Here is a 144,179-nt window from a genome sequence, read left to right on the forward strand (position 1 = left end):
TCACTACGCTCCTATAGCCCATGAAACTGCGCTATCCAATCAATCTTACATGCTAGTCCATGAATTGAAATCATTTATGTCCATTTTTATGATTCCAAACTAGGAACTTAAATAATATATGAATTTAGTTCACCCGTGGGGTTTCACTCACCAGGTCATCAACCTGATAAGCCCATCAATTCATAATTATTTTGGACATTTTATTTAATCTTGAAACCACGATTAAATAAGATTGAAACATTGTTTCAATTGATAAACATAATTCTGCAAATGAATGTATTACATATGTAACTTGTTTTTCTCCAAAAACAAATACAACTTCTAATTACATTATTTGCCTCAATCCAGTTTCATTAACATGTTTCCCATGCTTTGGAAATGGAAGGGGTTTAGTAAGTAGAGTTCATGAGACATTCTCATAAACATGAATTTTGCAATTTCTAAATTTTATAATCATTTTCATCTCCATACACTAAGAATTTTCCTTCGCCCTTTCGCAAGGAACTCTGGAATTTCTAATTTGTATTCCAACATCACATTGGATTTCTATTGAAATCTATCATCACTTGTTCTTAAAACGCGTGAATCAAATAGATGAGTATAGTCCATGACATGCATGATGCATCCTTTGCATATTGCATGAGGATCATCACTCAACACCTTAATTTCATCAATCTTTCTCAAAGCATTGAATCATTAAGCAACGTGTCATGTTACATAGGATTTAAACTCCTTTCAATATAATGTTGAACCTTATACGAATCTTATCAATATAGCTTCTTAACCAAACTCAAACATCAATCAAAACCTATCTCTATAGATTTTGAATCCCAAATGTACTCATCATTCTTCTTCAAGATTTTCATACAAAATGCATTATCCATCACTTGACCCTTCAAGAAATGAACAATTGCTCTCTATAATAGACCAAGAAGACTTCATAGCTCCCACTAAACATCTTGTATACATAAGACCTTTTCTTCATTTTACGAGAACATCAAACGATTTGATTTACTCACAAAATTAAGAACACTAACTCCATGATGCTATGCATCCCTAGGATTATTGGATCTTCAAACTTTTGATTATATCATATACAAATCTTCTTTCATGAACAATTTCAATAAAGTGTTTTGAAGTCCATCTACCAAATCTTATAAGGTAGTAATCACTAAAATATCTTTAATAGATCTTTGCAACATGACTAATATAAAGTTTTCATCGTAGTCATAGTCATACTATGAATTAGTTGAATCCTTTAATAAGTCTTTGCTTTAGTTAGAAAACATTTTTCTTTCTTGTCTGTTTTGCTTATAATGGGTCTCACCCAATTAGACAAATTATTCAAGTGTCATACACTTGCTTACAGATTTAGAATCTATTTCAGATTTCCTGTTTTTTAAACCACTTGGAGTCATAACTTCTCAAATCATATTTATTACTTGCACAATCATCATGTTCCAATATGAATATTTTAGAACTCTTAATCAATATGAAATCATATTTCTTTGACTAAGTTTTACATATGCTAGTCATCATTGTGGGTTTTGATGCAACAATTGAAACTTATACAACAACTTTGTTTAGTTTCAATGAGAAACGACAATTGAGGATGTGCACTTGGAATGTACTACCTTCGACACATGGTTATTATTCCCATTACACTTAATGAGACCATGCGTTGTCACTTGTAACATGAGGTGAATCATGCTCATATTGTTGCTTTGATTCGATTACTTCTCAAATTTCTTCAAGATTTTCGAATTCACTTTTCTTGAACTCTTTCAATGCTCTCGAACTTTTCAAGATTCTTACACTCCCACTTGCCTTTTGAGGAGGAATATTTAGCATAGGGTGAACCAACCATGGTTTGAGCCATGTTAGTTTGTTTCCTTTTTCGAACTCTTTCGAGATTTATATTACTCCCACTTGACCTTTTGGAACAATTTCCATAAGGGCACCTACTTGAGCAACAAACATTTTGTGCTAAGTATGATTTGTGTAGTAGTACCCCGTGCTCTGTATAGGAATTGATCATGCATTAAACGATTTAATACATCTCTTATTCCTTGCTTTGTAGAAAGACTTAATAAATAACTTTTCTTATCCATATCACATATGAAGCCTTTGCTACATTTGATTTGACCTATGTAGTTTGTTTAGTTTTGTAGCTCTTCTTAAAAGTATATCCCTTGAACAATGGTTGGAAGATAGGTAATTTACATCCATTATCAAAATGTATCTCATATATATTGATAGCTCCTTTCATAAACACTTCACAAGGTTTTCTTTTGGAGTTTGTCGTAAAACGATTTCACAACTCTTGGATGTTCATCAAGGTCTTGACTTAAATTCTCATTATTACGATCATATCGCAATATTTTGAATGTGTTGCCAAGTATATATCTTGACTTAAATTTTCACAATTACAATAATATTGTAATGTAATCATTATCTTGTCAAGTTGATACTGAACTTCATACTGAACATTTTGAACTTTTCAAAATTTTCACTTCCATGCTCCAACTAAGCATAAATAGTGATCATATCACAAATGAAGTTTTATTGTGCGTCTCTAGTCTTTGAACCTTTGGTTTTCTTACATCAATATGTATTCGACCTTGAGTTCACATCATCATTTCTCTAAATGGTGATTTTGTCAACATTTCAAATTAGAACGATAATTACATATATCAATGGATTCATAATCTAATGATATTGAAAGTCCATCCCTTTGGATCTTTCGCATTCAATGTTCATTTTTTTCGAATTATTTGACATTTTAGAGACAATTCATTTATAGAAATGGTTCAATTATTTCTATCATATAGAACTTTGAACCTATTTAGCAACTCAAAACACATTATGACTCAATGAAGCATAGAATGACATTTATTCCACGTTTTTGAATCTTCGATGCTTAGTCAGTACTTACATTGAATGGTGTTTTGATGATGGCAAGAATGAATAACATTTATTTAATTCTAGCCAATAACAAGGTAAGGTGAAATATAGGTTGCAACTTTTGCTTCCAGACTCGTAGACTCTACTTGTGAAGTAGCAACATTTGCTTCTAAACTTGTAGATTTATTTCTCCTTTAGCCATACTTCTTCATTTAGTTCAACCTCATTCTCAATGAGAGAGCTAAACAAGACATCATATGTCCAAGAAGTAGCAATGTGCTAAATCAATTTCTATAATATACTTCTTAAATTTTGGAACATTTCCATTCTTTCACCTTCCAACTATATGAGGTAGTTTCTAATCAATTGGAATTGGTCCATTTAATTTGAAACATTTGTTGTTCATAACAACTTTTAGCATGTGAGTAGTTCTAGGTTTGAGAAGTAGCAACTTGTTTGCATTTCTTGGCCTATAACTTCTTAATGCAATCCTCATATATTCCTAAACCTTTCCCATTTGAGCCACTTAGAACACTTCTCTTAGGTTCAAAATGATGCTTTTCTTAACTACTTTAAGCACTTTTCATGATTTTGCTAATTCTATTCAATCATTATTTATAATAGAGTTTAATCAACTATTTAAATCTTATATAAAGTGGATGAAGAATAGCGTCATTTGATCAACTTTTGATCATAGAGATTTCCAATCACTTTCTTATATTCAATCATATTGAAGATAAGAGATGTTATTGGACTTTTATACTTGTCTTTTAGAGGGTTTGTACCTCCCATATCATTATATCCCTTGAAACGCTTTTCAAAATGAAGATGTGTTGGCATTTTACTCAAACATTTTGAATAAAACCAACCTTAGACACGTGACATGGATTTCTAAAACTTGCCTTTTAGAACCATCTTAGCAAAGTTGGAATATAGGTTTATGGATTATCTTTTAACCTTTTGAGAACGTTTCTCAACTTTATTTTCAATCGAGGAGATTATATATAATAATAAAATTAGAACGACATGTTACTTAAAAGTAAACACAAAATTCAATTATGTTTAATAAAAATTTAAAGTACCATAAGCGATTATAAAACTGGTAACTTTAAAACACATTCAATTTAATTGATCCGTATTGAATAGAATGATTCCAAGATCCTTTATTTGTGCAATAATTGACAGGACTTTGGCCCTACCATCAACTATTACATTTTCAAGGTGAGTAAACTCTTTACTGATTACAACTCTTTGTAATTCTTGGTTGAATAATTATCCATCACGTGTTTAATTATTACCCTTAGCTTCAAGGTTCTAAACTCTTTAGGTAACCTTGTTGAGTATAACCAATCAAAAGTGTAAAATTTGTTTTACCCCCACTCCCCTAAGATATAATATGACACCCTGCTTTGGCATGACCCATCATAAATATCGAAGGTTTCATCGGGTTTTTTATTGGAAAAGCTACCTCAATATTTCTGGGACCTAGATTCATTATGTTGTGATTATTTAGTGAACTCTAGCGCATCATCAAACAACATAAATAAAATCTAACATGCATAATCTACTAATGCATAAATAAAACATGACATAGTATGGCCCCTTAATCCTAAGAAAACTAATAAAGCAAAAGCTCCCACTTGAACCTTCATGGATCTCATCCATCTTGCTCCTTTGGGCCTCCACTCCATGGATTCTTGGATTAACTGCAACCTGTAATACTATTCTATTCTATCTACTACTTAAATAAAATAAAATAAATTACAAAAATACTTAACGGTACGCAGACCGTATTTAGATTACAAAATACGAAACGATGCGCGGATCGTATTTAGAATCTATGGGTCATACTAGTCTATATAGCAATATATAACATCATATATTATAAAATGCCATATAATAAATCACTCATCATGCTTTCCTAAACTACAACATCGAATGTTCACAGTAAAGGAAGCATGGCTCCTAAATATCTCATATTTAATTAATTACTGTAATTAGATAATATCATGTATTATTCATAACCAATTATAAAATATCATATATTTAAATTAGTCATGAGATAGAATCAAATCTTATTTTAATCTTAAAAGATAAATCATATTTATCCTCAAAGATTATCCTAACAAAGTTAGGAAATTCTATCCTAATTACTAGCCAATCACAAAATTTTAAATCAATTATATCCAATATTAATTATGGAATAATCACATTATTTAAATCAATTATTATCCTTTTGGAATATGCTCAGAATATCCTAACAAATCTTATCCAAAATTAACCACTTTAATTATGGATAATTACCAATTTAACAACTTTAAATATGGATAATATCAAATATAACAACTTTTGAATATTTGATTTTATCCTAAAATAAAAGATTTTATCCAAATAAAACCAATTTTATCTTTTAAAAATAAAAGATCATATTTTCAAAATATTTTATCTCATCCAAAATAAATCATATTTATCTTGAAATATTTTTAAAATAAAATAATAATAATAATTTAAATTTTTTTTTTTTGAAAATCGTGTACCACCACACCGGCCACCGTGGTTGGCCAGCTGAAGCTAGCCACGGTGGCTGGCTGCCAACAGCAGCCACTGCCGTAAGGGCAGCAGCGTGGCAGCAGCACTGGTAGCCGTGGCAGTAGCCGTGCAACTCTTGCACGCTGCTGCCCACCGCCACCTTGGACCGCCGGCCTCAAAACCTTTTTTTTTTGTGTTTTTAATTTAATTAAAATAACATTTATTAAAATTAAATTAAATCAGTCCAAAAATTTAAAATTAAATCAACATTCAATCTTAAAATTAGGGTTTATCATTAAATTAATCCCAATTTAATTCTAACCTTTAAAATTAAATTGATGATCATACACAAAACACTTTTATGCATAAATCAATCCGATTAAAATTATGAATCATAAAATAAATTGAATTAAATCAAAATCAAGCACAAAAATCATATTTTAGGGCTAGGATTTTCGAAAAATTCGAAATTTAGGGTTAGGGGGTTCGAAATTTTCGAACATGTTAGGGCTAAAAACGGTCATCTTCATGGCTATTTAAACATAATTAAATCACATTTAGTCGATTCCAAAAGTTTAATCACATTAAAAATAATAATTGAACTATAATTAAATTAATCTCCCTCTTAATTGAATTAAAATTGTGGACTATCAAAGAATTATAGTCAATATGCGTAAATGCAATAGGCAAACTGATACCACTGTAGGGGTTTATAGGTACTACACAACGGATATAAACATGAATCATATTCATACAGTACCTAATCCCAAGATCTAATGCATAACACATAAAGAACATATAATCGTACCTTTGAAGCGTGATTCCACGTGCGATCGAGAAAGAACAATGGGAGATAAAGAACCCCAAGCGTGATTCCTCTACTTGGTCCACGGGCACAGATTAAGACCTCCACTAATGCTAGTTAGTTGCAATTGAACCCTTCAATTGACCTTCTATGGAGAAGATAGAGCAACGAACCAACCATGAACCACCACGAACCACCACACGCGCCACCAAGGTGGCCGGCCGTACGGACGAGGGGAGGAGAGAGAAAGTCGTGAGATAGAGAGAGGAATTAGGGTTTTGGGATTGGTTGCCTTGATGTCAAAATACACTGTGTGTGAATTATGACTGCTTGCTTGCAACCCTAGGCATGGATCTTATTTATAGATCTCATCTCTAAATAAGAGCCCATGTCAAAAGCCCAAAACTTAATTCCAATCTAACTATGCTAGCCCAATCCATTTCATGATTAGTTAATTGCTCATGAGGCCCATTAATGGGCCTCTAACTTGCTTAACCCAATACCCTTGTGTGTGACCTCATAAGATCCATTCTAGCGGGCTTTGGACTATTTGACTAGTCCAAAGGTCATCTCTCATAGTCTAGCAACAGATGATGACGCCTCAAGAGAACGAACTTATTATCTCCATAATAGTGATCCTTGATATATCTAGTAATTGCACTTTATCGAAGACACAATTCCTTCAAAAAGAACCCCATCCAGCGTGAGCACTCGATCGCAATAAGGATCAAAGAAATCAGGACGGGGCCTGCGCTGGAAAGGGCGAAATGCACTACCCTCAGCGGGACGACTATTGCCCGACCCAGACGCAGCAGCACACACACAGGCACACACCAAACGCTCCCATAAAAGTCGAGTACGGAGCACGTAACAACATTAAGGCGGGAAACTCAAACTCTTTCACCAAAAAAGAAAAGGGAACGAATGGAAGTGGAGGAGCCATGGGAAGCCCTTGACACTGACGACATCGACCTCTCAACCTCCTCCTCCACCTCTCTCCTCCGTCGCTGCACCACTCAACCTTCCCTCTCTCTCCTCCCACCGGAACCACCGCAACAACCGCCGCCGCCATCACCCACCACTCACCGCCTCATTCCTGGTCCTGCCGCCGCCATCCAAGCCGCTATGCACCGAACCAATCGATTCGATTCGACTACTAATCGAAATCAGTCCCTTGAGATTTCCACTCAGGAGTACATTCGTAGGGTTCAACAAGATTCTGGGGAAGAATTTTCGCGTAATCCTTGGCTTTTTGCCCTAGATGTTCTTCGCACTCATGGTAGTTTCATTCTCCTTTTCATTTTAATGGTTTTCATTTTTTTTTATATTGGTTTAATTTTATTGATTTAGGGTTTATTGTTTTTTGCAAAATTAGGTGTGGTTGATATTACCCCTTTGAGTGCTATCAAAAACTGTGTGAATGCTGATAGATTTGATAAGGTATTGAACTTTATCTTTTAATCTGTACAAATATGCGGTGATTGGTTTGATTAGTTTGTGATTGGAATGAAGATTACTGTAGTAGGCTGCATAAATTTAGCCTGTTCGAGTGTTAAATGAACTTTCTTTTTAGTGATACGTAGAAAACAAGTGACTCTTTTGAGTTTTAATTTTAGTTTGATCGAATCGAAACATAAAACCAATCTACCAGAAATGGCAAAAATTCAGGGATGATATGGGTTGTTGTTTGTTATTTGTAACTCGCTATTCTTTTTCATGGAATGATGTATGCTATTGAAACAACTTGGTTGTTGTATACTCGATTACTTGGTTTTCAATCAGCTTCCGCCTGAATAAGAGGTAGACTAGTTAGAAACATCAAATTGAGCAATGAAAATAGGAATGCTAATTATAGTTGCTTATCCAATTGCCATGAGCTGATTTTTGCTCTTTTGGTCGCTTTTCACACAGCTGACTAGTTTATACCCTTTATTGCCATGGTTTGCTTTTATTTATAGGTTGTTGCAATTGTGAAATCTTGTGCTCCAAATGGTCTTGGTGATATGATGATTACCCTTAAGGTATACACACGATGTTTGTCCTCACTCCCTTGCAGATTGTATATGTCCTCGTCATTTTGGATATCTCATTTGTGTATATCTGAGTTACTTTGGAGTTTGGACATTTTTGTGTCTTTAATTGTTCATTGGAACTTGCCATGTAGGATCCAACTGGAACAATTAGTGCTAGTGTTCATGGGAAAGTCCTCAGCATAGGGGAGTTTGGGAGATTGATTACTGTTGGCTCAGTTTTGATACTCCAGAAGGTTTGTTCTTAATAAAACTGCTGAATTATTTTTTTTCTTTTTTTGTACTATTCACTAATTGATTATTTTAACAAATTGAATTGTTAACTAGTAACCAAGCCTTTTTATACTGTTATCTGAAATTTGGGAGATGTTTCCAGGTTGTTGCCTTTTCCTCTTCATGCACATCTTGCTACCTAAATATTACAAGAAGCAATATTGCTAAGGTATGCTCAAGTGATTGATTTTAAGAGTGCGGTATATTTTTAAACTGTTTGATACTTCGATGTAAACTTGTATTGATGATGCATCATAAGAGGCAAACAATTATATACAAAGTTTCTATTTGGAGGGGATTGATGAAAAGTTGAAGAGACCAAATGAGGAAAATAATTTCAAAGGGAATGGGTGTGAGAAACAGCTCAACGTAAACCAAAGATAATTCACACGGCTGTCTTGTTGAGATTTCATATAATAGTCTTAATTCAATTAAGCTTTAAGAGTAATCTGTTCTACCATTTTTAAGTTATAACAAGGTACTCTGGATGACTACAAGAGAATGAGAAATATAGTTTTCATGCCACAAAAATCGCGAATATATTATTTGTATTGTGCCAAACGAAAGTGAAAGTGACTTGTTTAAATAACAAGGACTTATGAAAATTAGAATAGTTCAGGAACAACGTTACATTGGTATATGATTAATGGCTCCTTATGAGTTTCATTGCACAATTTTAGTATTTCAACTCACTTTGAAGTTGTTGCTTGTTCTGCATGAAGGAAATAAATTGAACTATGAAATGTATTTGTAATGAAGTAATTGGGGCCACTGGAATCTTTGGCATCAGCCCACTGAACTACTTTTTCGTTTATTCTATTGCATCCATTTGAGTTTGTGAAGCATGTATGCAATTGTTCTTGTGACGGCATGTGAACTTGTGTTAATCTAAATATCTAATTTGCTTCTTTATATGGACTGGAATATATTCCAATATTTGTACCAACACAAATCTCAAGGCACTCCAATGTCTCACTGCAGGTGGTTTCTGTAGATTGTGAAGTCCATGATTTTACTGAAGGTAATCTAGACAATTATCCAGTTACCATTTATCGGTGTTTCCTCTTTCTGAAATATTTGTTTCTGTATAGACATCTAGGAGAACTATATCATACTGAAATCACCGTGATTTTGCTGTTCTAAGAGCTGCTAATATGTTCGTGTCTTATTAAAGCGCTCTTTGTTTCTTCTCACTGCTTTAATAAGCTATCTGTGAGGGTTTTTGTAAGAGACTTTTGGTAGCCATCCAGGAAATATTATTACAGTATGTGCAAGTGTATATGACCTAAAATATGATATTGTCTTTAGAATCTTTGATAATGAACTAAACTTTATGGGAAATATTGCTTTTTGAAATGTGATTTGAGGCTACTCATATTGGATGGGGCTTATGTTAAATTTTAATTGTTGTCTCTTTCCTGTCATCTGTCTATATTCTGGAGATTTCTTACAGCTAATGCTGGTTTGACCTATTAAGCCTTGAGGTAATGGGAGCAAGAAGATTATTCTTTCCTAACACAATTCACATATGATATGCTTAATAGCTGTGTGCTGCAGTTGTAGAATTGCCCTTAATCTTCATCAATATTTTTCTTTCCTTTCTTATATATATTTATAAAAATCTTCTTCCTTGAATTGCCAGATCTGCTCTTATGTTTTTCTATGGGCGTCTATCGTATGATTCCCTCACCATTAATAGCATCGTCATGTTTACTAATAGTTGAGTTTATATTTCTCTCCATTTGCCCAGTCATTTATCTATAACATTTGAAAATGGCTCTAGCTTCAAGTTATTGTACAAAAGGGGATATTTTTGCATTAATATTCATTTTGACACTATTACCCATGATCATTTTCAAATCTTACATCAAATCTACTTTTAGAAACTAGAGTGTGATTCAGGACAGGGTCCCCTTGTGCTTTTTTACCCTGATCTTATATACAATAAGACTTTGAGTTACCTTTCCTTGAGGTGCTATATATATAATTTTCTTAGGTCATTTTGTTTATAGTATACGGCAGAAACTTAGTGATACCGGAAAAGAATTCAACCCTGGTATCTAAAAGAACTGGAATAGTTGTCGGAGATGTGCAGCGGAAAGGAAAATCAGTAATTGTAGAGCTTACTGAAACGGAGAACTGTACGCAGCCTAGCAACCTCTGTGGCGACAGACAGGTTGAAAATGCAGCTGATAGAATTTTCAAGGAGCCCATTCGTGCTGATTCAGTTGATAATGTCCATAGTGCTATGGGGTGTTACAGTCAAAGGCAGGGAGGAAATTCATGCAGAACCGGCCAACCAGGTTCTGGCTCATTGGAAGGCATAGATAAGAACCTCCAGGACCTTGACAATAATGAAAATTGCAGGCAGGTTAGGGAATTGAGTTCTGCTCCTTGCATGATTGGGAACTTGGGTGATCAGAATGGGCAGGCAAATGTTGCTCAAGACAAAAGGCTGCTGCGAGGAAGTAACTGTAACATGAGCTCAACTGAGAAACCCAGCACTGTTGTGCATGCTCCTCTTGTCACAAGTTCAAGGCTGCCTAATAATGTTGATGATCTTGACGTATGTGATGTTAATAGTGTTCATAAGCAACAACAGCTCAGGGGTATCAGCTCTGCTCCAGGCATGGTTGAGAACCAAGCCAAGAGAAACATGTCTGAAATAATTGGTGGTCTAAAGTCAATGCAGCAGACAGAAACTGGGGCTAATTCAATAGTGGTTGAGAAACAAGATGATCAAGAGCCTATAGGATCAAATGGGGTAAAGAAGCAAAGGGTGGCATTGATATCTAGAGCTGCAGTCCAGGAATGGACGGATGAACAGCTATGTATACTTGACATGGATGATGACTGAATATGTTCTGTCATTTTCTGGTACGATAACAATTTGATGATCCCACAGGAGCTCTGAGGAGTGACAGCTTGTCTATGAAGTATGGACTTTCCTAGAACTTGAATCACCTGTACATGATTTTTAGTTTGTGTTCATGTATAGAAAGCAGGCTTTTCTTAGAACTTATATGAGATCTGAGCTTTTTTAGTTAGGATTTGTACAGTTCAAGTGTGAGTTTATCACTTAGTCTACAACTGGTTTCTACTAATACCACTTTTTGCACTAGTTGGACTGCATTAATACTTTCAGAATACTTTTCAAAGCACATTCCACATTATTTTATTGGTTTCAAACAATGGGGACTATGAGGAAAGTTATAGCAGATCTGCGGCGCACATGTTACCCGGCTTAAAGCTGCAGGCGATTTGTGTTGCTGGTCAGAAATGATGTCTGCCTTACTCATCTGAGTTCCACACTGCACATCTTACATTAGCTTTGCACTCTGTTGTGGAATCCATGTTATTAGCCTTTGTTGCCCAGGTTTTTGTAGTCATGTAGAATGGGATGCATCTTTGGACCAACGGATTTAATAGATCCAGGTCAAGAGCTGTCGGAAAATTTGCCCAATGGAATTCGTGTTCTGTGGTATCAAAAAGGTACAGTAAATGTTAACTGCAGAATACTTGTCAACTTGATGTTGATTAGTACCCATGTTTTAAAATTTTATAATTTTGTCTCTGTGCTGAGAGGCCTGTTTATTTATTTCATCATTTTGTTTTCTGATATGGTTAATAACATTGGCTATTGATAGATCCATTCATTATAACAAGTGCACCATGTATTTGAGACTGTCATCTGGAATGGGGCACATGGTTCATCTGGTTGACTGGCTAAAGAGACGTCCAGTTCTCTCAGAACCACACTTCAGTGCTTCAGATAATAATTGGGGACTAAATCAAATGAAGAAAATAATGGAAGACGAGGCTCCAATAAAGACTCCAAAAAAAAAAAAAAGGCTCCAATAAAGACAAATTTTGCACTTCATTACTTACAATCTGGCCATTCCAAGTAAACTATGGACTATGGAGTACTCCTTTTTTAATTTTTGAGTGGCTTTCATGAAAAAGAAAACAAAAATTATAACACACATACTATAACCAAAAAATAAATAAATAAAAAAAATAAAATCAAAAAGTTAGTTCGGGTTGTGTTCAATATAGGTTTACTAGATTAGGTCCTGTTTTGGGTGTTTTTGTCTCTTGGGAGAGTTACAACACGAAGACTGATCCGCAGTGAGATGTACCTGCAAAACAAACGGAGACACCGGTTGGGTGGTGCTCCGCCTCCGACGCACAAGTTAGTAACTTGAAACGGAATAGAGAGAACGGAAATTTAGGTGGGTATCTGCTCGGATTCCAAGCTCAGGTCTTTCTCTGATGTAAGAGAATAAGTGTGTAATAAATGATTCAATGTGTCCCCAAAATGGGGAAATATCTCCCTATTTATAGGGTCGTTGGAAAATGTGCCCCTACCTAGGTCACTTGACTTAGATTCTGGTGGGCTGCGCCGTTTTACGGCGCTCCTAGGAGTTTGGGCCTTTTGAAAGCCGCCAATTCAGAAACATATCTGAGGGCACCAAGTGTCAAGGGGATGTTGAGCCACATGGGCCATCCTGAGCTTGACACGTGGCGACCTCTCATTGGTCCACGTGTCTAGGGTAAAAATACCCTAAACATTTGCCCCTCACAGGTCGCACGTGCATGTCACGTGGGGCTTGTGACACGTGTCCACTTTTCATAGGTGAACAGTAACGGGTAAAATTTTGAATTTCAAATCAAAATTTTCCCCCCACTTTTACTTTCTATAAATAGAAAATTACCCCCCTCCTTTTCACACCTTACGTTCATATTGACTTTTTAGAGAGAGAAAAAGAGAGATTCTAGAGAGAGTTTTCTCTGCTCCCGCCTGCATAATCAGCGAGTTTCAAACTTTCGAGTGCAAAGCAGTACATTACCCGGTTCACCGGCTGTAGCGGTTTTCAGATTTTCCAGAGTCAAAGCAAGGTAACCGCCTGTACCATTTTAGCTTTTCTCCCCTTTAATTTACATACCATTTTTTCCGCCTGTATGCCCGGCTTTCTTTAGAAAATAGAAAATATAAATGAGTTCCCAATCCACCCACTCGGCACTGCCTAGGACACTCAGTCGATCCCCCGGAACGGCTGAGTCTAGAACATGGGGTGCCTCTTCTGGACTGTCGGAACCAATATGCTCATCTCCGAATTCCTTCCTCTCTGTGTCTGTGCAGGACATAATGGCCAGAACGAAACAAACGGCCAGGCGGTCTAAAAGTCGGCGCACCATGAGAGTGCCAGCCGATGAGGTTTTCCCAGAAGGGGATCCAAGGAATTGGGAGGAGAGCGGATCTGACGAGGAGGCTCCCTCTACCTCCAGGAGCTCTGGAGTGAGAGAAGTAGACGGCGAGGGAGCCGCCTCCTCCAATGAAGCCGGTGACACTGAGGCCGGCCAGGGATCAAGAGCGGAATCATCCGGCTCTGACTAGGGAGATTTTGCGGCTGACTATCAGCAGCCGCCCAAGGTAGCTGACAATCCCAACCCTAAAAGGACCCGGATGCTGCCGAGTAACATTTCCCTTCTTAATAACGGGTTCAGGGCCTTTAAAGAGAAACATCCCTTTGGAAGGGGTTGGGAAATTATTGTCCCTCCGGCTGATGCTGTGATGGCTTGGGGGGACGACATTGACCATGCAGATGACTACTTCATCTGCTATGAGGCGGTAATAGAAGCCGGCCTCCGGTTCCCCCTCCACACCGGGATTAGGAAAATCCTTAAGGGGTATGATCTGGGGGTTTGGCAGCTCACCCCTAACTCGTGGGTGAACATATTAAGTTACATCGCCGCCTGCGAGTTCCAAAACTTGAACCCCAGTTTCTCTGCCTTCGCTCACATGCACTACTTGAGCAAGGCTCCAGGCGGCCATGGGGCATGGTATACGCTGACTACCCTGCCCCAATATCTAATGACTTTGGACAAAGTGTCCAAGTGGTCCGGGTGGAAGGACAAGTTCTATTTAATTTCCTCTCCAACCCTAAGACACAACCGGACCTTGCGCCGGTACAATACTGAGCCGACTCTTCTTGGACATAAATGCCCTCTCCCGGCACTATCTACTAAAGCCCGGGAGCAAATCATGGAGCCGGGATTTTTTGAGACAACAACTGAGCCCATGGGGGATAGGACTCACATCATAGTTCCCAAGAAATAGATCCCCCATCCGGACTTCTTCAAAGATGAGTGCTTCTTGTCCGCCTGCGGACTGAGTATGATGTTTCCCAGGGGTAGAATACTTCTCATCCGGAATGATTGTCATTTTATTTTTATTGCAAACTTGCCTTAATTCTTTCTAACTTTAAATTTCTTGTTTTTGCAGAAGAAGCCCTGAGGATGGTTGACCAGGATAAGACTCCTGCTAAGTCTGCGGCGCAACTGCGCAAGGAGGCGACCCTTGTCAAAAAGGCAGCCGTCGAGGCTAAAGATACGAAGAAAGGCGGGGTAAGACCGCCTGACTTTATGTTTGCATTTTATTTTTTATTTTTTTTATATATATACCGGTTGGGTATACTTATATTTTGCTTCTTTCTCAGGAGTTCGCCAAGAGAATCCCTCGATCATTCTCCAAGCTTCTCAAAAGGCAGGGAGATGATCTGGAGAAGGCTCTGGTTGCCAAAGCCGCAAGGAAGGATCCCCCCTAGAAGAAAAGTTCTGCCCAATCCGGTCGTCTAACGACTGGGGGCAAATCCCCTGCTGTTCTGAAGAAACTGAGTGAAAGCTCAGAACAGCAAAAAGCGCCGGAAGCCTCTACGGCTTCGAAGGGTGGCGAGACACCTAAGGTTGCAGGCGGTGCGGCAACTACTGGGGAGGAGAACAAGCCGGAGACCCATCCGGAAATTCACGGTAAGGAACAAACTGAAATACCTTGGCCACTTGATTTTATGAGAATCAAGACCAAGGTTGATTCTTCAAAAGGGTCAGTCAGCAGCCGGCAACGAATGAATGCCAGCTACGCTGCTCTATCTCACAAAGAACTACTTTTGATGCAGATTTGACTACTAACCCGCCGGATCTTGAAGGCTTCGCAAAGCGGATGGTGAGGACCCTCACCCGGTCTGAGAAAGCCTCCATACCTGATCTGCAGGTCGTGGACTTTGACCAGATAATGGGTTCTCTGGCTGAGGTAAAAAATCCCTTTACCCTGATATCTTTTATCTTTAACTTGGCCAAGTAACTCACAAACCGGCTGTCATTGTCTCAGGCTATGGTGAGAGTGGACAGTCTCCGGGGCCCCTTCAGGCAGAAACAGGAAGAGGTAAACGACGCCAAACGGAAGGCCCTAGAAAACCTCAAATTTGCTGAACATTCTGATTATATGTGTAATTTAAAAATTAAAGCAGTAGAGTTGAAACAGGAGGAGCTGATCCGGAGTTTGACGGCTGCAAACGATGAAGCTAACAGCCGGGCTGATGACCTTGATAAGCAGCTGAAAGATGCCAAATCTGATCTCAAGGCATTAGAAGATGCTGACAAGGAGAATTCCCAACTCCGGATTGACAATGACCGCCTGAAGCTTGAGCTCATGACCCTGCGCAACAAGCAGTCAGATGAGCTGGCCCAGGAGCAGACCCGGCTGACCGAGGAGAATGAACGGGACAACTTGGCCCGGCTGAAGATCATCTGGGGCCTCCTCTACCCAGAAATAGACTTTGAGGTCTATAAGCTGAGGTATGATTACGCCACTAAGGTGTATGATGCCCAGCAACTGGGTGATGCTCCTCCGCCTCGCTTCCAAGACTGGGCTGCTGAGCAGGGATATGAAGTCTCTGATGATGAGGAGCCGACGGATGATCATCAAGAGGGCCAAGCCAGCCAAACTCAGCCGGAGAAGACTCCGCCTCAGCCTTAGGCGAGCCTCCCACCTTTCTGCGGCAGTATGCCAATCAATGTTATTTACCGGCTTGCATGCCGTGTTTTGTTGTATCTTTTTACCAACTATGAGGTTGGGTTAACATTTTTACTTTCTTTCTTCACCGGATGTGTCCGGCTAACAATTATTCTGGCCTTTGTGCCATTTCAAATATAAATGAAGTATTCCGACTTAGTCGGATTTTATATATGTCTGTTTTGAGTTTTTTCAATTTGAATTTTTCATGTGTATGCAATCCTTTAGTATTTTTCCCAACTTAAAAAAGCATGCGACAATTTGCAATTCGGGTGCTCTTGCCCTAGGGCGGCTGTGTGGTTGGTTTTATGTCAAGCTGATTGATTGGCTTGAAAACACTTGATACTTGGAGAAGTATGGAGTGTTTTTAGGCCAATCAATCACAATGGTGATTGCCCCAAACCAAGTGCACAGCCGGCCATAAAAGCAGGTGCTTTGAGCTTCTTACCCAGGCGGTTATATTCCGTCTGGGGTTAACGTGTAGCCATTACCCAATCCTTTGCCCCAATAGGGGAAGTGAGTGTAACTTTGGAATAAATAACCCAAGTAAGAATTTCTATCAATGACCGACTGATGCCTGTGGGCATCCGGTATCTGGAAACTTATTCGTTCTTCATAGGTTATTTTGGTCAGACGGCTATGAGTTGGCCAACTTGGTCGTTCAATTTTTGTCGTCTCCATGGGTACGTAGAACCGAAAAATGGTCTGTTCTCTGCGACGATTGCACCCGGAGATGTGTCGCCAGACGCTTTTGTTCATGCTGGGACAGGCGATTTTATAAAATGAGCAACCATCCGGCTATTTTAGCCTCTGGTCTTGTTTGGGACCGGTTATATAGCCACTAAACGTTTTTGTGCTTAGTTTTTAGTATTGAATTTACACTAAGTATCAAACTTAGTTTTTTTAAACAAGCGGGTCAGTCTGGGTATTACCCAAGCAGATAATCAAGCAGTTTAATAAACAAAGTATCAAACTTAAATAAACAAGGGATTCGAGTAGTACCCAGGCGGTCCAACGAATATAACCTTTACTAAGTGTCAAACTTAGTTAGGTAAAGAAGAATCCGCCTGGGTATTACCCGGATGGATAATTAAACAATAACTCGATTTTGCAAACAAAGTCTGAATCTTCATTAATTGACTCACTGTTTACAAAAATTTTACAATCTTAGAAGTAGTACTTTTTCAGGTTGTCTACATTCCAAGTTCTAGGCAGACGCCTGCCGTCTGGGGTTTCCAGGCGGTAGGTGCCATCCCTTACTTCTTCATAGATCTGGTAGGGGCCTTCCCAATTTGGAGTTAGCTTTCCCAGCTCATTGGCCCTACCGGTTTCCTTCCAAAGGGACGCTTGTGTACTTTTTTGTTGTAGGCTCTAGTCATTCTTAGACGGTAAATCTCATAACGTAAGGCGGCATTGCCCCTGCGCTCTGAGAGTGAATCCAATGCCAGGCGCATTGCTTCCCAGTTTGCCTCTTCATCATACAGCATGACTCTGAGAGTCGGCTCGTAATGTTGGATGGGAAAGACGACTTCAGCACCGTAAACCATGAGAAATGGGGTTTCATCGGTTGCCCCTTTGGCTGTTGTCCGAATGGCCCATAGGACAAGGATTGATTCTTCTGCCCATAAGCCACCGGCTCTTTCTATTTTCTTTTTAATGTCGTCTGAGATGAGTTTGTTGAAGGCTTCAACTTGGCCGTTTGCTTGGGGCCGGCCAACAGATGCAAAATAGCTTGAGATCCCCTGATCTCCCAACCAAGTTTTTAGCTGAGGCGTCTCAAACTGAGGACCATTATCAAACACCATAGACATAGGTACCCCATACCGGGTGATAATGTTCTTCCAAATGAAGGAAATTACGTCTGAGGTCTTGATGTTTTTAACCGCCTCAGCCTCCACCCACTTGGTGAAATAATCCACAACCACCAAGATGTAACGCTTTCCGCCTGGAGCAGGCGTGTAAGGACCTAGAATGTCCATGCCCCATTTTGCAAACGGGATTGGGCTGTGGATGGCCGTCAGATCAGTAGCCCGACGGTGAATGAGTTTACCAAACTTTTGGCACTTGTCACATTTCTTCAACAATTCCTTGGCGTCTGCCTCAAGAGTGGGCCAAAAGTAATGTCGTCTGGCTCTGACGGCTAGGGACCTGTCGCCTATATGAGAGGCGCAGAATCCCGAGTGCAAGTCTTCGAAAACTTCCTTCCCCCTTTTTGGGGTTACACACTTCAATAGGGGCTTAAGAAATCCTGCCTTGAAGAGTTCTCCATTTTTCAACTTGAAGCTTGCAGCTTGCTTCTTCAAGACGGCTGCTTCCTGTGGTGAATCAGGAAGTGTACCGTCTGAAAGATAAGACCGGATGGCATCCATCCAGGTGGAACTTCTGTCTAAGGTTCCAATGGGCTCTTCATGTATGCTTCTCTTTTCAAGAACTTCCCAAAAGACCGACCGAGGAGTATCACAGCAGGCGGATGAAGCCGATTTGGACAAGGCATCCGCCTGGTTGTTATCTGACCTAGGCACTTGATTCAGACGGAATTCCTCAAGTTCCCCAGTCTCTTCCTTGACTGCCTGAAGATATTTGATCATAGCCGGATGAGTTGCCTCATATGCTCCCTCATACTGGCTAACGACCAATTGAGAATCAGAATAGGCGTCAATCTTTGTTGCCCCTGCTGCCTTACACATGCGGATTCCGGCTAGCAGGGCTTCATATTCCGCCTCATTATTTGAGGCTTGAAACTTGAACCGCAGTGCATATTCAAATTTGTCCCCCTCTGGGGACTCATATATAATTCCTGCACCACAGCCGCTCTTTGTTGAGCTTCCGTCTACATACACTTTCCAAACCTGGTCAAGATTATCCGGTTGCACCGGTCGGGTCATTTCAACAATGAAGTCGGCAAACGCCTAACCTTTCACTGCTTTTCTAGGTTTAAAAGTGATTTCAATACTTTGCATTTCAATATCCCATTTCAACATTCTTCCGGAAGACTCCAAAGTAGACATTGGCCGCTTGAGGGGCTGGTCGGTGTAGATTACCACCGGATGAGCCAGGAAGTATGGCTTCAATTTCTTGAAAGCCATATACAGAGCAAGTCCAAATTTTTCTACCATGGGGTACCGGAGCTCAGCATTCTTTAAGACATGGCTAATGAAATAGACCGGAAGCTGAACACCGTCTCTCTCAACAAGGAGAACGACACTGAGAGCATGATCTAAAACGGCTAAGTACATGTATAACACCTCCCTAAGCAATGGACTAACAAGTCTTGGCAAAGAGTGGAGGTGTTCTTTCAGCTGTTGAAAGGTCGCCTCAGCCTCATCTCCCCATTCAAATCTGGTCTTCTTCCTGATTGCTTGGAAGAAGTAAAGGCATTTGTCCCCTGACCGGCTGAGGAACCTCCCCAGGGCAGCCAGGCAACCGGTTAGTCTCTGTGCTTCCTTGACAGTGCGGGGTGACTTCATGTCAATCACCGCCTGTATCTTCTCAGGGTTAGCCTCTATCCCCCTTTGATCAATCAGGAATCCGAGAAACTTCTCAGACTCAACACCAAAGACGCATTTCTTAGGATTTAACATGACCTTATGCCGCCTGAGTGTGGTGAAGGTTTCTCGGAGATCAGCAAGGTGATCCGCCTGCTGTTTGGATTTGACTATCATGTCATTAATGTATGCCTCTACATTCCTCCCAATTTGATTAACAAAGACAGTATTAATCATTCGTTGGAACGTAGCCGACGCATTTTTTAAGCCAAACGACATCACCGTGTAGCAGAATAGCCCCTGATCAGTGACGAAAGCCGTCTTTTCTTGATCTTTCTTCCACAGGGGTATCTGATGGAAGCCGGAGTAGGCATCCATAAAATTCATCAAGGCGTGACCGACTGTAGAGTCGACCAGACTGTCGATCTTCGGAAGCGGATAAATGTCCTTAGGACACGCCTTGTTGAGGTCTGTGTAATCAACACACATGCGCCAGGTCCCATTCGGTTTCTTAACAGCTTTTTTACTTCGACAGCTTTTTGACTTCGGCAGCTTTTTGACTTCGGCAGCTGCCGCCTGACTTCTTTCCTCGCCGTGGTTTCTTTTCTTTTGTCGGATGGGCTTCTTTTTAGGATCCACGGCGAGCTTGTGGACATCAAGATCCGGGCTGACGCCTGACATCTCTTCCACTTCAAAGGCAAAAATGTCTTTGAATTCTTTCAGCAGAAGGTGCAAGTTTTCACCCAAAGTAGCATGAGCAACCGTCCCAACCTTTACAGTACGTTCCGGACGGCTGTCATCCAGAACAAGATCAATGCTTTCACCAGCCGGTTGGGGTCAAAGCTCATCTGACCGTTCACCGGTCAGTGATTGCTATTTTTTCTCTTTCTTCACCTCCACCAGCATAGGAGCCTTTCTTTTCTTTCCAGCTGCTGGTGGGGCAGGTGCCGGATCGGCATCCTTGACATTGTCAAGGTCAATTGGTTCCTGACCGCCTGGGGTTACAGTGTCTTTGACGGCTGAGAGATAGCACTCCCGGGCCGTCCTCTGATCCCCATTCAAGGAACCAACAGAGCCGTAATTCCTCTCATATTTGATGAGCATCAGAGACGGGATGATTACTGCTTTGGCTACGTTAAGGGTTGGCCGGCCCAAAATAATGTTGTAGGCGGTCAGCTCCTCAACGACCAAGAATCTGACGACAATATGTCGTCCCTGGCCTTTCTCCCCCAGCCGGATGGGTGAATCAATTCTTCCGGCTAGGTAGACCATCCCACCCCCAAAACCAACCAAGGGGTGGGTGACCGGATGCATGCTGCTGATATTGTATTTCAGCTTCTGCAAGCACCGGAGGCTGATGATGTCTGATGAACTACCGGTGTCAATAAGGATCCGTCCAACCAGCTGGTTGGCAACCTTACATTCAATGACCACCGGGTCATCATGCGGGCGGCGGACGCTGCCCCTGTCCTTCTCAGTGATCAAGACGTCTGGGAAGGAGGAGCTGGCTTCCGCCTGCTCATCATCATCTTTGTCCATCTTTCGAAGATGGCTCTTGGTGCCCCGGGTGGTAGGGCCACCACATGAGAACCCGCCTGCTATAGTGTAGACCGGCTCCTTGTCGGTATCCGAACTACTAGCAGGCTGGGGGGGTAGTCTTGGAGGACTGACCCTTGTTTTTCTTTTTTTCCCCGGCTGATGACTTAGAAATATAGGACTTCGGCATCCCCTTGTCAGCCAGACGGTCCAACGTCCGTTGAAGGCTGAAGCAGTCGTTGGTGTCATGGCCAACTTCCTCATGGTATTGACAAAATTTATTTTTGTTCCTGGATTGAAGGGAACTTTTCATTGGATTCGGCTTCTCTAGGGACAGCCGGTCCTTTATCTCCATGAGGATGGAGTTGCAGTCCTTATTAAACTCGTACTTTGGGGCGTACGGTTTAAATTCTTTCTTCTTCTTCTGGGACGGCTGGTGAGAGTCACCAACCACCCAGACCTCTTTCCTCTTCTTGCTCTCTTCTTTCTTTTTGGCCGGCTGAGCAGGCCGGTTGTCTTTCTGCTTGTCAGACTTCTTAGAGTCCGACTGGCCTCCAGGCGAGCAGAGGTCGGTAGCTTGAATGTAGCTTTCCGCCTCCCTCAGGGCCGCCTGCAAGGTGAAAGCCCCTTTTCTGACTAGGTCGAACTTAAAGGTCGATCCGTCTCTCAGACCCTTGAAAAAGTCTGTAAAAGCTACCTCGTCAGACAGCCCCTGAATCTGAATTCTGATAAGGTTGAACCGCCTGACATACGAGCGCAACCCTTCTCTCTCTCCCTGCTTAACAGTGCTCAAATCAAGGCTTGTTTTCTTGGCAGGGATGTTCATTGAGAAGTTAGAAGCAAACAGGAAGGCAAGCTTCCTGAAGCTATCGATGGACCCGGCTGGCAGATTGCCAAACCATTGTTAGGCAATGCCCTTCAATGTAGCCGGGAAGCATCGACACCAAGTGACATCATCCAACCCCTGCAGATACATGAGATTGGTGTATGCCATGAGGTGGTCTTCCGGATTGGTGGTACCATCATAGGTGCCAACTAATACATTCTTAACCTTGGCCGGCTGGGCCGCCTCGGTTATCTCCCGGGTGAACGCAGAAGGCTGTTCACCCAGGCGTAGCAGACGAAGCTGCCAGTTCAATGGCTGGACATTTGGATATGCCGCCTGACCCCCAAAGAAGGCCGGCTGCATAAAGTGAGGAGGGTACTGTCCGTAAGCCTGGGTAGGCACATACGGTACAGCTCCAATCTTGTGAGGGCCAGGGTGGGCGGTATTACCGCCTATCTGACTCTTATGCAAGGAAGATGCATTCCCGGCAGAGGTATTGTTGAAGCTGTCTGGAAAGTTCGACGTTGAAGCCGACTCAGACAGCGACTGGTTTCTCTTCCGGTTAATGATCTCCCGGGCATCAAGAGTTGATTGTTTACTTCTCACCGGATGCTTAGTCCGGCGAGTGTTATTGGTATTCTTCCCAGGAAGGAGAATTCTTGACCAATCAATGGTCCCGACTGCCTTTTCCTTTGGATGAGGAGTGGGTTGCCGGTTTCTGACTAACTTCCCCTTCTCGAGAGGAGTCTTCTTCGCCGACTGACCTTTACTTGGGCCAGCCCGACTTTTGGTGATCAGCTCTTTAATTTCACCCTTGAAACTTGTCATGAATCTCATGAGTTCGTCTCGGGTGACAGGGGCTGATCCAGCTGCCGCTTGGGTTTCCCCCTCCGGCTGCCTAGTGGGTCTGTTTGGACCCGCCTGGGAGGCACCCTGCTCCAGAGTCTCTCTGGGCCGGATGCGCTTGATTCTGAGAGAGCCGTCTTTGGCTGTAAAGGTTTCAACCTGAGAATCTTCATCCTCCTGGTCTGTAAAAACTTCTGGGTCATCGCCCGGACGGTTAGAGGGTGGTACAGACTCTTGAACCATCTTTGAGGTACTCTCCCCACAGACGGCGCCAAATGTTTTGGGTGTTTTTGTCCCTTGGGAGAGTTACAACACGAAGACTGATCCGCAGTGAGCTGTACCTGCAAAACAAACGGAGACACCGGTTGGGTGGTGCTCCACCTCCGACGCACAAGTTAGTAACTTGAAACGGAATAAAGAGAACGAAAATTTAGGTGGGTATCTGCTCGGATTCCAAGCTCAGGCCTTTCTCTGATGTAAGAGAATAAGTGTGTAATAAATGATTCAATGTGTCCCCAAAATGGGGAAATATCTCCCTATTTATAGGGTCGTTGGAAAATGTGCCCCTATCTAGGTTACTTGACCTAGATTCTGGTGGGCTGCGCCAATTTACGGCGCTCCTAGGAGTTTGGGCCTTTTGAAAGCCGCCAATTCAGAAACATATCTGAGGGAACCAAGTGTCAAGGGGATGTTGAGCCACATGGGCCATCCTGAGCTTGACACGTGGCGACCTCTCATTGGTCAACGTGTCTAGGGTAAAAATACCCTAAACAGGTCCTGTGCCATGCACGGTAATTTTCAATAACTATATTTAAAATTAACATTATATACTTTCGTATGTTACATACATTCATATCAATTGAATCCTAAAAAACAACAAAAATGGCAAGAAAAAATCACACTACTAATCAGCGACATGTGTCATCTTTAGCAAATATTATTGAAGCTTTCATGGTGTGCTAATTAATTGAGATTCTTTTGATAAATTATTCAAGGAAATAACAAAAATATCATTTGTTGATTTGATATTCGCATTTCATTGTTTAAGCTTGTAGCTTCTATTACATTATTAAAAAAAATCAAGAAAAAAATTATGTAATCTTGTTGTAATAAATGTATGTTGTACATAATTTATAACTTTCTTAAAAAAATAGTCCATAACAAATGATGTTAAGGATATTATTTTCCATATTTTTTGCTTAAGTTTATAGTTGTCAATATATTTATTTTGGAAAGATACATCAAATCTTCAATTATACTTTGTATGTAATTATTACCTTATAAATATATGTAAAAAGATTTATTTTTGAAATTGATTTTTTTTCTAAAAAAAAAAAAGGAAAATTTGAATTTTGGTACCTCAAATATGGGGCTAATTGAATTTTCGCACCCATTTAAAATTTATTTTTAAATTAGTACCTCCAAAAACACATAACTGTATCTTTCAGTACCTCCGTCTTCATTCTGTTAAGTTTTCCGTTAGTAGGCCCATTATCTAATTAATTAATAATTTTTTTTTAAAAAAAAAAACAGCCAAAGCCACCCCTCCCCTCTCCCCGTCAGCCACCTTTCCCCCTCCCCGTGCCGGCTGCCAGTGTCCAAACGTTCTCTGGTGCCGACGACTTCACCCCCTCCCTTTCTCTTTGCCGATTTCCCTCATCTTTTCCACTCTTGGTTGCCCCTGACATCACCCCTTCCCCTTTTCCCTCAAATCAATTTTTAGGGTTTTAGGGTTCAATTTCTTATCTCTCTCCTCAAATCATACAACAACTTTGGATGGTGGTCGTGGCGGCTGTGGCATTCGTTTGTAGGTTTCGGGTGGTGGTGTGGTGGGTTTTTGGGTTCGTGGGTGGTTTGTTTTTTGGGTTTTTGGGTTCGTGGGTGGTTCGTTTGTGGGTTTCGGGGTTCGTGGGTGGTGGGATGGTGGGTTTCTGGGTTCGTGGGCTGTTTGGCGGGTGGTGGGTTTCGGGGTTCGTGGGTGGTGGGGTTGTGGGTTTCTGGGGTTCTTGGGTGGTGGGGTGTGGTGGGTTTCACCGTTTTGGGGTTCGTAGATGGTGGAGTTTCGGGGTTCGTGGGTGGTGGGTTTTTGGGCTTCGTGCCTGGCCGGTGCTTGGTGGTCGTCGGCGGCAAGGCTGTTTTTTTTTAATTTAAAACTGTTTTATCTTTTTTTTAATAATTTAAATTATTAAATAATTAGATAATGGACCCCACTAACGGAAAACTTAACGGAACACGGATGAAGGTATCAAAAACCTATAAAGTTACACTTTGATGGGTATCAGAATAATTTTTTTTTAAACGGGTACTAAAATTCAATTAGCCCTATATTCGAGGTACCAGGCCAAAATTCAAATTTTCCAAAAAAAAACCTAAGGACACACCAGGAGGTGACACGTGTCATTGCTGGTGTGTCTTTTAGTATATATAGTTATTGATTCAGGTCAATTTATTAGAGTGAAACTGAGTTACTCCCTCCATTTTAAAATACTTGCTTCATTTCTCCATGCGCACAGTTTTAGGAAAAATTTGAGAAAGTAATAAAATATGAAAGTAGTGGGGTATAAGGGTGTCCGTTCGGTTTTCGGTTTGGATTTAGTCCAAATCCGATCCAATCCGAAATATAATTCGGTTTTCAATTTTCCAATCCGATCCGATCCGAATTTCTCTCTTGATCCAATCCGATCCAATCCGAATTACAATTCGGTTATTTGGATCCGATCCGAAAATCCGAATTATAATACATTATTTTTTTAGCGCCTAATAAAATTATAAAAATAAAGCTTTACTATAAATAAAAGTCTTCAAAATCATGATTAAAATACATAGTTCAATGTCAAGTCATTAATTAATTAATACAAAGTCTCTCTAATTTATTTTATGTAGTATTAAGTATTTGAGTTAAACTTCAAAATATACAGAAATCCATATTTATACAAGCTTAATTTTACAATTCGGTTTTCGGTTTGGATTGGATCCAATTAGGGTTAATCCGATCCAATCCGAAAATCCAAATTTCCAAAAAATCTCAATCCGATCCGATTTAAAGTTCGGATCCGATCCGAATTGATTATTCGGTTTGGATTGGATTGGATTTCGGTTTTTATTCGAATTATGGACACCCCTAGTGGGGTAGGTGAAAGGATATAAAATTGCAAAAAGTAAAATTAGTGGAGAGAATTGAAGGAGAGAGAATATGAAATTAATAAAATATGATTTATGTTGGGTCAATTAGGTGAGAGAAATGAATTAAATATTGTAAAAGCTTTCTGAATAAGGAAATATAGCAAGTATTAAAAAAACGATCAAAAAAGGAAAGTGGAGCAAATATTTTAAAACTGAGGGAGTATATTTTTTATACTTTATTTCGGTCAATTTGAGTTTTGGGAAGTGTAAGTTTGGGTCAATTTGAGTATTGGGTCTGTTAAGGTAAACCATTCGGGTTAAAAATTTGGGTCAAGTCACCTTGGGTGTCGAGCAACTTTTTGATTAGGTAAAATTGAGTCTGATCACTTCGATATCTGGCCAAAAGTGGATCAACTCCACTTCAAGCCGGATTAGATCACTTCACTATTTTGGGCCTAGTTTACATTATTGTTTCGGCTCCAATAATAAAATACACTGTAAATCAGTTGTGTGAAGTATAGTAGTATACCTTAAAGTGTCAAGAAATTGACAAGATTTATGTCAAAAGACTCAAAACAAGGAATAAATAAAAAGTACAAGTTGGAGCTGCTAAGAAGAGACGTCAAGTTGTAAACACAAATTTTGAGTCTGCGAAATAGTCAAACTAAATGCAACAAATATACTTTTTATTAATATAACAAATTTGAGTACAATATCTAATGTAATCCACTGATTCGATCTCCACGCTACGTCGTTAAATGACTTGATTTGTTCTAGTCGAAACTGGAATTCCTTGATAGAGGGCCAAAAAGGCTTGATCTCAATCAAGGTTGGTCTTCTAGAATGGAACGGCACGTCCGATGCTTGTTGTTCTTCTTCTAGTTCTTGAGATTGGCTTTTCGAGAAGTTTAGAGAGGGTTTTTGAGTAGAGAGATTTTTCTCTGGATTTTTCATGTGTATGAAATGAGGGAAAAGGTTCTATTTATAGAGTTCTCCTAAGCTAGGGTTTCAAGATGACCACTAAATGGGTCTCATATCCATTTCCACCTCCTTTCATAAATGACCCATTTAAATTAAATCAAATCCATTTTGTTGGACTTTATTATTAATTAAATGAGTTTAACTAAAATAAATAATACGGGTCAAAGTAACCCAGATTAATTATTTAGTCAATATACCCGAGTCAACAATTTGACTTTGATCCAAACAATAAGTAACGATACTTGATAAAATTTCCATGCCTACAAATTGTCCCCTCGAGATCGGTCACGGACACGATTTTGAAGTGTTTGATTGTGATCGGGCTCGAAATTAGGTTGACCCGATAATAATTATCCAGTAACCCCCTTTTTTTTTTTTTTTTTTTTTTTTTTTTGAATTCTATCTTTTTTTGTGGATAATTAATATGAAATTCACTTTTAACAATCTTGGATATGATGTGATTATCAACTCCATTCTTGCCAAAATGATAATACGGACCATTCATTGCCAATATGATAATATGGAAGACAAAACATATCTTTTAATTAAGATATACTTTGTGAACAACCAAACTTTATATTCACCTTGATTGAAGATAAATACTACATTGTATGATAAATATCACTTCGTTGAGCTAACTGTAATATTTGAGTTTTATTCAATAAGAATTATATCTCCAATTCCAATTTTATTAAGGATAGAATTAGACAGTTAAGATTGCAAATTATATTCTTGGAGAGCAAGCTTCACCATTGGCTATATATATGACCCCTGACATGTTAGACGAATCACAAATCATCATTGTCGAGCCATATTGAGCATCGTCAATCCCGGAAGCCTCGACATATCGGTCAGACGTACCTCATACAACTATATTGTTGGAGCATTGACACCATCTGACCCCGCAATTGGTTCGACATCAAGATCAGAAGTACAACAATGCCACCTCTGGTCTCATATCGTCACTCCACGCTACAGAGTATCGACGCCTGAGTCCTTGAAAGTTGAAACGCCACGCCACGCCGGAGTTCACCATCGGAGTCTTGACCGCCTCACGTCGGAGCTGCATTCGGGCCCAGCCGCCACCGGAATTTCGACCACCGCCGCACATCGGAGCAGCGTTTGAACCACGCCGCCACCGGAACTTCGACCACCGGCCCACCGCACATTGGAGCTAAGTTCAGCCTTGTGCATCTTGATCGGACAAGAGTATAGGGACTTGATACTGGGTATGCCTCGAGACTTGCTTGAATTGCTTTAATAGCTCTTAATTTTGTGCTTCAATGGCTTTTTGGACAGAAAAAACGGAGTGGTGAGGTTGGAAAGAAAATACGGAGTGATGAAGTGGTGCATAAAGCACTTCTTTATTAATGTCTGACACCACACTTTTTCTTTTTATTTTTTTTATTTCATAATAATATCACGATGATCATGATGAACTAACATTACAAACTTTCAAGCCATGTGATTTCTCTCTCTCTCTTTTTTTTTTTTTTTTTTTTTTTTTTTTTTAAATAATAATTATTATTATTATTAAATGATACCATGATAATCATGATATGCCATGAACTAAAATCACCAACTTTCAAGCCACGTGACTTACTTCTTTCTCTCTCTCTCTCTCTCTTTTTTTTTTTTTTTTTTTTTTTACAACTTTTTATTTTATTTTTATATTAAACTTTTTATTTTTATTATTACTATGATGATTTCTCACGTAAAGTCACACTTTTGCTTTAGAAACGTCATGGTGCAATTCAAGTTTGAAGGAGCACTTGAGGATGACTTCTTACGTGTGTCTAATGGAGCTGTGGGTCCAGATGGGAAACATATTCCCACCTTTCGCCCTATGACTGGAGCTTTTGCAGAGAATTGAAAAGTGGAACATCCCTAGACAAGTCTAAAACACTGGTGGAGAAAGGTCTTCGAAGGGTCGAATAAGACGCCCAAGGAGGTACTCAAGTCATCGCACCATCAGTCATCTACAAAAGTTAAGGCATTGGACACACTCTCCGCATGCATATCTCGCAGGGAAGTCGCCAAATGGGGTTCAAAGTTACTCATTGGAGCTGAATTCTCACACATACCTCAATACTGGGAATGGTTGGAGGACATATTGCAACACTTCAGACACATGCTTACAAGCACAAATATCCTTGACGCTGTTTATGCCTCTATGTTCTGTTACGAACGCAACACTCCATACATGCAAGCTTTTTGTGAGATGTGGAGCTTAACGACCAACACACTACTTACTTCAGCGGGCGAAGTCTCGATCAGTTTGTGGGACTTGCACTATCTCAGCGGACTCCCAATAAATGGGTCTTTCTACGACTAGGTCGTCCCATCTGCCACGGAGTTAGAAGGGTATGACCAGAACGGCTCTTTGTATCTTCCTTATAGTTACAAGTACCTTTTTGCGGCTTATCAACACATTGCTGCAAAGTCACCGCGGAACTCACGTCAAATTTGATAGTTGGTGTAAATTTTGGTTTCGTGGTGCTTCGAGGTATTCGACTTCTTCTAACGACAGAAAGGCTCACATACTTCCCGTGCCTATGACCACTTTTGCTACCGTGAACGAGACTTTCCTATGGAATGATGATGTACATGAAACTTTTACCATCTTAGGCATCCCCGAGTGTAGGGAATATTTCAAGCATTACCCCTAGCTTGAACCCCACTGTGATCATACACTAAAGTACGTTGGCATCCAAAGGGAAGGAAGATAGAGCAAAAGAGTCGCCAACAAGTTTTAGGAACTTGTAAACCGTTCACGAGGTGAAGGTTACACCCCTTAACAATCTAGGAGATCGTCAACTCCAATGGGTTTGGAACCATGACTGGTAGTTCGGGGATGAAGGTACAAATCCAACCTAAAAGAGATTGAACCTTCTCTAATAATAGGCCTCTACTTTATTCTGATCGTATTCATGTGCGCTTTCTGACTAACACGCAATCAATAGATTTACCCTAAACCTATTTAATTTATGTTGGTTGAATATTAATGCACAAATAAAACTATTATTGGCGATCACTTGAATTATAATCAAGTTAACCCTAAATAAGGTTATTAATTATCTTATTAAGCGAGATTACAAGTACCAATTCCCTTTAAACATGCATAAAATGTGTGATCAAGCAATAACAATAAAATATATCAAGCAACATAATCATTATTATGATAATAAAAATAACCATAATCATAATAAATATCATAATAATCATAATCAAAATAATCATGTTAAAGCATAATATTAATAGCAAGATCCTAGGCATGATACTAACAAGATTAATAACAAACCCTAGCATGTCACTAAACAATAAAGATCAAAGCTTTAACCCTAACATGAATATTAGGAAAGAAAATAGGAAGCATCACAATTGTCATATTTGATAATAGAAATTATAGTTGTTACCCTAAACATGGTACTAGGAATCAATAAAGCATCCTAACATGATACTAGGAATCAAAATAACAATCTAAGCATGATTTCTATATCATAAAATCAATAAATCAATTAAAGCACTTACTTGGATGTCTCGTACCTCTTTCTAATAACAAAATAAACGCGTTAGTAACTTCAAGGAAAATAATAAAATCAGACAATTGAATTAAATAATTGAAATAGAGATTTGGGACCAAACCCTCAGAAATTAAAACTTTTCACGTCTAGGGCAAAGGCAACTTCGAACTTGGCTAGGTGTTTTTTGGTCTTGTGAATGCGGAATTTTGTAGAAAAAAGCTAGAGAGAGAGAGAGAGAGAGAAGAATTCTTGAAAGCTAGAGAGAATAAGAATTGATGATATTTGATGACGGAAAACGGAGATTTTAGGAGGCTATTTATAGAGAAAATCAGCCGGACAGATAGAAAAACAAATAAGAGTTTCGACGAGAATAAAACAGGTTAGCGCCAGACGCTGGACATTAGCACCAGACGCTGAGGCTAGCGCCAGGCTTCAAGCATTAGCGCTAGGCGCTAATCCCTGTCGTCAGGCGCTAGTAATTAATTTCACGCGTTTTCTTAATTCTGATAAAATTTAGCCATACAGAAGGACAAAATCGTATTTTCCTTAAAAACACTCTTTTATTCTGATTAAAACTCTAAAAAGTCAACCAAAAGTCAATTTATCAATGCTAATTGAATTAGGAATTAAAAGAACCATTTAGAAGAATCTAGAAAACTAAAATCAATTCTAATTCCATTAGGAATGATAAATCAATATTAGGTCCTCCTCTAGATCATTGGGCCGCATATAATGACCAAACCGGGCCCAGTTTAGTAATTTAGCCATAACTTCCTCATTATTCATCGGAATTGGGCTTATAATATATCGTTGAAAAGATCTTTTCAAGCCCCATCCAAATATACCATTATTGGACCATTTCTATGGACCAAACTAAACTGAATTGGCTGTTTTCTTAAAATAGGTTTTCAAAAACAGAGAGAAAGAAAAGAATTAAAAAATATCCGCAACACTAGACTTTCCACACTTTCACTTCATTCGATTATGATTCGACATAAAAGGTACTCATCACCGGGTTTTGTTTTGGGGAGACACAAATGGGTGTCTACTCCGAGGCACACCGTAAACAGACCTATCTTGCCTCCTTTCTTTCTTGCTGGTTGTGCGCTTTCATCCTCCCTTTGAAAGACTTAGGCTTCATTTGTCCAGGAGTATTCAAACCTGCATCTTCACTTGCAAGTGGTCGCAAAATATCTTTGGCTATTCCAGTTTTGACCAGCATTTATAGAGGCTTGAACGAGCTATCGACTTCCGCAGCACCCGGGAGACGTCCTGGATTCTTCCCAGCAACTATGTCCATATATGGATAGCAAAGTATTTTCGAAGCCATCGTATGTCTAATCACAAGTACACCGGTGCCCATATGATTGGATTTCAAGGCCCTGATGCAGTCATTTACTCGTCATCTGCCGATGCTAAATCGACTGTACGTTCTGGTAGATCGATCAACTGGCTTGCAACTTGTCCAAATGAATCTGAAGATAAAAGATTTAAAGATGACAATCAACGTCTTCGCTGCATCTCTGATTACTTCATCGCCATGAGATCTTACTATGTGACTCTAAGATATGACGATAGTTACGTGATTGAGCCGTACAACCCTCATAGGTTTGGTCGCCAATTTGGTTTTTACCAGGGGGTGCCTGGTGAACTTGACCACAGGTAGATGCCATTACCCCAGAGCGTGTATTCCAATTATTCCAAGCAAGCACCCAATTAGGCACAAAGTCCGAGTTCTTCATCCCGGGTCGTCCGTTTAGTCCTCAATCTCGAGTTACTTCTTCTTATGCGACCTGGTGGGCATCGGTCTTCCCCCGAACCTCGTCAACTTCTAGTTCACTAAGTCCTCTAGATGCTCCTGTAACTCGTAGTCAAGGCAAGTCTAAAAAGAGGAAGGATGATAGCGACCATTTGGGAGGCAAAGTTGTAAAATCAGTCGTTGATTCAAGCAACAAGCGCACATTGAAGGTTAAGATCAATAAGTCTTGTGAAAAGTCTCCATCGTCGAGGGAGAAAGAGAATGACAAAAGGAACTCCCCCAGAAAAGTTATTCTTCCAGGTGAGGTTTCTATCCTTTATGACGTCCTTGGCGATTGCTATGATGAGATCGCGAATGACAAGGGACAGGTATATATATATATATATATATATATATATATATATATATATATATATATATATATATATATATATATATATATATATATATATATATATATATATATATTTTGTGTAGCTCAATGACCCCTTTTTTTTAGGTCAATCTTGTGCCTATGAACCTCTCAGACGAGTTGGAAGATTGTAATGACACTTTCGATCCTCCACTAAACCAAGATTTAATTTATGCGTCTCAGGATCCAGTCATCATTAGTGTTGTAGCAAGCATGGTGATTGATGGATACGGTCCCTCCTCTACCGCTTCTAGTTCAGCAAAGACCCCTGCTTTCAATGTAAGAGACACGATATCGAAGATTGACAAGTATGCTGTGCGCCTTATGGTTGAAGAGATAAAAGGGAAGCTTCTCGCAACTCCCTTGGATGAAGTTCACGAGCCTGATCAAGAACTTATAGAGGCATTCTAGTACATAAGAGCTAAAAAGATCGATAGCTCTAGCTTTGAGCAATCTATTAGAAGCTATGTAGAGGTTTCTTCACAACTCCATGCTCAGCGAGAAAAATGTGAAGGGAAGGCGCCTTTAAGAGAGCTCGAGAAACAACTTTCGACGATGGAATCTCAGTTGAGCAAGGCAGTTATCCTTCAAAAGGAGAATGAGAAGATTGTTGAAACTTTTCATCAAGATATTGAGGAAGTTGCGCAGAAGAAAGCTCAATTGGTGAAGGAAATTGCTAGCTTGAATGAGAAGGAGGCTACTCTTGCATCACTTATTTCAGATTCAGAGCATCAGTTTACGGAGTGCACAAAGAAAGTAAATGACTTGAAGATGTCCCATACTTCTCTTGAGCAGAGTGTCTCAGCCATCAAGGAAGCGCAGTCCAAGCTATCTGAGGTTGAGAAGATCTACGATACTCGACGTGACGCATTGAAGACCTTATATTGGATGCCACAATCATTTTTTTTTTTTTGAATTTTTTTGAACTTTTGCTTTGACTTGATTCATGGTAGCATGAAATGAATAATGATTATCCATTTTCCTTTTACCATATATCGTCTTTATTTCCTTGTAGAGTTGTTGGCACGTACAAGGTTATTTTTTTTTAATTTAATTAGCCGTTCACAGTTTAAGCTCTTGCGGGCCAGAAGCGTTGCAGGGTATGATTTTTTTTTTTTGGTGATGTGACTTGATTCGATGTTTTTTTGTGACTTCAAGCTGCCTACGTACCTGTAAAGCGGGAAATCCACCTTACAAGATCAAGCCAACGTAGTTCATTAAGTCTCTTTTTGATTTTTTTTGTTTTGTTTTTTTTTTATTTATTTTTTTTTCTACGCAGTTTAGGCTCTTTCTTAGGAGCTTATTACATCAATTGGTACTTCAGGGGTAGTAGCGCTTCAAGAACTTGCCATTGATAGGGCCTACACGTAACGCATCTGCATCAACGATCTTGTACGCTCCATTGGTGTATACTTCTTGGACGATATAAGGACCATCCCATTTCGAACTGAATTTGTTCTCCGTCTTTCTAGAAGTGATGATGGATCTCCTAATAGCTAGAACAATATCTCCAACTTGGAATGAATGTACACGCACTTTCTTGTTGAATGCACGTGTTAGTCGAGCATGATAACACTCCAAACTTTGTTGAGCTTCAAGCCTTTTCTCATCCAATGCTTCTAATTTAGCCAATCGGAGTTTAGCATTTTCTTCTTCAGTAAGCTCTTCCTGTATGGCTACACGCAACGACGGGATTTGTATTTCCAATTGTACGATAGCTTCGACACCGTACACTAGTGCGTAAGGAGTTGCTTGGGTCGGAGTTTTGTAGGTTGTTCGATACGCCTATAGATCTTCACCAAGCCGCTCATGCCAATCTCGTTTCTGCTTCTTTGTTATCTTGCTAAGAAAATTACAGAGAGTTTTGTTGAAGGCCTCAGCTAGTCCATTTGCAAGAGCATTATACGTCAAAGACTTATGTTGTGTAAACTTAAACTTTTCACACAGACTTGTCATCAATCTGTTAACGAATGGAGTGCCATTGTCTGTGACGATGTATCGCGGCACGCCGTATCGATGAATAATATGGTTTATGATGAAATCCACCACATTCTCCTTTTTGACCTCGTGTAGAGGGATAGCTTCTACCCATTTTGAAAAGTAATCTGTAGAAGCAAGGATACATGCATAACCAGCCGACGACTTTGGTGTAATTGGTCCTACAACATCAAGACCCCATGCTTCAAACGGCTAAGACGTCACAGTAGGATGTAACGACTCTGGAGGTGTATGAATAAAATTTACGTGAAATTGACAAGCTTCACATTTCTTTAAAAATTCCATGCAATCTTGTACCATTGTGGGCCAATAGTATCCCATTCTTTTGACACGGTCATATAGTTTTGGACCAGATTAATGTGCTCCACAAACTCCTTAATGAGCTTCCTCAATAGTTTTAGCAGCTTCTTCATCTCCAAGACATCTTGACCAAGTTCTAAGGAAAGAGCGCCTGTAGAGTGTCCCCTTGTAATAGATGAAGCGTGGAGCTCGCCGTCGAATCTCTGTTTTTTGCTTTAAATCTCTTGGCAGTCTTCCATTCTCTAGGTAGTCAATGAGTGGTTGACGCCAATCCACTACGTTTATTTCGTAGACCGAAAAAATGCACGCATCTTTTGTCTTTTCGTCTTCTAGAGAAGTCACTATCCACCGGTTGCAGACGGAAACTATCGTGCTCTCCTCTGCCCCCAGTGCCAAAGTAGCTGCAAGATTTGCAAGAGAGTCATCTATCTTATTGGCACTTCTTAGAACGTGCTAGAGTTTGATGCTTTCAAATGATTCCAACAATTACGAAGCGTACTTGTGGTAAGGCTTCAAATATTCTTTCTTAACCTCATATTCATCAAGAAGTTGATGGATTACCAACATGGAATCTCCATATACATCGACATCCTGGATGTTCATCCCCTTTGCCATTTGCAATTCCAGAATAAGTGCTTGATATTCAACAACGTTGTTCGAGCCCGATATTATTATCGGGTCAACCAAATTTCGAGCCCAATCACGATCAAACACTTAAAGCGTTGTTCAGGTTGTTTCTTTGATAAAATTCCCCTTTTGACCACCAGACGATGAACTGCAAATTTAGGATCAAGCCCCGTCATCTCTTTATAGCTCCATGCAAACACATCTTTGTACTCCATGAGTAGGTCGAAGTAAGTTTTTTCCTCATTAGGAGAGAGTTGAGCAATTACATAGATAGGGCGTGGCTCATCCGTGGTACCAAGATTCAATTCCTTTAGATCATCAACAGTGGATTGCCACCCGTCCTCGATGGTCTTAGGGGCTTCTGTTGGCTCCACCTGTCCATCCAAGATATTTTCTTCCGAGACAGTGGCGTGGTTAGAAGTAGCAAGGATATTCTCACGGTCATCATCTTCACGATAAGTCAGAACTTTTTGGCCGGTGAGAACACTGTATGTCCTTTCACACTAAGGGTTTCGCCTGTCTTTACTTCCAGTAGATCGAGGTGCTTCATGCGAGACGGGATAATGCTCTTGACATCATTCTCTAACTCAAATTTCTTCATGTTCCTTTTCTGCTGACATCATGATTTAGAGATGGCTCCAGTGTTCTCTATCCGGTTGAAGAAATTTCTCTTATGCTTCTTGACTTGCATGTTTTGTGGGAGATGGTTGATGGGTTTGTTTTCCACTCTTAATATTTTAAAGACGCCCTTAGACTTCTTCATGCCTCTTGATTGACCACCCAATCTACTAAATATGAACTCTGATAAGTCGAGACTTGGACCCTCCAACCTATCAAAAACTGAATGATGTGGCCTAGATGATGATGGTTGAATCCTATCGAAGACAGAGCCCCTTTGTTTTGGTGTAGTGTTTTCACCTACAATTTCCTCAACTTCTTCCACCGCAGTATACTGGGATGCTTGTATCGACTTTCTTCGAGCCGAGATCTTCACTGGTTGAGGTTCCGTGAAACCCAATCCAACTTTTTTCACCCAAACACGCTCACCTTGTTGTTGCAGCTGCTGTTGAGATTTGTTGAGTTGATAGGAGTCAGCATCGATGACCTTTCCCATGGGCTTTGGGTTAGAAAAATCGTACCCTGAGCTTTTCATCAATCTGTAAGCAACTGGGTCAAATCCTTCTTTCCTAGCGCTAGGCATCTCCGATATATTTTCAAGGCTTGCAGATGGTGGATTAGATATCTTTTGGTTTCTTACTCGTCGAACTGGAAAAGTCATGCTTTCATATAATGAAGATAGCTTACTTTCGACTTTCTTAGGTGCGACACGTACTTCACATTTTTCGAATGGAGTTTGTCCCTCCTTGCGACGTGACATAGGAATGTAACATAGCACTTGAACATGTGAGTTAGACTTCAATTCTATGCTTTTTTTTTTCTCATTGATTTCCTCAACCTTCTCACTCAAGACCTCCTTTGAAGGAGGGTCTTCTTTCGTTTGTTGCTTCTTCGGAGCTTGTTTTCCTGTGGAGGCTATCTCCAATGGCATCACTTCAACTGGCTCTTCTTGATTGATGTAGAACTTTGCATCAGCGAAATGAGATTCGGCCTCTGAGAAAGGCTTCACCTCTGCGCTCACCCTTCTTGTAATACTTGAAGCATTCATGCAAGGTTGATGCTACTACTCCATTTTCGTGCATTCATGGTCGCCCTAACAACAAATTGTATGAAGTTTTTGAATCAATGACATGAAATATTGTTGCTGCAGTCATCTCTCCAACAGTTAAATTGACTTTTATCATGCCGATGGCTCGTTTCCCCCCGAGGTTGAAACCTTAAATCATGAGGCGGCTTTGAGACAATTCATCATCGGTGATTCCTAACTTCCTCATAGTATACTTTGGCATGATATTCACTACAGAGCCTCCATCTATGAGTATGCGATTAACCTTTTGTTTGCGGATTTATCCACAAATAAAAAGAGGTCTATTATGAGGTTTCGACCTAAGCATAAGATCTTCATCAGTGAACGCCAAAGATGCACTGCATGCTGCACATCGGTCAGGATGGTCCTCATAGATGCCTTGATCGATATTTTCCTTTGATGTATAATGAATAGGATTTTCTATAGCTCGTGCCATAGAGAATCGCATTTCTTCTGGTAGAGACAAAGCTTGGCGCCATCCCATACGAGATGGGACTGTGTCTAACAACGCAAGAATCTTTGAGTCTCTTTCGGAATCTCCTGAATGATCAAGACTTGTAGATGGTTGACTTTCCTCAGATCCATCTTTTACTTCCGTCGTGTAACAAGATACTGCATCAACAGAAGCTTCACTGAAATAATTTCGAGGGAAGAATTTGTCTAAAGTGATTGGCATCCAGGGCTTTACTTCTTCACGAGGGACAAGTAAAGTGCGCCGCTTCCTTGTTCTTTTCATTTACTCCGCCTTTTCGAGACCTTTCCTTGTTTGCTGGTGCTTTTTAGAAGGTTGTGAAATGGATGTAGTTGGCTTCCTTGCCTTCCTCCTGGTTACCAACATCCACCCTTCCTCTTCCTCTTCATATGGCAATGGAGTAGGATCTGAATGTAATGTTGGGCTAGACTTCATTACTTGTATGACAACAGGCTCCAAACTCCCAAACTGGATAATTTGTGCATGTCGTTCACATGGTGAAGCATCCACGACGACTTTGGTATGATTGGATCCTATTGTTTCATCTAAATCTAGCACAATCCTTCCGTCTTTTGCGAGCCTCATTATTTTCTCCTTGAGATTGATGCATTTTTCGAGGGGATGACTCAACAATCTATGGTATCGACAATAGTTTGGATCAGATGTTCTACCCATTTTCTCGGGGCGTTTAGACTCAGGTAGCTCGATGATCTTTTTCTCGAGCAAGTCGTCTAGAATTCCTGACAAATCTGAATCTAGAAACGGGTACTTTTTTGCCTGCAATTCCTTTAAGGTGGGCCCTTCTCTTTTTGTATTTTCATCCTTCAAAGATGACTCTCTCTTTTGTTCACTCTTTGGCTTACCAGAAATTTTTACTGGAGCAGATGTGGTGGAGACCGCCAACGACTCTTTGGTAGATTTCTTGCTGGTCTTTTCCGTCTTCTTGAAATCATTTTTCTCTTTCCTGACGAAATCTGAAGAGCTTGTATCACAGCTTGAGATGCTTATCTCCATGTCGTGGGCTCGAGTTGCTAGTTCTTGAAAGGACCTTGGTTTTATCCCATGTAGGATGTACAACAGATCCCACTTCATCCCTTGGATACACATTTCGACAGCAGAGGTTTCTGATAGACGATCTTTGCATTCAAGACTTAAAGCTCTCCATCGACTGATTTAGTCCAGCACTGGTTCATCTTCCCATTGTTCAGTCTTGGTTAATTCGATCATGCTGACTATGCGTCGTGTATTGTAGAATCTCTTCTTGAACTCCTCCTCCATGTCATCCCAACTATCGATGGACTCTCGAGGGAGATCAGTGTACCAATCGAACGCAATTCCCTTAAGGGCCTTAAGGGAACGGACGAATTGTTTGACAAGCAAGTCTCCTATTGTTCCAGCGTTGTTGCATGTCTCAATAAAATGAGCGATGTGCTACTTGGGGTTGCCTTTCTCATTGAATTTCTGGAATTTTGGGGGTTGATAGCCTTTAGGCATCTTCAATTTGCTTATCCTCCTGCTATATGGTTTCTCGTACAGCTTCTTGTCGCGAGAACCTTCTCCACTTGGTTCTTAATAGCGTTTGCTATCATATCCTGGATCTTGTAGATGGTGAATATGGACTCGCTTTTAGCACTTGATCCGAAACTCTCGCTCTTGGAGTCTACTTCTTCCTCTTCCGAATCGCTTGCTCCCTTTGGACCTTTTTTCAAGCTTTTTGTTTAAAGTAGAGATCTTCTCATTTTGTTGCTTGATCTGCTCATCTTTTTCTTCTCCATACTTCATTAACTTTTGAAGGAGGCCCTTTAATTCGACAAGTTGTTCCTCGGCGGTCTTGGATTCAATCACCATAACAGCAGCAATAGTTGTTTGTGATGATTGAGAAAACTCAATCATATCAGAAGTTCGTCGTGGAGTTGAAGGATATGAGGCACAACTGCTTCCTTGATCTCCTTCGTCGAAGGCATCGAAAAGCGGGCTGGTATGGATAACTAACTTCTCAGATCTGGCAGGTGGAGTCCTTTCTGAGTCGTGTGTAGAGGCGGAAGGTTCACCTTTAGGAGGAGGGAATGAGCCGAACACCGGAATCTCATGAGAAGCGAGAGATTTGAGGAGGAACGTCCACGAGATCTTGTGCTTGGCTTAGTAGGGATGATAGCAGTTCGAAGTCTCGCGGCAGATTCCTGAAATTCGGCCCTCCTCTTCATTCCTCTAGTGTGCAAGCCATCGTCCTTGAACAGTGCAGCCAACTCCGCAGCCTTTTGCTGGGCAAAGGTGAGATCCTTGGTGGCGGATTAAGAGGTGTTGTTGTTTGAAGCCATTGTTGAAGACTTGACATGGAAAAGGAGATGAGTGGTAGGGATGGTCCCACTGAGCGTGCCAAAAATTTGTAAACACAAATTTTGCGTCTGCGAAATAGTCAAAATAAATGCAAAAAATATAATTTTTATTAATATAACAAATTTGAGTATAATCTCTAATGTAATCCACTGATTCGATCTCCACGCTACGTCGTTAAATGGTTCGATTTGTTGTAGTCGAAACTGGAATTCCTTGATAGAGGGCCGAAAAGGCTTGATCTCAATCAAGGTTGGTCTTCTAAAATGGAACGGCACGTCCGATGCTTGTTGTTCTTCTTCTAGTTCTTGAGATTGGTTTTTAGAGAAGTTTAGAGAGGGTTTTTGAATAGAGAGGTTTTTCTGTAGAGAGATTTTTCTCTGTATTTTTCATGTGTATGAAATGAGGGAGAAAGTTCTATTTATAGAGTTCTCCTAAGCTAGGGTTTCAAGATGACCACTAAATGGGCCTCATATCCATTTCCACCTCCTTTCATAAATGACCCATTTAAATTAAATCAAATCCATTTTGTTGGACTTTATTATTAATTAAATAAGTTTAACTAAAATAATTAATACAGGCCAAAGTAACACAGATTAATTATTTAGTCAATATACCCGAGTCAATAATTTGACTTTGACCCAAACAATAAGTAGTGATACTTGATAAAATTTCCATGCCTACACAAGTACAACGCCAAAATTTGAAAAAAAAAAAAGCTGAATAATACGAATTTGGAAGTTGATTCCCTGATCAAAGGTCCCTTTTTTCCTGCAAAATTCGACAGCATGTAGCCTCCTTCAACCCCTCTTCACTCTCTTCTTACTCACTCAATATTCACAGATTTTCTCTCTCCTTCTTTTACCGACTACCTGAATTGTCGGTCAACATCACCACTTCTTCAACTCTTCATATTATTCGAGGTACTTGAGAATCTAATTCTATTCTGGTTTTGTAATTGATTTTTTTTTTATTTTTATTATTTTTTTTATATGGTTTATGAAAGTTATTTTGCAATGTATGTTGTGATTTTAATTTAAATGATTATGATTTGCGGATTTGGAATTTTAGTGTTTCGGATCAAAACAATCGAATCTCGGAAGATCCTTTTATCTTGAGGGAACTTGGTCTCGGTCCGAACGACGCAGGAGCCGAGGGTTTCCTGCACAACAAATACACGTAAACTAGCCTCGGGGGGGACGCCGAGGAAGGCCCCTCCGATGCTTAAGTCAGTATATTAGAGAGAGAAAGCTGTGCAAGAGTTTAGTTGCTTGAGGCTTTATTGTCTTACCAAGGATTGACCAAATTGTTGGCTTTTATACCTTGGCTAATGAAGGAGGCGGATTGGGCCCGGAAGTCAGTTGGGCTGGGCCAAGCTGATTGGGCCGTTGACTGACCTTGACATGGCTTTGAGGATGTTGATTTTTGACTTTAGCATATTTGGAGAGTTGAACCTTAACCTTGGGCTTTTAATTGGATCATTCAGTGACCAGGCCCAATTGGACTAAATTGGACCCAAACAACTTGCCCCCCAGACCCGATTTGGAAGGATGACGGGTCGGGTTTGATTTAATCAGAAAAGGAGGGAAGTGAATGATTTGTTGATCCAAAAATGTGAATTTAAACCGTAATCAACCCATGATTAATGAGATAACAACAGTTAATGTGGATAATTGCGGAAGTTGGACGGGTAGTGGGCGATTTAACTGCAAGGTCGTGTGTTTAACGGCTACTTAGTGGGGTGCTTGAGAGAAATTGAAACGCAGACTCCTTGAATTCCCATTTCTGGAGATATAAATAGAGGCGCGTCTTCTCTCCCCACTCACTCATCAACACAAACCCAGAATTCTCAAGAACGCTCAAGAGCCCGCATCAAAACTTCGCAAATTCCCCGAGCATTAAGCTTAGAAGCTGAGACCTGTCACTACCGATTCGTAAATCGGCGGCTTTTGCTTCAGATCAAGGTAAATTCCTTTGATTTTATTTCATTTTTCCTCGACTTTGCACTCTTTCCCCTTTTTCGACTTTTTCCTTCGAAATTCGTCGATGGTGAGGGGAGTTAGAGGTGGAGCCCGTGCTCCAAGAAGAGCAAGGCTAATCCTCGATCCCAGGGACAGGATTGGGACCTGGAATGGACGAAGGACAGAGTCTGACCCTGCTGAAGGGGTTAGGGCGACTCCCATTTCTTCGGCTCCTCCTCAGAGGGCTGAGGGGGTGAGAGCTTCAGGACGGGATGATGAAGTTCCCGCTGTCCTTTGGGATATCCTCCCAGGGTTTTCAGAGTGGGAGGATGCCGAAGTAGCTTCGGCCATGATAAAGAACCGTCCCTACTCATGGTGGGTAGAGAACGCCGATCAATATCGATTTGCTGAGCAAATTGAGTTGCACTACGGCATTTTTGAAGCTGATGGATATTGGTGCCGAATGCCCTCAGCATCCGATAGAATCCATCGTCCACCCCCGGGGTATGTGGGGGTGTACACGAGACAGCTTCAGTATGGGCTGAGGTTCCCTTTGGACGTATTCGTCCGAGACTTGCTGATCCATTACAACATTTCCCTGTGCCAGCTGACCCCCACCAGCATCCGAAGGGTAATGACGTACTTATGGGTCTGCAAATTCTTCAGATACGTGCCGAACCTGCACTGCTTCAGAAAGCTCCATCGGCTAGTGCCAAATATTCAGAGTGGGCACGGAAGCCATGGTTCTGGGTGGTATCGGATTGAGTCTCGGCCCCCGTTCCTAACCATGTGGCCGAACGACTCTTCAGACAAGGACTGGAGAGGTCAATGGATTTGGGTTAGGGCGCCCACGGAGCCGAGCCATCCTTATGTTTTCAGCGCTCCCCGGTATCTTGCCGAGCCGGATCCTGATATGGGAAGTTTAGGTCCTCCCGAAGATAGCGGGCCAGACCCGAACCTTAATCAGCAGAACATCTTCGGCAAGCTGCCGAACCGGGGAGGCAGCGGCCGAATGCAGCATATCCCGGAGACTTGGCTCCCCGATACGCACTATGTTTTCCAAGAGAATATGCTGGCAGCTGTCGGCCTCAGCCGAAAGTTTAGGGATGGTAATCTTCTTCGGCTGGGGCCGAGGCCTTTTAATTATCTCTTTTCTTCTTTCATTTTGCTTTCTTGTGATGTGCCGAACTAACTGAATTGACTTCTCCCCTTTTCTTTTTCAGAACGGGACGAGACCAACGTCGGCATTGATTACGCTCGCCTTGGCGTCAGCCGAGAACGAGTCGTAACTGATCGGGCTCCCCCTATCACTGAACCAAGGCGCCGAGAGGTTCACCTAGACTCTTCCCACTTCCAAATTGAGGCTGTTGCTCTGTATCAGAGGCAGAAGCCTTGGTGGAAGAAGAGGGATCCCTTGTTTCAGCTGCTGGAAGAAGAAGCTGAAGCTGCCCGCACAGCCGAAGAGGTTGCACGGGTACTTGAGGCTTGTGAAGGAGGAGAAGGGTCCTCCAGAGCTGCTGAAGCCGAAGCTGCAGCTAGAGCAGCTGAAGAAGACGAGGCTTTGCTGAAGACCTCGGTGAGTTTTTAGACAACTTTTTTCTTTTCTTTTCTTTTTTTTTACTCACACTCTTCTTCCCCCCTGTCTGTTACAGTCTGAAGAGAGTAACAGACACAGAGAAGGCAAAGCTCCTGTTCGTCCCGAAGATCAAATACAAGAGTCTTCAGATTCAGATATGGACGAGCAGCCCCTTCTGAAAAGGCGCCGAAGGATGGCCATCATCGGCCCTCATGATTTTCAGCAGAGGCCGATGACCATCGGCGTCGCAATAAGGGAACCTGAGGAAGGCAATGGATCGCCGAGGGTTCCCCAGCCAACACCCCAATCTCCTCAAAAGACCCCTCCGCCACCTCCTGAGATGGAGGTGGATCAGAGAACTCCCGGACCTAAGGGAGGGGTCCAAGAAGAAATCAAGGAGAGTGCTGCTGAGCACGAAAATAAAGATGCCGTGATGTCAAGTGCTGAAGGCTTCACGGCAGATATCGCAAGAGAGGTTGAGGCTTTCGTCCTCACCCCTGAAGAAGAGGAGGTCATAGTACTTGACTCCTCTGAGAAGGACGATGCTGAGACAACCAAAGCTAATCAAGCTCCATCGTCGTCCTTCCCTTCTTTCCAGACTCTGCATTCTGGAGAAATGGGTTTCTCGGCCCCCCGAATTCCAATCCCAGATCACATCTGGGACCTCATATGGGGTCCAAACCGAGAAGGAGCTGCAGCCTACTTCGGCAATTTTGCTGGCATGTCCGAAGTAGACAGGGCAAGGATCTGGTCGCTGAAGGCCACTGCTGGGATGGGCGAATCCAGTAGATCAGTTCCTGACCCAGCCAGGTCTAACCAACTGCTGATGATGCAGGTAATTTTCCTTGCCTTGATTTCTTTCTGAACTCAACCTTTCAGCTATTATTTTTTACTTTTTTAACTTGTGCCCCTGTTTTCAGTTCGTGCACAATCAGACTCTCACTGTAGAGCTGATAGATTCCCTACAAGATAGGGTGGACGCTGCTGTGCACGAAAGGAAGGTGGCTGAAGAGGAAGTTAAGCTTGCTAAGCTGAAGCAAGCAGCAGCTGAAGAGAAGCAGCAGGAGGTTGAGGAGTACGGTAAAAAAGCTGCCGAAGCTCTGAAAACCTTCTGCGATGCTATGGAGATGGAGGTTTTTCCCCCACTGATGGAAGGGGAAAAATTCCTCCAGGAGCATATGGGAGTGGACGTCTCCAAATTCAAGGCTGCTATTGAGAGCCGAATTCAAGAAGGAACTGCTGCACAAGCTGAAGTGCAGCAGCGTCTAGAGGCTCTTGAAGCCAGCCGAATGGCTGCTGAAGAGTTGCTCTTGGCCAAAGACGTCCAACTCTCAGAGGCTGCTGCTGCTGCTGAAGCTCAAAGAGCTAAGCTACAAGAGGCTGAGGATCAGCTCACTGCCAAGAAGGAAGAAATGGTCCAAGTTCAGGCCGAGGCTTCCCGGGTTCAGCAAGAGTTTACCGAGCTGAAAGGCTCCTCCTCCAAGCTCGTCGATGAGCTGAAGAGATCCGAGGAAGACTTGGAGGAGACGAAGAAGAAGTTGGCCGATGCTGAGGCTCTACTCAAAGTCCGTATCTATACCCAAGAAGAGTATGAAATGGGTTTTAGAAACGGGTTCAGAGTGTGCCGAAGGGTCTGCCTTCATGCTGAGCCGAAGCTGGACTGGTCCAAATGTGCTGAATGGGTCCAAGATCCCGAAGACCCTCACATGAAGTATGCCACTCCAATCGAAGCTGAAATCCTTAAGGCTGAGGAAGCCGAGGAAGAAGCTGAGAGGATGGAGTTGGAGGCTGAGCAGAGGGAAAGGGAGGCTCGGCAGAGTGCAAAGCCTGCTTCTTCTGCTGCTGGAGCTGAGACCACCATTGGGCCCAATGAAGCTGATCAGTCTGATCCTCAGGCTGAAGCATAGGAACTCGGGCAGTCGTCTTCAGAATCTTGCGGTTCATCATGCGCTCAACTTTAGACTTGCCGCTTTCTGAATTTTTGCCTTTTGTTTTTTTTTTGCTTCAGCTTGCCTTATCGTACAACAGCTTATTATATTTTTATTTTGCCTGTACGTATTTCGGCAGCTGTTACTTTCCGCTTGTGGGCGGCTGCCGACAATTTTTGTAATTCAACATTTTTATTTCAAAGAAGTTCACTTTCTCAGCTTTCTCGTGTATTTTTTCCTTCGCTCTACCAGTCTTCGCACTTTACTGCTTTCTTTGAATGATCTTTCAAATATTTGCTAAGTGCAGAACTTCGGCTAGCGAGAATCATTTCTGCTGAGACTTCTTTTTGCCGTTTGTACTCGGATGTTTTCAACTTGTGAAAAAACTGACATAAGTATCAAACTTCGGCTGAGCTGAAGGGTATTAGATCAGTTGTGCCATTTCTCTATTTCCCTCTGCCCCCCCAGAAATCTGAAGATGAGGTCTTCTGAATTCTGGAATGGCTGATAATTTTTCTCGGCTAAGCCGAGGATCTTTGAACACTTTGCTTTATTTTCTACATCTGTTTTTAAAGTACTGATTTCCCACCTGAGAGTTTTCACTCTAGAGATGGTACTCTTGTGACACTTTCTTCAATTCATCCAAGGGAACAACTATCCGAAACACCATGCCGGGGCAGCAGTTTATCTGAAGTACGAGGCATCATCATGCAATACTTCAGAGTTGCAACTACCACCCGGAACTGATTCATCCGAAGTACAAGGCATCACTATGCAATACTTCGGGGCTTTATCAGTTCCTATTTTTTAGGCTATGTGTCGGATAAGTCTATGGCCTTTTTGCCCAAAGGAACAGATTCTCCGAAGTACAAGGCATCACTATGCAATACTTCGGGCTTGTATCCTTTTTTGGCAGGTTTTACGGCTTGCCGAGGTACAAGGCATCATTATGCAATACCCCGGACAGCGCCGAATGAAACCTTGAATTTTTGAAAAACCGTAGAAAGCATAAAGACTTAAAGAATACACGCAATCTGAATGAATACTGGCTCGATGGCCTTTTTGTAAACAAAATCAGTGTACTTACATAGATTGTACTATCCGAAGGATTTACACATAGTATTTTTTGAGCACATCGGCATTCCAATGGTTTTTCAGCTCGGTGCCATCCATTTGTTTGAGTCTGAAGGTACCGGGCTGAAGCTCTTGATAAATTTCATAAGGTCCCTCCCAAGATGTTGAGAGTTTGCCATGAATGTGACTTTTTTGAACAGCTGCAGCATTCCTCAGAACTAAATCCCCAACTCTGAGAGGTCGTTGATAGACTCTTCGGTTGTAGGACTTGCTCATTCTGAGCTTGTGTGCAGCCATCCTTTCTCGGGCTAGATCTCTAATCTCGTCAAGGAAGTCGAGGGACTCTTTCATGAGCTGCTCATTTTCCTCGGCTGAGAAGAGATTCACTCGTAGGCTTTCTGAGCCCACTTCCACTGGAAGCACTGCTTCGGATCCATACACCAGCTGAAAAGGTGAATGCCCCGTTGCCTCCTTCTCGGTTGTCCGGAGTGACCAGAGGGTTCCCGGAAGTTCCTCTACCCACTTGGACTTTTGATCCTCTACTCTTTTTCTGAGAGCGTTAAGGATCTGTTTATTTGCGGCTTCGGCTTGGCCATTACTCTGAGGGTGGCAAACCGCGGAGTAAGCCAATTTTATCCCGAATTGATCAGTGTATCGGCGCAAGGGCAGGTTGTCAAACTGTCTGCCGTGGTCGAACACAAAAACTTTTGGGATGCCGAACCGAGTTATTATGTTCTGCCAGATGAACTGTCTGACAGTTTGCTCAGATATGCTTGAAGCAGCTTCCGCTTCAATCCATTTGCTGAAATAGTCGATTCCGACTATCAGCCACTTTCTTTTGTATGGGGCCTCGGGAAAGGGTCCCAGAATATCCAACCCCCATTGCGCAAATGGAAGAGGATTAAGAATTGGCTGGAGATCTAGGCATGGCCGATGGATTACCGGTGCAAATTTTTGGCATTTCTCGCATTTTCTGACCATGTTCTTTGCATCCGAGATCATTGTAGGCCAAAAATACCCTGCCCTGAGAGCTTTGTGGGCTAAGGTTCTCCCTCCTATGTGGTTTCCGCAGATGCCGAGGTGAATCTCTCGGAGAATATAGTCGGCATCCGTTGGACCCACGCATTTCAATAATGGAGCGGAGAAGGATTTTCTGAGGAGTTGGCCGCCGAAGACGAGGAATCGTGAACTGATCCGCTTTATCTTGGAGGCCGAATTCCTATCCTCGGGGAGCTCGTCCCTGAGTTTATAAGCCAGGATGTCATCCATCCAGCTCGGCTCGAGTGCAGCGCAGCAGATTGATATTGCTTCGGCTACACTCTTTTCTCGGCGCACCTCCACATAGACAGAACGGCTTAACTCAGTCAGAGTTGAGCTTGCAAGTTTGGAGAGTGCGTCTGCTTGAGCATTTTGACCCCTTGGGATCAGCTCTACTTCGAAAGATCTCAGCTTCGCAATTGTCGATTTGATCCTTGTGAGGTAAGCTGCCATTGAAGGCTCTTTAGCCTCATACTCCCCCCGGATCTGATTGGCGACCAGCTGAGAATCTGTCTTGAGGTAGACATGCTCGGCTTCCAACGATATGCACAGGTCTAAGCCAGCAATGGCTGCTTCATATTCGGCCTCGTTGTTAGAGGCTTTGAATGAAAATTTTAGTGCATACTCGAAGGTTTTGCCTTCGGGAGAGGTAATGACGACCCCTGCCCCCGAACCGTTCACGGTGGAGGACCCATCCGTGAAGACGGTCCAGATTTTCCTCCTTGCATCCAGAGTCTCCTGATAGGAGCACTCGGCCAAGAAGTCTGCCAAGGCTTGCGCCTTGATGGCTGTTCTCGGCTGATAACCGATACTGAACTCGGTGAGCTCGAAAGCCCACTTTGCTAGTCTACCGGATTTTTCAACCTTGCCGAGGACTTTCTCTAACGGCTGATCAGTTAGAACCGCTATTTGATGAGAATCAAAATAGGGTCGCAACTTCCGAGCAGCCACCACCACTGCATAAGCCACTTTTTCTAACAATGGGTAGCGCGTCTCGGCATCCGTCAGGGTGTGGCTGACGAAATAGATCGGCTGTTGAACTTTTTCTTCTTCCCTTAGCAGCACCGCGCTTACCGTGGCTGGACTGACCGCCACGTATAAGTATAGGATGTCTCCTACGACTGGCCTTGCCAGTGTTGGGAGTTGAGCCAGGTGTTCACGGAGCTGCTGAAAGGCTGACTTTTGTTCGTCTCCCCATTCAATGCCTTTTGAATTTTGGAGCTTCAGCGCCTTGAAGAAAGGGAGCCCTTTGTCTGAGGCTCGTGAGATGAACCTGGACAAGGCAGCCATTCTCCCGGCTAGACGCTGAATATCCCTTTTTGTCTTCGGCTCGGGGAGGTCTAAAGCAGCTTGTACTTTGGCGGGGTTTGCATCAATCCCCCTCTTGCTGACCATGAAGCCGAGGAACTTGCCTGACTTCACGCCGAAGACACATTTCTTCGGATTCAGCTTCATTTTGTATTTTCTGAGGGTGGCGAAGGTTTCGGCTAGGTCCGTGACATGATCTTTTTCTTTTATGCTTTTGACGATTGAGTCGTCAACATAAACCTCCATGTTTCGGCCTTTTTGCTCGGCGAAAACCTGATCAACCAACCTCTGATATGTTGCCCCCGCATTTTTCAATCCGAAGGGCATCATTCTGTAATTGTACAACCCGGAACTTGTTATGAACGCTGTTTTAGCTCGGTCCTCGGGGTGCATGAAGATCTGATGGTATCCCGAGAATGCGTCCATGAAACTGAGCAGAGCATGCCCGCTTGTCGAGTCGACCAGTTGGTCGATCCTCGGCAGCGGATAGGAGTCCTTGGGACATGCCCTATTCAGGTCCGTGAAGTCAACGCACATCCTCCAGTTACCATTTGCCTTCTGAACCATTACAACATTGGCCAGCCACTCCGGATACTGACAGGGTTCAATGAACCCAGCATCTAGGAGCTTATCGACCTCAGCTGCGATGTTCTGGTTCTTTTCGGCGGAGTAGTTCCGCTTTTTCTGCTTAATGGGTCGACTGGAGGGGTCGACATTAAGCCTATGGGAGACGAAGTCCGGATCAATCCCGGGCATTTCTGCGGCTGAGAAGGCGAACACGTCTCCACTGGCCCGTAGGAGTTGGACGAGTGCCGCACGGGTGTTTGGCTCCAGTGACGACCCGATGCTAACACATCTGTTCGGATCTCCTACGGTCAGTTCTATTGACTCGGTCAGGTCATCCGTCTCCATGCTCTTAGAGTTGGATTCCTCGAATTCCGGCCTGCTATCAATATTAGCAGACTTTCCTGACCGCGGCTGGCCATCAGAGTCGTTCGGCTCTGAGGCGGAGTCAGCCTTTTGGCCCCCATCAGATTTCTCGTTGTCTGGGGCTTCATTAGCCGAAACGTCTGAGCCTCTCGGCTTTTTGGCGTTTCGGTCCCGGTGCTTTTCCTCCCCATCGCCACGGTCGCCTCGGCGAGACGTGGATGGCTTGAGGTGATTGCATCGGCGGGCTTCTTTTTGACTGCCCTTTATTTTCTCGGAGCGTCCCTCGTCTGAAACGTATATCATGATTTGATGATACGTGGAGACGACTCCTTGAATGCCGTGAATGAGGGGTCTCCCCATGATCACGTTGTATGCAGATGGAGCATCTACGACCAAAAATTCGGCCATGATATTCCTAGCTGCTCGGCCTTCGCCGATGGTGACAGGAAGTGTAATCTTCCCGTCAGGATACGAGGAAGAGCCGTTGAACCCAGACACCGGGTAGGGTGCGGGGGCCAGGTGCTCGGCTCCCATCCTCAGCTGGTCGAACGCTCCTCGGAAGAGGATGTTCGCCCCGCTACCGCCGTCGACGAGGGTCCGCCAGACGTTGCGGTTGGCGATGCCCAGAATGATTACTAGTGGGTCATCGTGGGGGTATACCACCCCCTCACAGTCTTCGGCTGTGAACAGGATGTTCGGCGCCGGTGACTGGGACTGCCGAAGCTCAGCCTGATGAATCTGATGGGTTAGACCCCTCAGTTGGCGTTTGGCTGTGCCTCGCGAGATTCCCCCGGAAATAACCAGGATGTCGAGGGACTCCTTGCCCTGAGGTCCCTTATCCTTCTTCCGAGCGAAGTTGAGGTCCTGCCGAGAATCTTTTTCAGCTTTTTTCTCCTCGCGCCTGTCCGCGAGGTATCGGCTCAGGTACCCCTTGCGGACCAGATCCTCAATCTGGTCCTTCAGCTGGACGCAGTCCTCGGTGCGATGCCCGGGTGAGTCATGGAACTCGCACCACTGGTCCTTTCCCCTCGTCTGATGCCAGGGAGGCAACGGACGAGGTTTTTTGAATCTCCCCTCGTCCTTCGTCGTGCTGAAAATCTTAGCACGGGGAAGGGAGAGTGGAGTGTATGAATCGTACCTTCCCGTGTAGGGAAAGTGTCTTTCCTTCTTCGGCTCGGCAGCAGAGGACGGTTCTGAGGCCTTAGCCTTCCCTTTCCTCTGCGCCGAGACTTCGGGCTGCTGCCCTTTCGGCTTCTCAATTCTCGGACGAGACTGAGACCTGGATCTGTTCCACTCCTCGGCTCGGATGAACCTATCCGATGCTTCCAAGGCTTCCTCCAGGGTCTGCGGGGGATGCATGACCATGAAGTCCAGGAACTTTCCAGCTTGGAGGCCGTTCCGTAGCGCGAACACGGCCAGGCCTTGATCCAGGCTTGTGATTCCGGATGACTCGTTGCTGAAGCGAGTCAGATAGTCGCGGAGGCTCTCGTCCTCCGCCTGCTGCAGACTCATTAGCTCTGCAGTGGTCTTCTCTCGGCGGTTGGCCGTAGAGAATTTGCTCTTGAACTTGTTGGAGAGGTCGTTCCAACCGGTTATGGAGCCTTCCTTGAGCCCTTTGGTGATCCAGGATTGGGCAACACCTTTGAGGGTCGTAGGAAAGTATTTACACCAGGTAGCCTCAGACCTCGGGTTCAGATACATGTGCCCCTCGTAAGAGGCAATGTGATCCTTAGGATCTGAGGTACCATCGTAAGTAATATGTGCCGGGATTTTGACCGTTGGCACATGCTCTTCCAGAATCCACTTCTGGAAGGGCGAGTTCGATGGAACCATGACCGCCTTCCCCTTGTACCCAGCCTCAGGGACCTCGCTCCCTCCTTTCTCAGAGGTGGAAGTGGTTTTCGTCCCCGGCTGAGACAAGGTTGGGTGGGGTCCGGTATCCTCTGGGAAGGTGAGGCGGCTATGCACACTCACCTCCCTCGAACCCAAGCGTTCATGAACGCTTTGGCGGGCGAATTCCGGGTCCTTGGAGGGCCCCATGGAATTCTGAGCTTCGGAGTGGTCAGAGGGTTGAGGGTTCCTCCTCCTCTCCTTACTGGAGTTTCGGGTGTCCCCTCGCCACCTCTGGCCGAGCTGTCTATGTGGTGGAACTTGTCCACCATCATCCTGACCGATCCTCCTTTTCAGGTTTCTCGGCTGGTGATCATCAGGCATCTGGATTGGAGCCCCTTGAGCTTTAAGGAACTCCATGCAGATGGCCACTGCTCTGGCCACTTCCTCGGTGGAGGGTCCGGAGGGAGGAGTCTCCCGCGGATGTGACCTGGACTGCACGCTATGGCGCGGCGGGGAGTTCCTCGCACCTGAGCCACTCGGTCTCGGGGATGGCCCCGGCTGCCGAGTGTGGTGCGAGGTGTTCTCCTCCTGGAGGCTAGGACCTCTTGAGGCTTCCCTTTCCGGAGAAATGGGGGCCTCCGATTCGGAAGAGGCTTGCTCCGGGGAGGGATAAACCGGCTGGCGTTCCCTCACCGTAATCCGGCCTCCTCCCTTCTTAGCCTTCTTGGAACTCTTTCCACTCTTAGTCATGGCGACTGCCGGAGTGTTTGATGACTGACGCGAAATTTAGTAGCGTTCCCCACAGACGGCGCCAAATTGTTTCGGATCAAAACAATCGAATCTCGGAAGATCCTTTTATCTTGAGGGAACTTGGTCTCGGTCCGAACGACGCAGGAGCCGAGGGTTTCCTGCACAACAAATACACGTAAACTAGCCTCGGGGGGGACGCCGAGGAAGGCCCCTCCGATGCTTAAGTCAGTATATTAGAGAGAGAAAGCTGTGCAAGAGTTTAGTTGCTTGAGGCTTTATTGTCTTACCAAGGATTGACCAAATTGTTGGCTTTTATACCTTGGCTAATGAAGGAGGCGGATTGGGCCCGGAAGTCAGTTGGGCTGGGCCAAGCTGATTGGGCCGTTGACTGACCTTGACATGGCTTTGAGGATGTTGATTTTTGACTTTAGCATATTTGGAGAGTTGAACCTTAACCTTGGGCTTTTAATTGGATCATTCAGTGACCAGGCCCAATTGGACTAAATTGGACCCAAACATTTAGAATTCTGAAATTGTTTCTGAATTTATTTGTTGGCAATTGAATTATGTTATTAACCGGAAAAGATCAGTAAGTTTGCTCGAATAAGAAAAAAAACCATTAATCTAGCAACACCAGAACAAAATACAGTAGGTGATTACATTTGTAATAAGATTGTTACAGCATCTTTCGTCGGCGTTGTCGTATTTTGCTTTGTATTCATGGCTTATGCAGACGATGATAAGATACCGGATATCCTATAACAAATAGGCACTAGACAAGCAAGTATTGCATAAGACTAGTATTCTTTTGTGTTCAATTTGTGTACATAGTCTTAGAAAAACTTGTGAGTATATAGGCGACGTTAAACAAGATACCACATATCCTTAAACAAACAGGCACTAGACAAGCAAGTATTTCTTTGTGTTCAAATTGTGTACGTACTTAGTCTTAGAAAAACTTGTGAAGTTGTGAGTATATAGGCAACGTTAAAGAAGATAGCACATATCTTGTAACAAACAGGCACTAGACAAGCAAGTATTTCTTTGTGTTCAAATTGCATACGTATGTAGTCTTAGAGAAACACGTATGCCTATGTTATATGGACTCAAGTAACTATGTTCGACACGGGAATGTGTCCAAGCGTCCGACTAGGCTATTTTGTGAAAAAAAATCCATGGTTTTGAACCAAAAGTGAAGTTTCCAACGACATAACGACATGGGTACTTGAGGTGAAATGAAGAATTCATATAACATAAACGTATGCACTAGCATAAAGCTTATCAATTGGAGAGTTATTTTTATCAAATATACTAGCTAGTCACTAGCCACCTGCAACATAGAACTGCTGCTTTATGTTCATCGAAGGATTGCATCATGGCCGTCTTAGAAGGATTAATTGAATCTGAACACAAGAAGAGCCTATAGTAGGTTTATAAACTGAAGATAAATTATATAATCAATATATAAAGTTAAACTTTTAGCCAGGTCACGAGACATTACAACTTTTCCAAGTGTCATGCCACGTAAGCGATAGTTAATTAATAATATACACATAAGATTTATTTGAATGTTTTATTTTTTAGAATAGGGAAAAGCAGAATAGATTCGATAAGATAAAAATGTTATTTTAGAGTTTTATTTTCAATAAAATTTGGATAAATTAGTAGGATAAAAAGGTTATTTTAGAGTTTTGTTTTCAATAAAACTTTTGTTTAGAATTTTTTTTTAATAAAATACTAATATTTCTATACAAATGAAGGATCCAGAGAGGTACAAAAGGAAAAAATTAAAAAAATCAAAGAGACGTGTTATTATATATAGTCGTTCTCTTAAGCCTTAACATGCAACCAACATTTCCCTAGATGTTTAGAGATCACATCTTTAGAAAACTATTCTTTTTGGTTGTACATTATTAGTTCTTATTATTTTAGATTGTCAAGTGATTTTTTCATAAAATACTCATAAACAAACAATCATTGTCAAGTAATTATTAATCTTCAAATTACATAGATATTTTAGATGAAAATTTTTATTTTAAAATTGAATAAATAACCCGGACATCGCACGTGGCATAAAACTAGTATTTAATTAAAGCGAAGCATAGGAATTGAAATGCTTATACACTCTAGGACGTTTGATTTGGAAATGGAAACGGAGTGTAAAGGAAACAAATAAGGGGGAAGTGAATCATTTAGATATTACCTTTTCATTTGTTTGGTTTAACCATGGTAAGGATATTTGTTACCCCAATTTTTTTTGAGAGGTAACTAATGAGGGGTAACCATGCTATCAAATCAAACACACTATAACGATATTGGTTTAATCTAATCTGTTTCCAATCTAAAAAATACACTAACTAAACACCCCCTTTATGTGTCTCACTAATACATTTGCACTGTGATGGTTCTTCGCTTTGCTTTAAATCAAACCACACGCTCCACTAATTGTATGACCTCTGTCAATTACCGTGAGTTATTGCAGAATTTACTTTTGTTGTTGAGAACTTCCCTAGGATTTTTCAATTTTCTTTCTGAGACGTTGGCTCGTTTTGGTTGTAAATAAATGGAAATAATACTTTTTGCTCCGTTTGGTAACCGTGTATAAACAATGATAATGGGAATGGATTTACATGTAATTTTTGAAATAAATTCCAGGGTCAAACCCATAATCTCTCAACATAACCCCTAATTTGTCTATATTCCTTTATAATTTTCATTCCTATCTAATATCACCTGTCAAGAGTTAATGGAAAAGCATGAAGAGAACACATGCTTGTGGGATGAGGTTGTGTTTCCATAGATATTATATGTTGTTTCCATAGTAAATTACACTTAAAGTTCATTCCCATTATTACAATTTAGGCTTTCCCAAACTGTTTTAATGCGTATTGGCTCGCTTGTAATTCTGGTTTTTTTTATTCTCTTTCTGAGGAGACATTGTCCTTTTGTGCACTATGAGGAGTGTTAATGCATATTTTTCTTTTTGAATAAAATTGGATGATCCGAAAATGTCATATGTTTAGCTTTCAATTTCTCACAACTAAGATGAAAATTGGTATCAGGGTTCTCACTTGTATTAACCAAACATCTTTGCATGAAGTTTATACCCAAAGCAAAGAACAACAAAGACATAGGAATACAGGATTAACTTGTCAGGTTTGGTAGGATATCCCTTAACTCCTTAAGGAAACCTTATTCATACAAAACAGACTTTAGAAAGCGTCACTCAATTGAATCACAGGCTTTCTCATCATGTCTACCTTAATCATACTTATAAGGGATGTTGTAGACACCCATTTGTGTCTCCCCAAAACCAAACCCGGTGATGAGTACTGTAGGGAATAATTTCAAGCCTTTAAAATCCCACTAGCTCGAACCCCATTGTGATCATACACTAAAGTACGGTGGCGTCCAAAAGGGAAGAAGATAGAGCAAAAGAGTCGCCAACAAGTTTTTTAGGAACTTGTAAACCGTTCACAGGGTGAAGGTTACACCCTTAACGATCCTAGAGATCGTCAATTCCATAAGGTCTAGAACCAAATAAGGGTTCGGGGATAAAGGTACAAATCCAACCTAAAAGAGATTGAACCTGCCCTAATAATAGGCCTCTACTTTATTCTGATCGTATTCATGTGCGCTTTTTAATTAACATGCAATCAATAGGATTACCCCTAAACCTATTTATCTATGTTGGTTGAATTTAATGCACAAATAAATCTATTATCGGCGATCACTTGAATTATAATCACAATTAACCCTAACAAGATTATTAAATATCTTATTTAGCGTGATTACAAGTATAGATTCCCTTTAACATGCATAAAAGTTATAATCAAGCAATAACAATAAATAATAACGCAACATAATAAATAATATCATGAAAAAAAATTATAATAATCATAATAATAATAATCATAAATAAATAATCATCAAATAATAATAATAATATTCATGATCTTGTTCATGTTAATATTAATGCATAATAATAGCAAGATCCTAGGCATGATACTAACAAAATTAATAACAAACCCTAGCATGTCACTAAGCAATAAAGATCAAATCTTTAACCCTAACATGATACTAACAATCATAAATATTAGGAAGAACATAGGAAGCATCACAACAATCATATTTAATATTAAAATTACCCTAGACATGATACTAGGAATATCATAATAACAATATAAACATGATTTCTGCATCATAATATCAATTAAAACCATTAAAGCACTTACTTTGATGCCTCGTACCTCTTTCTAATAACAAAATACACACGTTAGTAACTTCAATGAAAATAATAATCAAACAATTAAATTAAATAATTGAAAGAGAGATTTCGGACCAAACCCTTAGAAATTAAACCTTTCACGTCTAGAGCGAAGGCCACTTCAAATATGGCTAGGCGTATCTAAGTCTTGTGAATGCGGAATTTTGTATGTAAAAACAAAGGTTTAGAAAGAAAGAATGTTGAAGAGAGATGAATGATTTAGAGAATGCTAAAGAATTAATGATTGTTGATGAATGATGGACGTAAATGATAATAATTGATGAATGAAAACGGAGTTTTTAATACGATATTTATAGAGAAAATCAGCCAAAAAAGATAAATTAACAAAACAGAGTCTGACGCTCAGAAAACAGGGCTGGCGCCAACCCTGGCTAGCTGGCGCCAGGCAGCACCACTAGCGCCAGACGCCAATGGCTAGCGCCAGGTGCCAGGCCTGGTTCCAGGCGCCAAGGCCTGGGGTTAGGCGCCAAGCCTGATTCCAACGCGTTTTCGAAAATCCGATAAGTTTACCGTACTGGAGGATAAAATAATATAATTTCCTCAAAAATGTTATTTGATTTTGATTAAAACTCTGAAAAGTGAACAAAAGTCAATTTATCAATGCTAATTGAATTAGGAATGAAAAGAACCTTCTAGAAGAATCCAGAAGACTAAAACCATTCCTAATTGCATTAGGAATGATAAAACATATTAGGCCCTCCCCTAGATCATTGGGCCGTACATAAAGCTTAAACCGGGCCCAGTTTGGTAAATTGGCCATAACTTCCTCAATATTCATCGGAATTGGGCTTATAATATATCGTTGGAAAGGTATTGTTAAGCTCCATCCAACTACACTACTATTTGACCCATATCATGGACCAATCAAATTGGATTGGCTGTTTTCTTAAAACAAGTTTTCAAAAACAGAGAGAAGAGAAAAGAAATAAAAACTTTCTACAACACTAGACTTTCCACACTTTCGTTTCATTCGATTATGATTTGACGTGAAAGGTACTCAATTTTGGGTTTGGTTTTGGGGAGACAAATTTGGGTGTCTACAGAAGCCCCCACTTTGACTGAGTTTGGAGAAACACAAGTTTCGAAAACAAAAGTCAAAGTATCGATAGGGACGGAGAATGATTCAGAACGTTCTGCGATCCAGAATCACTCTTGCAACGCCGATACCTGCAAAACTAGCATTAGTTAAACAGATAAAAGAGTTAAGAAACGCGTATCTTGCACCGTCGAGCACACGTCTCTGAAAGTAACCGATTATTGCTGCATCCTTGTTGTTTTGATGACCTCCTACAAGTTAGAGAATGCCATCCCGCTTGAAAACTGCTACACCTGTAACTGATTCCAAATTTGGAAGATTGCTTCGCCTGAAACGATCCTCATCCGCTTTGATAATATTCCACATCCAAGGGAATACCATCGAAGATTGCTTCTCTTGAAGCAATCCTCATCCGCATTGATAATATTCCACATCCTAGGGAATACTATCGAAGACAACTTCTCCCGAAATTACATCCAGTTGTTTGTGACAACTTTCCGCAAGCTAGGGAATGCCACCTTGTTACTTTGACGTTCTGAACAAAGAGCTTCTTTTTCCCGCTGCGATAGTCTTCGAAAAGATCACTGTTTTTTAATATTTGCTACGCCAGTACGTCGGCGCTTTGCTGCTTGTGAACCAGTATGTCGGTGCTTTTGCTGTGATGACAATCCTCTTTTCTTTGGGAATAGTTGCCAACACAACTCTTGTATGATGTATGACAATCCGATTTAGGGAAAGTTGTCAATGCTTCGTAACAATCCATCCTTGGAAATGTTGCCACGATGAAGCGACAATCCGTATCTCGGAAAATTTGCCAAAATCCAATCTTTGGGAAATGTTGCCAATGCTTCATAACAATCTTTCATAAGAACTTTGCTATGATCGACAATCCACATCTTGGAATATAACTCTTGAAAGCAATCCATCTTGGAAATTTGCCAACGCTATGTGACAATCCTTTTGCCACTATTGACAATCCGCGTCTTGGAACATTTGCAAAAAAGAGTCGACCAACAATCCTCTTCGGGAAAATTTGCCACTTGCTGAAGACAATCCACGTTGAGGAACTTTGCCGAAATTTATGATGAATAGGGACCTACAACAATCCTTTGGGAAATTTTGCTATAGGGAACTGGGTGTATGACAATCCGATCTCGGAAAACTTGCCAACGAGCCGATGAATGTATGACAATCCGAACTTGGAAAAACTTGCCAATAAAAAAGGAGCACGACAATCCACGCTTGGAAACTTTGCCAGAGATGACAATCCAATCTTGGAAAAATTGTCGTTGCATGACAATCCATTTTTGGAAATATTGTCAGTTAGGGATGACAATCCAATTTTTGGAAAACTTTGTCGTTTAATAAGAATGCGCGACAATCCATATTTGGAAATATTGTCGTTTAAGTGCTTGCTTTTGAACCGATGCTTTGGTGCTTGTAATGAGCCAATACTTATGCGCTAAAGCTAAGTGAGACGATCTTTCGTCAAGTCGATCACTTATTACGATTGTAATCAAACTGACTACTTAATCATGTCAAATTGCTTATAGGGGCTAACTGGCGTACCAAGGAACCCGAAATTGCTGTATGAAGTCGAAATCACCTTTCTGAGAGGCTTCGAGCTCTGTCGTTGCTGAGATATCTCTGGCGCCAAGAATTGGAGTAGGGTCTTCCCTATTCTGCTGAACCTGTATTTATTTTTGACTATAGAACTTTGCCAAATTCTTTAATCATCTTAGGGTTGACTTAAGGCTTAACATTGCTTGACTCATCAACTTGACACGACTCAAGGTATAAACTTGATTCGATGTGATCGACTGACTCGAGGTTGACTCGACTCGAAGTGAAATGACACGTGTGACTCATGACCCGTGTGTGCATAGTAATGTGATCGTGCGACTCGAAAATGCAAAGAAGCAAAAATTTTCCGTCATTTTTTTTGTTGTGGAGGGTACCGACTTTCTCCCGAAAAAGAAAGACGCGAAAAAGAATCAAAGGTATTGGAGGTGCATGTTAAATGTTGTTTGATACTATCTCTCAAAGATTAACCTATCCTAGGCTATCTCAATGGTTGACTCCATGATGAAAGTATTTAGGTAACTTAGGCACGGAGGCTAAGCACTTCATACTTTGTGATGCAATGACAATTATGATTGATGAGTGATGTTGATATGACGAGGCATGATTCAGCGTTTAAGATTCCATGACAAAGGATTCCTAAGGGAAGTATTTGGTCATGTATCTGTGATTTGTGTGATAGTGACACTAAAGTTACGCCGCAAGAGCTAAGTGTGGAAAGATGTTATTTTTAGAAGAATTAAAATATGGTGACTCTTAGGCTAAGGTAATGTAATAATGTAGGGATCAAGCCCCCAAGTTTAGCTCTAAGTAAATATGTATGAGCATAGGAGATCCCTTGATATGATCATGGTGTAAGTGTGTGAATGTGAATATGAATGCATTTTTATTACGGCCGCACCTCGATGTGAGGTTACCTACGTATCCGTTAGGAATCAGGCCGAACGTAGCTCTAGCCGAACCTCGCACAAGTGTGTATACCTCAAAAAGGTCTTTTTAAGGGTTGTAACGTGGTTATGCTAAAGGTTATAGAAGAAGGAGATAAAGGCTCAAGACCCTAGATAAGCCCCCCAAAGTGTGCAACCTCGCTTTTGAATCTTTGAGTTTCTACTCTTTTTTAGCTCTCTTTTATCTTTTTCTTTAGCATCTATTTTATTTCCATAAGTGTGGGCAATCTTGATCATGCGGTCTATCACTCACTTGGCATTCATGTTTCTCAGGCACGGTACCGAGCACTCGATAAGAGACGCAATATGAGACGTGTTCTTATCGAAGATACTTTCATATCAAATACATTGGAACACTTACCCTTTTGTACACTTGTTTTCGTTTTTTTATTATTGCTTATTTTTTGCTATTGCTTTCTTTTGAATTTGCTCAAGATTTCTTTAGAATTGCATAAGTTGCACACCATCCCATCCCAAGGTTAGGTAGATGTAGGTTGAAAAAAGAAGGGTCTATCGTTAGACGAGGCTCAAAGTGGTTTATGAAGAAAGGATTGTAAATTTGAAAGGTGAAAGGAGATATGATGTGGCTACAAGGGTGCCTCAAATCATTGGTATACCTTGTGCTTTGTTCGACATGGATTTTTTTTTTTTGTTTTTTTTTTGTAATATAATGAAATGATCATATATAAGGAAATAAATGCTCATTTTTATTAAAAAAAAGGGAAAAGAAAGAATCTACAAAATTAATCTAAGGGAAAAGAAGGGTGCCTATGCTAGACTTATTGGGGAAAGGAAAAAAAAAAGAAAAAGAAATAGAAAAAAGAGGCCATGAAATCTTGTCGTTGCAGCTCGCCTCTTGTCTTGTGTTGTTCGCTTCATCATCACCCAGTCTTCTCGCTAGCTAGAGGCAATGGGATCTTATTTGCCTCTATGAGATCTTGAATGAGGTTTTGAAACATGTAGCATTCATCGGTAGTATGACCGCGCCCTCGATGGTACTTGCAATAGGAGTTTGGATTCCATTTCAAAGATCGATTTTCTGGTGTTGGATCCTCGGTAGGGCCAATAGGTTTGATTAATCCTCGATCGTAGAGACGATCAAAAGCAGCATCGTAGGTTATTCCAATGGATGTGAACTCTTGCCTGGGTTCCCTTTTAGATCCTTGATTGTCCATGGCTAAGACATCATTATGGTCAAAGGTACTAACATTATTACTAGAGTGGGCGTTTTCGGAAGAAGAAGGATTGTCGCTCTTCTTTCCTTTCCTTTCCAATTGTTGCTTTGCGAGGTCATCTTCGATTTCAATTCCGATGTCATAAACGGCCTTGAAAGTATTCAAATTATGTTGATATTTTAAATTCTTCGAATACTTCTCTTGAAGATTCTTGACAAACATCCTCACAGACTCCTTTTCGGTGGGGACCTCAATCATCTTAGCGGAAGTTTCCCTCCACTTATTAAAGAAAGAAGTAAAACCTTCATTCTCTTTTTGTCTTAGCATCTCAAGTTGTCTATGGTCGGTTTCAACTTGGATATTACACTTGTACCTATCAACGAAAGCGTTTACTATCGATTCCCACGTAGAGGTTTTCTCCTTGTCAAGGGAGAAGTACCATTGTTGGCAAACGGTTTCAAGAGATAGTGAGAACAGAAAGGGAAAAACCTTCTTATCGATACCCTTAATGTTCATTATAGTTTCGAAAGCTCTTAAATGGAAATAAGGATTATCTGTTGCCTTGAATTTAGGGATGTCAGTGGCGTTGAACTTATGCGGAAGAAGTTCCTTGTCCAGCGAAACCCCTTATGAACTCATGCCCTGAAATTTATAGTCATTAGATAGCTTCCTCAAACTTTCTTTCATGAGGTTCATTTGTTGTTGCTTCACGGGATCATCAACCTTGAGTGCGAGAAGCTTCAGTGTCTCAGTCACGGTAGCCAATTGGTTCATAAGATCATTGACTTCTTCTTGAGTTGCCATTATCTTCTTATCCTTCCTCTTTTGACGAATCGGTTTATCAAAAAGCGAGACTTGAATAAAGAGGTTGTCCTTGATTAATCTCCCTTCTCTCCTTGACCAAGTACTGTGGAAAAGGAATTTCGGGATACTTATTGTTAATTATTTGACTCAAACTTTATTCAACATGCAATGGATGGAGGAAATGAAGAAGGATTGAAATAGAATGTGAAGAAGGTTCAGATGGAGGGATATGAAGAATTAGGAGTAGAATATACCCCCAACTCAAATGACGGAAAGACCGACTCATGCATGAACCTAAGACATGGTCAAGGTGATATATACTCAAAGTGTGTGCTAAGACGAGTGAGTGTAGGTGGTGCGTTAAGACTGTCATGACCATGTGGCTAGACTAGGTGACCAAGACTCGATTAATGACTCGACAAGGTGTTATTGACAGCAAAAATTAACCGAATCAATTAGCAAACTGGTTAATTAGACCCTAAGTGATGACTCGACCAATAATCCGAACTGTCGGCCAAGCGACAGGACTGGCGTCACATTGTGGAGCTTGGCGCCAGACAACCGCTACACTCCATAGCATGGCGCTACAGCTCAGACCTTGGCGCCAATAGTGGAGCTTCGGTCTGGGACTGTTTTCGGTGTTATTAGTCTACTAGGGTATGCCTAAAGTCGTACTAGGTCAATTCCGATTAAAATATTAGACTTTATTGACTCAAATTAATTAATTAATTAATTAATTAATTAATTAATTAGGCAAAGTTCTTTAAGCCATTAATTTATTTAGTCTCAACACAAGTCAACAAATGGTTAAGAGAAACATAGAATATATATGCACAACAAATAATGCACAATTAGTCAAGTAGGCACAACATGATGCAATGAGTTTGCAACCTAACCATGGCTCTAGTTCTCTAAAGTTCGGGATATGGTTTAGTCAATAGAGGGTCCATGGTTAATTGTCCAAATGCACTGCGCGGAAGCCTAACCGTGAAGGGTTGGTGCGAGTGGATGGGACACCGCGAGTTTTAGAAAAAACTCGCTTCCATGGTTTGGTGAATTCAATATCTCGGATGTACCCTTTGTTGCACGGAGCGTTCAATCAGGTAGATGGAGCATGAATTCCCAGAGGGTTATGTCCATATGTAGAACACATATGGGTTTCAGAAAAGTGAGAAAAAATTCAATCAGGAAGTAGGATAGCAGAACAATACGAAAAACCGGTCGAAATTAGAACGCATATTTCTGGCTCGGTATTGGGGAAAATTGGCGCCAGTTTTTAACTGTAGCGCCTGGCGCCAATACTGGCGTCTGGCGCTATGGCTAAAAGTCTGGCGCCAAGCCCTGGCCCCACTCATTCTAAATCATTGCCGAAACAAATTCAGGAATTAAAACAGAAATCCTTCCCAGTGGAGTCGCCAAAAACTGTAGGGAATAATTTCAAGCCTTTAAAATCCCACTAGCTCGAACCCCACTATGATCATACACTAAAGTACGGTGGCGTCCAAAAGGGAAGAAGATAGAGCAAAAGAGTCGCCAACAAGTTTTTTAGAAACTTGTAAACCGTTCACAGGGTGAAGGTTACACCCCTTAACGATCCAAGATATCGTCATTTCCATAAGATCTAGAACCAAATAAGGGTCCGGGGATGAAGGTACAAATCCAACCTAAAAGAGATTGAACCTGCCCTAATAATAGGCCTCTACTTTATTCTGATCGTATTCATGTGCGCTTTTTAATTAACATGCAATCAATAGGATTACCCCTAAACCTGTTTATCTATGTTGGTTGAATTTAATGCACAAATAAATCTATTATCGGCGATCACTTGAATTATAATCACAATTAACCCTAACAAGATTATTAAATATCTTATTTAGCGTGATTACAAGTATAGATTCCCTTTAACATGCATAAAAGTTATAATCAAGCAATAACAATAAATAATAAAGCAACATAATAAATAATATCATGAATAATAATTATAATAATCATAATAATAATAATCATAAATAAAATAATCATCAAATAATAGTAATAATATTCATGATCTTGTTCATGTTAATATTAATGCATAATAATAGCAAGATCCTAGGCATGATACTAACAAAATTAATAACAAACCCTAGCATGTCACTAAGCAATAAAGATCAAATCTTTAACCCTAACATGATACTAACAATCATAAATATTAGGAAGAACATAGGAAGCATCACAACAATCATATTTAATATTAAAATTACCCTAGACATGATACTAGGAATATCATAATAACAATATAAACATGATTTCTGCATCATAATATCAATTAAAACCATTAAAGCACTTACTTTGATGCCTCATACCTCTTTCTAATAACAAAATACACACGTTAGTAACTTCAAGGAAAATAATAATCAAACAATTAAATTAAATAATTGAAAGAGAGATTTGGGACCAAACCCTTAGAAATTAAACCTTTCACGTCTAGAGCGAAGGCAACTTCGAATATGGCTAGGCGTATATAAGTCTTGTGAATGCGGAATTTTGTATGTAAAAGCAAAGGTTTAGAAAGAAAGAATGTTGAAGAGAGATGAATGATTTAGAGAATGCTAAAGAATTAATGATTGTTGATGAATGATGGACGTAGTTGATGATAATTGGTGAATGAAAACGGAGTTTTTAATACGATATTTATAGAGAAAATCAGCAAAAAAAAAAAGATAAATTAACAAAACAGAGTCTGACGCTCAGAAACAGGGCTGACGCCAACCCTGTCTAGCTGGCGCCAGGCACCACCACTAGCGCCAGGTGCTAGGCCTGGTTTCAGGCGCCAAGGCCTGGGGTTAGGCGCCAAGCCTGATTCCAACGCGTTTTCGAAAATCCGATAAGTTTACCGTACTGGAGGATAAAATAATATAATTTCCTCAAAAATGCTATTTGATTTTGATTAAAACTCTGAAAAGTAAACAAAAGTCAATTTATTAATGCTAATTGAATTAGGAATGAAAAGAACCTTCTAGAAGAATCCAGAAGACTAAAACCATTCCTAATTGCATTAGGAATGATAAATCATATTAGGCCCTTCCCTAGATCATTGGGCCGTACATAAAGCTCAAACCAGGCCCTGTTTGGTGGCCATAACTTCCTCAATATTCATCGGAATTGGGCTTATAATATATCGTTGGAAAGGTCTTGTTAAGCTCCATCCAACTACACTACTATTGGACCCATATCATGGACCGACCTAACTGGATTGGCTGTTTTCTTAAAATAAGTTTTCAAAAACAGAGAGAAGAGAAAAGAAATAAAAACTTTCCACAACACTAGAGTTTCCACACTTTCGTTTCATTCGATTATGATTCGACGTGAAAGGTACTCATCACTGGGTTTGGTTTTGGTGAGACACATTTGGGTGTCTACAAGTACCTTTCGCATCGAATCATAATCGAATGAAGCGAAAATGTGGAAAGTCTAGTGTTGCGGATAGTTTTAATATCTTTTCTCTTCTCTCTGTTTTTGAAAACTTATTTTAAGAAAACAACCAATCCAATTTGTTTGGTCCATGATATGGGTCCAATAATGCTGTAGTTGGATGGGGCTTGCAAAGATCTTTCCAACGATATATTATAAACCCAATTCCGATGAATATTGAGGAAGTTATGGCCAATTTACCAAACTGGACCCGGTTTGAGCCTTATATACGGCCCAATGATCTAGGGGAGGGCCTAATATGATTTATCATTCATAATGCAATTAGGAATGGTTTTAGTCTTCTAGATTCTTCTAGAAGGTTATTTTCATTCCTAATTCAATTAGCATTGATAAATTGACTTTTGTTGACTTTTCGGAGTTTAATTAAAATCAAAAAGCATTTTCGAGGAAAAGATCAGATACGATTTTATCCTCCAGTACGGCAAACTTATCTGATTTTCGAAAACGCGTCAAAAACAGGCCTGGCGCCTGACTCCAGGCATTGGCGCCTGGAACCAGGCCTGGCGCCTGACGCCAGCAATTGGCGCCTGGTGCTAGCCATTGGCGCCTGACGCCAATTACCTGGTGCTGGCGCCAGCTCTGTTTTGCGTGCGCCAACCTCGTTTTGCGTGCGCCAAGTGCTCTGTTTTGATATTTTATCTTTTTGGTTGATTTCTCTATAAATAACATATTAAAAACTCCGTTTTCATTCACCAACAACCAATTCTCACGAATATTCACCTACAATCAGTTTTCATTAATTCTCTTAATTCCCTTAATTATTCATCTTTAATTCTTTCTCTTTCTTTCTCAAACCTTGTTTTTCACATACAAAATTCCGCATTCACAAGATCTTGAAACACCTAGCCATATTCGAAGTTGCCTTCACCCTAGACGTGAAAGATTTTAATTTCTGAGGGTTTGGTCCCAAATCTATATTTCAATTATTTAATTTAATTGTTGTTTTGATTATTATTTTCCTTAAAGTTACTAACGTGTGTATTTTGTTATTAGAATGAGGTACGAGGTATCAAAGTAAGTATTTTAATGGTTTTAATTGATATTATGATGTAGAAATCATGTTTATATTGTTATTATGATATTCCTAGTATCATGTCTAGGGTAATTTTAATATCAAATATGCTTAAATATGGTTCCTACGATGCTTTTTATTTTCTTCCTAATATTTATGATTGTTAGTATCATGTTAGGGCTAAAGATTTGATTTTAATTGCTTAGTGACATATTAGGGTTTGTTATTAATCTTGTTAGTATCATGCCTAGGATCTTGCTATTCTTATGCTTTAACATGATTATAATTTTATAATGATGATTATTTTTATAATTGTTATTATTTTTATTATTATTTATTATGATTATTTATTATGTTGCTTGATATTTATTTTTATTGCTTGATCACACCTTTTTTATGCATGTTTAAAGGGAATTTTGATACTTGTAATCACGCTTAATAAGATAATTAATAATCTTATTAGGGTTAATATGATTATAATTCAAGTGATCGCCAATAATAGTTTTGTTTGTGCATTTAAATTCAACCAACATAGATAAACAGGTTTAGGGTTAATCCTATTGATTGCATGTTAGTCAGAAAGCGCACATGAATACGATCAGAATAAAGTAGAGGCCAATTATTAGGGCAGGTTCAATCTCTTTTAGCTTGGATTTGTACCTTCATCCCCAAACCCTTATTTGGTTCTAGACCTTATGGAGTTGACGATCTCTTGGATCGTTAAGGGGTGTAACCTTCACCTCGTGAACGATTTACAAGTTCCTAAAACTTGTTGGCGACTCTTTTGCTCTATCTTCTTCCCTTTTGGACGCCACCGTACTTTAGTGTATGATCACAGTGGGGTTCAAGCTAGGGATTAACGCTTGAAATCTATTCCCTACAGATGTATGTTTTTAGTTAGAGGCAAGCAAGATATTTTCCTTCAAGGAATAAAGCTAGAACATTACACCTCACCTATTACGTACTTTTCGCAATCTAGTAGTTAAGATCTTATGAATCAATAAATCATCTTGTAAGTTAGAGAGCAATAAACAATACAAGTAGTTTCTAATTTAAATTTTAGTGCTAATTGCTAACTGAGTTAAGTATACAAGTACAATGATTTTTAGGTGTGATTAAATGACTGAATTAGGTTTAAAAAATTGATTGGATGCCTTAATTTTGTCACTGATGGATTAGTTGATCACTTTCAAAATAATATTTTGGTCACTTACATGGAGAGAGTGTCTTTAGATTAATGATTACGATATCATGAGCAGTTTGAACAAAAACATGTGAAGAATAGTTTTGATTTATTTACAATTATTTAAGCACTATCATCATGTTTCCTTAGGAGCAAAATAGCAAATTGTTAATTTGTAGTTTATTAATTATTTTTATTTGTAGAAGTTTATTTTAGTACTGCATTTCAAAATTTCTAAATGTGTCTCTGAAGAAAAGTGTACTTTTTGTGGTGATTATTTTTGCAGGAATGAAATAAGTGTAAAAACAGTGATGGGGAGAGAGGGATATGTAGTTCCTGTGGACCCTCAGATGGGTTTAAGTGTGGGTCTAAAGAAGAAACCTGCTGGATCACGTAGTTGGATTTTGCTTGATTCTCCTGGTCAGGCTACCGTTCTTGATCTTGACAAGTATGCTATTATGCACCGTGTTCAAATTCATGCTCGTGATCTTCGTATATTGGATCCTCTTCTCTCTTACCCTTCCACTATTTTAGGTCGAGAGAAAGCTATTGTTTTGAACTTGGAGGTTCTTTTCTTACTTCAAATCTCGACAAATTATTTCAAATTTTCTTTTCTGCTTTTTCTCTTTGTCTCTGTGTGTCTTTTGCTGATTGGTATATTTATTTGGTGTTTTGGATGCTCAGCATATCAAGGCAATAATAACTGCTGATGAGGTATTGCCAATATTTAACATCTCTTTTTATTTTATTTTGGGATATTGCTCTTATCTTTTCTAATGCTGTCCAGATAACTGCTTTACATTTTGTATGTATTAGTTTGTTGGGTGTGTTTATTAATGGAACTGTAATGGGGAGCCAAGTTAAAATTTGGGATTTAACAAATGCACTATTTTGTTGCATTGTGCTCTTATAATGACCAATTACATGTAGTAAATGGCTTCTCTGATGTAGTTTTCATCAAAAAAATATCTGTAAGGTTTGGACTATAATTAATGGGATCCTTAGTGTTGTATTGGATTGGACTCTAATTAGGTTATTTTTGGTGTTTCTCATTTATTCTAATCTGCCTGTTAAAGTCACATTAGATATGTATTCTGTATGGGGTGTTTTGCTGATCCAGGATACTGTAATTGAAATAATTTCAAACAAGTAAAATTGCTAGTTTCAAGTTTATATAGACGAATAACAAATAGTCAAATAGTACTATAGTCCTATTAATGCTCATATATAATTCTGTTAACATTGGTGCCTCAAATTATTTCTCATTTTCTTAATGTTTTAGCTTAAAATCTAGTCTTTGTGAAAGAGTGAGACCTCAAGTACCCAAGGACGTGGTTTGTTACTTTGTTTATATACTTGTAGGTATTGCTTCGAGACTATTGAGGATATATTTTGGGTAGATATATTTGTTTCTATCTTTTATATTGTTTCCTTATTTCTAGTAACCTAATTAAGGTAACACCAGGAATAAGAGTTGTATATATATGTTTTACCCCAATTAATGAAGGTTAAGCCGTAAGTTTATACAATTCTACATGGTATCGGAGCAAGGTTAAATTTTTTTTTCTCTATTTTCCTTTTCGTCAGTTCGACAATGCCAGGAGAAGATGGAACGCCTCCATTGCCTCCAACCAAAATTGAACCTAATTCACCGTTTTACCTTGGACCGCAAGATCGGCCAGGGGATTACATTACCTCACAACGTTTGAAACTTGACAATTTTCATGAGTGGTCTCACGCTGTACGGATTTCTTTGTCCTCTCGGAGGAAGTTCGGTTTTCTTGATGGTACAATCACCTCCTTCTCCCCGCCGTGCACGAAGGATGATTGGATTACAATTCATTGTATGCTCGTTTCTTGGCTCATGAACACCATCGACCCCGAGGTAAAATCAATGCTTTCTCAATATGATAATGCTAAGCAATTGTGGGATGATTTACATGAACGATTTTTCTTAGTTAATGGTCCAAGAATACAACAATTAAAATCGGATATTAATCGTTGTGAGCAAACAAAGAACATGACCGTGGCTGTGTATTATAGCAAATTGGCAGTGTTGTGGGATGAACTTGATAAATTGGAACCTTTAATTGCTTGCACATGTGGAAAGTGCCGCCAGCATGCTGATCGGCGTGATGGAGATCGTCTCCAACAGTTTTTGCTCAGATTATATTCCGAGTACTATGCCCCTATTCGATCCAATTTGCTTTCTCAGGACCCCTTGCCCTCCTTGCTTAGGGCGTTTTAGCAGGTGTCTCAAGAGGAAAAGGTACGGGGCATGTCTCGGCAGAAGGAGGATCCTCCTGCTCTCGGTTTTGCTATGCGAACCGGTGCCGGAAGGGGTCGTGGTGGCGGCTCTAACCATCCACTGATGGTGTGTGAAAAGTGTAAGAAAGTGGGACATAAAACCTCGAGGTGCTGGTCCGATAAAATTTGCAATTTTGTAAAAAACGTGGGCATGAAGAATCTCGTTGCTGTGACAACCATGGGTGGTCGGAAGGGGCTGCTAGTAGCCAGGGGAGGCAGCCTCCTGCTGGCCGTGGTCGCGGAGGCCCGGTGAAGGCCAACGCAGTGGTTGGTGTTGGTTCAAGCTTGGATGACTCGACCACTTTTGCTTCGGGTCGCTTATTCTCAAGTGAACAGTGGAAAGCGATTACGGGATTGATGGGTAATGCAACAATTTCCGATAATCGGTTGAGTGGTAAGTTTGATGATACTTTTTGGATTATTGACACAGGAGCTACTCATCACGTGACCGGAGAAAAACATTGGCTTTTTGATATAAAGAGAAATGTCCGGTTGGATTTCCTAATGGAGAAACGGTGTCGGCATCTCTTATTGGCTCTGTTTGTTTATCGGACAAGATTACTCTCACCGGAGTACTCTATGTTCCTAATTTGAGTTGTAACTTGATTTCTGTTTCGCAACTCAATGATGAACTTAATTGTACTGTCCAATTTAACTCTTATATTTGTGCTATACAGGACCAAACGAAGGAGCTGATTGGAACTGGAACTAAGAGGGACGGATTGTTTTACTTTAGCAAAACGGACTTGGTGCATCATGTGAGCGTTGCAAATTCAGAGTTGGAGTTGTGGCATCGTCGTATGGGTCATCCTTCCGAGAAAGTAGTTAAGTTACTTCCCACAGTTAGTAATAAAGCTTGTTTAGATAAAGGATGTGAAGTATGTATGCGTGCTAAGCATCCTAGAGATAGTTTTTCTTTGAGTGATAATAAAGCATCTAGAATTTTTGAGAAAATTCACTGTGATTTGTGGGGCCCGTATAGACATGTTTCCTCATGCGGAGCTCGTTATTTTTTGACAATAGTTGATGATTATTCTAGAGCCGTTTGGATTTATTTATTGAATGATAAAACAGAGGTTTTCCGTATGTTTTTTATGTTTGTTGCTATGGTGGAAAGACAATTTTCTCAAACCATAAAAATTGTGCAAAGTGATAATGGCACTGAGTTTAATTGTTTGCGTGATTTTTTTGATACTACGGGTAATATCTTCTAAACTTCTTGTGTGGTAACTCTGCAACAAAACGGGAGTGTTGAGAGAAAACATAAGCATATTCTGTCTGTTGGGAGAGCTTTGAGATTTCAAGCCAAATTACCTATTTATTTTTGGGGTGAGTGTGTCCTTGCCGCGGCTCATCTAATTAATCGTACTCCCACCCCCTTGCTACAAAATTAAACCCCATTTGAAATCCTATTTGATAAGCCCCCTATGTTTGATGCCATTCGTACTTTTGGGTGTTTATGTTTTGCACATAATCAGAAAACTAATGGGGATAAGTTTGCAAGTAGAAGTCGAAAGAATTCGAAAGTGTGTTTTTGTGGGCTATCCTTTTGGGAAGAAAGGGTGGCGCTTGTATGATCTTGAATCTATTGTTTTTTTGTGTCTCGGGATGTTAAGTTCATTGAAAATGTATTTCCGTTTGCTACTCCGGACGATGTGAATATAGCGCCTCAAAACTTTGATTCGGGGTGTGAGGTTCATGATGATTTTATTGAGTTTGAGGATTCTAATGATGTTATGGTGGCATATGGGCATAATGGTGAGGTTGACAGAGGCACGGGCTTAGACCCACAGGTGAAACCTGCGGGCGCGGGGTTGCAGGCTGCCCAGCAGCACAAAGTTTCTGCCTCCCCGCAGGAGGAAGCCGCGGGCGCGGGTTTGGATGCCGCGGGCGCGGGGTACACAGATCAGCCCGCGTCTGATTCTGCCTTCCCGCAGGAGGAAGCCGCGGGTGGGGCGCGGGCGCGGGTTAGGATGCCATGGGCGCGGGGTACACAGATCAGCCCCCGTCTGATTCTGTTGCTAGCCTTCGATGCGACAATAACAGTGATGCAGGTGCAGCAGCTCCACAGCCCTTGGGGCGTGGTTATCGAGAAAAAATACCGAATGTCCGACACCGAGATTATGTAACTCACTCCGTGTTTGCTAACAATCCGGCTTCCTCCACTCCGTTCTTCAACACTCCTTCAGGTACTCCTTATCCTCTAGCACATTATATAAATTGTGACAAGTTTTCTGTGAATTATTGTAAGTTTCTGGCAGCTATTGTTGGTGGTCATGATCCGAAATCATTTAAAGAGGCCATGAGGCACGAAGGTTGGAGGAAATCTATGCAAGAGGAAATAAGGGCTTTGGAAGATAACGGTACATGGACCTTAGTGCATCTTCCTCCCGGTAAACGTGCACTAGGGAGTCAATGGATATTTAAGACAAAATATTTGTCTAATGGTGATATTGAACGACTTAAATCCCGTTTAGTTGGTTTTGGTAATCATCAACAGGAAGGCATAGATTATGGTGAAACGTTTGCTCCGGTTGCAAAGATGACAACGGTTCGGGCTTTTCTTGCAATTGCAGCTTCAAAAAATTGGGAACTACATCAGATGGATGTGCATAATGCTTTCTTGCATGGTGATCTTGATGAGGAGGTATACATGAAATTGCCTCCCGGGTTTGAAAGTGAAGATCCTACATTAGTGTGTCGATTGGACAAGTCCTTGTATGGGTTGAAGCAAGCACCAAGGTGTTGGTTTGGCTAACTCAGGCTTTGAAAGGGTATGGCTTCATTCAGTCTTACTCTGATTATTCTCTTTTCACGTGTACTAAAGGCAAAGTTCAAATTAATGTCTTGGTATATGTTGATGATCTTATAATTTCTGGTAATCATTCCGCTGCACTAGTTGGTTTCAAGGCTTATCTCAGTGATTGTTTCAAGATGAAGGACCTAGGTCCTTTGAAATATTTTTTGGGCATAGAGGTTGCTCGTAGTGCTTCAGGATTATTTTTATGCCAACGTAAATATACGTTGGATATTATTTCTGAGGCAGGTTTGTTAGGGGAAAAGCCGAGTGGTTTTCCCGTGGAGAAAAACCACAAGTCGGTCGTGCTACAGGTGCGCTTCCAGGGGATCCGGAAGCATATCGTAGGTTGGTTGGTCGTTTGATTTACCTAGGGTTAACTAGACCAGATCTAGCATACTCCGTTCATATTTTGTCTCAGTTTATGAAGGAGTCGCGCATTGAGAATTGGGAAGCAGCTCTTCGTGTTGTTCGTTATTTGAAAGGCACCCCGGTCAGGGTATCTTGTTGAGTGCTACTAGTGATCTCACTCTGGAGGGTTGGTGTGATTCAGACTGGCGGCTTGTCCACTGACTCGTCACTCTGTCACAGGTTGGTTGGTGTTTTTGGGTCATTCGCCCATCTCATGGAAGACTAAAAAGCAACCAACTGTGGCGACATCTTGTTGTGATGTTGAGTACAGGTCTATGTATGCTGCTACTTGTGAGCTAAAATGGCTAAAGGGGTTGTTGCTAAGTTTGGGTGTGCAACATCCTAAGGCAATCAAATTGTTTTGTGATAGTCAATCTGCTTTGCACATAGCGAAGAATCCAGTCTTTCATGAAAGGACAAAACATATCGAAGTCGATTGTCACTTTGTTCGAGATGCAATTATAGACGGCTTGATTTCTCCTTCGTATGTTCCTACGACTACTCAATTGGCCGACATCTTCACGAAGGCTCTTAGGAAGTCACAATTTGCCAGTATTTTGTCCAAGTTGGGACTTATGATCCTAGTGCTCCAACTTGAGGGGGGGTATTGAGGATATATTTTGGGTAGATATATTTGTTTCTATCTTTTATATTGTTTCCTTATTTCTAGTAACCTAATTAAGGTAACACTAGGAATAAGAGTTGTATATATATATTTTGCCCCAATTAATGAAGGTTAAGCCGTAAGTTTATACAATTCTACAGAGACCCTTTGGAAGAAAATGTAATCCCTGTTGTTCAAGAACTTCAGAGGCGCTTATCCCCAGGAAGTGCTGCACATAAAGTTCATGGAGATGGGAAGGAATCAGGAGGACATGATGTTGAAGCTACTAAAGAAGATGGTAAATTACATTCACTCTCAAAATCTCAAGGGTATTTTCATCCTTGATTATCATCCACGAAGGTGGGAATTGTGGGTTTTTGTCTTGCGAAGTTGTGATATTAAACCAACAACAACAACATAGCCTTAGTCCCAAAATGTTGAGTTGTGATGTTAAACGCATAGATATTATTTTCATTTTATCTTTCTTATTTAAAAATGTTTTTTTAGCCTCTATATATTCCTTATGTCATTCCTTAATTGTTGTATCTGAACTCTCCTTTAGCTGATTATCTCCATCAAATTTGTAAAATCTCCCTTTGAATTCCGTGCACTTGAGGTAGCCTTGGACTCAATATGTAGCTTTCTTGCTGCACGTACTACTGATCTGGAAACTGCTGCTTATCCAGCATTGGATGAGCTGACGTCTAAGGTTAGTGTGCCACCGTAATGGGCTTTTTGAAAAATGTTTAGGCTCCCATGTCCTTTGAAAACTGTAACTTTGGTGGATTTGGTATTAGGTCAACTCTGTTAGGTATTATGCTTGTGAGATATTTGGATGTCGAATGTGGATCCTAACCCCCTGAGTCAAGGTGTAAGAAATATCATAATCTTGAAATAAAGATCTGATCTTGAGTACCTTCTTGAAAAATTATAGTTAGTGAACTGGATATGACAAGTGCACTCGCCACTTGACCACCTCTTGGACGAATGCCTTGACTATTCAAATTACTTAGACCACATCCTGAAGCTAAGTGATTTGATAATTTTAACTCTCCTTAATTGATTATCAAGAGCACACAAGAGCAAAGCACAAATCTTAAGCAAAACAAGTTGTATCAAGCTGAAGTTATTGTCATACATTACATCATTATGCGTTATTTATAGGCTTGAAATAAACCTACATCTACTAGGTTTAGCTTTCCTAAGTTGGTTAGGACAAGTCCCTCACTCAATAGCTATGAAACCGCCATTAGGAAACCTTGATTCTCCTTAGCATTAGCAAGTAACAACTAGCACACAGTTTTGCATGTTTTAGGAAACTTCAACTTTACTAAATTAAATGAATCCAAGTTGATTCCAAAACCTTGGGGCTAAAACTAGAAATCTAGTAAAGATAGAATAGGAGTAATTTTTTTTTTTATTAAAAAAAAAAGAGTAAATTCCCACCTAGGTAGAACCTAGGGTTTAGCTTCGGCTCCTTCAAGTTGACTTGCTGTCCTTGTGAGTCTTGTCACCAAGCTTGCCTTTTGTCAACATCAAAACCCATAGGGTTGAGTAATAGAGTGATAGGCTCTACAAAAGAATTACCCTTTGTGTTCACATTAATGTCCTTTTTATAAAAAATAATTTTTCTTTCCATAATCCGTATCGGGGACGTTGGTTAGAAAATAATCACTTTTTCTCTCTTGTTTTGGCTTTATCAGTAATGCTGTCTAATTTGTTAAATATAAGTTGTAGCCTTATGTTCTATGAAGTATCTTGATTTTGTTGTAGAACTTTCTTAATTGCTAACATGTGGCTTGATCCAATTAATTCGATAGTTACATTTTTTTTTGTGTGTTTTAACATTAAAATCTTAGCTTTATATGAGGAACTACCGATTGCAAAAAGTCACATCTCTTTTAATATTGTAAACCTCTCTATTTATTCCTAATTGGTTTAATTTTTCACACAAAATCTCTTCTTTAATGTCCTAAAATATTTTGCATTATCTGTTGCTCCATTTAATTATAGGTCACATATGTATGATTTTCTCTTTATTTTCCTTCTACTTAGCAATATTGTTAATACTACTAAAAATATAATATAAGCAAAATTCACAGCCCACTCATAAATCTAAATCACCTAAAATAATCTGATTTCTGTACTAACTTGTGCTTAACTGCAGATAAGCAGCTGGAACTTGGACAGGGTAAGGAAATTGAAAAGTGCAATGACAAGATTGACTGCTCGTGTTCAAAAGGTTCTACTTTCTCATCTTTTGTTAATCCAACTATTTAGTCAGCTAATTCTCTACATCTTTTATACTTTTGAAGACACCCTTTAAAGATGGGGTTGAAAGGTTTTATTCTTAGATGTTATTTCTTGATTTTGGCTGTATTAAACTGATTTATTTGAAATACAAGGCTATATGTGCGATAAGGTTTTCATTTTTATTTTTTGATGATGGAGTTTTGAATTGTCAATTGTGTTTTACTATAATGACTTGCCAATCTAGCTTTTCTTTTTTATTTATCTCCAATTCCTTAGTTTTGTGTGTGTGTGTGTGTGTGTGTTTTTTTTTGGGGGGGGGGGGTGATGGTAAGGGAGTGGGAGAGTTATGGGCTGGGCATTCAACACTATTATCCAAGTTTTCCCTAATTTTAAATTTGCATGTAATGTCAAGTTAGATATTCTCATGATACTAGCATTTTAGCTGGGTATGTACCATGGTATAATTACTTCTTGTGCTTATATAATGGACCCTCCTACAGATGTTTGTCATGTATTCTATTATGGAAGTCTCCAAATAATTGTCCTCTCACTTCAAAGCGAAAGCCCCCATGTATAACGCATGTGATGTGGGCTCTATGAGCCTCTGTTACTAATCCTTTGTCCCTCCTTCATTTATTAAAAATTTTGTATCATCTCATTACCATTGACACCAAACCCGGGTATTTAAAATTTTTGGGAGGAGTAAATCAAAGAGAAGGGAAGGAGATGGTGGAGCTTCTATAACTCCTATAGTGGCACCACCACCAAATATCCCCATGCATGGCATTAAGTTCGTAAAACCATATCACTTGGATGTCTACAAGACACTCCACACTCATGGCATACAGCCAAAGCCGTTTCTTTTGTAAAGAAACCATATCCGATTTGGGCATATAGGTGAAGGTGAAATGCCTAACTAAGAATTTTTGGTGCGAAAGTACCGTTAAGCTCCATGCCTAAACATACGAACGCCTCACCTTGTAGTTCCTTTCATCTTCCTCAGAAGAGGTGGTAGAAGGCACATCTGACAATGAAAGTATCAACCTCTACTTCTATTTGTTGACTAATGGTGTTGGAAATAGTAATGCAATCGGATGACTCGCGCCCAATCGGGCGGCTCTCGCCCAATCGGGCGAAGGTGGTCAAGGAAAAATCGGGACTCTCGCGCCCGATCGGGCGGGCTTCGCCCGACCGCACGACGTACAAGAGTTTTTCTACGAGATCTCTCGCGCCCGACCGGGCGGCGGACTAAAGTTTTTGACGAGCCCGATCGGGCGGCTTTGCCCGATGGCTCGCCTGGAATGGGGATTTCAGATCGCCCGACCGGGCGCGACACTACGTCTGGAAAAACCTGATCTCGCGCCCGATCGGGCGGCAGCTCGCCCGATCGGGCCCGCCTTTTTTCCTAGGTCGGTTTGATTACGTGTTTCCTTTTCTAGGACTCATATAAATACGAGTCTTAACTTTTCGTGACATTATTCACTTTTCTAGCCGAAAACACAAACCTACCTTTTGAGATCTGAACGGTTCTTGAGCAATTCCACTTTTCGAGTTTGGGTGCACGGATTATGGAGAGAGTTGCGTTAAACTTGGAGGGCGTGCGTCACTAGGAAACTTGTACCGGTGGTGGCGTATTTCGCTTCTAAGGCAGTGGATTATTGTTCCACGGCGCGACTGTGAGTTTGGGATCTTCAATCCAGGAAAGTTCTAATCTTTTATTGTTTGTTATTGATTTCAACAGTTATTTTACCAACAATTTAGAAGCGAAATAGAATTTGATTTATTCTGTTGATATCATGACTAGCAATTCTCAAACTCGTCTATACCTAGATCTGTCTAAGGTTGAGTCTCTTGATGGAATTAATTATAAGAGATGGTCACAGAGGATGTTGATTGCTTTGAACAAGTAGAGATTGATTATGTTTTGTTTAGGGATGCTCCAAAACCCATTGAGCAAACCAATACCATGATTGAAATTCCTAGTACTCCTGCTCTTGGGAATAAAGAATCTAGTTCTAGTCAAAGGATCACTACTATTATTGCTAATGAATCTGAAATCAAGAAATTTGATCGTGATAATAAATTCGTTAGAGGTCATCTTTTGAACAGCATGAAAAACAACATTTTTGATTTGTATGTCAATATAAAATCTGCTAAAGAGATGTGGGAGTCTTTAAAGAAGAAATATGGTGCTGATGATGCTGGGAAAAAGAAGTATGTGACTGGAAATTGGTTGAATTTCAAATTGGTTGATACAAAGCCTATTATGGACCAAGTCCATGTGTATGAAAATTATGTTGCTGAAATTCTTGCTCAGGGTATGAAGATGTGTGAAATCCTTCAGGCTAATGTCTTGATTGAAAAATTGCCTGATTCCTGTTCTGATTATAGAAATCACCTCAAGCATAAAAAGAGGGATCTAACCCTAGAAGAACTTGTGAGCCACATGAAGATTGAGGAAGCCAATAGGCTTAAGGATGTTTCCTCTAAGCCTAAAAATGTGTTAGCAATCAAGGCTAACCTTGTTGAATCTGGTGCTGACTCTGACAAGAAAGCAAGTGATAATCGTGCCAAGAAGGGGAACTCTGAGAAGAAGGGAACTCTCTAAGCTAAGGGCAAGATTGGGAAGAAAGTCACTGGAAAGTGTTGGTCATGTGGTGAAGTGGGGCACTTTGCTTCACAGTGAAAAAATAAGAAGAAGAAAAATCTGAAATCGAGTGGAGGAATCAAGGGTCATGCTCATCTGGTTGAGAATGAGGATGAAGATGTCATTGCTGCAGTTGTTTCTGAAGTCAATCTGGTTGAGAACAACAGTGAATGGATCGTGGACACTGGTGCATCTAAACACTTCTGTGCTAACAAGGACCTGCTTGTTAGTATGGAAGATGCAAAGGAAGGTGAACAAGTCTACATGGGAAATTCAAGCAGCTCTGAGGTACTTGGAAAGGGAAAAGTGGTTCTGAAGCTGACCTTAGGGAAGACCTTGGCTCTTCACAATGTGCTGTATGTTCCTTCTCTTCGTAGAAATTTAATTTCTGGTGCTTTGTTGAACAAAGTAGGAGTTAAGTTAGTTTTTGATGCTAATAAACTTGTGTTAACCCGTAATGGGGAGTATGTTGGAAAGGGTTACCTTAGTGGGGGCCTATTTGTTCTTGAGATTGTAACTGTTCCTTCAATGAATAAGATTTCTACTACTGCTTATATTGTTGAGTCCTTTGAATTATGGGATAGTAGATTGGGTCATGTTGGTGCAATAAAATTGAAACAAATGAAAAGTTTAAATTTGCTCCCAAATATGTCATTAGATGGATTTGAAAAATGTGAAGTGTGTGCGGAGTCTAAATTCGTGAAGAAACCCTATAAATCTGTCACGAAGAGAGAGACCACATCACTTGAGCTAATTCATTCAGATTTAGCAGACTTTAAGAACTTGGAAAGTAGAGGCAGGAAACGCTACTATATCACCTTCGTTGATGATTGTTCTAGATATAGCAGGGTGTATCTTTTGAGGACGAAGGATGAAGCTGAGTCCAAGTTTCTTGTGTATAAGGCAGAGGTAGAAAATCAGTTGGAGCGGAAAATAAAAAGAGTTCGCTCAGATAGGGGTGGAGAGTATGGCTCCGATTTCCTCAAGGACTTATGTGAAAGTGAGGGAATAATTCACGAAGTTTCGGCCCCGTACACTCCGCAGCAAAATGGTGTGGCAGAGAGGAAAAATAGGACCTTGAAGGAAATGATGAATGCAATGCTCCTAAGTTCCGGGTTGCCAGACAATTTGTGGGGTGAAGCGGTTCTATCAGCTAATTATGTACAGAACAGAGTAACTCACAAGAAGTTAGACAAGACTCCATATGAAATATGGAAGGGTTATGCTCAAAACTTGAATCACATGAAAGTGTGGGGGTGTCTAGCTAAGGTGGGCTATCCATCGTTCAAGCGCTCAACTATAAGTTCTAGGACCTATGATACAGTATTCATTAGCTACGCTGAGAATAGTGCCGCATACAGGTTTATGAGTCTGGAAGATCGCTCTATATCTGAATCTCGTGATGCAGAGTTCTTTGAACAGGTATTTCCTTTGAAGAAAAATTTTGTTACTAACGATGTTTCTTCAGTTCCTTCATCTGCACAGCCAGAAGATACTTCCCCTAGGATTGAAAGTGAGATTCAACCTAGGAGAAGTAAAAGGCAAAGAGTGGAGACAAGCTTTGGACCTGATTTCCTAACAGCCTTTATAGCAGAGTGCGGAAATCTAGGTGAGTTCGAAGATTATCTAGAGGAGATCATGTTGTATCTACAGGTTGTGGATGAAGATCCGAAATCGTTTGAAGAAGCTATGAGTTCAGTGGATGCAACCTTCTGGAAGGAAGCTGTAAACAGTGAGCTTGACTCAATCATGTCAAATGGAACCTGGGAGCTTGTGGACCTGCCAAAAGGGAGCAGAGCTATTGGGTGCAAGTGGATTTTCAAGAGAAAAATGAGAACCGATGGCACCGTGGAAAGGTTCAAAGCTAGATTGGTGATAAGTGGATTCACTCAAAAATTTGGCCTTGATTATTTTTATACTTATTCTTCGGTGACTAAAATTGCCACCATTCGTGTTTTGTTTGCTTTAACTTCATCTTACAACTTGATTGTGCATCAGATGGATGTTAAGACAACTTTTCTGAATGGCGATTTGGAGGAGGAGATCTACATGGAGCAACCTCCGGGTTTTGTAGTTCCTGGGATGCAGAATAAGGTGTGCAGACTAAAGAAATCCTTATATGGCTTGAAACAAGCACCGAAGCAATGGTATGAAAAATTTCATAAAACTATTCTTAGTTTTGGTTTTGTTGTCAATGGTAGTGATGCATGTGTGTACTCTAAGATGTTTGGTGCGCAATGTGTGATATTATGCCAGTATGTTGACGACATGCTCCTGTTTGGCACAGACATGTGTGTCATAAATGAAACTAAGAAATATTTAAATTCAAAGTTCGAGATGAAGGATTTGGGAGAGGTAGATGTGATCCTTGGTGTTAAAGTTACTAAAACCAAGAAAGGGTAATTTCTGTCTCAGTCTCATTATGTGGAGAAAATTCTGAAGAACTTTAATTGTTTTGATTTGCCTCCTTTGAGAACTCCTTTTGATCCTTCTGGAGCTTTGGTGAAAAATGTGGGGGACGGTGTGTCTCAAACTGAATATGTTAAGGTGCTTGGTAGTCTGATGTTTTTAATGAATTGCACTCGCCCTGATATTGCTTTTGCTGTTAGTAGACTTAGTCGCTATACTCATTGTCCTAGTGAGCAACATTGGGTTGCTTTGAGGCGTGTGCTCAGATATCTATGTGGAACCATGTCTTGGGGATTGAATTTTGTTGGTCATCCTTTGGTTCTTGAAGGGTATTGTGATGCAAATTGGGTAACGGATAGTGATGAAACAAGCTCTACAAGTGGCTATGTGTTTACCCTTAGTGGGGGTGCAGTTTCATGGAAGTCTGGTAAGCAGACATGTATAGCTAGATCAACTATGGAAGCTGAGTTCATCGCATTGGATCTTGCTACACAAGAGGCAGATTGGTTGAGAAATTTGCTTATTGATATTCCTTTGTGGGGGAAGCCGTCACCACCTGTTTCTATGCATTGTGATTCACAAGCCGCTATATGTGTTGCTAAAAATAGCGTTTACAACGGTAAGAAAAGCCACATAAGAGTCAGACACGAGTCTGTGAGGCAGTTTATTGTGAATGGGGTTATTTCGTTGGACTATGTTCGAACAGAGAAAAACCTAGCAGACCCTTTTACTAAGGGTTCGAGTCGTAGACTAGTGGTGGAGTCATCAGCTGGTATGGGTTTAGGACCCTTGTTGTAATGACTTGAAATGGTAGCTATTCTAGCTATGTGACATGATACATTGGTTATAATAAATCAAGAACCTGTTTTGGTTATTCTGTTTCATTGCAATGAATCATGTGGATTTGTTATATGTGTATCATGTGTTTGAATCTATTACTCTATAAGAGTGGTAAGTTGATTCTGTTAGGATGAGTTTATCTCTTAATGTCATTAGTCCAGTTGTTTTCTGAGCAGGGATAGGTGGAGGTTCTTAAAGAGTTAAGACCTTTGTCCTAGTGGCTCTTAAAACAGGATAGATAATGACACCGAAAGTTGAAGGGTTGAACTTATGTTCTTAATGTTCTAGTTCCACTGCATGGATTTCTTAGGTTTGCAAGGTGCTTAAACACGTTTAAGCCTGCAGGGAAAGACCTTTGAATTTGCTGGGAACGTGTGTGAGTAACACATAGGATGAACACCTACGTGAGTACGAGAGGTGGCCTCTCTCAAGGGAAGACTGAAGTATTGTTTTCCTGAAGTACTCAGGAGAGCCCAAGTGTTGGCCAAGATTAGCGGAGTTGCTTAACCTCTAAAGTCAAGGTATGTGCATTCAAGGTCCCTTCCTCGCTCCTAGGAGTTCAAATCTTAGGATACTCACTAGGGAAGTGTTGAAAACCTTGTGCACTAATGTGTTAGTTCAAACCTTTGGATACTAGCATTTAAGTACTAAGACTTTCATTTACTGTTCAGATTTCATGTTGAAGATCTGCTCGCATTAGTGGGGAATTGTTGGAAATAGTAATGCAATCGGATGACTCGCGCCCGATCGGGCGAAGGTGGTCAAGGAAAAATCGGGAACTCTCGCGCCCGATCGGGCAGGCTTCGCCCGACCGGGCGACGGACAAGAGTTTTTCTACGAGATCTCTCGCGCCCGACCGGGCGGCGGACTCAAGTTTTTGACGAGCTCGATCGGGCGGCTTCGCCCGATGGCTCGCCCGGAATGGGGATTTCAGATCGCCCGACCGAGCGCGACACTACGTCTGGAAAAACCTGATCTCGCGCCCGATCGGGCCCGCCTTTTTTCCTAGGTCGGTTTGATTACGTGTTTCCTTTTCTAGGACTCATATAAATACGAGTCTTACCTTTTCGTGACATTATTCACTTTTCTAGCCGAAAACACAAACCTACCTTTTGAGATCTGAACAGTTCTCGAGCAATTCCACTCTTCGAGTTCGGGTGCACGGATTACGGAGAGAGTTGCGTTAAACTTGGGGGGCGTGCGTCACTAGGAAACTTGTACCGGTGGTGGCGTATTTCGCTTCTAAGGCAGTGGATTATTGTTCCACGGCGCGACTGTGAGTTTGGGATCTTCAATCCAGGAAAGTTCTAATCTTTTATTGTTTGTTATTGATTTCAACAGTTATTTTACCAACAAATGGTTATCCGTATGACAAGAAGATGGTGGGACTTTATTTTTAAGATAATTTTTTCCATCATTCAAGCTTAAGAACTAGAATTTTTGTTATTTCTTTACCTAGAATAACTTCGTAAATAATCTGTATGTCTTCTTATTGTTGTAAGTTCAAGTAATTTGATTTTTGTAGGTGAGAGATGAGCTTGAACAACTTTTGGATGATGATGGTGATATGGCTGACCTTTACCTGTCCAGAAAGTTGGCTGCTCCTGCTTCACCTGTTAGTGGATCAGGAGCCAACTGGTTTCCTAGTTCCCCTACTGTTACCTCTAAGGTATCGAGAGCAAGCAGAGCAAGTATGGTCACAGGTCGTGGTGATGAGAATGATGTTGAGGAACTCGAGATGTTGCTAGAGGTTATTATAACAATCCTTATTAGGTTTTTTTTTTTTTTTTTTTTTTTTTGGAAGAGATGACTTACTTTCTAATGGTGTGTCCTTACTTTATATTATCTTCTCTTTTAAACACTTGTATGAGCCTGCAATTTCTTGTACAAAGTGCAAGATAATGTTCGAGCCATTTGTTAGTGTGAATAATTTAACTGTAATCTTCATTTGCTCTGGATGTGAATTACAGGCTTATTTCATGCAAATTGACGGGACATTAAATAAATTAACAACGGTATGTATTGTGAAGAACTATTTAGCTTAATATGCAATCCTGTAGTTAATCTGCTTGCATCTATGTGAATAGAAGTTTATCTGAAATGTGGTGAATCTGCATATTGTTAGAGACAGGAATATCTTATAAAGGATAAAGATGATTATATCATCATTATCATTATTTAGAATATGTAAATCCCTTGATTTACTCCTTAATTTTGATAGTCAAAGTATATCCCTTATAATTAGCTAACGTAGCTAGTCACATATTGTATCTAGTCGTAGTTTGGTATGTTCAATGTTATCTTGTACTATATATACTCGTCTATATTAATCAATATAATCAAGCTTTCCAACATTCTCTTTCTCATAACTCTATCATGGTATCATGAGCTTTTGATCCATATTTTCTTGCTTCCGCTACTACCATGGTTACACTATCAAAACCCTTTGTTGACGCCGACAAATGATGGTGACCATATCAAACTTTCTTCTCGGAAAGCTTCAAACCAAAAACACACTTTTTGCTCAACTCTTTTGGCACCCCGTATTTCATATACCAAGATATGCCATTGACATATATATTTTTTTTTCTCCAAACCCCTTACAAGGAGAAACAAAGTTCTTTCAATATCCCGTAGTTTACCTACCAAGTGTTATCATATACGAAATTCTCTCCAAAACCATTATGGAGAAACATAACATTATGTTCTAAACCACCATCACACCACCATTACAATTTTTCTATCTCGCCTTCAATGGTGGTCAAGGAACCTCTATATATTTTTCCCTTTCATTTGTTGCAAGCATACGCTAGCCAATTTGAAATTTCTTTATTTTTTTTTTAATATTTACAATCAATGGTTCATGTGTTTAAAAATCGTGAAAAACACCCATTAAACAACTTCTTAATCTCTCTCTATATATACTATCTTTTAACTTCTTCACGCAACTCCTCCATCAAAAAAAAAAAAAAAAAAAAAAAACTCCTTTAAAACACTTCCTTTTCTTTTTCTTCTTCTTAGCCAAAAAAAAAATAAAAAATAAAAATAAAAAAAAACCTTCTATTGCTCCACTCCCTCTAGACCTTATTGGAGAATCGCAATGCAATGCAACCTTTCTCACCACCACTTCAATTCCTTCCTTGAACAAGATTTGAGATCTTATATCCAAGATCGGTCTCTCGTTTCGAACGTCCGTCTTGCGGAGGCGTATAAAGGATAAAGATGATTATATCATCATTATCATTATTTAGAATATGTAAATCCCTTGATTTACTCATTAATTTTGATAGTCAAAGTATATCCCTTATAATTAGCTAACGTAGCTAGTCACATATTGTATCTAGTCGTAGTTTGGTATGTTCAATGTTCTAATCTTGTACTATATATACTCGTCTATATTCATCAATATAATCAAGCTTTCCAACATTCTCTTTCTCATAACTCTATCATATCTGACCTAGCCCATGTAACTGTATTTTGTAGTCCAATTTAACATGTTGAGCAGCTGTGGTGATGATTGGTTCAAAATAGTGGAGATTGGGGAAGAGAGTAAGTTTTTTTATGAGTTAATAAAATAATTAGGCAAGAAACCCAAAGGGTATGGGAGGATTATTCATCATCTCAAGTTGTATATCAATTGACTCAATTTCTCTTTCTAGTTTATACATCCTTAACCTTAAGACTTGTAAAACAAGACTTTAAAACCTACTATAGCAAATCAAATAAAATAGGTTATGAAGTTGTAGACTGAAATTTGGGATATGGTCATATGGAAGGGGGAAAAAAAAAACTCTTCAATATTCTTTTCATGTAAGTCATCTTGAGTTGTATATCAATTGGCTCAAGCTTTCATGCTAGTTTGTTTGTCCATAACATTAATACTTGTAAAACAAGAAGTTAGAAGTTATTACAGCAATTCATGTAGAATAGGTCATGAAGCTAAAGACAATCATATTTACAACAATAAATAGCTTTTCACTTTAAAATAATTTCTTTTATATTAATTTTATTTTCAACGAATGTGGTTGGTGGTCAGTGAGGGTCAGCATTTTCCTAATATTTGTAGAGATACGATAGAAAATGCTTAAAAATGTGAGCCCTAAAATGTAATTTTGTAAGGGGATTCATTGTTTCTGTCAAAGGCCTCTTGGTCCAACTGAAATGGAAGATCTTAAGTGCCAGTTATGTCAACTCTCCGAATTTCTATTATACTTTGCTGATAATCTTAATCATATTTTCTTTTTGGTTCCTGTTGTCTACAGTGCAACAAAAGTTTTTATGCACTGTATGCAATTTTAACATGTATGTCTCACCTCTAGCGTTGTTCTGTTAACTTGTTACATGAACCTTGTGAGAAAGGGCTCAGCGTTCCATCTTCCAATTAGCTTAATATAACCTACAATATTTTATTTGGCCAGAGAAAAAAATTCTGTATTGTGTTACTTGAGCTGGTTGCCTGTTGCTTACCCTTGTTGGTTAGTTGTCATTGTGTAAAGGAGTGGATTGGGATTGTTCGGGGTAATGGTGCTTGTGTAAATTGCATTCTGCACATTATACCTTTATTTTTTACAACCATAACATGATGATTTTAAATTGGAACTTGCAGCTTCGTGAATACATTGATGACACTGAGGATTACATTAACATTCAGGTGAGTTAATCTTTTAGATTTGCTTCAATCTAGACTTTGATATCTGAAACATGAATGCCTCTATTGTTGTTACTGAAACTTGATCTTCTCTGCAGCTTGACAATTATCGAAATCAGTTGATTCAGGTGTGGACTCTCCCCTCTCTCCCCTTCTTCTGATGCTCGAATATATACAATCATGCTCGAATATAGAACTTTATTAGAATTGAAGCACCATTTGTTTTACTAAATTAATTGATCGTTATTTCCTTGTTTCTGAGGATCCTGCTTGTATTGGCTTTCCTCACTAATCTGCTAATTTCATACAGTATGTATCAGAGCGAACCTTTACCTGTATTTGACCCTAAGCACTTGATGCCATAAATTCTCCTCTTTCTTAGTTTCTTTCATGAGGGTGTTTTTCTTATTTTTTAATTTTTTTATTTCTTATAAAGGATTTTCTTTCAAGATTTAGCTAGATGCAATAATTTTAAGAGTACATGGTAGATGAGCAACCGAACTGAATAAAGGCTGCCAAACTCAGATCCATTAAGTCAAAAGGCTTTGGCTAAAAGTTTTATGAGTATGTCTTTGAGTGAACAATGCCAAAAAAACACTTTTGCTTATGAGTCTTGTTAACAATTTGTGCTTATTTTAATATTGCTAGCAAAAGGAATGGCTTCCTTTGCTTTGGTCATCTACATGTGGCTCTGGTTGATGTAATTATCGGTGCAAGAGATACAAGAATAATATATGTGACAAAGGTCATGAAGTTGGTAGAGACACAAGGGAATTTTACCACTCCCTCTGCTTTTATGATGTACCCACCTTCCATTTTGATGTGTTTTTATTTGGTGTACCTACCTGTTTAATATGAAGTACTTTGTATTTCACAAACACATTTCACTATCTTTCGATTCTTACCTCCATGTCCCATTTTTTTTTTTTTTTTTTTTTTTTTTGTTCTTCTAAATACACCTTTTCACTACTTTCCAGTAATTTATGTACGTTTTTGTTACACCCACCCACCTTTTTAATTCATGTCTCTTACTTCTGCTTACACCAACTCAACTCTCCAAGAAACAAGAGTCAAGAATTAATGGGTTCATCAAAAGAAAATAGATCCAATCTTCTCTCCTTTTGCTTGTTATTTTTAGTCTTATGGTTCAAAATTAAAGGCAATTCTTCTTTATGAGAATAGAAGATTTTATGTGGGGGAAACCTTGTAAAGCTTTGAGCAAAATGATGGGACTTAGCTCAAAGTCTGAAAATCTTGAGTTTATATATAAGGGGTGTAAATAAAAGTGCTTAAACTTTAGGCTAAAAGCGTCTAACTTGTATGGTATTGGAATTTTGTGTCAATTCCTTGATATTGCTAGGGACTCTGACTCAGGACTTTAGGAGCAATCAGTGTGACACTGTTTCTTAACTTCCAAATAATATTTTGTCAATTGGGAACCCAAAAGTTAGAGCAAGGAAGAACTGTGCTAGTATTCCCAACTTAATTTGCCTGTCAGTGAGAAAAACTGGTAACTAGATTGGGAATCCTGAATGCGGGTTTCACATGCAATTTAATGATTTCTTGCATTATTTTTTTAATCTTCTAAACTTTTTTCAATATTTATGTCATTTAAGGGTTTGAGATTATCTAGGTTGTCTATAATTGATACATGTGATTGGTTTCTTTGTGATTACTTATCATGCAGCTGGAGCTTTTTTTGAGTTCTGGAACTGTTTGCCTATCAATCTACTCTTTGGTGGCTGCAATTTTTGGCATGAATATACCTTATACTTGGATGGATAATCACGATTACATCTTTAAATGGGTACACAACACAGTTTTAGCATTTAAGTTCAGCTAGTAAATGTTGCTGCATTCAATTGTACTTGAAGGTCTTTCCATTTTGCAGGTGATTATCCTTTCTGGTCTTTTTAGCGCTGTATTCTTTGTGGTTATTGTCGCATATGCTCGTTTTAAAGGGCTTGTTGGATCATGAGCGTGTGGGATTATTAAGCTTTGTAAATCATTCATCTTTACACGAAGAAACAAGACCAATCTCTATCAAGAAGTAATTCTGGGTAACCTCATATACAAACATACATATCAATTGCATACTTGAATCAGTGCTAGCCCTTTTCATGTTTGTACTGATATTAAAATATAATCAAAACAATGCAATCCTTGGTAACCTTAGCAGACCTTGCTGAGGCTTTTTTGTTTTTATAAGTTCTCTTGTATAACTACTGAACCTCAAAATTAGGTGTTTCTTTGTCAGTAACAGCTCTTGTTAACTAATGTAATCAATTGCATCACTTTCTTTGCTATTGAGAGCTTTTACTGAATTCTGATTTCTCAAGATATAATTACCATACTTAATTGTATATATGGTGGTCTTTTCAAGCTGTATTATCTACGTAGATGAGCTGCCATCGCAGCCTCCCTTAATCGATTTGTAGCAGATTAGCATTTGTATCTGCTGTAATGCTATATGTGTGCCCTCCTTCTATAGTAGTCTTAAGATTTATTTTATACTAGTCTCACCGGTTGCCACCAGAAATTAAAGAGATGAACTATCACATCCTTCTCCCACCACAAATTTATAATGGAAGGAAGAGGAAACAAAGCAAGAGTTGAAGCAGTGCTACACCATACGCCAGATTTAGCAGGTTAAGTGTACTGAAAGACTGGGATGGCAATGGTAATTATCAGTAAATGTATTTCCAGTGTAAGCAGGGATGGGCAGAGTCATGGTATTTGCAGGTGCCAGAACTCATGCTGCTGAGTGCTGTCTATATCTTTTTTTTTTTTTTCCCAGCTGCGACCGGTGTCATCTTGATAAGCGTAGTTTTATTGACCCAACTTCCCTTTTTTGCAACTTCCCTTAATCATGTTTCGGATAAGATTTTGGGGTCGATGTCGAACATGCCAAATTTTTCCGAGAAATGAGGTAATCTTTGCAACCTTAGCTATATAAACTTTACAAAAAAATGAAGACTGTTTGGATAAAATTTCAAAATTGTAAATCAAATATCAGTGTACAAAGACCTGTGATTTCACATAATGACATTAGGTCCATAATGTGACAAAAAAACTAATATTTCTGTGCCTTTATTATCATAACATGGGGAAATGTACAAGATTTTAGATAGTGTAAAAAAGGAAGAGAGTGAAAAGAAAAATTACGAACTTATCTCTATGATTGCAATTATTAAATAACTACTTAACTAGAGATATAAATGTAACTATGTAGGTATACTGAATATTTGCGGTATGGAAGAAGATAAGTTATTCTTAAAATGTGTATGTTGTAAGACTTGCAACGTTTGTGAATAAACGTTGCAAAATTAAGGAGGAGGAAGAAAATAAAGCACATCATGCACTCAACTTCCATTTTTTTAGGCAGACATAATTTGTTGTTACTATTCTGTATTTCAATCATTATGTGAACATATGATGTGAAGTTAAGAAAGCAACTCCATTAGGATCATTCCAGTATCAATATCTCAAAATTTAATACTACAAACGTATAAATAAATATGAAATGGAGGTAGTATATTACCATGAAAAAATGTTCCGTCTATTAATCGCAAAATTTAGATTTATGCTAAAAAAGCGTTCACTGATTCTTTTACTTGTTCTTTCAACAGTAGTATACAAGTTTTGCACGTATTATTCCCTAATGTACGGAGTGCAGAACATTTCCAAAATAAGAAGTCAAGAAAATCATGTCAATATATATGCTGTCCTTCTTTGGGGAAGGTGGGGATAAATGATGAATTGTCTTCCCAACATAATATGTTGCGGATCAGCTATGTTAGCAGTAGTTATATCATTTGTTGCAAGTTTATGTAGCAATCGGATGATAGATGGTAGAAGAGCGAAAGAAGACTGCTTGAAAGCAGCTGCAACGGCGATTGCTAGAGCTGCAGGATATAATAACATCAAGCTCAGAGTTTACAGTGATCCAAACTTTGGTTGTGGGGTATGGGATAGCAGTGAGAGTGATTCTGACGACGATGCTGAATGCAGTATCAGTGTAGTCCATGATGATAGACCAAGCACTAGCTCTGCAGCTGAACAAAGAGGTACTGTAAGCAAGAAAGGCAAATTTGGGTATGCCAATGATAAAGAAGATTGATCTTTTCATTGCCGGACAGGGTGAGCCGTGGCTGACTTCTTCCTGCATTATCTATCCCCCTTGAATTTATGTATATACTTTCGTCTGTACTGTATCCGAAAAATATATCTTTGTACTCTTACAGATTTGTAATTGATAAGGTTGTCTACATATGAATGTCATTTGGATTTATTATAGACTTAGTTATTCTTAGTACTTATTTGGTTGACACATAACTGTATTTGAAGCTTATTTTTTGGGAAGTGGATTCATGTGCCGTTTTGTTTGGTTGGTGATATCACAGAATTAGAACTTCCTTTAAAGCTTAAAATGCGATGAAATGGAGGAATTTACTTACCTAGTCACCTAGGTAAATGAAGCTTCCATGAAATTATGTTCGTTAATTCCATCATACAACCAAACAAGTCATAACATTTCCTAAAAATTGAATTTTATGGGCATTGAAGTATTCCTAGGAACTAATACTTCCGCCCTCGAAGAAGAAGAAGAAGAAGAAGAAGAAGAAGAAGAAGAAGAAGAAGAAGAAGAAGAAGAAGAAGAAGAAGAAGAAGAAGAAGAAGAAGAAGAAGAAGAAGAAGAAGAAGAAGAATGAATTGGTGGCAAATTCTTGTATCACTACTCACTAGTTGTGTAGTTCCCTTTAATGGCAACATCACGTAGAGCTTGCAATATAATACTCTAATGTCTGTGATATATTTTATATGTTTGATAAATTATATATTCAAAACTATTTTTCTGCTCATTTAAAATGACTTTAAACGAGATAAAAATGAGAATATTTCTACATAATTGGTCCCCTTGATGCAATATACTTTGAAAATGGGTTGTAAAGATGTGGAGAAGTGTTTTAGATAATCTTCCCTTTTTTTTTAAGGGTGTATAGACATTTCTAAAAGCGTAGTAGAAAATAGAGACGAAGAAAACAATTTATTAATATCATATCTTCAGAAAAATGCATGTCATAAAAACCTGTTAATGAGAGATTAGACTTTTTTTTTTTAATTATTTATTGTTAATCCTTATCTTACCTAGATCAGAACTAGTCAAAGGCATTTCAGATAATTATTACACAAAGCAACGTAATAAGTCAAATTAATATTCCCATCATATTCATGAACCAGTTTGGCTTAAACTAATTCAAACCGCCTTTTCCATATTATTATAGCAAAGATTATTTATCAAAATTTGCAACAAAATTATTCTATGACTTTAAACTAGCTGAAGTTTCATTTCTAACTTCTGCATTTTATCATACAGTACCAAAGTTTTGTTTATCAAGAAAAAGGAAGATGAACTGCCTAATAGATCTTATTGGCTGCGGAGCAGCGATCTTCGGCTTGATGTTTCTATGTAACGACTGCGTCTATGGCAAGAAAAAGAAGAAAGATAAAAAAGAAAAGAGCTTCAAATCTCTTGAATGGAACATTGCTACTGCTGATGATGATTATAATGCACGGCGTAGTTTTGCTCTTGTCAACGAAGGCATTTTGGATCCCAAAGCGACGAAACAGCTATAGGCAGGAAGTAGAAGGTACAGGACGCTATAAACACCTCCCACACTCGTGGTAATCACAAAGATTCAATCCATTGCTTGACCGCGAGCCTGATAATCTTCCTTCGAAACTGGTATGAAATAATATCACAGGTTGGGTTTGATTTGGTTTGATGCATGCTCAAAAATACTGTGATGTTTTTGTCTATGTTTCAAGCTTACAATCTGTTATTAGAAGCACTAGAAGTCGAATCCTTGGTTTTACAATTTTGTACCATCATACTTTTATATATTTTTGGTTCAACCATTGTACACATGTAAATAGTGTGATATATACTTTCTTTGTTCTTTAGTACTTTGAAAATGTTGCAATAAACTGTAGATTCTTAGATTTGATTTAATGTTATTTCAAAATACATACTTGCCTTTCAGTAATTTAAAAAATAGATAATTGAAGATAAGATTTATAAAATTAAGTATGCGTGCAAGACACTTTTAAGGTGATCAAAATGAGTGACATGGCACCACAAACACTGCAAAATCTCCTTTAAAAGAAAACCCCTTTATAAGATTGTCTTTAATTTGAAAGAAAATCATTAAAAGGATTGTTTGTAAAAATATACAGGTAATTTGAGAAAATCACTTAAATGATCACCTTAGAATTTTTAGTGAATGTGTGTTATAAACCGCGAAAAATAAAATGTAGCAAATTTTCAGAAAGGCTAATATAGTACGCTAGCTTGGGGTTGATTATTTTTTCTTTATTTTTTTTTTATTTTTTTGAATAAAAAGAAAAAAAAAAATAGTTTTGTTTTTTGAAAAATAAAGCAAAAGAGGGAAAAACTATCATAGAAAGAGGGAAGAGCTTTATTGAATAAAGGGGTGCTGAACATTGTATACCATTGAGATGATCTTCAAATTGTTAAGCCACTGCAGTCAACTTAATACAAATACCAGCATTAATACAACTTGGATTTTCAGATTTCAGAGTGAAAACCTTTTAGGAGTTCAAGATATTGAATTACCAGCATGATGCTCCTTGGTTATGATCCTTTCAGGCTTTCACAACATTCCCTGAACATCGGAAGCTTTGAACTGTAATCAATTTCTTAGACTCTCACAAGTCTCATTTCCTGACCAATATAACAGTATAAACCATATGAGTAGACTTTTTACAGGTAATGAAAAGTCCCATAATTAACAGGGAAAGATTATGAGTAATAAACCATACGAAGCTGAATACATTTAACAGGGAAAGATTACAGGTATAAACCATACGAAGCTGAATACATTTTTGCGAAGATTCTATCATATAACTTCCAAAAACATCAAGGTTAATAATGCTGGATTTTAAGGTAGTTAAAAAGCAAAGCAGTACATCTAAAAATTATCTGGGCATATTAAGGGGATTATAGTTTTTCCCTGAAGGATAATCTTTAGAAATTCAAAAAGAAAAGCTATGAATAAAGCTGGTGGATGGAACATTAAAGACTTACACGTATGGAATAATGCTGCACTTACTAAGCTTCTCAGGCCTTGCTGTAAAAAAGGATAAGCTCTGAGTGACATGGGTACAAGCCTAATATACACAAAATGCAGATGTTTTTTCCAAGAATAAGATTCCTCGATCTGCAACATGGATTTTGAAGAATATATGGGCTTGTATAGAGTATATGTGTCTGAAGCTGCCTGCTGGGAGTCTTTTATAGAGAGTGATTGCTTCTCAATGTATTTACATATGAGAGGAAGCTTTGAGAAGGTGGTTTGGCAAAGGGTGATCGATAGTAATAAAGCTTTCACTTAAGAATATCTTTATTCTCTGGCTTGCACTGCAAAAAAGGGAATAAAGATAGAATGGCTACCTGGAGATTGCAGGTGGATCTGAATTGTGTTCTTTGCCAGCAGCAACCTGAAAATCTGTCCAACATCTCTTTCTTAGACGCACTTTCACTTCTGGAATCTGGTCTACCATTCTGTATCTCTTACATCTCAAAAATATCACTCCTGCAAGACAATGAGACATAACTCAAATTGGAACAATTGTTAATTGTCAATGGAAGACGAGAAGCTACGGAACAGCTCCCCAACGACACCCTGAAGTCATCTCAGAGTTCTCCCATATTTCCGGGCTTTCAAGACGAACGAGCAAAAAATATAGCTATGACATGTTGTCTATTGGAACAACCCAAATCTTCAGGAGAGATGACCCCTATGAAGGGGAAAAACAGGGATTGTCAATGTCATTACAGGAAGCAGATGCCTAAGAGAGAGGAACCTCTCCTAGTTCTCATCCCTTCCAGTGATTCTATCTGTAGTCTTCCATTGAAATTTGAAAATGTTTGAAATTAAGGTCTTAGACACTGGGATACACCATAACACATATCAGCTCCACGGAACTGCATATGCCAATTTACCAGCGATGTCAAATAAAAAAACACGGTAGTAAATACAATTGTGCCGTGCGCTGCTGCTATGATCGCAGAGCTGATGAGGATGAAATTTTCCCACCCCTTTTTTTCCATTTTCTCCATCTGTTCAACTTGAATAGCCTCTCTAAAACAAGTTTTTCAAGGGAGGGAAGGAATTATAAAATTAAGGTGTAGAAGTGCAACTGAATTATAAAATTATTCCCTTCGTTTTTTTTATGCAACACTTTGACTGGCACGAAATATTAGGCTGTTGAGTTGAATTTGTTAAAATATTATGTAAGTGACATTAGTTGGGTTATAATAATCTTTTTTTTTTTTTTTTTTTTTTTTTTTTACAAAAAGGAAAGTGGGTTAAAAGTTAGGGATATGAAATAAAATAATTACACCCTCCGTTTTCATTTAAGCGCCTCAGTTTGACTTTGACATTATTTACATGCACCACTTTGACCAATTTACGTAAGATAAAATATAATCAATGAGTACTCGCTAGAATTATCTTAAAGCATAGTTTCCATAAATCATTTTTTTTTATTATTATAATTAATTTTTTTTAAAAGATTTATACTAATTGATAAGTAAAGATAATATTAGTAAAAGTTGTGCATTGACAAGTAAAGATATCATTAGTCAAAGAGGGGCACTTAAATACAAACAAAGGGAGTAATAGAATTGTATGAATGGGGTAGGAGTGGAGACGATGTAACTAAAGGGTAGATATACAATATATTAGTGTAGTATATTTCCATTAAGAAAGTGTTGCATTGAAAAAGGGCCCCATTTTAGTGAAATGCTGCATTAATTTGTATTTTCTTTTACACAACAGCAGCAACAACAACAACAAAGCCTTAGTCCCAAAATGATTTGAGGTCGGCTAACATGTATCATAAGGAAACCATACGACATAGAGAAATAACATAACAAGATAATCAGTTGAAAGAGTTTACAAAAAAGGAGAGTAAAGTGAGAAAAAGAAAGAGCAATATTTAATACAAGATCTCAGGCATGGCGACATAAGCAACAATTTTTAATACAATTAGTATTTGGAAGGGATACCCAACCAGCTGACATTCGCACACCATGTTATCTCCTGACAATTAAATTTTTGATTAGAATGAGATTACAGCTCATTTATCTATCTTCTAGCTTCCTTTCTTACCCTGTACCCACTCTTCCATCACCCTCTTCATTTACATATGTAACCTCAATGTGATTGAGATATTCTTTACTCAGGTACAATTCTTCCCTCCTACTGTCTCTTTATCTGTTGCATTTTTGGGCCAAATGATCAAGATTTCAACCAATATTTAAATAACGTCAAAGTCAAACTCTCTGGTCATTAATTGCTATTATTTATCTGTTCACTCAGAAACTTGTACCATCTTTGCTTGCAATTAAAAGTTCCACATTAATCAGCACCATATGGTGTCAAGTACTCGGTCTTATTTAATCCCTTACAAAAATCAACAGTACAGCAACACTAAAGGCTTGAGGCTAACTATAAGTGCATAATCATTTCGTATATGACAGGGCTTTGCAGCAACAACAATAATTTTCAAAGTTACAAAGTGTAAAACGTGAACTTGTCATCTAAAAATATCTGTAAGACCAAGGCTTCTAGTTTTACCTTAGAGAAATACACCAGCCACAGAATTTGTACTTGGGACTTGTCGAAGACCATGCCTTTAATCTGTGCACTTTTTCCATTTCAGTTTGTCTCCTCTCAGCAAGGAAACTAGATCAGCAAATAAGCTTTGATATGAAATGTGACCAATCCATGTAATCTATTATGCATCATAAAGGAAGAAAACATAAATTTTCAGCTCAGGTTGAATATTTATTAGAATCAAAAATATTTTATACGTAATAAACTTGAAAGGTGTAATTCAGCCATACCTCCTGATATACAGTAAAGCACCTTGACTATTCAAGTTCATCTTCCTATCATAAATCTATAATGATCAATCCTGATGAAACCCACAGACCAAACATATCTGAGATATCTGCCCCCCAGTACATCACATTCATGATTCATCTCCAACTCAAACTAATTACTATTTTCTGTCACCAACACCCAACTACAGCCTGGAGTTTTACCCTTTAATTTTTGCATCTGTCTAACCTCTTCCGTCTCCTTTTCTCCTAAAATTGAAAATATTTTCGACAAGACCACATGTGGGGTTGTGTTAGTTGGTTCCAGTCTCAAAATTTCTTTAGCTGCAAGCTTTGCAACATCAATATGCAAGTGGGACTGTGCTGCACCCAGAAGCCCTCCCCAAACTCCAGCATGAGGTTCAAATGGCATTGAATGGATAACATTAACTGCTTGGTCAAGTAATCCTGCTCGACCAAGAAGATCAATCATGCATGAATAGTGATCAGGCCCTGGCTCTAAATGATAGGCTGATTTCATCAATTTGAAATACTCTTGTCCTTTTTGAACTAATCCCAAGTGCGTGCAGGCAGAAAGAACACCAAGGAAGGTAATTTCATTTGGTTCCAGCCCCTTTTTCTCCATTTGTTCAAATAACCGAAGTGATTCTTCCCCAAGACCATGAAAAGCATAGCCTGTGATCATCGAATTAAATGAAATGACATTTGGTGAAGCAATCTTCATGAAGACATGATATGCATCAGAAACATTTCCACATTTCGAGTACATTGTCACCAAGGAATTTTGAATCGACAAATCAAGCTCCATTTCCATCTTCACAACACAAGCATGAAGTTGCAAGCCAATGATTAAATTAGCTAAACCAGCAGCAGCACTGATCACACTGCTCATAGTAAGGACATTTGGTCTGAAGGATCCTCGAGTCATCCTAAGGTACCAATAAATAGCTTCAGTAGGTCTCTCACTGTTAACCAATCCTGAAATAACAGCAGTCCAAGCAACATCATCCTTACATGCCATCATGTCGAATAAATGGATTGATTTTGCCATATCACCTTTTCCACAAAACCCTCCAATCATTGTTGTCCAAGAAAAAATGTCCCTTCTTGGCATATTTTGAAAAAGACTATAAGCTTCGTCAACCTGATTAGCATGAACATAGGATGAAATCATGGAATTCCAAGAAACTATATCTTTCTTGCTCATATGATTGAACAGCTTAATGGCAGTTTCTAGACAGCCAATTTTACCATACATATTGATGAGAGCATTGCATAATATTAGATCACACTCAAATCCCATACGGAAACCTAAACCGTGGGATTGACAAGCTTCTTCATATCGGTCATTGTTAGTACAAGCTTCAATAACTGTGGTTAAAGTCATAGGGTTAACCCTCACAATCTCATCCCTTCTCATAGACAAAAACAGAAGAAACCCATCTTTGAAATTTCCATCCCTCATATACCCTCTAATCATTGCTGTCCAAGAAACTACATTCTTCACAGGCATCATATTGAACAGTTCTCTAGCATCCTCTATACATCCTTTTTTAGAATACCCATCTACCATTGACGTCCAAGAAACAACATCTTTTTCCACCATCCCCGAAAAAACCCGAAAAGCTTCATTCAATTCACCTGCCTTTAAATACCCACAAATCAAAGCATTAGAACAAACAGGGTCACGCCAAGTTCTAGGCATATCATTGTACAATCTCTCCGCCTCCTCGAACATAAAAGCACGAACGAAACCAGTTATCATGGCAGCATAAGACACTGCATTTCGGTCCGGCATCCTATTAAACAACTCACAAGCTTCACTAACTCCCACACCATTCCTCACATAACCAGTGATCATCGCATTCCAAGATGCAATATTTCGTTGCGGCATTTCATCGAACACCTTCCGTGCATTCAAAAGCTGCCCATTATCTGCATATACCGTTAGCAAAGCTGTCCAAGTAATGATATTTTTAACAGGCATACCATTGAATACCATTTCTGCTTCGTGGGTGGAACCACATCTTCCGAATTTGGTGATTTGGGAATTCTTTTGTGCAATTGATTGATCAGTGTTCTGCCTTTTGGAAGAGTCATGTTGTCTAAGATGATGATAGTTTGGAACAATGTGGGGAGTTAAAGTTGTATAACAAAGGATTGACTTGTTGATAAATGAAGAAATGCAGCCTCTTTGGGCAAAGAAAGTACTGGGTTTTATTAGCATGAGAATGAGATTGACTCAATAACAAAAGACGATTTTGACTCGACTCCTGTTGAATGAACTCAACGCTTTAATCAAGACCAATAGATATTCCATTATTCCGTATTTAAATAGACTTGACAAAATTGATCCATATCTAACCCAACTTTAAAGAATGAACCAAAAATTGATCCAAAATCTATCTATAACTATACTAAAACAGAGGACACTCGAAAAGAAGCTCCACGTGTCACCTTCACAAATCATTTTTATGAACAATATTTTTACTATATTCCACAATTAACAAATCTCCTTACTTAGTTATTTTAGTAAAATCTCAACATTCCACTATCATATAGTTGGTTGATTATTTAATTTGTACTAACTCAAACCAAAAGAGATGGTGGCTTGAAAAGAATTTAACCGAATAGCCAAAGTAATCCAAATCTATCTATACTTAGAGCATAGCCAACCGTTAACCATTTAGGATGGTTATTGGGAGAGAGAATGTGAAAAAATAATTGAAAAATGAAGAAAGAGAAATTTTTGTGAATAAAAAGCAATAACCTGGTTGTGGAAATAACCAGGTTATAAAGCTTGGTTATTGAGTGAAATAGTAGGGCCAATTTGCTTGGTCATTGAGTGAAAGAGGGAGATTGTGTGGTGGGGTTGGATAAAAGTAAGATAGATAAGATGTGTAACCATGGTCAACCATTGGGCTACATTGGTTATTAAGTGGGTATAAAAGTGGTTATAAATGAGGTGGAAGATAGAGAAATTAATTAAATAAGTGATAATCATAATGGTTGTGGGTAACCATTGTGTTTACTCTTAGAGTATACCCAGCCATTGGTTATTGAGGTTGGTTATTAAGAGAGAGAAAGTGGAATAATAATAAAATACCGAAGAGAGAGAAATTTTTGGGGGAAATTTTCAATAACTGAATAACCCGTTATTGTAGCTTGGTCATGGAATATTTTATTGTTTTTTATAATGACACATAATGACAAGGCTTCTTGAGATTGTGACACCTATTTTTTAATTAATGGCTGAGATTTGCTTTGAATTTATAAGCGTTGTAATATTTGTAACGGCCATAATTTTTAAAATACAATTCTAAAAAAAAAAAAAACAACGGCTCTAATTTATTTTTCTCTATAAAATGAGCCTAATATTGAGGTATTTTGAAACAAAATTTTTTTTAGTGAATATTACTCTCTTTATTATCAAATTGTGTAGAGATGAATATTCCAAAATCTAATAGAAAAAAAAAACAACAAAATCTCAAAACTCATCACAACCCCAAAATAATCCAAATCTTCAACCTTACTATTCTAACATTCCAATTGATCTCAACTCAGATTTAGATACAAAGTTTCAACAATTTTCGAATTATGGTTCACAAAATGTCAATTTCTCAAATCCAAGTACTTTTTACTTCTTTCCCTTTTCAACCACCACAAAATCCTAATTATTCATATTCTCAAAATGTTATCCCATCTTTTGAGAAAATTCAAATAATCTCTCAAGGTGATCCAACATTTCCTATGTCCCAATTTCCTATGTCACAAGGTGATGATAGTGCACTTCCGAGTTTCAATTGCTCATACACATCGAATGGATCAGATGACGACAATGAACCAGAAGTTGAAGAAGTTGAAGTCAATGAAAGAGGTCATGAAGGAGGCAATCAAGATGGGAAACAGAAAGTTTTGGTCAAAAGCTGAAGAAGTGGTTCTTGTGAAGGCTTGGCTTGAGGTTAGTCAAAATAAAAAAACTAACACTGACCAAAAGGGGGATTTTTTTGGAGAAAAATTGAGGAAATGTATAATAATGTTAGACTATACAAACAAAGGTGGTTCGAAGAAGGTATTGACGGGGTAACACGAGAAGATTTGTTGAAAATGAGGGGTTCGGAGCAACTTAGAAATCGTTGGAGAAGGATCAATGCTTCATGTTGTAAATTTGTGGTTCACATGCTCATACTGAATCAAAAAGGGGAAGTGGTCACAATGATGAAGATGTTATGAAGGCTACATATAGTATATATGCTGCTGACAAAACAAAGACATCATTGATGTCTAAAACCTTTCAAGACAAGCATGTTTGGGACATTTTGATACAACATGATGCGTGGAAACCAAGTGAAGATATTGTTCAAAATGCAAGCAAAAAACATCTACTCAAGGAAGTGACTCAAAGAGATTACGTATCAATGAAGCTGGAAACTATTCATCTTCATCAAACCCAGAAACACCAACTAGTGGTGATATTGGGTATTCAGGCTTGCCTACCAGCAACGAATCTAGCAAAAATAAAGGAAAGAGCAAGATGACAAATATGTTAGTTGGAGCATGGCAACAATGGTTGGATACAACCCATGACATGAACCTTATAAGGCAATCAGAAAATCAAGTTGAACTTACAAGGTTGCAACTAGAAAGAAGCAAGGAAGCAAAGAAAGATTAATATGGAGTTATTTAAGCACCTCGATTCAAAGCCAAACCTATCTTCTGAAGATCAAGAACTAATGAACAGTTTATTGAAGAAGTTGTTCCCCTCAGACTGATGTACTAAGTTTATGGTTAATCATAGTTTACATGTTGCTTAATTTCAAATAATTTGTTTTTTAGTTTTCTGTTTTATGTATTAAGGTTTGATTTTTATTTTGGAAATTTTTAATGTGTTGTTGATTTAGGATATGAATGAATGTTATATTGTAATGTTATTATTAATAAAAAAACAAGTTAATTACATATCTAGTATTAAAATCATATTATACGATTTATATGTACATATAATTATATTGATCCGACTAAACCCATCAATTCACTTTGATATTTAACTGCAAAAGATGTACATTGATTTACATTACATTGAAAAAGAACCGATGTACCCAACACTGAAAAGCAAATATTAGACATTGATGTTCTTAACACTGAAAAGGTAATAGTGATAAACATTGTACGCTGATGTACTTGACACTGAAAAGGTAATAATAACATTACATTGCTTTTACGTAGATAACAATGCTAAGTTGATATTGACAATACAAATGCATGCATCTACAATAAAGATGGCTACATAGCAAACACATTTATTCTATAAAATGGATGAGATACATTTCACTTAATTAACCATCCATCTTTTCCCCTAAAAAACTTCTACCTTCCATTCTCATATCAACTTGATTTTAATGACATGTCATCCGACGAAAAGCTCCAACTCTTCTAATTCTTCATCCAATTCAGAAAATAGACAAACACAACGATATGAAAGACGAAGGCAAGCCAATCGTCTTGTTAATCGAATGATGGATGAAGTTTTTATGTCCAATCCGATTGAAGTATATCAAATGTTAAATCAAGTTCCAAGGGCACCAAGAATCCCCATTCCAAGGGATCGTGGGGATGGACAAAATCGTTTATTGAATGACTACTTTGCTGACTATCCTGTGTTTCCCCCACAGTTATTTCGTCGGAGATTTCGCATGAACAAACATATATTTCTCCGAATAAAGCAAACTTAAGAAGAACGTCATCCCTTCTTTCAGCAAAGACAAGATGCTACAGGAAGATTTGGTGCTTCCGAATTGCAAAAATGCACAGTTGCTATGAGGCTAATAGCTTATGGCACCTCTACTGATTCTGTGGATGACTACACTTGAATTAGTGCATCTCTTGCAAGAGATTCACTACAACATTTTGTGGAAGGAATTGTCTCTTACTTTAGTGATGAATACCTTAGAAAGCCCAATGAAGAAGATATGGTAAGACTACTAAGAATTGGTGAACGTCGAGGATTTCCAGGCATGCTAGGTTCTATTGATTGCATGCATTGGCAGTGGAAAAATTTTCCACTTCGATTAAAAGGTATGTTTTCTGGAAGACCAGGTAAACCCACATTAATCTTGGAAGTTGTGGCATCATATGATCTTTGGATTTAGCATGCTTTTTTTGGGACACCAGGTAGTCGTAATGATATTAATGTTCTTGATAGATCCCCTTTGTTTAACGATGTTTTTGAAGGTTGTGCACCTTCTATTAACTATGTTGTGAATGAACATCAATACAATATGGGGTATTATCTCAGTGATGGTATATATCCTAAATGGGCAGCATTCATTCCTACAATATCACTACCACAAAATGAAAAAGAAGGTATTTTCCCAAATTACAAGAAGCTAGACGAAAGGATGATAGCGTGCTTTTAGAGTATTACAAGCTCGTTTTGCAATAATATGGAATCCTGCACTAGCTCGTGACTTATCAATGTTAGGAAAAATAATAATAGCATGTATCATTATGCACAATATGATCGTTGAGGATGAAAGAGATACGTATAAAACATATTACGATCTAAATGAATATGATCAAACTACAAATGCGTCTTCAAGTAATAGAAATACTGAAGAGTCTTTTCAATTCGAAAATAGCAACAACCGAATTGCAAGTTTGGAAATGTATATGTCTAATAGAGCTCGTGTTCGTGATGAAACTATGCATAAAGCTTTGAAGAAAGACTTAGTTGAACATATGTGGCTCAAATTCGGTGTTAAACCATAGACAAAATAATTTGCGTTAAAAGTTGTATAATCGTAACATTAAATTATTGTATTTGTACTAAATCATGCGCAGTTCGTTGTTATCTTTTAAAGATTGTTGTCATTTGATATAATATGTATTATTTTTATTATTATCGAATTTAGTAAAGTTGCAATTATTGTGTATTTCTTAATTATTGTGTATTTCTTAATTAACGACTAATTACTTACTAATTAAATAATATAATGCATTAATTTTAAACATAAACAATTTTATTTAATTAATGTATGCTAATAATAATTATTAGTTTTAATAATTATTACCAAGTACATTAGTAATATATGATAGGATTTAAGAGAGATATTGTGTGGTGGGGTTGGGTAAAAGTAGGAGAGAGAAAATGTCTAACAAAAAAAATGTGGTTAACTATTGGGAGACATTGGTTATTAAATGAGAATTTCTCATCCTCAACTATGTTGAGTCCAAATGGACTCAACTAAGGGGTAAAATTAGAAATTCACAATCTTGAATAAAGTATGCAGAAGTTGAAGCCAGTTGGTCCCCACAATTGAATTTAGTTATGTGATAATATTTGATGGGGCAATTTCTCTAGGTTTTTACTTTGAATAAAATCCTAGAGAGAGAGGGGAAATTTTCAGAAGCATTGTGAAGGCAAATTCGCATCCTATAGTTGTAATTTGAAGTGTAACAGTTACACTGAAGTACGGGGGTCTTTGCTGGATTTTGGTTGCCGCCGATTTCGGAAGGAAGCGCCGGAATATCGCACTTGACGAGGGATGCAAGTTTGAATCATTATTTTTTTTAATTTTTTTCACAAAATTTGCGTGGTGTTCTATCAGTTGTGGGAATGTCGAAGGAATTTTTTAATTTATTTGCTTAATGTCTTTACGTGTTTTAGGGTTTTAATCAGTTAAGTATGTGTGAAATTAAGGGTTTTTACTTTGAATTTTGTTCTTAATATCGTTTGCACCTCTTCGTTTGAATTATGTGTATAGTGTGTGTGAATTGAATTTAATTATGTGATAATATTTGATGGATGATGAAGAACACTGTTGTAGACATCCATTTGTGTCTCCCCAAAACCAAACCCGGTGATGAGTACCTTTCACATCGAATCATAATCGAATGAAGTGAAAGTGTGGAAAGTCTAGTGTTGCGGATAGTTTTAATTTCTTTTCTCTTCTCTCTGTTTTTTGAAAACTTATTTTAAGAAAACAGCCAATCCAGTTTGGTTGGTCTATGATATGGGTACAATAGTAGTGTAGTTGGATAGGGCTTGACTAGAGCTTTCCAACGACATATTATAAACCCAATTCCGATGAATAATGAGGAAGTTATGGCCAATTTACTGAACTGGGCCCAGTTTGAGCCTTATATGCGGCCCAATGATCTAGAGGAGGGCCTAATATGATTTATCATTCGTAATTCAATTAGGAATGGTTTTAGTCGTCTAGATTCTTCTAGAAGGTTTTTTTCATTCCTAATTCAATTAGCATTGATAAATTGACTTTTGTTGACTTTTCAGAGTTTTAATTAAAATCAAAGAGTATTTTTAAGGAAAAATACGATTTTATCCTCCTGTACGGCAACTTTTATCTGATTTTAAGAAAACGCGTAATTTTTCAGATCAGCGCCAAACCCCAGCTGTAGCGCCTGGCGCTAACGTTGGCGCCTGACGCCAACAACCAGCGTTGGCGCTGGTTCTGTTTTCTGTGCGCCAGACTCTGTTTTGATAATTTTATCTTTTTGGCTGATTTTCTCTATAAATAACGTCGTAAAAACTCCGTTTTCATTCACCTACAACCAGTTTTCAATTCTCTCTCATTCTCTTCAATAATCATTCATCAATTATCATCAATTCTTATCCTTTCTAATTCTCACCAACTCTCATCAAGAAATTCTTGGTATATTCTCTCTCTCTCTCTTTTCTAAACCTACTCTTTTTCTTACAAAATTCCGCATTCACAAGACCTAGATACACCTAGCATTATTCGAAGTTTCCTTCGCCCTAGACGTGAAAGGTTTAATTTCTGAGGGTTTGGTCCCAAATCTCTATTTCAATTATTTAATTTATTTATTGTTTATTATTTTCCTTGAAGTTACTAACGTGTATATTTTGTTATTAGAAAGAGGTACGAGACATCAAAGTAAGTACTTTAATGGTTTTATTGATGTTATGATGTAGAAATCATGTTTAGGTTATTATGATATTCCTAGTATCATGTTTAGGGTAATTTTAATATCAATTATGATTTCTATGATGCCTTTTATGTTCTTTCTAATATTTATGATTGTTAGTATCATGTTAGGGTTAAATATTTGATTTTTATTGTTTAGTGACATGCTAGGGTTTGTTATAATCTTGTTAGTATCTTGCCTAGGATCTTGCTATTATTATGCTTTAACATGATTCGTTATTATTTTTATAATTGTTTTGATTATGATTATAATTTTATGATTATTATTATTTTGATTATTATGATGATGATTATTTATTATGTTGATTATATTTATTGTTATTGCTTGATCACACCTTTTATGCATGTTTAAAGCGAATTTGTACTTGTAATCACGCTTATATAAGATAATTAATAATCTTGTTTAGGGTTAATTTGATTATAATTCAAGTGATCGACAATAATAGATTTATTTGTGCACTTCAACCAACATAGATTAAACATGTTTAAGGTTAATCCTATTGATTGTATGTTAGTCAGAAAGTGCACATGAATACGATTAGAATAAAGTAGAGGCCTATTATTAGGGCAGATTCAATCTCTTTTAGGTTGAATTTGTACCTTCATTCCCGAACCCTTATTTGGTTCAAGACCTTATGGATTTGACGATCTCTTGGATCGTTAAGGGGTGTAACCTTCACCGTGTGAACGGTTTACAAGTTCCTAAAACTTTTTAGCGACTCTTTTGCTCTATCTTCTTCCCTTTTGGACGCCACTATACTTTAGTGTATGATCACAGTGGGGTTCAAGCAAGGGGATTAACGTTTGAAATTATTCCCCCACAGTTTTTGGCGACTCCACTAGGGAGGATTTCTATTTTAATTCCTGAATTTGTTTCGGCAATGATTTAGAATGAGTGGATGAGACTCGAAACGTTCTAAGTATTTCATGTGCGTAATTTTAATTAACATTATTGTCATATGCATAAAAAATATTTCATTGGAAAAATTCGTAATGAGTTAAAAACATAGGATTTTACACGTAGGAAATTTGAGAAATATCTTTCACAACTAGGACAGAAATAACACTGCGCGAAACTGGAAAATTTTATCAAGCACAGATTGCTGTTGAGGCATGTAGGAATTAGCGCCAGGGGCCAGAGCATTGGCGCCAGACTTTTAACTGTAGCGCCAGACGCTAGCATTGACGCCAAGCGCTACAGCTAAAACCTGGCGCCAGTCTCTGTTTGCTGGCGCCAAATTCCTCCAATACCAAGCCAGAAATTTGCGTTCTAATTTCGACCAGTTTTTCGTATTTTTTGCTCGATCCTACTTCCTGATTGAGTTATTCTCACTCTTCTGAAACCCATATGTGTTCATGCTCCATCTACATGATTGAACAGTATGTGCAAAGAAGGGTACATCCGAGAATGTTGAATTCACCAAACCATGGAAGCGAGTTTTTTCTAAAACTCGCGGTGTCCCATCCACTCGCGCCAACCCTTCACGGTTAGGCTTCCACGCGGTGCATCCGGACAATTGACCATGGACCCTATATTGACTAAACCATATCCCGGACTTTAGAGAACTAGAGCCATGGTTAGGTTGCAAACTCATTGCATCATATTGTGCCTACTTGACTAATTGTGCATTATTTGTTGTACATATATTCTATGTTTCTCTTAACTGTTTGTTTGACTTGTGTTGAGATTAAATAAATTAATGACTTAAATAACTTTGCCTAATTAATTAATTAATTAATTTGAGTCAATAAAGTCTAATATTTTAATCAGAATTGACCTAGTACGACTTTAGGCATACCCTTGTTGATTAATAACACTGAAAACAGTCCCAGATTGAAGCTCCAGCATTGGCGCCAAAGTCTGGACTGTAGCGCCACTCTGTGGAGTGTGGCGCCTGGCGACAACTCTGTCGTCTAGCGCTACACTACACAGTGCGACGCCAGTCCTGTCGTTTTGCCGAAAGTTCGGATTATTGGTCGAGTCATCACCTAGTGTCTAATTGACCAGTTTGCTAATTAATTCGGTTAATTTTCGCTGTCAATCATACCTTGTCGAGTCATTAATTGAGTCTAGTCACATAGTCTAGCCACATGGTCATGACACGAGTCTTAACATATCACCTACACTCACTAGTCTTAGCACACACTTTGAGTACATCACCATGACCATGTCTTAGGTCCATGCATGAGTCGGTCTTTTCCGTCATTTGAGTTGGGGGGTACATTCTATTCCTAATTCTTCATATCCCTCCATCTAAATCAATTTTCTTCACATTCTATTCCAATCTTTCTTCACTTCCTCCATCCATCGCATGTTGAATAGAGTTTGAGTCAAATAATTAACAATTAATATCCCCAAATTCCTTTTCCACAGTACTTGGTCGAGGAGAGAAGGGCGATTAATTAAGGACAACCTCTTTATTCAGGTCTCGCTTTTTGATAAACCGATTCGTCAAAAGAGGAAGGCTAAAAAGATAATGGAAAGTCAAGAAGAAGTCAATGAGCTTAGGAACCAATTGGTTACCGTGACTGAGACACTGAAGCTACTCACACTCAAGATCGATGATCCCGTGAAGCAACAACAAATGAACCTCGTGCAAGAAAGTTTGAGCAAGCTATCTAGTGACTATAAATTTCAGGGCATGAGTTCACAAAGGGTCTCGCTGGACAAGGAACTTCTTCCGCATAAGTTCAACGCCACTGACATCCCAAAATTTAAGGCAATAGATAACCCTTACTTCCATCTAAGATCTTTTGAAACTATAATAAGCATTAAGGGTATCGATAAAAAAGTTTCCCCCTCTTTGTTCTCACTATCTCTTTAGACCGTTTGCCAACAATGGTACTTCTCCCTTGACAAAAAGAAAACCTCTACCTGGAAATCGGTAGTAAACGCTTTCGTTGATAGATACAAGTGCAATATTCAAGTTGAAACCGACCATAGACAACTTGAGATGCTAAGACAAAAAGAGAATGAAGGCTTTACTTCTTTCTTTAATAAATGGAGGGAAACTTCCGCTAAGATGATTGAGGTGCCCACTGAAAAAGAATCTGTGATAATGTTTATCACGAATCTTCAAGAGAAGTATTCTAAGCATTTAAAATATCAACACAATCTGAATACTTTCAAGGCCGTTTATGACATCGTAATTGAAATCGAAGATGACCTCATAAAGCAAAAAGCTACTAACAATAGTAATCACGGTGGCTGGAAAGGAAAGAAGAACGACAATCCTTCTTCTTCCGAAAACTCCCACTCTAGTAATAATGTTAGTGCCTTTGACCATAATGGTGTCTTAGCCATGGACAATAAAGGATCTAAAAGGAAACCCAGGAGAGAGTTCACACCCATTAGAATGACCTACGATGCTGCTTTCGACCGTCTTTACGATCGAGGATTATTCCAACCTATTGGCCCTACCGAGGATCCAACACCAGAAAATTGATCTTCGAGATGGAATCCAAACTCTTATTGCAAGTACCATCGAGGACGCGGTCATACCACTGATGAATGCTACAGGTTTTAAAATCTCATTCAAGATCTCATAGAAGCAAACAAGATCCCATTGCCTCTAGCTAGCGAGAAGACTGGGTGATGATGAAGCGAATGACACAAGACAAGAGGCGAGCTTCAACGACAAGATTTCGTGACCTCTTTTTTCTATTTCTTTTTTATTTACCCTTTCCCCAATAAGTCTAGCATAGGCACCTTTTTATTCTCCTTAGATTTATTTTGTAGGATCATCACATATTTTCTTTTAATAAAATGAGCATTTATTTCCTTATATATGATCATTTCATTATATTGCATTAAAAAAAAAATCAAAAAATCCATGTCGAATTAAGCACAAGGTATACCAATGATTTGGGGCACCCCTTGCAGCCACATCATATCACTTCTCTCCCTTTAAATATGCAATCCTTTTTTGATAAACCACTTTGAGCCTCGTCTAACGATAGACCTTTCATTTTTCAACCCTTATCTACCTAACCTTAGGATGGGATGGTGTGCAACTTATGAATTTTTTAAAGAACCAAAGCTTGATTATATCAAAAAATTAAAATATCACAAATACATAAAATAGCAAAAACAATAAAAGTGTACAAAAGGGCAAGTGTTCCAATGTCTTTGACATGAACATGTCTTCGATAAGAACACGTCTCAGATTACGTCTCTTATCGAGTGCTCGGTACCGTGCCTGAGAAACATGAATGCCAAGTAAGTGATAGGCCGCATGATCGAGATTTTCCACACTTATAAAAATAAAATAAATGCTACAGCAAAAGATAAAAGTGAGCTAAAAAAGAGTAGAAACTCAAGCATAAAAATATAAAGATTCAAAAGCGAGGTTGCACACCTTGGGGGCTTATCTAGGGTCTTGAGATTTTATCCCCTTCTTCTTCAAACCTTTAGCCTAACCACGTTACAACCCTTAAAAAGACCTTTTTGAGGTATACATATACTTGTGCGAGGTTCAGCTAGAGCTACGTTCGGCCTGATTCCTAACGGATACGTAGGCAACCTCACATCGAGGTGCGGCCGTAATAAACATGCATTCATATTCTCATTCACACACTTACACCATGATCATATCAAGGGATCCCCTGTGCTCATCCCTTTTCATTTAGAGCTAGACTTGGGGGGCTTGATCCTTATATCATTAGCTTACCTAGCCTAAGAGTCACCACCATTTGACTCTTTTAAAAATAATATTTTCCCACACATTTAGCTCTTGTGGCCTAACTTTAGTGTCACTTTCACAAACTGCACAGATACATGACCAAATATACTTCTCTTAGGAACCCTTTGTCATGGAATCTTAACATAACGTTGAAGTATGCCTTGTCATATCAACATCACAAATCACTCATAATTGTCATTGCATCACGAAGTATGAAGTGCTTAGCCTCCGTGCCTAAATTACCCAAATACATTCATCATTGAGTCAACAATTGAGATAGCCTAGGATGGGTTAATCCTCGTACCTTGAGAGATAGTATCAAATAACATTTGACTAAGCTCATTCAACATGCACCTTCAAAACTTCGATTCTTTTTCGCGTCTTTCTTTTTCGGGAGAAAGTCGGTACCCTCCACAAATATGACGGAAAATTTTTGCTTTTTGCATTTTTTAGTCACATTGAGTCAACACTATGCACACACGGGTCACAAGTTACACGTGTCATTTTACTTTGAGTCGAGTCAACCTCGAGTCAATCACAGCGAGTCAAGATTATGCCTTGAGTCGTGTCGAGTCAATAAGTCAAGAGACATTAAACCTTAGGTCAACCCTAAGATAATTAAAGATTGGCAAAGTTCTATAGTCAAAAATAAATACAGGTGCAGCAGAATAGGGAAGACCCTACTCCAGCGCCAGACGAAAACATCTAGCGTATGACAATAGCTGTTAGCGCCTGGCGCTAGATCACAGCGTCTGGCGACTAAGTTAATTCCTGGCCCCAGAGATATCTCAGCAACGACAGAGCTCGAAGCCTCTCAGGATGGTTATTTCGACTTCATACAGCAATTTCGGGTTCCTTGGTACGCTAGTTAGCCCCTATAAGCAATTTGACATGATTAAGTAGTTGGTTTGATTACAGTCTAAGTGATCGACCTGAAAAAATATCGTCTCACTTAGCTTAAGCGCCTAAAACACTGGATCATTACAATCGGTTTAAAAGCAAGCACTTAAACGACAATTTTTCCAAAATTGGATTGTCATCCCCAACAAACAATATTTCCAAAAATGGATTGTCATGCATCTTCTTCAAACGACAATTTTTCCAAGATTGGATTGTCATCTCTGGCAAGGTTTCCAAGCGTGGATTGTCGTGCTCCCTCTTTGTTGGCAAGTTTTTCCAAGTTCGGATTGTCATACATTCATCGACTCATTGGCAAGTTTTCCAAGATTGGATTGCCATCTCTGGCAAAGTTTCCAAGCGTGGATTGTCGTGCTCCTTCTTTGTTTGGCAAGTTTTTCCAAGCTCGGATTGTCATACATTCATGGATCTTTGGCAAGTTTTCCGAGATTGGATTGTCATACACCCATTTCCCTATGGAAAAATTTCCCAAAGGAATGTTGTAGGACTCTATTCATCATAAATTTCGGCAAAGTTCCTCAACGTGGATTGTCATTCATTTCAGTAAGTGGCAAATTTTCCCGAAGTGGATTGTCGGTCGACTCTTTTTTGCAAATGTTCCAAGACGCGGATTGTCAATAGTGGCAATATTTTCCCAAAAGGATTGTCGCATAGCGTTGGAAAATTTCCAAGGTGGATTGCTTTCAAGAGTTATACTCCAAGATGTGGATTGTCGATCGTAGCAAAGTTCTTATGAAAGATTGTTACGAAGCATTGGCAACTCTTTCCCAAAATTGGATTTTGGAAAATTTTCCGAGATACGGATTGTCGCTTCATCGTGGCAACATTTCCAAGGATGTATTGTTACGTGGCATTGACAACTTTCCCTAAACCGGATTGTCATACATCATACAAGAGTTGTGTTGGCAATATTCCCAAATAAAAGAGGATTGTTTCAAGAGAAGAAATCTTCGATAGTATTCCCTTAGACGTGGAGTATTATCAAAGCGGAAGAGGATTGTTTCAAGAGAAGAAATCTTCGATAGTATTCCCTTAGACGTGGAGTATTATCAAAGCGGAAGAGGATTGTTTCAAGAGAAGAAATCTTCGATAGTATTCCCTTGGACGTGGAATATTATCAATGCGGATGAGGATTGTTTCAAGCAAAACAATCTTCGATAGTGTTCCCTTGGACGTGGAATATTATCAAAGCGGAGGAGGATCGTTTCAGGCGAAGCAGTCTTCCAAATTGGAAGCAGTTACAAGCGTAGCAGTTTTCAAGCGGGATGACATTCTCTAGCTTGCAGGAGGTCATCAAATTAACAGTGAAGCAGCAACAGATCGGTTACTTTCGAGACGTGTGCTCGACGGTGCAAGATACGCGTTTCTTAAATCTTTTATCTGTTTAACTAATACTACTTTGCAGGTATTGGCGTTACAAGAATGATTTAGGATCGCATAACGTTCTGAATCATTCTCCGTCCCTATCGATACTTTGACTTTTGTTTTCGAAACTTGCGTTTCTCCAAACTCAGTCAAAGTGGGGGCTTCTGTAAACACCCATTTGTGTCTCCCCAAAACCAAACCCAGTGATGAGTACCTTTCACGTCGAATCATAATCGAATGAAGTGAAAGTGTGGAAAGTCTAGTGTTGCGGATAGTTTTAATTTCTTTTCTCTTCTCTTTGTATTGTGAAAACTTATTTTAAGAAAACAGCCAATCCAGTTTGGTTGGTCCATGATATGGGTACAATAGTAGTGTAGTTGGATAGGGCTTGACAAGAGCTTTCCAACGACATATTATAAGCCCAATTCCGATGAATATTGAGGAAGTTATGGCCAATTTACTGAACTGGGCCCGGTTTGAGCCTTATATGCGGCCCAATGATCTAGAGGAGGGCCTAATATGATTTATCATTCGTAATTCAATTAGGAATGGTTTTAGTCTTCTAGATTCTTCTAGAAGGTTTTTTTCATTCCTAATTTAATTAGCATTGATAAATTAACTTTTGTTGACTTTTTCAGAGTTTTAATTAAAATCAAAGAGTATTTTTGAGGAAAAATACGATTTTATCCTCCTGTACGGCAATTTTTATCTAATTTTAAGAAAACACGTAATTTTCCAGATCAGCGCCAAACGCCAGTTGTAGCGCCTGGCGCTACGCTTGGCGCCTGGCGCTAACGTTGGCGCCTAGCGCCAACAGCCAGCGTTCAGCGTTGGTGCTGGTTCTGTTTTCAATGCGCCATACTCTGTTTTGATAATTTTATCTTTTTGGATGATTTTCTCTATAAATAACGTCGTAAAAACTCCGTTTTCATTCACCTACAACCAGTTTTCAATTCTCTCTCATTCTCTTAATTAATCATTCATCAATTCTCATCAATTCTTATTCTTTCTAATTCTCACCAACTCTCATCAAGAAATTCTTGGTATATTCTCTTTCTCTCTTTTCTAAACCTACTCTTTTTCTTACAAAATTCCGCATTCACAAGACCTAGATACACCTAGCATTATTTGAAGTTTCCTTCGCCCTAGACGTGAAAGGTTTAATTTCTGAGGGTTGTGTCCCAAATCTCTATTTCAATTATTTAATTTATTTATTGTTTATTATTTTCCTTGAAGTTACTAACGTGTATATTTTGTTATTAGAAAGAGGTACGAGACATCAAAGTAAGTACTTTAATGGTTTTATTGATGTTATGATGTAGAAATCATGTTTAGGTTATTATGATATTCCTAGTATCATGTCTAGGGTAATTTTAATATCAATTATGATTTCTATGATGCCTTTTATGTTCTTTCTAATATTTATGATTGTTAGTATCATGTTAGGGTTAAATATTTGATTTTTATTGTTTAGTGACATGCTAGGGTTTGTTATTAATCTTGTTAGTATCATGCCTAGGATCTTGCTATTATTATGCTTTAACATGATTCATGATTATTTTTGTAATTTTTTTGATTATGATTATAATTTTATGATTATTATTAGTTTTATTATTATTATGATGATTATTTATTATGTTTATTATATTTATTGTTATTGCTGGATCACACCTTTTATGCATGTTTAAAGGGAATTTGTACTTGTTATCACGCTTATATAAGATAATTAATAATCTTGTTTAGGGTTAATTTGATTATAATTCAAGTGATCGCCAATAATAGATTTTTTTGTGCATTAATCTTCAACCAACATAGATTAAACATGTTTAGGGTTAATCCTATTGATTGTATGTTAGTCAGAAAGCGTACATGAATACGATCAGAATAAAGTAGAGGCCTATTATTAGGGCAGGTTCAATCTCTTTTAGGTTGAATTTGTACTTTCATCCCCGAACCCTTATTTGGTTCAAGACCTTATGGAGTTGACGATCTCTTGGATCGTTAAGGGGTGTAACCTTCACCCTGTGAACGGTTTACAAGTTCCTAAAATTTGTTGGCGACTCTTTTGCTCTATTTTCTTCCCTTTAGGATGCCACTGTACTTTAGTGTATGATCATAGTGGGGTTCAATCAAGGGGATTAACGCTTGAATTTATTTCCCACAACTGTGTGGTTGTACTGTTCTAAATATGGGTAATTTATGTTGAATTCATTGTAATTTTTGGGTAACAGTCATAGAATTTGTTTGGTGGTGCTTTTGATTTTAATGAAAATTTGATTTGCTATGTTGATCGGATGTCCTCATCTGGTATGATGATGCCCTGTTATGAGCGTTGGTTGTTTTGAGTGTACTAATTTATTAATCAAAGTTGTTGTGTTAATTCTATTGTTAATCTTTGCTTTAAATTAGGTAAATTGTATCTAAAATTATTTAATTAATTGATGGAAAATTTGAATTCAAGTTGAAGTGGTGTATTTGTGTATGATTGGGTTGAGTTACTGAGAATTAGGTGATTTGAGACTGTTGTTGGTGATCCCATAATGTTGCATGTTTTTTATACCATAATGTTCGAGTTGGTGATCCCATAATGTTGCATTTGGTGATACCATAATCTTTCATGTTGGTACTTTCTTCTTTGGTTGGTGGTATTGGTTGGTACCATTAAATTGGTTGGTGGTATTAGATGGGTGTCTCTAGAGGTATATGGGCCAATTGTTTGGGTAGTGGTGTAGGTGTGTGTTTAAATAAATAGTGACATGTTTTCCTTTTTTGCGTGTGTTGTTCTAATGTTTTAGTCATGATGTCGGAGCAATTCAATGATTCTTCAATAGGCTGCAGAAGTTATTGGGGGGTATATGAAGAATGAATTAAAAAAAAAGACACCTATTAAAGAGTTTGAGCACAGTTGTTTTCTGATAATGATTTACTATATGTATATATTAATATATTTTTTATTCTGTATCCTTCGCAGTGTACCCTTAAACATATAATGCGGACTAGAAACGCTCCAGCTAGTTCATCTAGCAAACAACAGGCCAACAAGAAAACAACAACAAGCAATTGTTGAGGATGGAAAAGATAATAACCATGACGGGCTAATCAGTGGAGCAGACGATTCTAACAATGCTGACTATGTGGTGGAAGAAGAAGAAGAAGAAGAATATGGTGAAGGTGATATTAATCCCGGTGATTTCGAGGCGGAGTCAGAGTACCTTGTGACAAGAAGCGTAAAGTTGTTCCCAAGAAGGAGAAGTTGATTCACATGACATAGAATTTGGCCGGGCACAACTGCTTATTGAGGATCTCCGTTCAGTTTGCAATGAAAGACGGGACGATCTTGATGGCTTAGTTGTGTTGTAGGTGGCTTATGCTTGTATGGGGTGTTGAATAATTTTTTTGGGATATTCATATCTTGAATTACTTTGCGATAAACAGTTATTAGGGGCGGAGAAACAGTGGAAACAATAAGGTCGTTGTCCAGGCATTGATTTTTGCATGGACTTACTTAGTATCGGTGTCATACCAAGTTGACTATATGCTATTTTGCAATGTTTAACATGCTTAATATGCTATTTTGCAATGCAATGTACATTTATAGAGCATGGTTTAACATGCTTCATATGCTTAGTTGTGTATACATTAACTCTTTAACATTGAAATGAAAGGGATGGTATACCATCCTCTACCTTATTGGTATACCACCCTCTACCATATTAGTATACCATTGTGCCTGGTCAGGTGATAGGTATGAAAATTCAGTTGATGGTTTGATAACATATGCAAAAATAATTTATGAAGTGTTATTTAACTAGTTGGTGCCTCCATCGACTAAATCACAAGGGTTAAAAATGGAAATTCACGTATTTAATTAATTTGATATACTTAAAACCTAAAATGGTATAACAACACTAGTATAATGGTATACCAACAACAGTATAGGGTTTTAAATAAGATGTGTTTGTATAAAGTAAAAACTCATAAAGTAGTGTTTGGAAATTTATTCTACTCCATCGTCTCAATCTCAAGGGTTTATAATGAAAATTCACGTATGTAATCTATTCAACTCAACTTTAGTTGGCCTCCATCGACTTAAGTGTTTGGAAATTTATTCAACTCAACTGTAGTTTTTTATTTCATATGTCTAATCAAGGTAACATAAGGAGTAAAACCACTAAAAAAAAATTATGATTACGACATATATAATACATATAGTTGTTATTTCATAACCAACCTAATGCCTTGTTATGAAGGAGGTCAGAAGGAGGTATTGTAATAGCTCACTGTAACAATGCGCATTAATTCAGGCATTCAAATTAGTTCATATCAAAAGCGCAACAATTACATTGACAGATAATTACATGACACAACATGAGCCATTCATGTAAGTAGAAACTCAATCATCCTGTCCATGATATAGTGCTTTATATAGGCCATTTCGAAAAACTATACCATGACTTTCAGTATTGGTATGTATTTTCAGTACCATCTAATTAGAGGATGGTATACAAAGTATACCAATATGGTATAACAACTATTGTAAGTAAAGTAAGTCGTTGGCAATGCATTTAATGCTCCTAGTATTGTGTTATTTGTGTATGAATAAGATGTTAGAGGTTATCTGTAGTGTAGAACCCCTCTCAAACTAAAATAGTAGTTCAATCCTTTCTAATCTTAAATGGCTAATACCTCACCAAATATTTGTTTGAATCTAAAATCAACACAACTCTCACCATCTACACGTATTCCATATCATCCTCCATATGTTATGTATTTGAAGCCCCTTCGTAGTTATGACTTATGAGGTAGAGTTGAATGTAAACGGACCTTCCACTACGCTAGTTATGATGACACAAAGACGGGGAATACGATAGGCGTAGATGAATTGCGGGTTGGCTTGCTTTCGTGTGTGTTGTACTCAGACCCCTTTCCAGTTAGATGCATGCTTATACCACCACTAGGTGATAAAATACTCCACATCCACCTTCGTTTGTTATAATATTCTTATGGTTGGCACAGGGGTATGTGGATATGTCAAGAGTATCTTTATGGATTACACATTATCTATAGTACAATCTTTTTGGATTGCATATAGACAATGATAAAAGTTACCAAATAGTTTGGTACTGGTTACATGTTCTCTACGTTCCTTGGTATGCAAATGAACAAGGGTACCATTCTACCTCGTTATAAATAATAGGATACTATTGAAACTATTAAATGCAGTAAAATATAATACCGTTACTAAGTACTTTGTTACTATTGTATTTCTTAATGGTATGGAATACTGATACCATTGTAACTCTTACTAGTATGGATTACTGATACCATTATAACCAATCTATTATGCCAACTAGATACCAAATTCATCATCTTGGTATTAATTGAACAATTACAACAACACACTAGAAAATTGTATGTACTACTGTAAACCATAAAAATTGAAACCTGCAATATATAATTAAAGAGGTAGAAAAATATACGGGAACAATTATCAATTATTGATAATTTGTGGGTTACAACTCTCGTAGATCTCTTGATTCCTCTCTCCAAAGGGTTAGAGTTTTGAAATTTGTTTGTAGTACGGGGCCTTGTCGGCTTAATCCATACTATGTACCTACAATGTTTGGTAGTAGGGAGGAGATGGGGTCTTTGTGACTTTTTCCATCTGAGCCTCCTTAAACTCTAGATTCGACCCTCTTTATATAGAGAGTCGTAGATTAAAAGATAATAGTCTACGAGATCCTAAAGATAAATATCTTATATTTTTTTTATATTTATCTCCTTATTTATATATATATGACATCTAACAATTAACAAAATTTCGGTGTCAACAACTACACCTGACTTATTTTCTACATATCAATTTACTATTAAGTGATTAGAATCCTGTTGCAAATGATGTATGGACGGGTTTGTCAGAAAGCCATTGTTAAATAAATGGGGGAATAGAAAATTTAGGGAAAAAAATAAGGTCCTCTTTGATTATGTTTTGCCCAGCTTCCAAAATTAAAAATCGAAAGTTTGCGATTATCTTATGGAAATTAATTTGAGGAAAAAAAATTAGGAAAAAAATTGGGAGGGAAAATTTGGGAAAAAATTGAGAAAAAAATTGGGGTCAAAAAATTGGGGATTTCCCCGCCATGGCTACTCTCTCGCCACTTAATAATTGGGGATGAAAGAGGAGGGGGTTAGTTACAGGTCCCACACTCACCCCATTTCCTTTTCAATTTTTTTTTGGATGCTTTATATTTGGTCCCCACACCTAGTCCCCCAATACATGTACTTGATTCAGGAATTTATTTTCCTTTTTTTTAATCCTTAGTTGAGTCCATTTGGACTCAACTTAGTAGAGGATAAGAAATCCTCGTTATTAAATGGGTATAAGAGTGATTATAAGTGAGGTGGAAGATGTAGAAATTAATAAAATAAGCAATAACCACAATGGTTGTGGGCAACCATTGTGTTTGCTCTTAGTCTATATTTAAACTTTATTTTACTCGTAGTATTTAAAAACACAAACCAAAAATCTATATTAAGCCACATGTCACCGTAATTACTCATATATGCCACATGTCAACTCACCTCTCCTAATCTTTCATTTTTATATTCCCTTTTAATATAAAAAACTAATGTGTGTCCCAGGCGATGCCTTAGATTCTTAGTTTGTACTTTGTACTTCTTTAATTTGATAATTATGTTCAACTATTTGTATAGCTAGTGTGTGATCCGGGCGTTTATTTTTTTTTTTTTTTACATCATATAGTATGTATTTATTTTCTAATATTGTGAAGAATAAATAAATTAAATAAACTCTAATTTCAGAGGAATATATATTGTTAATTATGTGAAATTTAAAACACTAATAAATGTTGGTTGAGATGGCAAGTGTATAACCTTTGTTTAATGGAGGTTGTGCGTTCGAATCTTGATCAAACCATAATTTATTTATTTTGTTAAATGAATTTGCAAGTTTATGCGTCTTATTTACTTTGAATAGTGTCACATGGCACCATTCCTGTAAAGGGAACGCCTTTTAATATATAGTATAGATAAAATAAATAAATAAATAATTTTAAAGTCTTTATGCATTCCAAAACTTGCAAAATTAAGTAAGAAAATAATGTGTTTCCTTTCAAAAATAATAAATCAAAGTTAAACTAAGTAATTACATAAACAATAAAATAATCTTTTCATCTCCTAAACTTAAAATATAACTTAAACTAAATTTGACATTTCATACACCAACACAATATCTATGTATATATACTGAACTAAATTCCAAAATAACTGTGATGCATATAACACAATTATGCAATACATTTCAAGAAAAATAATCTAGGTAACGACCCGTGCATTGAAGGATCCAAAACCTAGTTTTGATTTGAATTAGTTGATATACACAAACTCAAGATCTAAACCAACCCAAATATTTTTAATCTATAATTTCAAATGGTAGAGAGAAAAAAAAATGTACTTATTCACCTTGGATAATGAAACTCCCTTCGCCCTTTAATTACGTGCATGTGTTCCTTTTGGGTTCCTAACATGTTTTGTCTCTTTCAAAATCTTTCCATTTAAATGTAAGAGAAATTTTCTTTGGTGCTCTCCAGGTTTTGACTTCTCCCATCGGTGCCACATTTTTTTTGACTTTTAGGGGATACAACAGAGCATATGAATTTGCCAACTACATTTACATGGTTGTTAGGATTGCTCGTCATGTACCTGGTTTTACTCTTTGTTTCTCTCAAATGAGATTGGTGTAAAGTGTCCTTTCGTCATGCCATATAATTGACTGAGTATGAGTAATTGAAGATTGTTATTTTTGGGTTAATGAATGAGAAATGATAAATAATTGGCATACTTTGTGTTTTATATACATTGTTAAGTTAGTATTGAATCCAAACCCAAAATTCTATTATATTTCAATGTAATGAATGAACTAAAAGCAAAATTCTAAAAAGACAAAATGGCAACCATTGGTACAATTTATAAGTGGAGATAATTCAAGATGTTTTCCAACATTGCCCAATAAAAAAATCTTGTCCAAAAACTGGACTATAGTACCAAAAAAACATAGTTAAGTATATCAATTGCCAAAATCTTAGAAAATTGGAGACTGAGTGTGAGCTTGGACAGGTTTACTGGTTGGCTAGGCAACTGTGAAGCTATCATTTCTATTGAAGCTTGAGTTGAGGGTCTTCCTTTCTTTCTTGTCTTTGCGGAATCTTCTCCTTTCTTCATAGATGTTGCGGACTGAGAAGTTGTTGCCTATACTGCCTTAGATTGGTCTCTAACTCTAGGATTCTTGATGATAACAGGCTCGAATACCTTTAACTCTTTTCAAGTAATTAATTAATCCCCCCTTACAAGCCCTGGAATTATGTCAAAAGCAGCCACACTTCTTGCATTTAATTGTTCTTCATTTTTTTCCTGGTTGATGTTCCCCTTCTTCCCTTTTCTATTCCTACTTAGTCTTCCAAACCCTTTCTTCATCTTAGCAGGCATAATACATTTTCCTGACTCGGCAGGAATTGGGTTAGTGTTAACAATATAAGCCCGTTTATAGGTCTTCACAAAGTACTAGAACTAACAAAGTCATGTAGATCTAACGTTGTATCAACTAACAAGGGCCCTAATTGCATGCCTACATGGCACCCCTGTCACTTATCAAGCTCCACATGAACATACCTTATTGTTAGGATTAGAGGGAACTGAGATTTGCCCTCATGGCACTAGTAGAAAATTCCATTTTAGCATTGAGCAATGCCCACCGGTTTTTAAAAAACGGTGGGGGAAAAATGAGCGGGATTTTTTTACCAAGCATATTAGAACTGGTTCAGTCCAAACCGGTAGTAAAAAAAATTATCCCACCGGTTTGAACCGGTGCCATTTTTTTTTTTAAAAAAAAAACCGCCTCGCTCCTCTTTCTCTTCTTCGTTCTTCTTTTGATCTCTTTCTCACTTCACTTCAGTTTCAATTCTCACTATTCACTTTGTGCTTCTACTCTCTCCACTATAAATCCCCTCCACCACTCACGCCACCTGCCTCAGAACCCCCTCCACCATTGTACGACTTGAATCCACAGCAGCCTCTTCCTTTCCCTCTTCATTCTACTCTTAGCAAGATCGACAACCCCAAGTTCTCCACCATAGATGCATCGTCGCGCCACAACCCTGAGGTTAGCCACATCCGTTGAGGTTCTCCACAGCCACCTCCCTAAGCTTCGCCACAGGCCATAGCCCCGAGGTTCGCCCAATCCCCGAGTTTCTCCACAACCACCGTGCCAAGCCACCGCACCAATCCTCTGGTTCCTCCACTACCGACCGCTGTCCTTTTCCCTTCATCTCTCCTTTCCTTCCAGCTCTTCAACCTAGGGATAGTATTAAATTTTTGGCATTTTTAACAATTATTTTCAAATATCTACTTATATTATTTTCTTTTGCATTTTGAACAATTGTTAGGCAAATTAAAGGTAAGGCTTGAATATAATTTTACTCCAATATTTTCTGATTTTAGGTTGTTTTATTGGGAAATTTTGAATAAATTAGAGATTAGTAACCTTGTTACTGAATTAGTTGAATTTTGGTACGTTTTAAAGGGTAATTTTAGGTTGTTTTAATGGGTAATTTTGAATAAATTAGAGCTTAATGACCTTGCTACTTAGTTAGTTGAATTTTGATATGTTTTAATGGGTAATTTTAGGTTGTTTTGATGGGTAATTTGGAATGAATTAGAGATTAGTGATTGTAGACACCCAAATGTGTCGCCCCAAAACCAAACCCAGTGATGAATATCTTTCACGTCATTTAATTATCGAACAAAGTGAAAGTGTGAAAAGTCTAATGATGTGGTTGTTTTTTATTAAAATATCTCTTTTTCTGTTTTTGAAAATATTTCTTTCTACACTCTATTTATGAAAATAGCCAGCCAAATTAGTTTGGTCCATGATAAAGGTCCAATAATAGTGTAGTTGGATTAAGCTCGAAAAAAGCTTTCCAACAATATATTATAAGTCTAATTCCAATGAATAATGAGGAAGTTATGACCTAAACTAAATTTGGGCCCTAAATGAATTTTATATGTGGCCCAATGATCTAGAGGAGGGCCTATTAATTATTATTCCTAAAGTTATTAGGATTGATTTTAATATTCTAGAATAATCTAGAAGGTTCTTTTAAATTCTAATGAGATTAGGATTGATAATTATATTTTAAGAGTTTTATTTGGAATAAAATAAGTGATTTTATCACAAAACCTGATTTTAATCTGATCAACGCAGAATTAGTTGCTTAATCATATTAATAAGAGGATTCTGCTTACAAAGCGTGTCTTATCTTTTAATTAGCCCCAAACGACAGAGTATGTCGCATGGCGCTAATGTCTGTCGCCTGGCACTAATCCTGTCACCTAGCGCTAATGTCTGTCACCTGGCGCTAATCCCGTCGCCTGGTGCTAATGTCTGTCGCATGGCGCTGATGTCTGTCGCCTGGCGACAGGTGCCAGTATTATTCCATATAGAACTTGAAGTATTTTCTATCGTTTCGGACTATTTTCTCTATAAGTAGGGGTTGTATTTTCCCGTGTTAAAAATTCACAACCATCATCTCTCTCTATTTTCTCTCTAAAAGCTAGAAGCTTTCTCTCTGTATTCTTTTTCTAAATCTTCCCTCATACAAAATTCCACATACAGTAGTTCTAGACACACCTAGCCAAGTTCGAAGTTGCTTTTGCCCTAGGCGTGGAAGATTTATAATTTCTAAGGGTTTGGTCCCAAATTATTTAATTTAATTGTTTATTTATTTTCCTTGAAGTCACTAACGTGTATATATTGTTATTAGAAAGAGACGTGAAGAATCCAAGTAAGTAGTTGCTTTAATTCTTTTGATATAGAAAGCATGCTTAGATTATTTTATTAATTCCTATTATCATGTTAGGATGTCTTTATGATTCCTAGTATCATGTTTACGATAATAACTAAAATTTCTAATATCATGTATGTTTCTATGATGCTTCTTATTCTTTTCTTAAATCATCTTAGTATCATGTTAGGGATAAAGCTTTGATCTTTATTGTTTAGTAACATGCTAGGATTTGTTATAAATCTTGTTAGTATCATGCCTAGGACATTGCTAATATTATTATGCTTTATTGAGAATATTATGATGATGATGATGATGATTGTTATTATTATGTTGCTGGATATTATTGTTATTGCTTGATCACGCCTTTTATGCCTGTTAAAATGGAATTTGTGCTTGTAATCACGCTAAATAAGATTATAAATAATCTTGTTTAGGCTAATATGATTATAATTTAAGTGATCGCCAATAATAGATTTGTTTGTGCATTAATATTCAACCAACATAGATAAACAGGTTAAGGGTTAACCTATTGAATGTATGTTAGTCAGAAAGCGCACATGAATACGAGAAGAATAAAGTAGAGGCCTATTATTGGGGCAGGTTCAATCTCTTTTAGGTTGGATTTGTACCTTCATCCTAGAATATCCAGTCATGGTTCCAGACCACTATGGAGTTAGCGATCTCATGGATCGTGAAGGGGTGTACCTTCACCTTGTGAGCGTTTTACAAGTTCCTATTTAAAACTTGTTGGCAACTCTTTCACTCTAGCTTCCTTCCCTTTGGACGCCACCATTCTTAAGTGTATGATCACTGTGGGGCTCAAGTGTGGGATGCTTGAAATATTCCCTACAGTTTTTTGGCGACTCTATTGGGGATTATTCCTAAAATTTACCTCGACAATAATTTAGAATGAATGGATGAGACTCGAAAAGTCATAAGTATTTAATGTGGGTAATTTTGATTAACATTATTGGCATATGCATAAAAAGGTCCACATTGGAAAGACCATCCGTAATGCGTCAAAAAAATAGGATGTTTACACGTAGGAAATTAGGAAAATATCTTTCACAACTAAAATCGAAATACCTCTGTGAAAAACTGGAAAATTCAAGAATAGAAAGCTGCCAAGGCATGTAGGAATTAGCGCTGAGAAAACAGCACCATCGCCAAGCGATGGCTCTTTCGCCTGGCGACAGTAATTGTCATCTAGCGACAGTGCCATCGTCTGGCGACAGGCACTGTTGTCTCGCGCTGAATTCTTCCAATATCGAGCTAGAAAGCTACCTTCTTGTTTTGACTAGTTTTTAGTACTGTTTGCTCGGTTATACTTCCTGATTGAGTTTTTCCCTTTTTTCTGAAACCCATATGTGTTATAAATATGGCTATAACCCTCCGAGAATTCATGCTCCATCTACCCAATCGAACGCTCTTGGCAACGAAGGGTACATTCGAGTTTGTTGAATTCACCAAATCGCGGAAGCGAGTTTAACTCGTGGGGTTCCATCCACTCGCGCCAACCCTTCCAAAGGTAAGGCTTCCGCGCAGTTCATTTGGACTCATAACCATGGACCCTCTTTGACTAATCCATATCCTTGAACTTTAGAGAACTAGAGCCATTGTTAGGTTACAAACTCATTGCATCATATTATGACTATTTGACTACTTGTGCATTATTTATTTGTGCATAACCTATATGTGTTTCCACTAACCATTTGTTTGACTTGTGAATGAGTATAAATAAACTAATTAATGACTAAAGGACTTTGCTAAATTAATTAATAAATGATTAAAGTCTATATAAATTGAACAAACTTGACTTAGTATGACTTTAGGCTTGTCCTTTTAGAGTAAAATACTGGAAACAGTCCCAGACCAGTGTTCCAGCAATGCGCGCAAAAGTTTGGGCTGTAACGCCACGAGCTAGTGATGGATTAGCACCAGGCGACATTGTTGTCGTCTGGCGCTGGTCTTAAGAGTTTGGCGATAGTCCTGTTGCTCCAGCGACAGTCCATGTTTTTGCTCAAGTCTTCACGACGAGTCTAATTAATCAGTTTACTTAGTCTGTTTAACTAGTTTATTAATGACAATAGTCATGTTTAGTCCTTAATTAAGTCTAGTCACATAGTCTAGTCCCATGGTCATGACACGAGTCAAACATGTCACCTACACTCACTAGTCTTAGCACACACTTTGTGTATATGTCATCATGACCATGTCTTAGGTTCATGCATGAGGCGTTAATTCCGTCATTTGAGTTGGGGGCCTATTGTATTCCTAATTCTCCCATATTTCTCTTTCACCCATATCATTCTTCTTTTCCTTCCATGTTCTCTTCCCATCTATTGCATGTTGAATAGAGCTTGAGTAAAAAAAAAAAAAAACCTTGCCCCTAACTTCCCTTTCGGCAGCGCTTGATTGAGGAGAGAAGAGTGCTTAACCAAGACAACACTTTTTGTTAAAGTATTACTCTTGATAGAAGAAAAAGGGTCGTAACAATGGCTAGTGAAGAAGAAGTTTTCTTAAGTAGTACTGGGGAAAACTCGTCAAGTTTGGGAGAGGACATCCATGAATTACGCAATACTGTTGTCATACTTATGGGTGAAATAGAAGGACTAGCAAACTGAATAATGGTTATCGAACAAGGTTCTCATCGTCAAGACCGAAAGGGCGAAAAGGAGGATCACTATTTTTCCTCTTCCTCTCGTCAAGGATTTAATGAAAAACTCAATGCTCCTAAGCTGCGGGCAAAACAGACCGTACAAACCAATAGGAATGAATTATAGCGAAGTTTTCAACTACCTCTAAGGCCAAGGTCTCATTCACCCTATTGGTCCAATTCCAGATCCAGTACCTGAGAGACGGTCTTCCAATTGGGACCCAAAATCCTATTGCCAGTATCATAAAGGCCATGGTCACACCAGTGAAGAATGTTTCGCTCTCAAGGATCGCGTTCAAGACCTCATTGATTCAAATCTCCTTCATGTTCCTCCAAGCAACAAGAAGGCCAAGATTAGTAGCAATAACAATAGTGGCTGGAAAGGAAAGAGGAACGACCATCCTTCTTCCTCCGAAAATACCTACTCTAGTAACGATGTTGGTACCTGATGGATGTCATAAATGGCACCCATTTGATGAGCATTTAGGTTGTTTTCACCTTCTTTTCATGGCTTTCATGCTTAATATATGCTTAGTTTTATGTTTTTGGTCTTAGTTTTACCTTTCATCTCTTATTGTAGCTTTTGTGCATTTCTATGGTTTTTCTAGTCTTTTCTCCTTTATTTGCTCTATTTTCGTGGTTGTAGGTATTGTACGAGGTTTGGGTCTTAATATTGGTGATTTACTAAGGTGGAGGAAGCCTTTAGAGCAAGCTCATGGCAATAGGAAAGCTCAAGATGCTAGGAAGTGGATTCTCCACGTTCTAGCTCTTGCGCTCTCAAGCCGTGCTCTCATGAAGATAGGGTGCTGAACTCACAATCAAGTGCTTTTGGGACTGCTTCTCTTAGTGTTCATCATCATCATAATCGTGGGACCTTAGCAAACGCACAAAGCTGCGAAAAGATCGAAGAAATCCAGAAAGACGCGGGTGCGTAAAGCACGGGCGCGGGCGCGCCTTCCCTGCACCGCGGGCGCGCCTTCCTGGGTATTTGCTTGCTCGTTTTTTGTTTTCGCGCCCTCTATAAATATCATTGTAACCCGATTTTTGAGGTAAGTGGAGAAAAAGTATTATTCTAGTTTTTGATCATATTCTTAGCTTAGTTGAGAGCTTCTCTCTCTAGTTCTAGGCTTAGTTTAGGAGTAGATTTTAGAGAGAGAAAGTGAGGAATTTCAATGGTGATTGAGAGGTTGAAGATTCAATAGTGACAATTTTGTTGAAGATCTTCTCTATTATCAATGAGCATTCTTAACTCTATCTTATTTTATTGCTTTGTTTAATATTCATGTTTGTTTGGATTGATTTTGATGGTTGATGCTTGATTAGTGTAGTTGTTCTTCATATATTATTGGTTCTTGATTTCTTTAGTTGTTAGTTGATTAAATGATGATGTAAGAGTAGTTGTTTGCTAGGAATTAGGTGAAACTTGTATGATTGATTGATTGTTCTTAGTTTGGAGATTGTGTTGATTAATTGTTGAGATTAAAGTGATTAATGGAAGTTTGCATGTGTGTAATTCGATTAGGCCTTGAGAATTATGCTAGATTTCATTGTAGTTTCTAATTATACGGACCATTGTTTTAGGAATTGTAATTGTCGATTGAGCTTGATTAGTGATGCTCCTAGTTAGAGTCTCTCGTAGTTGGCGCTAGTTTGACCTCTAGGAGATAGCTTGTTGAATCTTTTGATTGAGCTTGCCATTAGTCTTCACAGCCATTGATTTGCATATTGTTCCCGAGTTGCTACAATTGTCATGATTACTTGTTGATCCTCGTTCCTAGTGTTTATTTGTTTGGTTCTTCATTTTGTTAGTTGGTTATTGTGTTTACCCTTTTATCCTTAGACTTCGACGACCTAGCTTAGGCGTATAGTTGAGAGCGCTTGAACATTACCGTTCCTTTGGATTCGGTCCTTGACTTGCCTCTATACTTGTAATAGGTTTGTTAAGTGTTTATAAATTTAGTTTGATCGAGGGAGGATTAGTTTCAACGACCTAGTTCCACCCCTCGTCAGTACCTTTGACCTCAATGAAGTCTTAGTCATGGATAATCAAGGATCTAGAAAGCAACTAAGAAAGGAATTCACTCCTATTGGGATTAGCTATGATGCTGCTTTCGATCGACTCCATGCCAAGGGACTCATTACTTCCATTGGACCTATTCAAGATCCCCCACCTGAGAAGAGGTTGCCTAGTTGGGATCCAAATGTACATTGCAAGTGCCATCAAGGTAGATGTCATACTACTGAGAGCTGTTGGAAGCTAAAAGAGGTCATCCAATATCTAATTGATAATAACAAGCTTCCCACACCTCTAAGTGGCAAGAAGACTGAGTGATGATAAAACAAAAGACACGAGGCGAGCTTCAACGACAAGATCTCGTGACCTCTTTTTTCTATTTTCTTTTATTCTTTCTTTCCCCAATAAGTCTAGAATATGTACCTTTTATTTTCCTTAGATTTATTCTTAAAATTTTACCCTTCACTTTTTAAATAAAATGAGCATTTATTTTCTTGCATATGATCATTACATTAAAAAAAAATCCACGCCGAACTAAGAACAAGGTATACTTATGATTAGAGGTACCCTTTAAAGCCATATAATATTACCTTTCACCCTTTAAAAATGTAAATCCTTTTTTGGAAAACCACTTTGAGCCTCGTCTAACGATAGACCTTTCTTTCTTCGACCCACATCTACCTTACCTTGGGATAGGATGGTGTGCAACTTATGCAATTTCAAAGAACAAAAGCTTGAGTAATTTCAAAAAATTAAAATGCAAAAAAATAAAAGTGTGCATAAGGGCAAGTGTTCCAATGTCATTGATATGAACATGTCTTTGATAAGAACACGTCTCAGATTGCGTCTCTTATCAAGTGCTCGGTACCGTGCCTGAGAAACATGGATGCCGAGTGAGTGATAGACCGTATGATCGGGATTTCCCACACTTATAAAAAAAATACAAAAAGCAAAAAAGAGACAAAAGAAAAAGAGTGAGGAAACCTCAAGCGTAAAAATGTAAAGATTTCAAATGCAAGACTACACACCTTGGGGGCTTATCTAGGGTCTTGAGCCTTCATCCCCTTCTTCTTCAACCTATAGGCTAACCACGTTACAACCATTCAAAGACCTCTTTGAGGTATACACACACTTGTGCAAGGTTCGGCTAGAGCTACGTTCGGCCCGATTCCTAACGGATACGTAGGCAACCTTACATTGAGGTGAGACCGTATTAAAAATGCATTTCATATTCATATTTACACACTTAGGCCCTGTTTGATTCACCTTAATTTTGCTGTACTGAAATTATTTTTACTGAGCTGAACTTAATTTTACTGAACTGAACTTAATTTTACTAAACTGGAATTATTTTTAGTGAACTTAAATTATTTTTACTGAACTGAAATTATTTTTACTGATTTTCTATTATAATTCTTCTTTAAGAAAACTGAATTTTACTTAACTGAACTTATTTTTACTGAACTGATATTATTTTTACTGAACTGAAATTAAATTTACTGAACTGAACTTATTTTTACTGAACTGAAATTATTTTTACTTAATATTATTTTTCTTAAGGTGAAGAGAACAGGGCCTTACACCATGAGCGTATCAAGGAATTTCCAATGCTCAGCCCTTTCCATTTACAGCTAGACTTGGGGGCTTGATCCCTACATCATTAGCTTACCCAGCCTTAGAGTCACCGTCAATTGTTTCTTCTCGAAATAATACTTTTCCATACTGTTAACCTCTACATCCTAACTTTAGTATCACTTTCACACACGTCACAAATACATGCCCAAATGATACTTCCCTTAGAAATTTTTTGTCACGAAATCTTAACATAATATGGAAGCATACCTTGTCATCATTACATCACGAAGTATGAAGTACTTAGCCTTCGTGCCTAATTTAAGTTACCTAAATACTTTCATCTAGAATCAACAATCGAAATGTCCTAGGGTGTTACACACCCTAAGATACGACATCGACATATACATTTGTTAAAGCTCATTCAACATGCATCGTAACACTTTACTCCTATTTTTTCGCGTCTTTCCTTTTCGGAAGAAAGTCGGTATCCACCACAAAAATGACGGAAATTTTTGTTTTTTTTTTTTGCGTTTTCGAGTCAAATGCACACATAAGCATGTACACATCGAGTCTCATGAGTCAATACTTTGCACACACGAGTCACACGAAGTGAGTCATCATTAAGTCAAGTTTACACCTTGAGTCATGTCAAGCCATGTATGTCAACACTTTGAGTTGAGTCATGACAAGTCATATGTGTTAAAAACACATTAAGTATTATGCAATGAATCAAGCAGCACTGAGCCTTAGGTCAACCCTAAAAAAAGATGATCAAAGTCCAATAGTCTAAAATATAAATGCAGGTACGAGCAACATTTACAAAAGATTTGAAGCAAAAGGACGCAAATGCTTAGCAAATCAACTAGAGTCGGTCTGATCGCAGTTAGATTGATGATCATCCTAATTGATTGAGCACTTCCGAATCTTGATTAAGCACCTTTTTTGGAATAGTAATTGGTCATAATTGCGAACTTCCCAAGATGCAAGATCTTTATGGAAATTAACTTGGACTCGGTAAAATCTTGAAGGATAGGGTTTTTGACGGAGTTTCAAGGAATGGGAAGATATCACTTCCAAAGAACAAGCGAGCAAGAAAATTCTCGGATTTTGTGAAAAACTGTGAATATAAACGCATGAAATTCTTCCAAGACAAAAGGAGTTTGAGCAAAACTTACATGGATCAGTAAATTAGAGATGAAGAGCTTTAATTTGCAAAAGATTTAAGCGGATTTGGTTGAAAGGAAATGACCAAGTTGAAGGTTCGGAGAGAAACCGAATAACCAACAACAATAGCAGCGAAAATGGAGAAGAAAGGGGTTTTTATTTCAAAAACCTGACTCTGTCGCCAAACAACAAGATTGTCAACTAACGCTGGTCTTTTTCGCATGGAGACAGAAGTGAAATTGCGGCGATAGCACATAGCAGCGTGCGCTGATGCAACGACAAGATGTGTGACCCCCATAAATGATTATGTGGACCTTATGCAGCAATTTCGGGTTCCTTGGTATGCCAGTTAGCCCCTATAAGAAATTTGACATGATTTAGTAATTAGCTCGATTACAATTGCAGCACCAAAGTAATGGTTCACAAAGAAGCACAAGCGCCGAGGTACCGGCTCATTCACAAAATGCGCCGAGGTACTAGCACAATAGCAAAATCAGCGAAGCATCTATAAAGAGAAGATTCAAGAAGATCAACAAGCGGTGGTCTTCGATAATTTTCCTTAAAAGATTATCACAATAAAACAGAAGATAGCTACAATCAGCGATCTTTGACGATGTCCCAAGGTAAAGAGGAGATTTTCTATAGCGGCGAGGCATAGCCGTGGCGAGGCACTGCCATAACCCCTGAAGATGGCGAGGCACAGTCACCTTCGACGATGTTCTCGAGGAAGTGTGGATGATTGTCACAAGCAAATGAAGATATCGAGGCATTGTTACCTTCAGATGGCGCTCACGAGGCACTGTGGAGGTCGTCACCAACAATAATGAAGCAAAAAAATTGGTACTTCGGAGATGTGTGCTCGATGGTGCAAGATACGCGTTTCTAAATCTTTTATCTGTTTAGCTAATGCTAGCTTGCAGGTATCAGCGTTACAAGAATGATTTAGGATTGCAGAACGTTCTGAATCATTCTCCGTCCCTATCGCTACTCTAACTTTTGTTTATTCAAAACTTGTGTTTCTCCAAACTCAGTCAAAGTGGGGGATTCAGTAGACACCCAAATGTGTCTCCCCAAAACCAAACCCAGTGATAAATATCTTTCACGTCATTTAATTATTGAACAAAGTGAAAGTGTGAAAAGTCTAGTGATGTGGTCGTTTTTATTAAAATATCTCTCATTCTGTTTTTGAAAATATTTCTTTCTACACTCTATTTATGAAAATAGCCAGCCAATTTAGTTTGGTCCATGATAAGGGTTTAATAATAGTGTAGTTGGATTGGGCTCGAAAAGAGCTTTCCAACGATATATTATTATAAGCCCAATTCCGATGAATAATGAGGAAGTTATGACCTAAACTAAATTTGAGCCAGAAACGAATTTTATATGTGGCCCAATGATCTAGAGGGCCTATTAATTATTATTCCTAAAGTTATTAGGATTGATTTTAATCTTCTAGAAGGTTTTTAAAATTCTAATGAGATTAGGATTGATAATTATATTTTAAGAGTTTTATTTGGAATAAAATAAGTGAATTATCACAAAACTTGATTTTAAGCCGATCAACGCGGAATTAGCTGCTTAATTATATAAAGAAGAGGATTCCGCATACAAAGCGTGTCGTATCTTTTAATTAGCGCCAAACGACAGAGTTTTGTCACCTGGCGCTAATGTTTGTTGTCGGACGCTAATGTATGTCGCCTGGCGCTAATGTCTATTGCTTGGCGCTAATCCTGTCTCTTGGCGCTAATGTCAGTCGCCTAGCGACAGGTGCCAGTTTTATTCCGTATAGAACTTGAAGTATTTTCTATCATTTTCGGAATATTTTCTCTATAAATAGGGGTCGTATTTCCCCGTGTTTAAGAATTCACAACTATCATCTCACTCTATTTTCTCTCTAAAAACTAGAAGCTTTCTCTCACTCTATTATTTTTTCTAAATCTTCCCTCATACAAAATTCCACATACATTAGTTCTAGAAACACCTAGCCAAGCTTGAAGTTGTCTTTTCCCTAGATGTGAAAGGTTTATAATTTCTAAGGGTTTGGTCTCAAATCTCTATTTCAATTATTTAATTTAATTGTTTATTAATTTCCTTGAAGTTACTATCGCGTGTATTTTGTTATTAGAAAGAGATACGAGGCATCCAAGTAAGTAGTTGCTTTAATTCTTTTGATATAAAAAGCATGCTTAGATTATTTTATTGATTCCTAGTATCATGTTAAGATGTCTTTATGATTCCTAGTATCATATTTACGATAATAACTAAAATTTCTAATATCATGTATGTTTCTATTATGTTTCTTATTCTTTTCTTATATCATGTTAGTATCATGTTAGGGATAAAACTTTGATCTTTGTTGTTTAGTGACATGCTAGGATTTGTTATAAATCTTGTTAGTATCATGCCTAGGATCTTACTAATATTATTATGCTTTATTGAGAGTATTATTATTATGATGATGATGATTGTTATTATTTTGTTACTTGATATTATTGTTGTTGCTTGATCACGCCTTTTATGCATGTTTAAAGGGAATTTGTACTTGTAATCACGCTTAATAAGATAATTAATAATCTTGTTTAGGCTAATATGATTATAATTCAAGTGATCGCCAATAATAGATTTGTTTGTGCATTAATATTCAACAAACATTGATAAACAGGTTAAGGATAAACCTGTTGATTGTATGTTAGTCAGAAAGCGCACATGAATACGAGAAGAATAAAGGAGAGGCATATTATTTGTGCAGGTTCAATCTCTTGTAGGATAGATTTGTACCTTCATCCCCAAATATTCAGTCATGGTTCCAGACCACTATGGAGTTAGCGACCTCATGGATCGTGCATGGATCGTGAAGGGGTGTAACCTTCACCCTGTGAACAGTTTACAAGTTCCTAAAACTTGTTGGCGACTCTTTTACTCTAGCTTCCTTCCCTTTGGACGCCACCATGCTTAAGTGTATGATCACAGTGGGACTTAAGTGTGGGATGCTTGAAATATTTCCTACAGTTACCATGCTACTTAATTAGTTGAATTTTGGTAATTTTTAATGGGTAATTTTATGTTGTTTTAATGGGTAATCTTGAATTGAATAAAATAGAGATTAGTGACCATGTTACTTAATTAGTTGAATTTTGGTATGTTTTAATGGGTAATTTTATGTTGTTTTTATGGGTAATTTTTAATAAATTAGAGATTGGTGACCTTGTTACAATGTTGAATTTTGGTATTTTTTAATGGGTAATTTTGTAAAAATTAGTGAATAAATAGTTTAGCAATTGTTAGTTTGATGAATGATGTGTTTTATCTTAACAATGTATGTAGCTACTAATTAATTACTAACTTTTGTGTCCTTTTGTTTTTTATATAGATTCATATGTGAAGCACGAGTTTAGCTTGAAGACTACATATTTAGCTCAAGTGGGAAGTTCAAAAGTGTACCTCCATTATACTTGCTATATTGGTATGAGAAAAAACTAGTTCATTTGATAAGAAATGTAGGAACACTACTAAAATTTAGCCAAATTGCGACCGCCTCTGACGGTCGTTGAAAATAGCAAAACCGGTCGCAGAACTTAATTGCAACCGTCAACGGTCGTAACGTGGTGGTCGTTATTCATATGGTCGCAAAAAAAAATAATTACGACCGTTTGACGGTCGCAAAATTTTTTTTACGACCGTTTTTATATTTTCAACGACCTCTTGGACGACGGTCGCAAATATATATAATTGCGACCGATATACGAAGCGGTCACAAATCTGGAAATTAGCGACCGCTTAAGGCCGTCGCAAAGAGTTTAAAAAAACAAAAAAAAAAGAAAAAGCCGCACCCACTTTCCTGTGAATGCAGCCTGCCCCATCACCTTTACCCACCCTAAAACACCTTTACCCACCTTAAAACACCACCAGCCACCTCGTAAATATCACCCAACCACCAAAATCTCCATCCCTTTGCTTTGAAAACCCCAACCCTTTGCCGTGAAAACCCCAACGGCCACAACAAAAGCCACCCTCAACAAAATTTATGAAAATAAAACCCAATTAAACCAACTAAAATTAACGAAAAACAATTCCAAAAATAACAAAAATCAAACAATTTCACTTTAAATATCAAACCCAAAAATTAATGAAAATTAAACCACGAAATTAAACCAAAATTACCCGAAAATCAAACCCAAAAATCAACAAATCAAACCCACTAAAACAAACTACGCCAAAAACAAACAACAAAAATCAAACAAAACAACCAAAAATGAAACAAAAATTAACCAAAAACTAAATGAAAATTACCCGAAAATCAGACCCAAAAATCAACGAAAACAAAATCAAACCCACTAAAACAAACTAGGCCAAAAACAAACAACAAAAATCAAACAAAATAACAAAAAAGTAACGAAAATCAACCAAAAATTAAACTAAAATAACCAAAAACTAAACAAAAAATAAATCAAAAACATGAAAACATACCTCAAACTTTGAATTTCACCTCAAATTTGGTTTAATAAGGCCAAATTCGACTATGAAAAGTCTAGATCTAGACTTTTCATGGTCGAATTCCACCTTAAAAACCATTAAATGTACTTGTTGAGAAAAATGAACCCGAACTCGCCAATAAAACTGCCGCTACCGTACTCCTTTAAGGAGGAGGAGAGCCAGTGAAGATTGTGGCGGAGGAAATATGGTGGCGGAGGAAAGATGGTGGCGGAAACCGGTGAAGAGAAGAGAGCAAACAGAGAGGAGAGAGATAAGAGAAAATAAATCAGAGATTCAGAGGAAAGAAAAAGAAGAGATGAGAGGAAAGAGAAAGAGGAGCGACGTGAGGGTTAGTTAATTAGGGTTGGGGTGAGATGGGTGAACTTTTATACCCGAATTTTTTTATATAAAAAAAGCTTTTTGCGACCGTATTTGACGGTTGCAAATAATGACATTTACAACCGTCTCTTTGACTGTCGCAGATTATGACATTTACGACCGCCTTTGACGGTCGCAGATTATGAAATTTACGACCGTACGTCTCTTTGACGGTCGCAGATTATGACATTTACGACCGCCTTTGACGGTCACAGATTATGAAATTTACGACCATCTCTGTGACGGTCGCAGATTATAACATTTACGACCGTCTTTGACGGTGGCAAACGACTTATTTTAATTTAGAATTATTTTTAATTGTTCAAACATCCTAGCGACCGTCTAAAAGGTTAAAAACGGTCGCAAAAAGGTCGCAAATTTGCGACCGTTGTCAAAGAAGTCGTAGGATTGCGACCGCATAAAAAACGGTCGCAAATTTCATATTTTGCGACCGATTTTCAGACGGTCGTAGAAAAACGGTCGCAATTTAGCTGAATTTTAGTAGTGGAAATGGGTAAAGTAGAAGTCATATAGGCCATATTTGGGCCATTTAAGATGAAAAAGCGCCTTAAAACTTAGTAACATGCTCTTTTGATGTGATTTCAAGTCTTAGATACCTAAGCCTAGGTAATACTGACATGTTATGAGAAAGAAATAGTACATTTGATAAGAAATGTAGAAAAAAGGGCAAAGTAGAAGTCATATAGGCCTTATTTGGGCCATTTTGAGTAAAATGCGTCTAAAAACGTAAAATAATGCTCTTTTGATGTGATTTCATGCCTTAAACACCTAAGACTAGGTAATATTGATATTTTATGAGAAAGAAATAGTTCATTTGATAAGAAATGTAGAAAACGGGCAAAGTAGAAGTCATATAAGCATTATTTGGGCCATTTCGAGTAAAATGCATCTTAAAACTTAAAATAATGCTCTTTTGACGTGATTTTATGTCTTAGATACCTAAGACTAGGTAATATTGACATGTTATGAGAAAAAAATAGTTCATTTGATATGAAATGTAGAAAACGGGCAAAGTGGAAGTCATATAGGCCTTATTTAGGTCATTTTGAGTAAAATGCGTCTTAAAAATTAAAATAATGCTCTTTTAACGTGATTTCAAGCCTTAGACACCTAAGACTAGGTAATATTGACATGTTATAGAAAAAATAGTTCATACATAATGTTTAACCTAATTTTTGCTTTTTATATAGATTCATATGTGAAGCACGAGTTTAGCTTGAAGACTACATATTCAACTCAAGTGAGAAGTTCAAAAGTGTACATCCATTGTAATTTCTTTATTGGTATGAATTATAAACTTTACTAATTTATATTACTTTCTATTTATCCATTGAATAAAAGTTTTTGTATGATATTGCAACTTCTGTATTGTTTAATTACAAATAAATACAACAATATATAAAATGCTTGCATCATCATATGTCTAGATACCCCATTCAAGGATTTTGCATTAGGAGAAGGTCTCGAATAGTCCCCGGTAGGGACCGTTCTTGAATGTTTACTCTCACTTAAGTGGTGAATGTATGTCTTCTTTTTTATTTTAAGGAACATCTTGGCTTACCATTTCCTCACCATGTTCTCTAGGTACATATGTGGGTAAGTAATTATATCTTTATCGTGTACTTGGAGAACTAGGGGGAAGTGCTGCTAGATTTTCCTTAAAATTGGAAAGTTGACATACATTATTCACTAGTGACTTAGTGGGAGTAAACATTCAAGGATGGATTAGGTTGGAGTGATAAGGACACTTAGGAAACATGCATTTTTTCACAATAATAATGGTATATTCACGGTGTGTACTTGAAGTTGATTTACATAAAATATGTAGCATTTACAAATTATTCATAATATGTTGCTATATATGTTTAGAGACAATTTACTAAATGGAGAAGGATCGTGGTTGGATGTATGGTAAACGTGATACATTGGAATTTTTGAATGGGGTTCAAGAGTTTTGCAAGAGTGCTTTATCTTATCAACGCAAAATAGGTGACAAAGGCCTTTATTGTCCTTGTGTTGATTGTAATAATGTGAAGGTGGTCAACGGTGTTGCAATAATTAGAGATCATGTATTTTGTCGTGGGTTTAGGCTTAAATATCATGTGTGGATTTGGCACTGTGAAGATGAAGAGTACAGTGGGAATCTTGATGGGAATGATGTGCATGATAAAAGCAATGAGATTCATGTGGACGAGGAATACGAGAATGATGAATATATTATAGATAATGGTGAGGATGGAGCTGGGATAATCAGGTGGATGAGATCGAGGATGAAGATGTGGATGAAATTTTGCATAGTGTTGAAGGTGGTGTGTTTGAGTTATTATCTAAGGCTTCCAAAAAGCCTTTGTATCCTAGGTGCAAAAAAAACTCCAAACTATCAGTCGTGCTAACACTTTTTAACATTAAGTCGAATCATGGGTGGACGGACATTAGTTTTACTTCTTTGTTGACCGCATTAAGTGAGATGTTGCCTAATCAGAATGAAATTCCTAAGTCTTACTATTATTCTAAGAAGCTCATGTGTCCATTTGGTTTGGTGTATAAGAAGATACATACATGTCCTAATGATTATATTCTTTATCGAAATGAGTATGAACAATTAAAGGAGTATTGCCACCGGTTTTGAACCGGTGGCTTTTCATAGGAGTATTGGCATCCCTCAAATGCTCAACGGTTCAAAACCGGTGGCATTGAGGGGTATTGAACCTGTGTCAATCTCCTTTTTTCTACTAGTGTGGATTTCACATTCTTCTAGCTTGGACTTGAAGGCTTTACAGTTAGAGCTTGAGCATGCCTTTCCTAAGTTATCCCGCTCTTTTACCAATTTTAAAATTTTAGGGCAGATGTCTTTATCATTCATGGCCTTAGCATTCTCATGTCTTGTAGAAATTCTCACCATGCACACTCTCCTGCACATTTTAGCATACATTGGCAAAAGAGAGTATGAAATATCACGACATCTAAAACAAATTCTCAATTATATAACTCTTCAACCTGTGTAAAGTGGATTGCTTCATGTAAATTCCATAACTTTGGAATAACAGATCATTTTGAGCTATCCCAGGGACGTCGAGTTAGCCCTAATGTCTTCCATAACTTTCTGATAAGCCTACTTCACATTGCATATGGGGTAGTATGTCTCTTAACCCCTATAAGTGTGTACATTGGGCCAATTTTTTTTATTGCCAAGTTCTCCCATCTAAGAGTTTATTACTTGCATGCAACCTCCAGCTACAACACTCAGAGTAGCAAATGGCAGTGTATCTTTTGTTGTCTGCATACTCCACATTTATTTCAAACCTTTCTTGGACAACATAGTCCTTCAATGTGTCCTTAAAATGTGCCTTATCAGTGTGGTATGAGTTATATCTTTCCAAAATCAGCCTCCTCATACATCTTTCCATTCTTATATAGTGTATGAAAATAATCATCATCATCGTCATCACCTAAGAATTCAAACCATTCCTATGGTTCCTAGTTATCCTTAACTTTGGGAATCCGGCTTATTGAGGTGCACTACTTCATCTGCAGGTACATCCCCTTTTCGTAAAACTTCTCCATCTGATTCTTCTTCTTCTTGTACTTCATTATAATCATCAAAAAAACTTTGCTATTTGATTATTTTTCTTCTTGTACCTCATTATAATCATCAATAAAACTTCGCTATTTGATTCTTTTTCTTCTTGTACCTCATTATAATCATCATCATATTATGCATCTTCTGATTCATCTTTCCTTCAATGAAGTCAATTCTTCTTCTCACCCTTAAACGTACCCTACTTGGCTCAATCAAACTAGAACTTGAGCCCTATATCTAATTTACCATCTAACCAGAACTTGAGGTATGCACCTTACTCTCATTTACAACAGAACCAACCCTTAAACCATGTATAATTAATATGTTCCTAGGAACCCTTCTTGCAAATATTGAGGACTAAGATGGCTTTGCATTATCACTTGTGGTTCAGCATTAGATACAGGCAACTCAGTGCTTGGATTAGATAAAAATCTAGGATTCCTTCTTAGAGGCAGGGTAAGGTCTTAAATATAGATTTTGGTGAAATAGAGAATGGTGGTAAGCTAGGTTGGTTGATTTGGAGTTATTTGGTGACAATATTCTTCTTAGCCTTTCTTTACTTTTGTGTCTTTTGTATCTTCTCCATAGTATTTTCAAACTCTTTTGGTCTTTCCTTCCCTTGCTATACTCACTAACAGGTTACTTAGATCATTGATTATTCATCTCAAAATGGACTTTAAACAAGTTAGGATCATTAAGTGGAGAGTCAGGATTTACAGACAACTCATCATTTAGTGGAATATCATTAAGGGAGGATGAGTTTCATGATCATGAGTTCTCCCAGGTATCATTAATTTAGAAGTTGTTAGTTCAAGATGCAATTAGGGGTGGTTGATATTTAGGTGATGGGCGGAAGTGGTACATACATTAGCTAGACCAGTTGGCAGGTGGTGGTTGTACATTAGCGGGTTGAGGTGTTGGTGGTTGATTGCAGGTTGAGTAGGTTATGGTGCAAGTTTGGACATTCTAAACCCCAACACCAAGTCATTCATAGAAGTGGCATGGGATCTTTGGTAAAGCCAACCCAAATGTCATATAGATTAGAATAAGGTAGGGTTCTAAACATCCTCAATAAATCATCATCATCTAAGAAAGAATAATGTTTCTAGTACTAGGTATGCATAATAAAAGGCAGAGTTGAGGATATAATATGGAGTATCCATTTTACGAGCAGTGCCTTCATATTCAATAACCAAGTCCATCAAATTATTGCATGTATCTAAGTCCACACATCAATAACTATATGTTTACCTATGTAATGAAACCTTAATACAACCTTATCATCCTCACTCATTATGCAAATAAGAAAAAAAATCTACAAACTTACAACATCCACCAATAATCTTGAGAATTAAGCATCAATTGACTAACTAAACCAACTCTTAACCACAAACATTCAAGTATTCAACAATCAATCAAACATTATATGCACCTTAAATCTTAGATTATTGATGACCTCATATAAAACCATACAAAAACCATCAATGCAACCCAACATACCAAAAATCACTTAAATAATGCCTTCAAATACATAGAAAATTGTACATGATCTTATGTAACATACTTAAATTCAAAGCAACTGCAAACAACTCAAGATTAAAACACTAATTGTCTAAATATAATCTTACACTGCATATAGATGAAATTAGCCTAAATTCGCATAAATATCAACATCTACCTCAAATAATTGAAAAACAGAATATTTATACTACCTATGTAATGTGCTAATTCATGAAATAAAGGATCAGTGGTAGTAATATACCTGAATTATGCAAGATTTCCCTTTTTTAGTGCACGAAATCAACGAAATTCCTTTGCAAAATCCTAGTTTTTTTCCTTTGTGAATTCAATCAACCTAAAATTTTTGAATACAGGAAGGATGGAAGTCTAAACATAAATTGAAGGAGAGGGGTTTAACTATGGTAACTGGAGGAAAGGATTTAAAAGGGGGCAAATTAGTCTAAACATAAATTGAAGGAGAAAGATTTATTTATGGCAATTTGAGGGAAGGATTTAAAAGGGGGCAATTGGATGGAAGTCTAAACATAAACCTAGGCTGCTACTTCGTTAGTTTTTAAATATTCGATTCATTTCTCTTGGGCACGTATACCTGTGCTAATATTTGATTAATAATATCTATAATTATCAATAAGTAAAAAATCTAACAGTTGAAAATTAATAATCTAGCTATTCATTGAAACGATCCCAACAAGTATCCACAAGACTATAATTTTTCTTAATAAATTAAAAACATTAGTCAAACTAGGACAAATGAATTGTGCAAAAATTAGAATGGATTATTAATCTAGGTAATTAACGTTTACTTAACTCGCTAATCACGTCTGTTAAGAAGTTAAAACCTGGAGTGTATAACCAAGAAGTTACAAAAATGTGGTACCTATGAGAAAAGTCAAAACCTAGAATGTATCAATGGGAATTTCCTTAAATGTTATACTATTTGACAATCGTATCATATAACTAATATATAAAGTTAAACTAATAGCCAGGCCACAAGACAGCGGCACTTGGCGTTCCAACTTTTCGCTAGGTGTCGCGCCACGGTGGATAGATTTAAATAGACTTCATAGGATAAAAAATTTAGTTTAGAATTCTATTTTCAATCAAATTCTGATAGAATTTTAGGATAAAGTTGTTAGTTTAGAGTTTTATTTTTGATAAAATACAAATATTTCAGATATACAACTTGAATTATAATTTTATTCAAAAAAAACTTAGATTATAATTCTAAAAAATTATCAATTAAAAATTTTTTTATATCATTTTTTTGGAGTGAAAAAGTAGTTCAAAACGTAAAACATCCATTTATAATATATATTAATCGATTAAAATAATATACTTCACAATCTAATATAATTTTATTATTATGTAGACCTATCAATTAGGGTCAGGTCATGAGTCATCTCGGATCGTGTCACTTTAGGTTACGGGCCAAGAAATGTTCAACCCTTGCCTAAAGTTTTGGGTTTGGGTCAACTCAACGGGCTTTGGACCCTTTAATTTACATTTTTGATAATTTTTTATTTTATTTTTATGTCATTACATGTGTACTAGATATCAAATCGTCACAAAAGCACATCAATTGCTAACTAATTTTGTGTTAATAACATATTTTAAAATTTGTCATATAGATAAAAAAATTTATCTTAAAAATTAATAGACAACCCGGGCATTGCATGGGGCATAAAACTAGTACTTTTATATTTTTATTCCCCCTTAACTTCCTTCCATTTTTTGTTGCGGTGTCTTTCTTTTTAGTGTTTTGGGTCAGAAGATGTCTTTTGGCATTAAAGCTCAACCCATACTTCTGATGTGAATGTTCATCTTCTTTCTCTTGTTTTAGTCTTTCTCCATCTACGGATCTTGAATTTTTATTGCTATTCATCCTTTGATTTTTTTCTTGTTCTTGTTATTCCACTATATGAAAGCCCTCACTTAATTTAAACATTCTTTCGTTGTAGGTGTTTAGGTCTAATGGTTTTTATACAATTCATTTTCTCCCTCTTCTGAAAACTATAGATTTGCATCTTTGGTGGCTTGGGTGAAAATTGTTTAAAATTTTAATTTAACTCATTTTAGAGTTAAGTAGTTATTGTTAGGGGTGAAAGTAATTCGGATTAAAACCAATCTGAATTAGTAAATCAGTTTGGATTTTTTTTTTAAAAACTCGGATGGGATCGGTTTGAAATTTTTTTAAAATATAAACTACGGATTGGATTCAATTTGGGGTTTAAAAATAAATCAAAAACCGACTTACAAACCAAAATTTTGAGCCATTACATTAATCTCATTTTCCTATACAAATTATCCCAACCCATTTCCCTTTTCATATATATATATATATATATATATATATATATATATATATATATATATATATATATATAATAAACTTCAATTCTCAACTCTCCTTTCTCAGTATCTCGCTGTCTCACAAAGAATGTATTTAACAAGAAAAAATTGAATGATTGTAGGAATTTTTTGGGTGAAGTTAGGGACTTGGGTTTGAACGTTGAGAAAGAAGGGAACAAATTTTGGTTTGGATTGGATTCTAATAAGAAAAACCGAATTCATTCGATTTGTTTTGGATTGGACTGAATCTAATTTCGTTTGGATTCAGTTTGAGAAATCCAAAACCGAATTCTTATTGGATTCGATTATGAGTATAGTCTAAACCGCAAACCGAACTTTCACCTCTAGTTATTGTCTTATGCTGGAGGTTGTTGCTTTAATTCTTGATTTATCTTTTTCATCTTTTCTCTTTGCTTTGAGGTCGGGTTGCAATTTTAACCCTAACATGTGATTCACGTCTGTTCTTAAATAATCCCCTATCGACACTAATAAAGTTTTCACCGATTCTCGTGATTATGGCACTGTATCCCCTCCATACAAGTGCACAGCTAAGGATTTCTTTTTGAAGTCCGATAGTTGTTGTGACTACACG

General features: G+C 38.4%; 4 protein-coding genes across 8 annotated transcripts; 3 read left to right on the forward strand and 1 right to left on the reverse strand.

The window, feature by feature from the left end:
* The first annotated feature begins 7,084 nt into the window (after positions 1 to 7,084).
* LOC110729255 lies at positions 7,085 to 12,660 on the forward strand. The gene is made up of 7 exons (XM_021908985.1): positions 7,085 to 7,517; positions 7,614 to 7,678; positions 8,197 to 8,259; positions 8,403 to 8,504; positions 8,645 to 8,710; positions 9,523 to 9,562; positions 10,554 to 12,660. The coding sequence occupies exons 1-7, from the start codon at positions 7,163 to 7,165 to the stop codon at positions 11,396 to 11,398; spliced, it is 1,536 nt and encodes a 511-aa protein (XP_021764677.1). The 5' UTR covers positions 7,085 to 7,162; the 3' UTR covers positions 11,399 to 12,660.
* A 28,065-nt stretch (positions 12,661 to 40,725) lies between these two features.
* Positions 40,726 to 89,702, forward strand: LOC110729256 (magnesium transporter MRS2-I-like). The gene is made up of 10 exons (XM_021908986.1): positions 40,726 to 41,244; positions 68,503 to 68,782; positions 68,901 to 68,930; positions 76,503 to 76,577; positions 84,010 to 84,234; positions 84,455 to 84,499; positions 87,091 to 87,135; positions 87,231 to 87,260; positions 88,820 to 88,939; positions 89,024 to 89,702. The coding sequence occupies exons 2-10, from the start codon at positions 68,528 to 68,530 to the stop codon at positions 89,108 to 89,110; spliced, it is 912 nt and encodes a 303-aa protein (XP_021764678.1). The 5' UTR covers positions 40,726 to 41,244; positions 68,503 to 68,527; the 3' UTR covers positions 89,111 to 89,702.
* Positions 89,703 to 92,061: 2,359 nt separating this feature from the next.
* Positions 92,062 to 99,350, reverse strand: LOC110729257 (pentatricopeptide repeat-containing protein At1g53600, mitochondrial-like). 5 transcript variants are annotated; one of them, XM_021908988.1, is made up of 4 exons: positions 97,067 to 99,350; positions 96,798 to 96,954; positions 94,607 to 94,748; positions 92,062 to 93,877 (listed from the first exon to the last, which is right to left on the reverse strand). In XM_021908988.1, exon 1 carries the CDS (start codon positions 99,288 to 99,290, stop codon positions 97,218 to 97,220), a length of 2,073 nt encoding a protein of 690 aa, XP_021764680.1. In that variant the 5' UTR covers positions 99,291 to 99,350; the 3' UTR covers positions 92,062 to 93,877; positions 94,607 to 94,748; positions 96,798 to 96,954; positions 97,067 to 97,217. The 5 variants fall into 5 exon arrangements, with proteins under 5 accessions (XP_021764680.1, XP_021764681.1, XP_021764683.1 ...); XM_021908989.1 differs by having other exon boundaries at positions 94,241 to 94,748; XM_021908991.1 differs by having other exon boundaries at positions 92,062 to 92,875; positions 93,770 to 94,748.
* A 3,682-nt stretch (positions 99,351 to 103,032) lies between these two features.
* LOC110729190 lies at positions 103,033 to 103,831 on the forward strand. The gene is made up of 3 exons (XM_021908909.1): positions 103,033 to 103,138; positions 103,235 to 103,426; positions 103,545 to 103,831. The coding sequence occupies exons 1-3, from the start codon at positions 103,033 to 103,035 to the stop codon at positions 103,829 to 103,831; spliced, it is 585 nt and encodes a 194-aa protein (XP_021764601.1).
* The last annotated feature ends 40,348 nt before the right edge of the window (positions 103,832 to 144,179 follow it).

Source organism: Chenopodium quinoa, unplaced genomic scaffold (assembly GCF_001683475.1).
Source record: "Chenopodium quinoa cultivar QQ74 unplaced genomic scaffold, ASM168347v1, whole genome shotgun sequence".
Taxonomy (NCBI): domain Eukaryota; kingdom Viridiplantae; phylum Streptophyta; class Magnoliopsida; order Caryophyllales; family Amaranthaceae; genus Chenopodium; species Chenopodium quinoa.

What these genes read in the sequence shown, in the direction of transcription:
- LOC110729256 (XM_021908986.1), top strand. Translation starts at nt 68,528, where the DNA reads ATGGGGAGAGAGGGATATGTAGTTCCTGTGGACCCTCAGATGGGTTTA. An exon ending in TGACTGCTCGTGTTCAAAAG is followed by an intron (nt 76,578 to 84,009) that starts GTTCTACTTTCT and finishes TGATTTTTGTAG; the next exon opens with GTGAGAGATGAGCTTGAACA. An exon ending in AGGATTACATTAACATTCAG is followed by an intron (nt 87,136 to 87,230) that starts GTGAGTTAATCT and finishes TCTTCTCTGCAG; the next exon opens with CTTGACAATTATCGAAATCA.
- LOC110729257 (XM_021908988.1), bottom strand. Translation starts at nt 99,290, where the DNA reads ATGCTAATAAAACCCAGTACTTTCTTTGCCCAAAGAGGCTGCATTTCT.
- LOC110729190 (XM_021908909.1), top strand. Translation starts at nt 103,033, where the DNA reads ATGGTAAGACTACTAAGAATTGGTGAACGTCGAGGATTTCCAGGCATG. An exon ending in TTTTCCACTTCGATTAAAAG is followed by an intron (nt 103,139 to 103,234) that starts GTATGTTTTCTG and finishes TTGGGACACCAG; the next exon opens with GTAGTCGTAATGATATTAAT. An exon ending in ACCACAAAATGAAAAAGAAG is followed by an intron (nt 103,427 to 103,544) that starts GTATTTTCCCAA and finishes TATCAATGTTAG; the next exon opens with GAAAAATAATAATAGCATGT.
- LOC110729255 (XM_021908985.1), top strand. Translation starts at nt 7,163, where the DNA reads ATGGAAGTGGAGGAGCCATGGGAAGCCCTTGACACTGACGACATCGAC. An exon ending in ATGCTGATAGATTTGATAAG is followed by an intron (nt 7,679 to 8,196) that starts GTATTGAACTTT and finishes TTTTATTTATAG; the next exon opens with GTTGTTGCAATTGTGAAATC. An exon ending in ATATGATGATTACCCTTAAG is followed by an intron (nt 8,260 to 8,402) that starts GTATACACACGA and finishes CTTGCCATGTAG; the next exon opens with GATCCAACTGGAACAATTAG.